The 143,423-nt window shown below is 41.1% G+C and overlaps 6 protein-coding genes across 10 annotated transcripts in view; 1 reads left to right on the top strand and 5 right to left on the bottom strand.

Moving 5' to 3' along the window:
* Window positions 1–17,426, top strand: part of gtf3c1 (general transcription factor IIIC subunit 1) — a 32,876-nt gene extending 15,450 nt beyond the window's left edge. The window contains exons 20-37 of the mRNA XM_079864258.1: window positions 2,068–2,167; window positions 2,254–2,389; window positions 2,483–2,570; window positions 3,686–3,838; window positions 3,921–4,066; window positions 7,322–7,464; window positions 7,578–7,659; window positions 8,157–8,269; window positions 8,725–8,781; window positions 9,071–9,164; window positions 9,244–9,416; window positions 11,229–11,537; window positions 11,946–12,184; window positions 13,944–14,224; window positions 14,300–15,032; window positions 15,112–15,145; window positions 15,234–15,423; window positions 17,096–17,426. Coding sequence (XP_079720384.1) covers window positions 2,068–2,167; window positions 2,254–2,389; window positions 2,483–2,570; window positions 3,686–3,838; window positions 3,921–4,066; window positions 7,322–7,464; window positions 7,578–7,659; window positions 8,157–8,269; window positions 8,725–8,781; window positions 9,071–9,164; window positions 9,244–9,416; window positions 11,229–11,537; window positions 11,946–12,184; window positions 13,944–14,224; window positions 14,300–15,032; window positions 15,112–15,145; window positions 15,234–15,423; window positions 17,096–17,326 — 3,302 coding nt within the window. The 3' untranslated portion in view covers window positions 17,327–17,426. The remainder of the gene's footprint in view (window positions 1–2,067; window positions 2,168–2,253; window positions 2,390–2,482; window positions 2,571–3,685; window positions 3,839–3,920; window positions 4,067–7,321; window positions 7,465–7,577; window positions 7,660–8,156; window positions 8,270–8,724; window positions 8,782–9,070; window positions 9,165–9,243; window positions 9,417–11,228; window positions 11,538–11,945; window positions 12,185–13,943; window positions 14,225–14,299; window positions 15,033–15,111; window positions 15,146–15,233; window positions 15,424–17,095) is intronic.
* A 4,918-nt stretch (window positions 17,427–22,344) lies between these two features.
* LOC307154390 (cytochrome P450 3A30-like) lies at window positions 22,345–32,917 on the bottom strand. Of its 2 annotated transcripts, XM_079864304.1 has the most exons (14): window positions 32,737–32,892; window positions 32,525–32,620; window positions 31,346–31,439; window positions 31,142–31,194; window positions 30,757–30,856; window positions 26,844–26,957; window positions 26,478–26,566; window positions 26,097–26,245; window positions 25,598–25,728; window positions 25,445–25,526; window positions 25,201–25,361; window positions 24,899–25,125; window positions 22,917–23,079; window positions 22,345–22,833 (listed from the first exon to the last, which is right to left on the bottom strand). In XM_079864304.1, exons 2-14 carry the CDS (start codon window positions 32,593–32,595, stop codon window positions 22,726–22,728), a joined length of 1,542 nt encoding a protein of 513 aa, XP_079720430.1. In that variant the 5' UTR covers window positions 32,596–32,620; window positions 32,737–32,892; the 3' UTR covers window positions 22,345–22,725. The 2 variants fall into 2 exon arrangements, with proteins under 2 accessions (XP_079720430.1, XP_079720429.1); XM_079864303.1 differs by having other exon boundaries at window positions 32,525–32,917.
* A 6,802-nt stretch (window positions 32,918–39,719) lies between these two features.
* Window positions 39,720–81,620, bottom strand: LOC307154392 (cytochrome P450 3A30-like). Of its 2 annotated transcripts, none has more exons than XM_079864308.1 (13): window positions 81,511–81,611; window positions 80,589–80,682; window positions 80,281–80,333; window positions 79,898–79,997; window positions 71,399–71,512; window positions 71,037–71,125; window positions 41,864–42,012; window positions 41,346–41,476; window positions 41,193–41,274; window positions 40,949–41,109; window positions 40,642–40,868; window positions 39,943–40,105; window positions 39,720–39,859 (listed from the first exon to the last, which is right to left on the bottom strand). In XM_079864308.1, the coding sequence occupies exons 1-13, from the start codon at window positions 81,579–81,581 to the stop codon at window positions 39,755–39,757; spliced, it is 1,539 nt and encodes a 512-aa protein (XP_079720434.1). In that variant the 5' UTR covers window positions 81,582–81,611; the 3' UTR covers window positions 39,720–39,754. The 2 variants fall into 2 exon arrangements, with proteins under 2 accessions (XP_079720434.1, XP_079720433.1); XM_079864307.1 differs by lacking the exons at window positions 39,720–39,859; window positions 39,943–40,105; window positions 40,642–40,868; ... (2 more) ...; window positions 41,346–41,476; window positions 41,864–42,012 and adding exons at window positions 49,386–49,819; window positions 49,903–50,065; window positions 68,597–68,823; ... (2 more) ...; window positions 70,141–70,271; window positions 70,663–70,811 and having other exon boundaries at window positions 81,511–81,620.
* A 2,913-nt stretch (window positions 81,621–84,533) lies between these two features.
* Window positions 84,534–107,824, bottom strand: LOC307154406 (cytochrome P450 3A30-like). Its single transcript, XM_079864324.1, has 13 exons — window positions 107,611–107,824; window positions 106,795–106,888; window positions 106,508–106,560; window positions 106,112–106,211; window positions 103,280–103,393; window positions 102,270–102,358; window positions 99,060–99,208; window positions 98,534–98,664; window positions 98,381–98,462; window positions 98,137–98,297; window positions 97,830–98,056; window positions 85,037–85,199; window positions 84,534–84,953 (listed from the first exon to the last, which is right to left on the bottom strand). Exons 1-13 carry the CDS (start codon window positions 107,679–107,681, stop codon window positions 84,849–84,851), a joined length of 1,539 nt encoding a protein of 512 aa, XP_079720450.1. The 5' UTR covers window positions 107,682–107,824; the 3' UTR covers window positions 84,534–84,848.
* A 4,302-nt stretch (window positions 107,825–112,126) lies between these two features.
* On the bottom strand, window positions 112,127–130,715 carry LOC307154393 (cytochrome P450 3A30-like). 2 transcript variants are annotated; one of them, XM_079864310.1, is made up of 14 exons: window positions 130,697–130,715; window positions 130,485–130,580; window positions 128,278–128,371; window positions 128,049–128,101; window positions 126,604–126,703; window positions 122,308–122,421; window positions 121,937–122,025; window positions 117,245–117,393; window positions 116,914–117,044; window positions 115,204–115,285; window positions 114,960–115,120; window positions 114,658–114,884; window positions 113,649–113,811; window positions 112,127–113,565 (listed from the first exon to the last, which is right to left on the bottom strand). In XM_079864310.1, exons 2-14 carry the CDS (start codon window positions 130,553–130,555, stop codon window positions 113,464–113,466), a joined length of 1,536 nt encoding a protein of 511 aa, XP_079720436.1. In that variant the 5' UTR covers window positions 130,556–130,580; window positions 130,697–130,715; the 3' UTR covers window positions 112,127–113,463. The 2 variants fall into 2 exon arrangements, with proteins under 2 accessions (XP_079720436.1, XP_079720435.1); XM_079864309.1 differs by lacking the exon at window positions 130,697–130,715 and having other exon boundaries at window positions 130,485–130,664.
* A 1,537-nt stretch (window positions 130,716–132,252) lies between these two features.
* LOC307154391 (cytochrome P450 3A30-like) lies at window positions 132,253–142,671 on the bottom strand. 2 transcript variants are annotated; one of them, XM_079864306.1, is made up of 14 exons: window positions 142,535–142,671; window positions 142,260–142,355; window positions 139,897–139,990; window positions 139,594–139,646; window positions 139,218–139,317; window positions 136,399–136,512; window positions 136,026–136,114; window positions 135,663–135,811; window positions 135,344–135,474; window positions 135,191–135,272; window positions 134,947–135,107; window positions 134,645–134,871; window positions 132,807–132,969; window positions 132,253–132,723 (listed from the first exon to the last, which is right to left on the bottom strand). In XM_079864306.1, the coding sequence occupies exons 2-14, from the start codon at window positions 142,328–142,330 to the stop codon at window positions 132,619–132,621; spliced, it is 1,539 nt and encodes a 512-aa protein (XP_079720432.1). In that variant the 5' UTR covers window positions 142,331–142,355; window positions 142,535–142,671; the 3' UTR covers window positions 132,253–132,618. The 2 variants fall into 2 exon arrangements, with proteins under 2 accessions (XP_079720432.1, XP_079720431.1); XM_079864305.1 differs by lacking the exon at window positions 142,535–142,671 and having other exon boundaries at window positions 142,260–142,392.
* Between the last annotated feature and the right edge of the window lie 752 nt (window positions 142,672–143,423).

Below are 143,423 nucleotides of genomic sequence, written 5' to 3'. Positions count from 1 at the left end.
ACTGCGCCAAACCATCAACCTAAATAAAACACTACCGCAACTCAACCACAACATTACCGCAACATTATTGCGCCAAACCATCAACCTAAATACAACACTACCGCAACATTACTGCACCAAACCATCAACCTAAATACAACACTACCACAACATTACCGCAACATTACTGCACCAAACCATCAACCTAAATACAACACTACCACAACATTACCGCAACATTACTGCACCAAACCATCAACCTAAATACAACACTACCACATTACCACAACATTACTGCACCAAACCATCAACCTAAATACAACACCACCACAACATTACCGCAACATTACTGCACCAAACCATCAACCTAAATACAACACTACCACAACATTACCGCAACATTACTGCACCAAACCATCAACCTAAATACAACACTACCACATTACCACAACATTACTGCACCAAACCATCAACCTAAATACAACACTACCACAACATTACCACAACATTACTGCACCAAACCATCAACATAAATACAACACTACCACAACATTACCGCAACATTACTGCACCAAACCATCAACCTAAATACAACACTACCACAACATTACCGCAACATTACTGTGCCAAACCATCAACCTAAATACAACACGACCACAACATTACCGCAACATTACTGCACCAAACCATCAACCTAAATACAACACTACCACAACATTACCACAACATTACTGCACCAAACCATCAACCTAAATACAACACTACCACAACATTACCGCAACATTACTGCACCAAACCCTCAACCTAAATACAACTCAACCACAACATTACCACAAAATTACCGCAACTTTATTGCGCCAAACCATCAACCAAAATACAACACTACCACAACATTACTGCACCAAACCATCAACCTAAATACAACACTACCACAACATTACCACAACATTACTGCACCAAACCCTCAACCTAAATACAACACTACCACAACATTACCGCAACATTACTGCACCAAACCATCATCCTAAATACAACACTACCACAACATTACCGCAACATTACTGTGTCAAACCATCAACCGAAATACAACACGACCACAACATTACCGCAACATTACTGCACCAAACCCTCAACCTAAATACAACTCAACCACATTACCACAACATTACCGCAACTTTATTGCGCCAAACCATCAACCTAAATACAACACTACCACACTACCACAACATTACCGCAACATTACTGCACCAAACCATCAGCCTAAATACAACACTACCACAACATTACCGCAACATTATTGCGCCAAACCATCAACCTAAATACAACACTACCACACTACCACAACATTACTGCAACATTACTGCACCAAACCATCAACCTAAATACAACACTACCACAACCCTACCACAACATTACCGTAACATTACTGGCCAAACCATCAACCTAAAAACAACACTACCACAACATTCCCGCAACATTACTGCACCAAACCCTCAACCTAAATACAACACTACCACAACATTACCGCAACATTACTGCGCCAAACCATCAACCTGAATACAACTCAACCACAACATTACCGCAACATTACTGCGCCAAACCATCAACCTAAATACAACACTACCACAACATTACCGCAACATTACTGCACCAAACCCTCAACCTAAATACAACACTACCACAACACAACCACAACATTACCGCAACATTACTGCGCCAAACCATCAACCTAAATACAACTCAACCACAACATTACCGCAACATTACTGCGCCAAACCATCAACCTAAATACAACACTACCACAACATTACCGCAACATTACCGCACCAAACCCTCAACCTAAATACACTACCACAACATTACCGCAACATTACTGCGACAAACCATCAACCTAAATACAACATTACCGCAACATTACCACAACATTACTGCACCAAACCATCAACCTACAAACAACACAACCGCAACATTACTGTGTCAAACCCTCAACCTAAAAACAACACAACTGCAACATTACCGCAACATTACTGCATCAAACCCTCAGCCTGAATAGAAAAACCGTACTGTAACCACAAATGTGTGTTTCAGGTGTAATCCGGCCACGTCCTGGAGACAGTAACACTGAGGGGGCGGAGTCTGATGTCACTGTGACAATGGAGAACAACACCAGGCTGCTGTACACGCTACAGTGAGTCAGCCGTTCTGATTGGCTCAGGCTGGATAGTCTGTCACCTGATCGGCTGATGTCATGTTCGTTGTGTTTCCTTTTGATAGGGGCAGTTGTGATGTGGTGGATGATGGCGTTACCCCAGGCGACAGTCAGGGTGCTGGCGGACTGGACTCATGCTTTTTCAGCCACCTGAAACGCAACTGGACGTGGACCAGTCACCTGATCAACCAAAACAGACAGGTATACACACATACACACATACACACACACACACACACATGTGTGATGTCAGCACTGTTGCGCTGTGTGTTAATGTGTTTGTGATGTTGTCAGAGCACTGAAGAGTCAGGAACGCATCATACCGTCAGACTGAGGAACCTGCTGTCCAAACACCCTCTGCCCAAACCGGCTACGCTCACCGGTAACACACACACTCTCACACACACACACACACACACATTCAGAACTGTTGCCGTGCTGTAAATAGGGGCTTTTGCACTGGAGGAACCTCTTCATAGTTCCTAGAACTATTGGTAGAAGTTCCCGGTTCTTGGCGTGTTCGCATAGCAGGAACGATTTTAGTTCTAGGAAGGAGGAACTAATTTCGCTCCTGCTTCAGAGTCAGTCTAAACCAGCACTATAGGAACTATCCGTATCCGTGATAATGCGAGCAGTGTGAGCTCAGTCGTTCTCAGCGCCGTCAGAATAAAAGTCACAGCAACAAGCGTGTCTTATGTCACTTCAGAGTTCCTACTGGCGGTGCGAGTGCAACCAGGAAAACGATCCTATGGGAACTACTAGTTCTTGTGAAACCACCCTGGTGGCGAGTTCCTATAACAGAGTTCCTAGAACTATCCGGTGTGAAAGACCCTATTGGTCAATCAAAGCATTAAGACGCCTAAGCTGTGCTGTGTTTGAAATCGCCCCCTATACCCTCATTCACTATTTTCTACATTAGTCTACTAATTTAGTCCACTGAAGGAGTGAATGAAAACGAGTGAGTGAATTCGGACACTGAGTGCGCCGGAAGCCCTGCAGCTTTTCCATAGTTCGTACTGCTTAATAATCATTTAAAATGAAGCAAACTGGCAGCTCCAGTAGTAATGAAGAGATTAATCTTGAACTCTGTCATAGAAACTAGCATAAATAAACCGTAATTAAACAATCTAATAATCAATTAAAAAGGAATTTATACCTGTATGTTAATGCTGTAGCCACTTTGGACCAGCGGTTTGGAAAATGGATGTATGATTCAGCGCCATCTTCTGGTCAGACGCGGAAATTCATTCAGCGCGCGACTCTCACAGTGCATTATGGGTATTCTCTAGCCATTGAGCATACATCAGAGAGCATACACACTCGTTATTGCGGTGTATTGTGGGATTGAATGAGTGCACTCAGGAATGTCCACTACGGTTTCGGACACCACTACAAATGGCTGTCCCCTCAAAAAGTGGCCTATTTAAGGGTATAGGGGGCGATTTCAGATGCAGCCCTGGTGTTATATCCGATTATGAGTCTCTGTGTGGTGTTCAGGGGCGAAGGTGGTGCCCCCTGCTGTCCTGGAGGAGGAGGTGCGTCTGAGCTCGCAGCCGGCCAGCAGAAACCAGGAGGTGTGTGGAGGACGAAACCTCAAACGCAAGAGACCCAAGACGGACAGCAGCAAACCGGCACGCAAGAAGAAGAAAGGTACTGGCGCTGACAGAACGTTGATGTATTAAACGGTGGTGATGTCATGTAGCTCATCAGGAAGTGTGTGTGTGTGTGTCAGTGCGAGCGAGCAGGCAGAGTCAGGCCCAGGACGAGACGGACCAGCGTGCTCTTCTACAGATGACCAGGCAGAGAGTGGCGTGGACACACATGGAGGACAGTCTGCTGATGCTGTGCCGTGTCGCCAGCCACTTCCTCAACCGCAAGGTACCCGCGCACTCACACACACACACTAGTGTTCGTTAACACGAAAACTATGATGGAAAATGTTTGTTGATTACCTGTTTTCTGAATGACAACATCATTAAACACTAACTATCTCAGCATGAAAGTGGAAACGCAACTGGCCCTGGCACACACTTGCAATCCCTCTTTTGGCCCGACAGTGGAAACCCAGGGCATGATGATAACAGTGATGGGAAAAACATGTTTCTGAATGACAGATCTAGTGATGACATGTAGATGGAGAAGAGAAGCGGTCCCAGCACTGAGCCCTGAGGCACTCCAGTAGCTAGATGATAACAGTGATGGGACAAGCCATGTTTCTGAATGACAGACACTAGTGATGACATGTAGATGGAGAAGAGAAGTGGTCCCAGCACTGAGCCCTGAGGCACTCCAGTAGCTAGATGATAACAGTGATGGGATAAACCATGTTTCTGAATGACAGACACTAGTGATGACATGTAGATGGAGAAGAGAAGTGGTCCCAGCACTGAGCCCTGAGGCACTCCAGTAGCTAGATGATAACAGTGATGGGATAAACCATGTTTCTGAATGACAGATCTAGTGATGACATGTAGATGGAGAAGAGAAGTGGTCCCAGCACTGAGCTCTGAGGCACTCCAGTAGCGAGATGATAGCAGTGATGGGAAAAACCATGTTTCTGAATGACAGACACTAGTGATGACATGTAGATGGAGAAGAGAAGCGGTCCCAGCACTGAGCCCTGAGGCACTCCAGTAGCTGGATGATAACAGTGATGGGATAAACCATGTTTCTGAATGACAGATCCTAGTGATGACATGTAGATGGAGAAGAGAAGTGGTCCCAGCACTGAGCCCTGAGGCACTCCAGTAGCTAGATGATAACAGTGATGGGGTAAACCATGTTTCTGAATGACAGATCCCAGTGATGACATGTAGATGGAGAAGAGAAGCGGTCTCAGCACTGAGCCCTGAGGCACTCCAGTAGCTAGATGATAACAGTGATGGGATAAACCATGTTTCTGAATGACAGATCTAGTGATGTCATGTAGATGGAGAAGAGAAGCGGTCCCAGCACTGAGCCCTGAGGCACTCCAGTAGCTAGATGATAACAGTGATGGGATAAACCATGTTTCTGAATGACAGATCTAGTGATGACATGTAGATGGAGAAGAGAAGCGGTCCCAGCACTGAGCCCTGAGGCACTCCAGAAGCTAGATGATAACAGTGATGGGAAAAACCATGTTTCTGAATGACAGACACTAGTGATGACATGTAGATGGAGAAGAGAAGTGGTCCCAGCACTGAGCCCTGAGGCACTCCAGTAGCTAGATGATAACAGTGATGGGATAAACCATGTTTCTGAATGACAGATCTAGTGATGACATGTAGATGGAGAAGAGAAGTGGTCCCAGCACTGAGCCCTGAGGCACTCCAGTAGCTAGATGATAACAGTGATGGGATAAACCATGTTTCTGAATGACAGACACTAGTGATGACATGTAGATGGAGAAGAGAAGTGGTCCCAGCACTGAGCCCTGAGGCACTCCAGTAGCTAGATGATAACAGTGATGGGATAAACCATGTTTCTGAATGACAGACACTAGTGATGACATGTAGATGGAGAAGAGAAGTGGTCCCAGCACTGAGCCCTGAGGCACTCCAGTAGCTAGATGATAACAGTGATGGGATAAACCATGTTTCTGAATGACAGATCTAGTGATGACATGTAGATGGAGAAGAGAAGTGGTCCCAGCACTGAGCTCTGAGGCACTCCAGTAGCGAGATGATAGCAGTGATGGGAAAAACCATGTTTCTGAATGACAGACACTAGTGATGACATGTAGATGGAGAAGAGAAGCGGTCCCAGCACTGAGCCCTGAGGCACTCCAGTAGCTAGATGATAACAGTGATGGGATAAACCATGTTTCTGAATGACAGACACTAGTGATGACATGTAGATGGAGAAGAGAAGTGGTCCCAGCACTGAGCCCTGAGGCACTCCAGTAGCTAGATGATAACAGTGATGGGATAAACCATGTTTCTGAATGACAGATCTAGTGATGACATGTAGATGGAGAAGAGAAGTGGTCCCAGCACTGAGCTCTGAGGCACTCCAGTAGCGAGATGATAGCAGTGATGGGAAAAACCATGTTTCTGAATGACAGACACTAGTGATGACATGTAGATGGAGAAGAGAAGTGGTCCCAGCACTGAGCCCTGAGGCACTCCAGTAGCGAGATGATAACAGTGATGGGATAAACCATGTTTCTGAATGACAGACACTAGTGATGACATGTAGATGGAGAAGAGAAGCGGTCCCAGCACTGAGCTCTGAGGCACTCCAGTAGCTAGATGATAACAGTGATGGGATAAACCATGTTTCTGAATGACAGATCCTAGTGATGTCATGTAGATGGAGAAGAGAAGCGGTCCCAGCACTGAGCCCTGAGGCACTCCAGTAGCTAGATGATAACAGTGATGGGGTAAACCATGTTTCTGAATGACAGATCTAGTGATGACATGTAGATGGAGAAGAGAAGCGGTCCCAGCACTGAGCCCTGAGGCACTCCAGTAGCGAGATGATAGCAGTGATGGGAAAAACCATGTTTCTGAATGACAGACACTAGTGATGACATGTAGATGGAGAAGAGAAGCGGTCCCAGCACTGAGCCCTGAGGCACTCCAGTAGCTAGATGATAACAGTGATGGGATAAACCATGTTTCTGAATGACAGATCCTAGTGATGACATGTAGATGGAGAAGAGAAGCGGTCCCAGCACTGAGCCCTGAGGCACTCCAGTAGCTAGATGATAACAGTGATGGGAAAAACCATGTTTCTGAATGACAGACACTAGTGATGACATGTAGATGGAGAAGAGAAGCGGTCCCAGCACTGAGCCCTGAGGCACTCCAGTAGCTAGATGATAACAGTGATGAGATAAACCATGTTTCTGAATGACAGATCTAGTGATGTCATGTAGATGGAGAAGAGAAGCGGTCCCAGCACTGAGCCCTGAGGCACTCCAGTAGCTAGATGATAACAGTGATGGGATAAACCATGTTTCTGAATGACAGATCTAGTGATGTCATGTAGATGGAGAAGAGAAGCGGTCCCAGCACTGAGCCCTGAGGCACTCCAGCAGCTAGATGATAAAACCATATTCCTGATCAAATTAACACACACACACAAGCAGCGTTAATAAATTAGAAGCTCATGGGTCTATATATATGGTGTGTGTGTGTGTGTGTGTAGCTGAAGAGGCCGTTCGTGCCCTGGACAGTGGTTCGTGACGTGCTGCATGCTGAGTTTGAGTTATCGCTGGATAAAACATCTCTGTCTGTCAGCCGACGCTCACGCTACATCATGAAGAACCCACAGACCTGCCTGAACTACAGGTGTGTGTACTAATACACTCTCTCACACACTCACACTGCTCTTTATAATGACTGCAGACTGACACACACACAGTCTGATGAAACTAAGTGTAAATCTGATGGATGTTTTGTAGGATTTGTCTGGCTGAGATGTATCAGGATAAAGAGCTGATGGCCAAATTCCTGAACCGAACTGACGACTACAACGATGTGAAGGTGAGACTCGATTCTTCAGTGATTCTCAATCCATTCTGCGTTTACTTTTTTACTATTTTTAATGCCTTTTTCTTCTTGCTGCCAAACGAAACCTTTCAGCGAGTATTTAAATGTCCATAAAAACTGATACTTGTAAAAAGTGTTTTACCCGTATTAATCTGAATTAATTTTTAGATTTTTTGAAAAAAAGGGTCTCAGAAATCTTCAGTTTCTACACTGTAAAACTGCAATGGTGCTCAGAAAAATAATCTTGTTTTCCCTTTGAATAAAGAGTGTTTTTCTGACTCCTTTGACAGATATTTGTTTTTGTTTTAAGCACAAACTCAGTTCATTTTGACACATTTGTCAGAAAACCTTTAATATCTTTAATATCAGTAATTTCGTTTCTCCAGTAAAAAAATATTTACCTTAGAATTGGATTGTGACTCCATGAATCGGATCTTATCGTGCGTGCGTGTGTACGTGCGTGTGTGCGTGTGTGTGTGTGTGTGTTACAGGTGTGTGCTGAGGAGTATAAGGAGTTTGTACGCTCTCTGAGGTCAAAGTTCAGCTCCAGCTACGGCTCCAGTGATGTCATCATACCAGACACGCGAGATGAACTCTTTCACAAGTACACACACACCCATGTTCTTTTAGTATTACAGTTTTTATTCATATTCTAAATTAGCTTTTATTTTTATATTTTGAGTTTTAATTTTAATTGAGTAATTTTGTTAGTGCTTTTATCATTTTAAGGCTCTTTAATGTATGCTTCTATATAGCTTTATTTTTGTTTTTAGCTTTAGTAGTTTTATTACATAAATCAGTTAGTTGCAATACAACATTTCTAATTTTCATCATGTTTTTTTAAATAATTTTTAAAAATATATTTTATTTCCTTTTTTTATGGTTTTTTATTTATTTATTTCAATTACTTTATTTTTATAGTTTTAGTTAATAATAAGAACACTGAATCGTATTCTCTGCAGATGAGTCTTTCAGTCTTATGTGTGTGTGTGTGTGTGTGTGTGTGTGTGTGTGTGTGTGTGTGTGTGTGTGTGTGTGTGTGTGTGTGTGTTTCCTCAGGTTTAAGGTGTACACAATTGACGAATCACTTGAGCGCACTATAGACATCTTGAAGAGGTGTGTGTGTAATAACGTCACACTATTCATTTTAATAAACAAACTGACACAATTTTATGTGTTTAAATCCTGTTTTTAATTAAGTTTTGCTTATCTTTGCATAAGCATCTTTGAGCTCTGGAAGACACCTTTCATTAAACACTATTCTTATTACCATTATTAACATTAATAAAAATGCAAAGTAATGCAAGAAAGTTCCAGGAGAGTGAAAACACATCAGTTTCTGTTTAAACATTGTTTGATGTTTTGAACTGTTTGGATGTTGGACTGTAATGACTGTGTGTTTCAGGAAGGAGGACATTGATGTTCTGGTGCTGTTTAATTTAATTCAGAGCACGCTAGTTCTCACCAACGCTCAGATGAAGAACTACAGACCCTTCCAGGTACACACACACACACACAGGTGTTTATACTGTGTTCATGTATGAGTGACGTGTCAGTGATCGTGTGTGTGTGTTCTAGACGTTCTGTCTGTACACGCGCTACAGCGAAGAGGTTTTGTCCCAGGCCTTCCAGACGTGTCGTAACCGGGCGCTAGTGAACCGGCGGCGGCCCATCACCAAAGCCCATCTGAAGAAGTGCCACTCGCTGCCCTTCCTGCCCATGTCCTACCAGCTGTCCCAGCACTACTACAGGTCACACACACACACACACACACACACACACACACACACACCTGCCCATGTCCTACCAGCTGTCCCAGCACTACTACAGGTCACACACACACACACACACACACACACACACACACACACACCTGCCCATGTCCTACCAGCTGTCCCAGCACTACTACAGGTCACACACACACACACACACACACACACACACCTGCCCATGTCCTACCAGCTGTCTCAGCACTACTACAGGTCACACACACACACACACACACACACACACACCTGCCCATGTCCTACCAGCTGTCCCAGCACTACTACAGGTCACACACACACACACACACACACACACACCTGCCCATGTCCTACCAGCTGTCTCAGCACTACTACAGGTCACACACACACACACACACACACACACACACACACACACACACACACACACACACACACACACACACACACACACACACACCTGCCCATGTCCTACCAGCTGTCTCAGCACTACTACAGGTCACACACACACACACACACACACACACACACACACACACCTGCCCATGTCCTACCAGCTGTCTCAGCACTACTACAGGTCACACACACACACACACACACACACACACACCTGCCCATGTCCTACCAGCTGTCTCAGCACTACTACAGGTCACACACACACACACACACACACACACACACACACACACACACACACACACCTGCCCATGTCCTACCAGCTGTCCCAACACTTCTACAGGTCTCACACACACCTGCCCATGTCCTACCAGCTGTCTCAGCACTACTACAGGTCACACACACACACACACACACACACACACACACACACCTGCGCATGTCCTACCAGCTGTCCCAGCACTACTACAGGTCACACACACACACACACACACACAAACCTGCCCATGTCCTACCAGCTGTCTCAGCACTACTACAGGTCACACACACACACACACACACACACACACACACACACACACACACACACACACACACACACACACACACACACACACACCTGCCCATGTCCTACCAGCTGTCCCAACACTTCTACAGGTCTCACACACACCTGCCCATGTCCTACCAGCTGTCTCAGCACTACTACAGGTCACACACACACACACACACACACACACACACACACACACCTGCGCATGTCCTACCAGCTGTCCCAGCACTACTACAGGTCACACACACACACACACACACACACACACACCTGCCCATGTCCTACCAGCTGTCTCAGCACTACTACAGGTCACACACACACACACACACACACACACACACACACACACACACACACACACACACACACACACACACACACACACACACACACCTGCCCATGTCCTACCAGCTGTCCCAACACTTCTACAGGTCTCACACACACCTGCCCATGTCCTACCAGCTGTCTCAGCACTACTACAGGTCACACACACACACACACACACACACACACACACACCTGCGCATGTCCTACCAGCTGTCCCAGCACTACTACAGGTCACACACACACACACACACACAAACCTGCCCATGTCCTACCAGCTGTCCCAGCACTACTACAGGTCACACACACACACACACACACAAACCTGCCCATGTCCTACCAGCTGTCCCAGCACTACTACAGGTCTGACAAGTGTGTTCAAGTGCGACAAAAGTCATGGTGTCTTGGACCCCTCCGATGAACACTCAATTTAAAATAAATAAATGCATGTCTGGGTCAGAATGCCCCGAGGGAAGGGCGAGGGCTGTTACTGTGCTCGTGTTCCACACACTGGTGCTGTCCAGTTACGGTCGGTCCGTGTGCTGCAGGTTCTTCACGTGGCGTTTCCCGAGCCTCACCTTTGACGAGGCGTTCGATCTGATGACGGGTTTATACGAGGGCGACCGCAGTGACAGACCCAACAGCTTCCACTTCCAGAAGGACCCCGAGGGCCCGGGAGCCGAGGAGCACGAGGCCCACACGCAGGGCATGCTGCAGTTCCCCATGGACGCTCCAGGGGGCGCCAGCGCCTGCTGCCTGACCCTCATGACCCTGGGCCTGCTGAGCCTGGACCTCAGCATCCCGCAGCAGATCGTGGTGGTGGACAGCTCGCTGGTGGACAACGAGGTGGTCAAGAGGTGGTCAGATACACTCACAGATACACACTCTAATGACTCGTTCACACCAGCACACCATGACTGTAACCATAACTGTAACCTTAACTATATTAGTGTTCACACCAGCTGACCAATAGTGTTTTATCATCTGTATAACTTATTAAACTGTTTACAAGTTTCATCATCTGGATGCAGGAAGCATGATGGATTCTGATTGGCTGTCAATGTTTTTATCGTTCATCAGCTGGAAAACATCACTCTGAAAGCGATTCCAACGATATCGCTAATCTGTGGTTATTGTTATAGTTGCGTCGTAGACTCTACTATTCTCTTAGAGTTAGAGCGATCATTAAAACTTTAGTGATAGTTATATAGTGAACGGGCCTCAACACTCTCACAGCTGACTCTGTGTGTGTGTGTGTGTTTCAGCCTCACTAAAGCGCTGGAGGAGGAAGAGGAGGAGGACGAGAGGAAGAGGAGGCCGGAGGTCAAGCCCACACAGGCGTCTCACACCAACTACCTGCTGATGAGGGGGTATTACGCGCCCGGGATCCTGCGCTCGCAGAACACACACAACTCCAACAGCACCGACAACATCATGGTCAACGCCTGCACCGTCCACCTGCAGCTGAGGCGCACACCCCAACACACACTCTTCACTGCAGAGGGTGCGCTCACACACACACACACACACACACACACACACACACACCACACACACACACACACTCTCTTCACTGTAGACGGTTTTACATATGCTAGAAACTTTGCTTTCAAAAATGTTAGACCGTATTCTAGCTTAACACGTGCAGAGGTTTTTTGTCCCATAATTAGAATCTTTATTTTTTTTTAGAAGTAAGTAGTAGGAAATTACTAGTCATCCAAATGTTTATATCAGCTGTGCATTCCCTTAATTTCTTGAATAGGCAAGTTTCATTGGAGCGCGAAGAGATATCATCATGAGTATCTTCAGCATAACAGTGAAAACTAATGCCATGCTTCCTAATGATATCTCCCAAGGGTAGCATGAACAGTGTGTGTGTGTGTGTGTGTGTATAGCATGTACAGAGTGTGTGTGTGTGTGTGTGTGTGTGTGTGTGTGTGTGTGTGTGTGTGTGTGGGTGGGTGAGGGTAGCATGTACAGAGTGAACAGCAGCGGTCCTAGTACTGAGCCTTGTGGTACGCCATACTGAACTTGTGATCGATGAGACATCTCTTCATTTACTGCTACAAACTGATAACGGTCAGATAAGTATGATTTAAACCATGCTAGTGCAATTCCACTAATGCCAACATAATGTTCTAATCTATTTAAAAGAATGTTGTGGTCAATAATATCAAATGCAGCACTAAGATCGAGTAACACTAATAGATAAGAGCAAGAACGCCATCATAAGATAAGAGCAAATCATGTGTGACTCTAACGAGAGCAGTCTCGGTACTATGGTACGGTCTAAATCCGGACTGGAAATCCTCCAGATATCATTTCTTTCTAGAAAGGAACACAGTTGTGAGGATACTGCCTTTTCTAGTATCTTTGACAGAAAAGGTAGATTCGAGATCGGCCTATAATTGACTAATTCTGTAGGATCAAGTTGCGTTTTTTTAACAAGCGGTTTAATCATAGCCAGCTTAAAGTTTTCAGTACATATCCTAGAGACAAAGACGAATTAATGATATTAAGAAGAGGATCTATGACCTCTGGAAGCATCTCTTTCAGTAGCTTAGTCGGTATAGGGTCTAACATACATGTTGTAGATTTAGATAATTTAACGAGTTTAGTAAATTCTTCCTCTCCTATAGCAACGAATGAATCGAGTTTTTCCTCAGGGAGACTACAATGCACTGCCTGATGCGATACTGTAGTAGACGGTTGCATAGTTATCTGATGTTATCAATTTTGCAAGTAAAGAAGTTCATAAAGTCATTACTGCTGTGCTGCTTGGAAACTTCAGAAATGTATTACTTGTTAGTTTAGCCACTGTATCAAATCAATACCTAGGTTTGTGTTTGTTTTCTTCTAAGAGCAAAGAAAAATAAGCAGATCTAGCAGCTTTTAAGGTCCTTCTGTATGCAATAATGCTTTCTTTCCAAGAAATGCGAAAATCCCCTAGTTTTTTTTTCTGCTCGTTGGACTATTTTCTTTAATCTTCTTTAAGCGCAACGGAGCAACTGTGTCTAAAGTGCTGGAAAAGAGAGAGTCAGTAGTTTCTGTTGGTCTGATCTGATAGGTCTCACATATTTGTAACATGGAGTCGGCTTTGCAACCTTGGCTAAATGGAGTATACACAAGACTAGATAATGATCTGAGATCACACACCCCAACACACTCTTCACAGCAGACGGTTCACACACTCACTCACACACATACATTATCCATTATTCAAACATTATCGTTCCTCATTCTTCACTCTGTGTCTCCTGTAGCTGACGGTGTCTCAGCTCTCTCTCCGTCCACTCCTCCACCTGTCCCGCTGTGGTTCACGCGCGTGTATCGCTCGGCAGCCGTCGATCCGCACACCTTCCTGGACCGGTGTGTGAGCGCGTCGGGATACGGAGCGCAGGACGTGCAGGCGGTGACAGAGGTCAGAGACGCCGTGGGGGAGGAGGCGGAGTTTGGCATTGACAGACAGGACCTCCTTGAGCGCTTCATACACCTGGAGCGACCCGAGAATGGGCGGAGCCGAACTCTCCAGCAGTACATACAGGTGAGAGAGAGACAAATAATGTGTGAGAGTTCACTACATTCACTGCAGGTTCACTTGAGTTGAGTGTGTGTGTAGGATCTGGTGGATGGAGAGCAGCTGGTGGAGGTGGGCGCTCTCTCTCAGAGGCTGGTGTGTGCAGAGGCTTCGTCTCATTGGCTGTTGAAGAGCGTGTGTGATGGTGTGCAGATGCAGCAGCCGTTCCTGAAGAGAGGCCCCGCCCATGACTCCGCCCACGCCACACCCCCACCTACCAAGAGACGGGCCAAGGAATCTGATTTCCAGGAAACCGTTGCCATGGAAGGAGCCTCCACAAGCACAGCTGTCAATCAGCCTGTTGTCATGGATCCTGTGTCTACAAGCACAGCTGTCAATCAGCCTGTTGCCATGGATCCTGTCTCCACGAGCACAGCTGTCAATCAGCCTGTTGCCATGGATCCTGTCTCCACGAGCACAGCTGTCAATCAGCCTGTTGCCATGGATCCTGTCTCCACGAGCACAGCTGTCAATCAGCCTGTTGCCATGGATCCTGTCTCCACGAGCACAGCTGTCAATCAGCCTGTTGCCATGGATCCTGTCTCCACAAGCACAGCTGTCAATCAGCCTGTTGCCATGGATCCTGTCTCCACGAGCACAGCTGTCAATCAGACGGTCGCCATGGATCCTGTCTCCACGGATACACCACCAAATCAGTCTGTTACTATGGAGACTGATGCTGAGCAGACGGATGCTGTGGAGGAGGCGAATGTTCGTATGACAGATGTCAAAGGGGTGGGGCTTAGTAAAGACTCCGCCCCCTCTCAGATCAGAGGTGTGTGTTTGGACTCTTCAGAGTTTTGATGTGTTGTCATGTGTTTGAGTGTTGATCAGTGTGTTGACTGTGGTTCCAGATGGTGCTGAAGGAGCTGCTGATCCGGATGAGCAGTGAGTGAATCACGTGACTCTCTGATGTAGTTTAGTGCAGTCATGAGTGTAACTGCAGTAATGCCTGTTGCTTCCCTCTGTCCGTCAGCTGGGAGTCGGTGCGGTTCGTCAGCCGGCCGTGGCGTGTGGTGGACGGCTCGCTGAACCGGCCGGTGTGTAAAGGCATGCTGGAGTCGCTGCTGCTGCACGTGATGTCGAGCCCGGCGCTGCGCGAGTCTGTGCTGCTGCAGCACTACAGTCAGGTGTTGCAGCCCGTGGTGATCCTGGACCTGCTGCAGGTGAAGCCCGCACAAACCACACAGCATGAGGATGACAAACGAGGCATGCACCGGAATTTCGGCTGCTGAAAATTATCCGCCGAAAATGGCGTTTTCGTTTTTTTGTCTGAAAGAGAAAAAAGACAGAAAATGATGCCTTACAATAGGACTACTTTATTTTGATAATCGGTCAAAAAACAAATCTGTTCAATCTGATTGTGCTGCGTAGAATGGAATGAAGAATAATATATTGATATTCAAATATTGATATTTAATATTTTAATATAGGCCTATTTTCCATCCAATTTTTGTGTTACTTGAAATAATAGTGAGGTTATTTTAATTTTATTGGCTTGATTTATTTATTTTTAATTCAGATTCATTAAATTGTTGAATTTAATTAAAAAGTTTAATAATTATACAATTATACAAATAAATAAGAGATAGATAAAATAAGAGATTAATAAAAAGAAATCTTGGTTTTCGGCCAAGTGTATCCAGACGTTTCGGTTTCGGCCCAGAATTTTCATTCCGGTGCATTCCTACCAGTGATGCGCGGGTTGACCCGAAATGAGCGGGTGCCTGCGGTTACCCGCGGTTACGAGTCATCCAAAAATATTTGTAATGATATTCGGGTCACGGTCGGTCGGGTCGTTTGAAATAAAGATGCCAATTAAACCTTTGTAATTTATATAGTACTAGACACAGTTTTCTATGAAATACATAGGCCTACACTTTATTGGAAGATGACGCACAAGCTCAGTCTGCAGGAGAAGAAGGCGGCAAGAGAAAAGGTGAAGACCTGGGAGTGGAAGCTCCCCCCCCCCCGCACCCCTAGTTCCTACGTCTATGGCCCAATGACACTACGATGAGCATTTACTACTTGTGAAAACTCCCGAAAATGCGGGTCGGGTACAATATTTTCTTCTTCTTTTTTTGCGGTCCGAGTTGCGGGCGGGTTAGTTGAAAACGTCGGTCGGGTGCGGGTTGTTTATACATTGACCCGCGCATCACTGATTCCTACTATAAACCCTTTACCTATTGTGGCGTTCCAGGTAAAAAATTATTTCAATCGCTTATAAATCTCTCATTATGCTAAATTATTAACAAATATTGGATTCAATCTTTTTGTCAACTTGTTTTGTTGTTTACCTCAGTTTTTAAATGAAAAAAGTACACTTACACTGAAACACTGAGGAGCTTGAGTTCAGATCAATAAGCCCTCCGATCATTCAGTGACAAAAAGAAACACAAACCTGCGCTAACTCAAAGAAAACAAGTTGATAAATAGATTTAATCCAATATTTGTTGATAATATTGCATAACACGATATTTATAATAATTTCTTCATAGGCTGGTCATTTTTGACCCGAAACACCACAAGTGTAACGAGGTGGAGGGAAAAAAACAAAAAAGTACCAATATTTTTCCAAAACATGAGTTGTTATGCGCATAAAGCACATGAAGTTTTAGTCTAAATGCGATAACATTAACTAGAATTTTTGGGAAAAGAAAATCCCTTCTGGGTGAAGATGACTGGAACCTTCAAACTTTACAGGCACAAACATTGTTACGGTTGGTGAGTTTGATTCATTTCTGTGAGTCGTGAACTGTGAACTGGTTCGGTGATTCACTTGCACCCGTTTTGAACAGTATTGTGTTGATTCTGATAGGCGTGTGTTCGTGTTGTCAGGTGCTGATTGATCTCGGCTGCGTGAGGAAGCGCTTCACCGTCCAGCCGCCCAAACCGTCGCTCTTCTCTAAGCCCGGGGTGCCGCAGGTCAAAGGTCAGGCCGAGGTCAGCCTGAGGGATGCTGGGACGGCGTTCTACGAGCCCACGGTGGACTGTATACTGAGGCTGGCGCGAGTCTTTCCTCACGAGCTCAACTGGAACAAATGGGTTCAGCTGTGTCTCCGCGCCTGAGTGTACAGACGGACAGTCAGTGTTTCTGTTTGCTTGTTACTTGTGTTTTAATATGACCTGCTTCTGTTGCACAAAATAAAGAGCTTTTTCCATCACATGGCTTTTCTTTGTCAACTTTTTTTGTCCTGTGCCATAAAATGGCAGTGAATCATCTGAATCCATCCAATCATAGTTATGATTTTTAAGTCATAATTTTCACTTATGATAAAAAGTCGAACTCGACATGCCAAGTTATATCAAGTCATAATAATGAGGAAAAGGTCAAAATTGACATACTAAATAATAAGATTAAAAGTCATGACTTATGTCAAATATTTTTGTTATGATTTCTACTTTTTATGTCATAATGTTGACTTATTTCATAATAAAACAGTCCTCTGGTTTCACAGACCAAGCCTAAGCTAGTCCTGTTTGAACTGTTTTAAGCAAGCTGTTTCAGCTGAAAGCAGATCTTAAAATATGTCAGTGCCTTTGTTTTGTCTCAAGATGAACACCAGGGGCCCGTTCTTCGTACGTTGCTTATTACATCCGAGATCAAATGACACATCCAAGATGATATCATCGTGCAAATCATGATCTGGCTAACTCGGTTCTTCGAACACACTTGCCGGATATGATTAGTATAGCTGGATTGAGTTATCTGAGATAATTGCGCGTTCATGCTAAGTTTAAAAGGGGATATGTATCGATAGTAGAAACATTGATCAGCAACGCTGCTATTGGCTGTTCAGCGTGGCCAAAGAGCGTGCTCAGTTTTTCTCCTCAGCAGAGCAAGAACTAATAGTCGAAGTTTATTCGGAATTTTAATGTTTAATCAAAACGTCAGGGAACACCTCAAAGTCTGCAAAAGCCAGGAGAGAGGGCTGGCAAAAAGTAGCAGACAATTTAAATCCGTTAGAAGTGGCCATGTTAGATGTTTTTATCACTTATTAGCCTATATTTTTGTATTTTAATAATTGTATAATTACATTAAATTTGTTCATTGTAGTGTCAGTCACCATACTAGAACATGGGAACAAAAGTGAAGTACAAAAATATTCTACATAATGGTAATGTTTAGTTATAATATAGCCTCTTTTATAAAAGGCACTGTTAAATAAACGGTTGTCTGTTTATAAAAGCAACCAAGAAAAAGGCTGAGAAAAAAAGAAAAGATCTTAGTCTTACACTGTAAAATAATTTTTGCTGCATTAAATTAAGGCTGTATAGTAATTTCAACTGTTAAATCTTGAGTAATGATGAATTGCTTTGACTTGTTAAAGTGAAAACTGATAAACTTATGTTAATGTAAAAATATTTTGCCATGAGTTATTGATCACATTTTTCCCCAGTGTAGTTCATTGTAATGACATTGTGTTTTCCTCTTTTGTGCACTTTTACATAATACACCAACACTTGTATCTGTTCCCAAGAAAGTGGAGCTGAAATATGTGCAGTAAGTGGACATTTTCTAACTTTCCAAAGGAAAGAAAGTATAAGACTTTGTAATGTCCATTTGTTTCCATTGCACTGGACAGTGAATAAACCCTCTCAGATAACTGTCATATGGAGGAACTAGCCTACCTGCAAGTGCATAAATTACTTTACTTAATGTATACTTCTATGCTTTATGGCTGCAATATAAGTTGCAGGATTCCACATCTACAGAAAGGCCTACAGAAGAGTCTGCACAGACAGAGGAGACATAGGCCTACAGGTGGGCAGTGGATAGACAACTTCTCCTTTTTATTTGTTGCATGAGGCATGTGTCTAATATCTCTTGTTGCAGGCACTTGACCACTGGCTTTTCTTTACAAAGAACAATTGAAATAATACTCAAGGAACTAAGCATATTTGTCTTTTATTAAACATTTAATGAAAAGTGTTTTTTTGTGGCAATGTTGTGTAATATGGCACATGCAACAATGTCACAGGCCCTGTCAGGTGTGCAACCCTCAGACTTTTCAGACACTGACATCTTCCCTTTAGTTAGCCAAAGTTCATTTCATTGTGTGCCCTTGTCCTGGCTAGAGCTGCATTGTAACTGGTTTGGGTCAGGGAATGGGGTCATAAAACACCTGTCTGCAGGCAGGAACATGTCATAATCACCTATGAAAAAATGCAGTTCTGTTAGGATCAATAAGTGTATGTAATACAGTGAGCTTGATATTTAATTGTGGAACTTTTCTTACACTTTCAAATAATGTGCAGGAATGTGAATCTCTGAAAATTCTTAAGTCATGCACAGATCCTGGCCTTTTTGCTTTCACATTTGTGATATGGAAGATTTTAGTCAACTGCCTTTTTTTTATTTGATATAATATTACTAATCTGGAATATTAAGAATCACAATAATAACTGGGCTGCACATTTACATTGTGAATCCCCTTTCTGTTCACATAATCTCCTTCATTGAGGCCTTGATGGGAGACTATGGTAGCCTATAGTCTATGGTACAAATCACGTTAGTGAAGCCTGAGTGACGTATCTGTAATCGGCATGGTCATGATTGTATGATCTTCATAAAAAATTATGATAGCCTAAAAAAAAACTAAAAAAACACTGCTTTACAACATTGGGTCTTAAGTGGCTTGGAAATGCCACAAAAAAACTAAAAAAACTAAAACTGTCTTTTAAACATAAAAGCGACAAAAAACAACAATCTCACGAATCACGAGAAAAAATCTATATCTCAGAAAGTGCACTATCGCGCTGTGCTGGACTTCCCGTATCAGCTCCGCTTATGAAGCCGGGATCTAATCCTGTTTACATGAAATAAGCCTGCTCCCGAGCAGGTTTAAGTTTGCGCACATGTTGCTATGACAGCAAGTCCAGGATGAGCGTCGAAGAACCAAACAATCCAAGATCATGCCAAATCGCCAACAATCAAATCCAGCTAAGTGAGTTAGCGACGTACGAAGAACGGACCCCAGTAATGTTTTTTTCTAAAACACATTTATAAAAGATACCCAAATATCCTAATTGAGGCTGTGAAGCCGTTGTCATAATTTTGACTTTGTGATAATGATTTACAAAAGCATTTTTTTTCTTATGTGGCAGAAATGGGTTTCCAAGATAAGATAAGATAATACTTTATTGTCTGTCACATAAGGGTTACAGAAAAGTTTCTTTGACAAGGCTTCAGTCACAAAGAGACATTCACACAGACATATAAAATTCACACAGACATAAAAAAATAACTGACTGGTGTTCATTTTGTGCTGTTCAGTATGGCTATTGCAGAGGGGATGAAGGATTTCTTGTAGATGTTTTTGTGGGCCAGTGGTGCCTTGAAACGCCTGCCTGATGGTAGTAACTGGAAGGAGTGATGGAGGGGGTGAGAGGGGTCCTCTGCGATCAGGTTGGCTTTCCTGATCACTGAGCGGCTGTACAGTTCAGATAGGGAGGGATGGGGGGAGCCAGTTATTTTGGCAGCGTGATTCACAATACATGAGAGTCTTGTTTTGTGTTTGATGGTGAGTTGGTTGTACCAGGAAGAGATATTGAAAGTGAGAACTGATTCAATAAGGGAGTTTTCTGAGCAGGTGGAGACGTTGTTGTGCTTTTTTGTATATTGTATCTGTGTGTTGTGAGAAGGACAGCTGTTGGAAGGTTGGAGGTGGGAGCTGGGGGTTGGTGGGGCCCAGGTGGGTGTTGTACTGCCCCCATTGAAACAGGTGAAGACGTTCAATTTCTCTGCAAGAGTTGGTTCTGGGCAGGCAACCCCTGCAGGCTTGAGTGTTCTACCCATCATGATGTTTAAGCCTTGCCATGCTTCCCTCGCATTCCCAGAAGTTAACTTCTGCTCCACCTTGTTCTTATAATCAGTCTTAGCCAGCTTGGCCTTCCTCCTAAGCTCCTTCTCCAGTTCCCTCACCCTGAGTTTATCTCCTTCCAGAAAGGCCTTCTTCTTCTGACCTGGCACATTTTCATATCCTTGTTAACCTTGTATTTTTTATTATTTGGAAAGATGCTTATTTGTTGATCTCATATGACCATAAAGATATAAAAGTGTCACAAAATCATCCCAAATGACTCCTCCTAAGGACATGTGTTAGAATTCTGAGAGATCTAATTTATTATTTAGCGAAAATCCTGACTTTGGTCTATTGTGCACCACTGTGTGAAACGCAGCAGTACGAAACTGCACCAGATTCATAAAATCAAGATTAATCAAAACAGTATGGAAGCTGTGCAGTGTCGCGTTTTTGATTACCTTTGATTTCTTAACACTTTATGTGCTTTAAATAACGACTGAAAACTTTTCACCAAACACATTAACAATAAGTGCTTTTGAAGAAAGGGATTGAATATACCTGAGCTTTATCATTTGTTTATCTGTTTTTTATTTGTTAAACATCAATTAAATTTTTACTATTAAAAAAGGGTTCGAGAGTTTTGTGTAGGCTATTTCCGAATTCGGGGACCAGACACAGTCTCTATATGATGATATCGAGGTGAAAGAGGCTCTATGTGTGTCAGAAATCAGGATGGGATTCAGTTGCAGGCTCAAAAAGAAACAAACAGGGAAACAAAAAACGGCACTGGAACCTCAAAAACGGGACTGAATAAAACACGATAGAAGGACAAAGCTGGCAGGGTCGAAGCGTAGCGAGAAGCGAACACAACGATCTGGCACAAGACAGACGACAAAAGGAGAATAAATAGGGAGAGGAACAAAGAAGGTAATGAATAACAGGTATGGGACTGATCAGAGATAATGGTAATTAATAACACGTGGGGAAAGAGAATTGGCGAACCAGAGGGTGGGGAAACAGATCAAAACAAGGACAGCGGAGCACACGGCGAACTGTCAAAATAAAGCCATGTGCTCTGAGACAAATCACACAGACAACGGACCTGCTAGTTGGCCGTCGGGTGTTGAGAATCGGCTTGGTGTGTCAGGGCAAATTTGGACCCAGAGTTGCCCAACGTGAGCCGACATTGCAGTCTGCTTTCGTCGCCACTAGTTCGTCGGCGTCGGCTTGGTGTGTTCCAGGCTTTAGTTTACAAGCCCAATAATACAATTGAAACTTTGAGAGAGCCAAAAAATCATCTAAAGTGTTTTTAATAGACATGACATGCACACATCAGATACATTTCTGCAGACTTTATTTCTTTGATAAACTTTATAATTTCCATATAATTTCATAACAGGTTGATCTAATTTATTGCGTTTTCTCAAACATCAAAGTAAAACCCTTAAACACGAGTCTCAGGGAATAACAGAATTCGTCTGACATTCACTACTGAAGTAAAGTTGCTAAACCTCTCAGTCCGAGTCCAAAAGGCCCTGAGAACCTCAGAGTCGAATCCTCCTCTTCACTGAAGACTAGAGACTACGCCTATTCTTTTATTTTAAAAGACCCATCAAACCTTCTCCTCGGACTGAAAGAGAAGTGTGCAGCGGACGAGCCGTGTTACGATTTGTTGTTTTTACAAATGTCTGAAGCTGTCCGAGGCTCGAGTTTGAGCTTGATGGGGTCTTTGGGAGCCAGAAAACCGCTTAAGCCGAGCTCCAGAGGAACCTGTGAAGAGCAAGAGAAGGTCAGTGTGAGCGAACGAATGAACAAACATCCTCCTGTTACCAGACACCAATCCGTCTGCTCACCTGTGTCTCCGCACACACTGAGACGTCGAACCTCTGCAGGATCTCCACGATCGCCAGCTTCATGGTCACCTGAGCAAATCGCATCCCGATGCAGTTCCTGGGACCGAGGCCGAAGGGCATGTACATGTAGGGGTCAATGGTCTCCTTGTTTCCTTTAGTGAACCTGTTAATAAGGCAGGAAAGAGTCACGTTGGGTTGAAGTATTTATACAGACAATTACTCTAAAGAACCACCCTTGTGTTCCTAGTGCAACAGTGCCGCTTACTTTTTCAGTGGCCTTGGTTCCGGAAGTATTTTTTCCATTGGGATTTTACAGATATTTTCTAGAGATTTATCATGAACCAAGCCAACCAGCTATCAGAGAATGTTCTCAGATGTTCTCTCAAAGTTATGAAGAAACGTTCTTCCAGTAACATTAATGGAATATTTTCTGGTCTTTAATAACGCTCTCAAAATGTTAGTACTAAGCATTATTTATACATTGTTCATGAAGCAGTTTTCCTGAAATATTTTAGTTGGCTGTTTGTCTAACGTATTTTAAATGTAACTACTTCAAGAACTTTTAAAAGTTAGAAAACTGGACGTTAAAAGAGTTCTCTAAGTGCAGTTTTATTGTTTTGATTCCCTGATTGGTTGGATTCTCTTCTCTTTGGCTCTCAACGAAGGCGGTCGCATTTTCTTCCCCTCCTATCCCTTATCTCCCCTGCTTGCTGCTCTCGTCTCGTCTACTATCTTGTATGTACTTTGAGAGACTCTCTCCGCACTGCTCTCCAAAGTAAGAAATTATGGATTTGATCAACTGGAACCACTATATGGATAACATCATGGAGAAGCTCACAGCTTTGCAAAGGAAAATGGATCGTTTCGGAGACCAAGATGGACCAGGAGCTGTGTAAATTGGAATGCGGCTACTCGTCCCAAGACCAAACAACCCCAATCTTATCTGCTTTCGGCCCCCCTCAACCAGCACTGGCCTTGGCCAAGGCCACTGCTGCAACAACAACTCCTCCAGAAGAGCACTGCAGCGAGACGCTCTTGCGTTCCTTCCCCCACTCCCCACTGACACCTGCTGATTGTTGACTCTGTCTGGGACCTGATCAAGGTTGACTCCATGGCAACTGCTGTGTATCGCTATGACATCCTGCGGACTGAGGCACCTAGATTAGGATGCCAGGCGTAGCGACTCTCGAGGCCTACACATACACGAACTCTTACACATATACAGATATGCAATCACCCCCCCCCCCTCCCCCCATCCCTCGCCTTCGACGCTTTGTACCACCAGTCTGACAGGCGGGTCTGTGACCAGCGCTGAGAATGGCTGCAGGAACCGGATGGCTGCTTGCCTGTGCTGGGTTACCTCCACCCCCCTCTCCCCTCCCCTGTTGCAAGTCTTGTGTGTTCATGTTGTGTACTGATAATGTGCAAATGTTGCTGAGGTGTTTTTTACTGTTCCCAAACTGTACTCCTTACAGGAGCATAGTCTGGGGGTTGCCTTTTTTTCTCCTCACCTCTCCTCATGTTATGCTGTATTTTTTTTCCTCAATCCTCTGTCTTCCTGTTCTGTCTACCCCCTTGTCATATTGTATGTATGTTTGTATGGACAGGTTGATGGCTAATTTCACTGGTACTTGTGACTATGTGACAATAAAGGCTACTACTGGTGGAGATTTATTTGGGTTTTATGGGTAATGTAGTTTCTCACCAGGATTCTCTTAAACAATTGATAAACAATTCTTTGAAAAAGTCATTTAAAATAATGTGGAATGATGGCAAAAAAGCAGAGACCATTGATGAACAACCTTGTAGTAAGGTACGGTAAGTAAGGTCTGTCTTTAATATTTTATAAGTTATCATTAAAAATCAATTCCCCTATTTGAAAAATGACTGGGATTTTCAATTCCAGACCCGACTGTTGCTCTCTATTGTAGCTGGTGGAGCTTGACTGCTTGATGAGTGAAACAGGAGAAACCTGTCCTGACCTCTCTGGTTTAAAGCTCTCGGGGTCGTTCCAGTAATCCGGGTCTCTGTGGAGGGCGAAGGTCGGGATCATGACGACCATATCTTTAGGGATGATGACGCCGTTGATTTCCACCGTTTTCTTGCAGACCCGTTCGAGTCGAGCTGCGACAGGGAACAGCCGGAGGGACTCGTTCAGCGCGGCGTCCAGATAGTCCATGTTCATGACGGCTTCGTAGTCCACCGGGGCCTTCAACACACAATCAATGGTTAAAGTCTTAAACTCATCACGCCAATCCCAACGAGTGTTTCAATGGAGTACTACCTTATTTGGGAAGGTCTCGTCGATCTCCTCCTGCAGTTTCTTCATGGCCTCTGGGTTGGTTGCGAGATTGTAGAAGAAGAACGACAGAGTGCTGCTGCTGGTCTCGTAACCGGCGAAGATGAAGATCATGGCCTGCGATAAGATCTCGTGGTCGCTCAGACCTGCACAGGACACGGTTTTAGGTATGTGTCTTCACATATGGAAGAAAGATCTTTCTCATGGTTAACCATCTGAGATGCTTCACCTTTCTCTGTGTGTTCCTCGCCAGGCTGAGTTTTCCCTGCCGTCTGAGAATCGACCATCAGCTGCAGGAAGTCAACTCTCTTCTGCAGGAATTCAGAAGAGTGGATTAAAACATCATGACTTTATAGTTCTTCAGAATAAGTGTTTGTTGTACCTTCTTGTGGTCGTTGGCCACTCTTTCAGACTTGATCTTCTGTAAGGCAGCGTAGAAGAAATCGGTCACAGATGTTGGGAAAAATGCTAAATCCATTTTTCCCAGGACGGGGATGACGAAAGGAAACAAAGCTACAGAAGAAATTGTAAAATCTCTTAACAGGGAACATTCTCAGGACTTTGGCTAATGTTCTGGCAAGATTTTCTCAAAGTTATGAACAAATGTTCTTCCATAAACAATCATGAAATGTTCGTTCAAAGTTTTCTGGTCTTTAATAATGTTCTCAAACGTTAGCACAAAAACATTATTTATACATCATTCATGGAGTGTTTTTTCCTGTAACATTTTTTAAATGTTACTACTTGTTTCAGAACATTCAAAAGTTACATTCCCATAATGTTTGCAAAATGAGAAAATGGAATGTTCCTTTAACATTTTCATAACCAAGAAAAGAGCTTTTGAAGCGTGCTTATCTGACAGGCCTAGTTGAGTTATTTACCACAAATCAGGAACAGAGGGTTCAGGAAGTCAAACTTCAGCATTTTCTTTATGTTGGTCACAAATGGATCTTTAGGGTTGTTGAGGGAGTCGATGTCCACGCTGAACGCTGTGCTGGTCACCACATCCATACTGTACGCGCCGAAGAACCTGAACACATGCAGTCAAGAGAAAGCCATTATTATTCTCATCTGATAAACATAAAGCCTATATACTGTACCCAATATGTAGTGAATGTTTCCTCTGTTCGGGAGGTTATTAAAGGTGATTGGTGAGGAAATTGAACACCTTTGCTCTGTTAATTATAGTGATATTATTGCGGCCCTGTTCTTATCTCTTCAGATAACTAAAAGTGTTTGTGATATTATGCAATATGTCTCACTCTTTAATATCCACATTTTCTCCTCGTGTTGCTGATTTCCCCAGATTCTGAACTAGAATTTGAGAGTGTGTCTTCATGATGCCAAACATCTAGAGTGAGAAGCAGAAGTACATCATCATCATAACATCTTCATCACACACAGGTAATGTTTGATATTTATTTATTATCAAACACACACACATCCTCCTCAGCATGAATGATTCTGTAGTTCAGTTCAAATGAGACATTTATCTCAAACTGAATTCTTGTTTGTTTTTATTGTAGCACAATAGTACTGCCTTCACGTAACGCTTCAGATAAGCGATGTAATAAATACTTCTGTAAAACTTGTTTGCGTGAGAATGATCCAGATAAAGACTCACGGACCTCCTTTAACCTCCCGCTGGTGAAAGAGGGCGAGAGGACGCTGCGTATTCTCCTCCAGTCGTCATCTTCAACGATGGACACGGCGTCGTACAGCGGCCCGTTCAGACGGAAGTTCTGCCAGATCAGAGGACAAATGTGGACGCAGTGAAGATAAAATGACAACACAAGCACAATCTCTGGCCTGAAAAAATTCAAATGATTGGACCTTTATATTTTACCATTAGATAAAAGTTGGAAGTAAAAATGATATTTCTATGAATCTGCTTTCTCTCACAAATCTTTTGCATTCCCTGATAAACTTTGCATTCAATCACAAATATTTTGCGTTCCCAAAGAAACTTTGAGTTCCCTCACAAATCTTTTTCTTTCCCAAGAGAAACTTTGCGTTCTTTTGCAAATCGTTTGCGTTCCCAAAGAAACTTTGAGTTCCCTCACAAATCTTTTGCGTTCCCAAGAGAAACTTTGCGTTCTTTTGCAAATTGTTTGCGTTCCCAAGAGAAACTTTGCGTTCTTTTGCAAATCGTTTGCGTTCCCAAGAAAAACTTTGCGTTCTTTTGCAAATCGTTTGCGTTCCCAAAGAAACTTTACGTTCCCTCACAAATCTTTTGTGTTCCCAAGAGAAACTTTGCGTTCTCTCCCAAATCGTTTGCGTTCCCAAGAGAAACTTTGAGTTCCCTCACAAATCTTTTGCGTTCCCAAGAGAAACTTTGCGTTCTTTTGCAAATTGTTTGCGTTCCCAAAGAAACTTTGAGTTCCCTCACAAATCTTTTGCGTTCCCAAGAGAAACTTTGCGTTCTTTTGCAAATTGTTTGCGTTCCCAAGAGAAACTTTGCGTTCTTTTGCAAATCGTTTGCGTTCCCAAGAGAAACTTTGCGTTCTTTTGCAAATCGTTTGCGTTCCCAAAGAAACTTTACGTTCCCTCACAAATCTTTTGTGTTCCCAAGAGAAACTTTGCGTTCTCTCCCAAATCGTTTGCGTTCCCAAGAGAAACTTTGAGTTCCCTCACAAATCTTTTGTGTTCCCAAGAGAAACTTTGCGTTCTTTTGCAAATCGTTTGCGTTCCCAAGAGAAAATTTGCGTTCTTTTGCAAATCGTTTGCGTTCCCAAAGAAACTTTACGTTCCCTCACAAATCGTTTGCGTTCCCAAGAGAAACTTTGAGTTCTTTTGCAAATTGTTTGCGTTCCCAAGAGAAACTTTGCGTTCTTTTGCAAATCGTTTGCGTTCCCAAGAGAAACTTTGCGTTCTTTTGCAAATCGTTTGCGTTCCCAAAGAAACTTTACGTTCCCTCACAAATCTTTTGTGTTCCCAAGAGAAACTTTGCGTTCTCTCCCAAATCGTTTGCGTTCCCAAGAGAAACTTTGAGTTCCCTCACAAATCTTTTGTGTTCCCTGAGAAACTTTGCGTTCTTTTGCAAATCGTTTGCGTTCCCAAAGAAACTTTACGTTCCCTCACAAATCGTTTGCGTTCCCAAGAGAAACTTTGAGTTCCCTCACAAATCTTTTGCGTTCCCAAGAGAAACTTTGCGTTCTTTTGCAAATCTTTTGCGTTCCCAAGAGAAACTTTGCGTTCTTTTGCAAATCGTTTGCGTTCCCAAAGAAACTTTGAGTTCCCTCACAAATCTTTTGCGTTCCCAAGAGAAACTTTGAGTTCCCTCACAAATCTTTTGTGTTCCCAAGAGAAACTTTGCGTTCTTTTGCAAATCTTTTGCGTTCCCAAGAGAAACTTTGCGTTCTTTTGCAAATCGTTTGCGTTCCCAAAGAAACTTTGAGTTCCCTCACAAATCTTTTGCGTTCCCAAGAGAAACTTTGCGTTCTTTTGCAAATTGTTTGCGTTCCCAAGAGAAACTTTGCGTTCTTTTGCAAATCGTTTGCGTTCCCAAGAGAAACTTTGCGTTCTTTTGCAAATCGTTTGCGTTCCCAAAGAAACTTTACGTTCCCTCACAAATCTTTTGTGTTCCCAAGAGAAACTTTGCGTTCTCTCCCAAATCGTTTGCGTTCCCAAGAGAAACTTTGAGTTCCCTCACAAATCTTTTGCGTTCCCAAGAGAAACTTTGCGTTCTTTTGCAAATCGTTTGCGTTCCCAAGAGAAACTTTGCGTTCTTTTGCAAATCGTTTGCGTTCCCAAAGAAACTTTACGTTCCCTCACAAATCTTTTGTGTTCCCAAGAGAAACTTTGCGTTCTCTCCCAAATCGTTTGCGTTCCCAAGAGAAACTTTGAGTTCCCTCACAAATCTTTTGTGTTCCCAAGAGAAACTTTGCGTTCTTTTGCAAATCATTTGCGTTCCCAAGAGAAACTTTGCGTTCTTTTGCAAATCGTTTGCGTTCCCAAAGAAACTTTACGTTCCCTCACAAATCGTTTGCGTTCCCAAAGAAACTTTGAGTTCCCTCACAAATCTTTTGCGTTCCCAAGAGAAACTTTGCGTTCTTTTGCAAATTGTTTGCGTTCCCAAGAGAAACTTTGCGTTCTTTTGCAAATCGTTTGCGTTCCCAAGAGAAACTTTGCGTTCTTTTGCAAATCGTTTGCGTTCCCAAAGAAACTTTACGTTCCCTCACAAATCTTTTGTGTTCCCTGAGAAACTTTGCGTTCTTTTGCAAATCGTTTGCGTTCCCAAAGAAACTTTACGTTCCCTCACAAATCTTTTGTGTTCCCAAGAGAAACTTTGCGTTCTTTTGCAAATTGTTTGCGTTCCCAAGAGAAACTTTGCGTTCTTTTGCAAATCGTTTGCGTTCCCAAGAGAAACTTTGCGTTCTTTTGCAAATCGTTTGCGTTCCCAAAGAAACTTTACGTTCCCTCACAAATCGTTTGCGTTCCCAAGAGAAACTTTGAGTTCCCTCACAAATCTTTTGCGTTCCCAAGAGAAACTTTGCGTTCTTTTGCAAATCGTTTGCGTTCCCAAAGAAACTTTGAGTTCCCTCACAAATCTTTTGCGTTCCCAAGAGAAACTTTGCGTTCTTTTGCAAATTGTTTGCGTTCCCAAGAGAAACTTTGCGTTCTTTTGCAAATCGTTTGCGTTCCCAAGAGAAACTTTGCGTTCTTTTGCAAATCGTTTGCGTTCCCAAAGAAACTTTACGTTCCCTCACAAATCTTTTGTGTTCCCAAGAGAAACTTTGCTTCCTCTCCCAAATCGTTTGCGTTCCCAAGAGAAACTTTGCGTTCTTTTGCAAATTGTTTGCGTTCCCAAGAGAAACTTTGCGTTCTTTTGCAAATCGTTTGCGTTCCCAAGAGAAACTTTGCGTTCTTTTGCAAATCGTTTGCGTTCCCAAAGAAACTTTACGTTCCCTCACAAATCGTTTGCGTTCCCAAGAGAAACTTTGAGTTCCCTCACAAATCTTTTGCGTTCCCAAGAGAAACTTTGCGTTCTTTTGCAAATCGTTTGCGTTCCCAAAGAAACTTTGAGTTCCCTCACAAATCTTTTGCGTTCCCAAGAGAAACTTTGCGTTCTTTTGCAAATTGTTTGCGTTCCCAAGAGAAACTTTGCGTTCTTTTGCAAATCGTTTGCGTTCCCAAGAGAAACTTTGCGTTCTTTTGCAAATCGTTTGCGTTCCCAAAGAAACTTTACGTTCCCTCACAAATCTTTTGTGTTCCCAAGAGAAACTTTGCGTCCTCTCCCAAATCGTTTGCATTCCCAAGAGAAACTTTGAGTTCCCTCACAAATCTTTTGTGTTCCCTGAGAAACTTTGCGTTCTTTTGCAAATCTTTTGTGTTACCCAGACAAACTTTGTGTTTGCTCACAAATCTTTCTGTCAGCCATCATGATTGACGATGGTATCGTCTATCGGGGTCCAACCCTACATTGAAATATAATTTTTCCTCCCATCTCTCTTTTTTATCATCATCGTGTCCTACAAGGGTTCTGTAGTATTAGAACACTATTACATTTCAGAATGATGATAATGATGATGGTGATTTTACCCTTCTGTTGGTGAAGAGAGAGTAACATTCTTTAATCAGGATGGTTTTGATGATGGATTGATCCATGATGCACAGAACGGGTTGCCTTGCATCGTAGATACTGTGAGAAACACAAACAATTCAGAAAGAAACATTACATTCAGAAGAATCATTCAGTTCATTATAACTGTACGATTGATTCACTGTCATTATCATGGTCTCATAATGACCGTCTTCCTCGGCTCTTCATTACAGATCTTACTGATCTCATAATGTTGAACGTTCAAACATGTTTGTCATTTCATCTTAAACTGAGTCATTTCTGTTTCAGATGTTCTGAAATGATTCTTTCAGATGATTCATTGAGATTGATCAGTGAAGTGTCAACGGTTATTCTCTCACTCACCCCCAGACTCGTCCATACTTCTTGAAACACTCAAGATCAAAATTATGAAACCCCTGAAAGCACAGCGACAGACGAGTTCACGTTCAGACACGTTCAGGAGAGTCATAAGATAAACACACTGTTTGACACAGACAGGTTCACGTTAGATTCGCATGGATCATTAACGAACCTCAGATGGACCGACTTGCTTTATAATAAACTCACCTCTCTATATCTCAGCATCGTTCCGAAGAACGGAATGGGTTTGGGACCCAGTATTCCCAACTTCTTGAACTGACTGTGAGGCCAGTATCCATATCTGGAAGTGACATCAAAACCATTTAAATCACAATCCCAGCTGACAAAAATATGTTCTGAGAACGTTTTGCTAATGTTCTTATTACGTTTAAAAAATCCTTTTTTTCCCCTTTTTTTCTTGGATATGTGAACATTAAAGGTTGTATCAGTGATTTCAGGCCCAAAATTTTTTTTTAGCGCATTCATCTAATCTTTCCTAACGATCCGCTAGCTGCCCGCCCCATAAGCATGCCGTCAAAAAAACGCGTCTCTGTAGGCACAACACTGTCGGTGATTGGTTGAAATACTATTTGTTTTGGTTTTGAGTGGTTGGTGACACCAGTTGTTTTTGTGTGCAGATCTCAGAGCCTAGGCTGCCTACAGAGAAGCGTTTTTTTGACGGCATGCTTATGGGGCGGGCAGCTAGCGGATCGTTAGGAAAGATTAGATGAATGTGATCTTTTTTTTGGGGCCTGAAATCACTGATACCACCTTTAAGGGAACATTTAATTTTATCCTTCCACAAAGTGTTACTTTTGAATGTTCTCTGAACGTTCTGAAACAAGTAGTTATATTTAAAAAAAAAGACGTTAGATGAATGTCCTAAAGAAAAAGAAAAAAAAATCATAAATTATGTAAATTATGTTTTTGTGCTAACGATTTGAAAACACATTTTGAGAACATAAATAGTTTGAGTCCAGATAACTTTGATTAATGATACTAGAAGAACGTTTGTTCATAACTTTGAGAGAACCTTGACAGAACGTTCGCTGTTAGCTGTGATTTTAGACCGATCTTATGACACATACAGCATTAGATTTTGAAATGGTTAAAGTCATGTCACCTTTAATTATACAGTGCTTTTTACAATACAGAGTGTTTCAAATCAGCTTTACAGTGATAACAGGAAAATAATGCAACAAACTGTTTAACTGTTAGAATATCAGCTGATACAGTGACTGTAATAATCAGCCCTGCATCTCTACATGAGTCAAATGACTTACTTGTTTTTAGTAAGATTCTATGAGTCTAAATGACTCATTTTTATTGAGATTTTAGAACTAAAGATTTAAATATTTTAGACAAGTAGAGTCATGAATCACTCACATAACCAGAAGCGCCACAAACAGCATGAGCAGAGCCCATGTTTCAGCTGAGAAGAACAGACCGTAGCTCATGGTTGCTGATCCCGAGACGCTCAGACTAGAAACACACGGTGAGGAGCAGGAGCTTTATTCTGATCTCGGATTACACATTAACCAACGCAGAACACACAAACAGGAAGAACCTCTGCACACACTGACAAACACACGGCTCACCTCTGACCAGACTATTCATCAAACTAATGCAATAATCACATGTTCTGCTCCAGTTACACACCCTTGTGTTTGTTTTCTGTTTCTCCTATTGTTATGTCTCTTTGCCTCAGATATCACAGGCTCTGTTTGTTGAACGCTTCAGAGATGAAGTCATGAATCCCAGAGGAAAGAGAAATCACATGATCTCCTTAAATAATGGTTTGCTTTGGGCAGCACTGAGATCGAATAGAGAGCAAATGCCTCTCAGATGTGTCTCGTCTGTAGTCTTACTGTATTGACTATTTCTCTTTAGTTTCAGATAGCCAAATGAAACTAAAGCAAAAAGAGCACAATCTGATCAGTAGTATTTTCTATATTCACAGAGCTGAAGTTGAGTATCTGATTATTCTTCTGTTTGGTTCTAGATCATGATAACAAGTCTGTTTATGTCAGTGTGAATCTCCAGACGAGGACGTACTGCTTATTTCATCTCTTTCAGTGTTTGAAGTGGCACCGGCACTTATTTTAAGTTGTAGCGTTTAAACCTCATATGAAAATGGTGGCAGGCTTCGGCTCCTCCTCGTCTTTTAGTCAGCATTATTCAGCATATTCTTCACGGCGCAGCGCCAGAGGGAAAAGGTGTGTCACAGTTTGTCATAAATGCCGTTTACATAATGCGATGCAGGAGCGATACGAGAGTTTCCCATCCAGAGTAAAGTATTCGCTGCGTTCACCCATCATCACACTATTGATTTCCTCCAGCGAAAACATAACGTGAAGACACTTCAGAAAATGTTATTTTCATTTGAAAATTAAATGTTCATATTAAAACATATTATACTACAGGGCCGTTGAATGCTTGAATCTGATTGGTTGACGAACGTTCTAAGGTGTGCATTATTTTCAGGGAAACGCACGGCTAAAGTAGTTCCAGGCAGGTCTCGACCGCATTACAGTTCCATATCACTTCGCGTAGTTAACGGTAATAACGGAAAATAGGATACAATTCATAACAAGAAAAAGCATTTAGCCCCATGCGCTATCTGGAATTTTCAATGTCTAGCTTCACAATCAATGGAAACATGCAGTTTAATTTTAATAAATAAAGTATATTCCTATATAATCAATAGAAAATTAAACTGAATATAGGCTAAATAAATGGATAGTCCTGCTGCACGGATTTTTATTGCAGATGATATAACAAATAAATAATTATTGATAGGCCTACTTGTTAAAGGGCTTTGTGTTTCATTTATTTGGCTATAGTCTACTGTCATCTGTCAATAATAGAAACAAAAGAATGAAAGAATTAATTAAAACGAATTGAATTAATAAATAAATAATAATATTGACGCACATGCTTTTCTGTCTCATTATTGCAACATCTCTCTCTAATAACTGCATAAAGCCGGGGACACACTTTAAGGCCGGTTATGAATGTAATTTGATACTTGACTGATCATGCCCAAACGCGTGTTCAGTGCGTTCAGTCTGTGTTCAGAGTCGGTGTTTATAATCTGCTGCAGTCGATGAAAACAGTCAGAGAATGTGTCATCTAGTCGTGTGTCCCCAGCATTAGTCTGCTATCAGTGGCTCAAACCTCCGTCACTCTAAAGTGATGTTTTGGAATTAGCAACGGAGGCATGGGATTAGATGCGTAAGAAATTAGCCCTACATACAAGAGCGTTTTAATGACAAAAACTTTACAAACGTCTTGAAATACATAATCTGAACAATGTTTCGAGGTGTGGTAACTGTAGTAGCGGAATAATTGACTTCAGGCCGTTGAATTATTAGAAAAATAATGCACACCCGAGGTGTAACTCCGCTTCGCGTCGTGACCGCATTACCACCTCGGGTGTGCATTATTTTTCTAATAATTTAACGGCCTGTCGTCAATTATTCCTTACTTATATGTCATTAGATGTCATTATATTAACATCATGCACAGAGATTATTAAAAACACAATCACACTTTAAAAATTATTTGTTGGTTTAACTTAAAGCTACACTGTGTGATATTTTCCCCCATCTAGCGGTGAAATTGTATATGACTACCCAGTGAATATTAGTTTCTGTTCCTTTCAATTTCGAGGGCGTTTTAACTCCTACGGTGGCCGTATTATTCCAAGATTAACATGGCTTCCAGTTCGACTTCGTCCAATTGCGCCTTTAAAACTATCACCTGTGATCCGTCACAGCACAGATTTATGTTACAAGGTAAACAATACTTTTTCACCATTGACGTGAGGAAAAGTAACGCAAGTTATACTAGAGGTCGTTCTGGCGTTATGCACAACCATGCTATGGTTAGACAAGCAACTATAAAACTTTGAATTTACACAAATAGGCTGAATTACCTGCCGAGAAGAAAGCAGGAGCCTCGGCGTCTGTTTTAAAATCTTTGCTCCTCATGAGCTCTTTCCATCTAATATCATTAGTTAATGATTAATTAAAGCAGACAACTGGAAGTTGAAGTACATTGCTTTGACCAACTGTGGTAATTAACGCATTCATTTACACTTTTAGTTAATAAAATAAGTTATTACGGAATTAATAACTTTTTTAAGGAAATTTATTAAGGAAATACATTATGACACATTTAATTAGTAACAATTCATATATTACTTAATCTATTAATCATTTCGAATCTTTACTAGTTGCTGATGCAGTAATCATTAATTAATGGTTTAGTTCTTCATGAGTCATACATTAACACATGATTATCTGTGCATTAATTAAACATGAATTAATGCAGATTAGTGCACCCGTATTGTAAAGTGTTACCTCTATTCCATAGTGCTTATTCTTTAGGTACTAGTGCCTTTTTAAAAGATACTAGTAGTTATTCTTTAGATACTAGTTGTTATTGTTTTAGATACTGGTACTCATTCTTTGGATACCAGTACCTATTAAATAGACACTAGTACTTATTAATTATCTACTAGTATTATTCATAGATACTAGTACCTATTTATTATATACTAGTATTTATTCCAAATGTTACTAGTAAGATTTTATATTTTACTAGGAAGATTTTTAATTGAACTCTACAGTGGTCGTTCTGACTAGTCATAACATAAGACGAATACAAAATCAGTTGTGACTAGTAAGATGATAAATATTACTAGTAACAATTAAAAAAAGATACTAGTGTGTCTAATAAATAAGTACTAGTACCTAACAAATAACTACTAGTATCTATAAAATAGGTACTAGTATCGAATGTAAAGTAATTGTATACAATAAATTACAAAAAAGTACTAGCATCTAATTAATACTTAGGCTATTAGTAATATTTAAAAATATACTAGTCATTTGGAATAATTAATAGTAATAAATTATTAGTTGATATCAAAACAGAATAGCTACTAGTATCTATTTATTTGCAGATATCTTCAACCTCGTAAGGAACTAGTAAGAAAATATTAAGAGATATCTTTCAAACAGATCATTACATAAACATAAGTATACTCTCAACCATCCAATCAGAGTTCATAATGCAGGCTAAATTAAGGTTATAGAAGATTGATTTTTCGTAATAAACTGGCTATGTTGGTTTATCTACACTGTTAACCCTTGCTGTAAAAAAAGGCCAAATTCTGACAATATCATACCATTTTCCATTAAAACAGTAATATACCGTAGAAAACAAAAATAGCCTACAGGAATATACTGTGAATTAACAGTGCTCAAAATCGACACTCAGAGGCTGTTTTCACAATCACACCCTATACCCTCATTCACTATTCCCTACATTAGTTCACTAATATAGTCCCCTTGAATGTAAAGAAGTGAGTGAATTGAGACACTGATGAACACCTGATAAGCAGAATCACTGAAGGACAGAGAAACAAGAACAGAAAAAAGAGAAACACAAGAACTACAACTGACTTCCAGCAACACTGAGTGTGAAACCAGTTTACGATTATTTCTTTCATACATGTACAAAAGTTCTTGTTGAGAATTAACAGAGATTTAGTTAATAATAAAGTTTGTTGTCACCATGATGGAGATCAGTATTCGCTTTAGTTGGTCTCTTGTCCCTTGACTTCTTACCATTTATTTCTCTCTGACTGCTATAACAGTGAGTTTATAAAACACATTTGTTATGGCAAGAAAGAGCCAAGAGGAAGATGATCAGGTGTTTTTGGATTTTGTGATGATATCACAATCATCCTGGACATGTCTGATTCTCTTATCTTTCCTGTATTTATTCATATTTAGCATATATCTGTAAATCTACAACATAAAATCAATATTTATGTAATAAGGTCTTCTGAAGAATATCGTAATCATATAGTCCATTAAAACAGTTTTTAACTCCTGCTTGACTCAGACACACACCGACATCAACAATCAGCACATGAATCTCAACAATGGTGACAATCAAAAGTTTCATGTCGCAATGCATGCTGGGTTCCAGGATAATATAAAACTCCCAGTATGCACTGCTGCATGAATAAAAAAAATATATACAGTGAGGAAAATAAGTATTTGAACACCCTGCTATTTTGCAAGTTCTCCCACTTAGAAATCATGGAGGGGTCTGAAATTGTCATCGTAGGTGCAAGTCCACTGTGAGAGACAAAATCTAAAAAAAAAAATCCAGAAATCACAATGTATGATTTTTTTAACTATTTATTTGTATGATACAGCTGCAAATAAGTATTTGAACACCTGAGAAAATCAATGTTAATATTTGGTACAGTAGCCTTTGTTTACAATTACAGAGGTCAAACGTTTCCTGTAGTTTTTCACCAGGTTTGCACACACTTGCAGGAGGGATTTTGGCCCACTCCTCCACACAGACAAAAAAGTCACACCCACAAAATGTATTTTACAGTAATAAACTGTAAGTTATAAAACAGGTATATGTGTTGCCAGTAGTTTACTGTAAAATCTTGTTTTTTGGGTCACTGTTGTGCTGAAGAGTAGAGCCTGTGCTTCAGTCCAGGAGAAGATCTACAAACATTGATGATATGCTGCATGTTTTTTTTTTTTTTAACAGACGGTGACTGTGTAGTTGCTGGTCCAGTGGAAATCTCTTTATTTACAAAAGTAGTTTTAGTGCATTTTACAGTAACATACTGTAGATTACAGTAAAGAACTGCACAATTAAGAGTAAATTACTGGCAACAGTGTTGCCAGTATTTTACTGTAAAAAAAAAACCTGGTAAGGTCTTACAGTGTAGCTAATTGGTTAGCATGAACGCAAGGAAATATGTATGTTTAATATGACATTTATTGTTTTGAATGTACAGTAGGCTATAATAAAGACTAAACTGCCAATAATAAAATCCAAACAACAGTTAAGTAGATCCAAAAAAAAACTGGTTCATACCCACCAGCCAAACAACCACAATACCCAGAGATTGGAACTTTTGGAGAGCATTCATAATTCCTTTCAATCAAAAAATTTGGAATATTAATCGTCTGAGAATGAGAGTCATGTCAAAATAACAGTATATGCACTATATTACATATTCTTTTTTTTCTTTTTTTTACTCTAATTCCATTAAAAAGGTAGGCCATTTTGAATAAGTGTTTTAATTTTCATTGCTTTTATTTTGTGATTATTTTATTCCTTTCTATGTAAAGCACTTTGAATTGCCATAGTGTTTCCTGTGTCATTTCTTTGATATGTTGTTGGTTCATTAATATTCAACATATTATTTGCATACTGATTATTTAAATAGTACTATTATCTATTAAAGCTCCAATATGTAAAAAAATTTCACCACAAGAGGGCGCAGTTTCCAACAATAACAAAGGCGAAGCTTGATGACGCTATGAAGGAGGTGACGATGGGAGATGTCGTTTTTAATGCGTTTTCACCATCTAGCGATGTATCTAAATGGAATTAATGAATCATGATCACGGATGAGGTAATTTATTCGTTTTTGTATTACCTGTATGTCTGATCGTATTTTTTATGTCATCATAATTAATGAACTGCAAGGAACGTGAAATGTTATGCTATATTATCCCGTTACAACTTACAGCTATTTGTCATTAATTCATATCTATTAAAATCATCTTTACTGTAACTATTACGTTACTTGTACAATAAATTTTTTTTTGATTTGCTTACCTGCGTATCAATACACTCGCTAGAGCAGAGTCTCTGTCAAGTCCAAGATTGTCGCGCAGCTCTCTCCATCTCGAAAACGCCTGGCCGATATTTATCCGGGTTTTATTCCTCCGTTTGTCACACAGTCTGCGTGTATCCGAATATGGACGCTTTCGTTTTGTTGGCACTTCAATACTCGCCAAAGAGTAATCGTGATCCATAACAGCTATAACCATACAGTCTATGGCTATAACGCTATAACCACCACTTCCGCATTTGACCATGTGATATTCCGGTGTGGTGGAATATCACATGGTCCACACCGGGAAAAAAAGGATAGTGCGGACATTGCGTCACTGAGAGGCGACATTTCTTTTCTGGGACGGACAGTTATTTAAAATCGGAATTTCTCTTAAATAAAAAATCTTTGGAGACTTTTGAGATATTGTAAGTACACAACTGGAGGAAATATATCACACTGTGCAAGTTATTTTCGGAAATTTTATTACAAAATTGTTACATATTGGAGCTTTAAGGTAAGGATATCTTCGATCTTAAATGTTACTAGTAACTAAAAAATAAGCACTAGATCTATTTTTTTCTAAACAAGTTAGGTATAATTAAATACTAATCACTATTGGAATAAGTACTAGTATCTAATAAATAAGAACTAGTATCTAATGAATAAGTACTAGTATCTTTAAAAAGGTACTAGTACCTAAAGAATAAGCACCAGTATCTAACGAATAGGCACTAATACCTAAAAAAATAAGCACTAGAAGCTAATGAATAAGTACTAGTACCTAATGGAATAGATACTAGTATCTAAAAAAATAAGTACTAGTAGCATGAAAATAGATACTAGTAGGTTTTAAGGATTAAATATTAAAACGGCTTGCCATAAAAAGACCCATCAAACCTTCTCCTCGGACTGAAAGAGAAGTGTGCAGTGGACGAGCCGCGTTACTATTTGTTGTTGTTACAAATGTCTGAATCTGTCCGAGGCTTGAGTTTGAGCTTGATGGGGTCTTTGGGAATCAGTAGACCGTTGAAGCCGAGCTCCAGAGGAACCTGTGAAGAGCAAGAGAAGGTCAGTGTGAGCAAACGAATGAACGAATGTCCTCCTGTTACCAGACCCCAATCCGTCTGCTCACCTGTGTCTCTGCACACACAGAGACGTCAAACCTCTGCAGGATCTCCACGATCGCCAGCTTCATGGTCACCTGAGCAAATCGCATCCCGATGCAGTTCCTGGGACCGAGGCCGAAGGGCATGTACATGTAGGGGTCAATGGTCTCCTTGTTTCCTTTAGTGAACCTGTTAATAAGGCAGGAAAGAGACATGTTGGGTTGAAGTATTTATACAGACAATTACTCTAAAGAACCAATCTTTGGTTCCTAGTGCAACAGGTAAAAAGTAACATTCACATAATGTTTAAAGAATGTAACGTTCGCATAACCAATAAGAAAAATTTGGTTTTAATTTTTTTTTAAACTGGACGTTAAAAAGGTCTAAGTGCAATTTGATTGTTTTGATTCCCTGATTGGTGGAGATTTATTTGGGTTTTATGGGTAATGTAGTTTCTCACCAGGATTCCTGCTAATAAACAGTCCTTTGAAAAAGTAATTTAAAATAATGTGTAATGATGGCTTCATCAAAAGCAGAGACCATAGATGAACAACCTTGTAGCTTACAGTAAGGTCTGTCGTTAAGTTTTTACAAGTTATCATTAAAAATCAATTCCCCTATGGAGAAAATGAATGGGATTTTCAATTCCAGACCCGACTGTTGCGCTCTATTGCGGCTGGTGGAGCTTGACTGTATGATGAGAAACAGGAGAAACCCGTCCTGACCTCTCTGGTTTGAAGCTCTCGGGGTCGCTCCAGTAATCCGGGTCTCTGTGGAGGGCGAAGGTCGGGATCATGATGACCATATCTTTAGGGATAATGACGCCGTTGATTTCCACCCTTTTCTTGCAGACCCGTTCGAGTCGAGCTACGACAGGGAACAGCCGGAGGGACTCGTTCAGCGCGGCGTCCAGATAGTCCATGTTCATGACGGCTTCGTAGTCCACCGGGGCGGGGCCTTCAACACACAATCAATGGTTAAAGTCTCAAACTCATCACGCCAATCCCAACTAGTGTTTTAATGGAGTACTACCTTATTTGGGAAGGTCTCGTCGATCTCCTCCTGCAGTTTCTTCATGGCCTCTGGGTTGGTTGCGAGATTGTAGAAGAAGAACGACAGAGTGCTGCTGCTGGTCTCGTAACCGCCGAAGATGAAGATCATGGCCTGCGATAAGATCTCGTGGTCGCTCAGACCTGCACAGGACACAGTTTAAGGTATGTGTCTTCACTTATGGAAGAAAAATCTTTCTCATGGTTAACCATCTGAGATGCTTCACCTTTCTCTGTGTGTTCCTCGCCATGCTGAGTTTTCCCTGCCGTCTGAGAATCGACCATCAGCTGCAGGAAGTCAACTCTCTTCTGCAGGAATTCAGAAGAGGGGTTTAAAACATCATGACTTTACAGTTCTTCAGAATAAGTGTTTGTTGTACCTTCTTTTGGTCATTGGATGCTCTTTCAGACTTGATATTCTGTAAGGCAGCGTAGAAGAAATCGGTCACAGATGTTTGGAAAAATGAAAAATTCATTTTTTCTAGGACGGGAATGATGAAAGGAAACAAAGCTACAGAAGAAATAGTAAAATCTCTTAACAGGGAACAATCTCAGGACTTTGGCTAATGTTCTGGCAAGATTTTCTCAAAGTTATGAACAAATGTTCTTCCATAAAGATTCATGGAATGTTCATTCAAAGTTTTCTGGTCTTTAATAATGTTCTCAAAACGTTTGCACAAAAACATTATTTATGCATCTGATGTTTTTTACTGAAACATTTTTGTTGGACGTTCGTCTATCGTTTTTTAAAATGTTACTACTTGTTTCAGAACATTCAAAAGTTACATTCCCATAATGTTTGCAAAATGAGAAAATGGAATGTTCCTTTAACATTTGCATAACCAAGAAAAGAGCTTTTGAAGTGTGCTTATCTGACAGGCCTAGTTGAGTTCTTTACCACTGATTAGGAACAGAGGGTTCAGGAAGTCAAACTTCAGCATTTTCTTTATGTTGGTCACAAATGGATCTTTGGGGTTGTTGAGGGAGTCGATGTCCACGCTGAACGCTGTGCTGGTCACCACATCCATACTGTACGCGCCGAAGAACCTGAACACATGCAGTCAAGAGAAAGCCATTATTATTATCTGATAAACATACAGCCTATATATGTAGTGAATGTTTCCTCGGTTCGGGAGGTTGTTAAAGGTGATTGGTGAGGTGTAATGTCTAGTTTTGGTTTTTGGTACATGTTTCATGTCACAGTCATATTTCTTGTCTTGTCACGTGATTCCGTTGCCCTTATGTGTTCATGCCATGTGCCTCCTAAAACCAGCTGTTCCGGCCTTCAGAGACTGCATGACGTTCGAAACTTCAAACACCATCAATTACATGGTATTGTCGATTCGATACAAGCATCGGTACAGTGTGTGATACGATAGTGCTTTGAAAACTGCGTCGGAGCTCCGGTATCAACCATCCCATCACTAGTTTCATTTCATGCCAAGTCAAGTCTTTGTTCTGGATTATCAATAAACTGCTCATGGGTTCTGCAAACTTGCCTCCAGTGGACTGATGTTACAGAATACAAGACCAGTCATGAACCCAGCAGATTGTTTGCTTCACCTCCGACAAGGGGATCAATGAATAGATGATTATGTGGATGAATTCTGTGGACTTTGTGACAAGGTTGAATTTAATGATATTGCCTTAAAATACATTTTTCGTCATGGATTAATTGAACCCATTCGTTCTGCCTGGGGGGAAAATTCACTTTTCCCTAGCACAATATATGGACTACATCCTTCTGTTGATCGTCTCTTCATTTACTTTGGGTTTTGTGGATGAGGAGCTCTGCAATCCCACAGTACCCTCCAAGCCAGAGACTCTTCACGTCATGCCTGCCAAGCCAGAGACTCTTCACGTTATGCCTGCCAAGCCAGAGACTCTTCATGTCATGCCTTCCATGCCTGAGACTCTTCACGTCATGCCTGCCAAGCCCAGAGACTCTTCATGTCATGCCTGCCAAGCCAGAGACTCTTCACGTCATGCCTGCCAAGCCCAGAGACTCTTCATGTCATGCCTGCCAAGCCAGAGACTCTTCACGTCATGCCTGCCAAGCCAGAGACTCTTCACGTCATGCCTGCCAAGCCTGAGTCTCTTCACGTCATGCCTGCCAAGCCAGAGACTCTTCAGGTCATGCCTGCCAAGCCTGAGTCTCTTCACGTCATGCCTGCCAAGCCAAGCCAGAGACTCTTCACATCATGCCTGCCAAGCCAAAGTCTCTTCATGTCATGCCTGCCAAGCCAGAGACTCTTCACGTCATGCCTGCCATTTCAGAGACTCTTCACGTCATGCCTGCCAAGCCTGAGTCTCTTCACGTCATGCCTGCCAAGCCAGAGACTCTTCAGGTCATGCCTGCCAAGCCTGAGTCTCTTCACGTCACGTCATGCCTGCCAAGCCAAGCCAGAGACTCTTCACGTCATGCCTGCCAAGCCCAGAGACTCTTCACATCATGCCTGCCAAGCCAGAGACTCTTCATGTCATGCCTGCCAAGCCCAGAGACTCTTCACGTCATGCCTGCCAAGCCAGAGACTCTTCATGTCATGCCTGCCAAGCCAGAGACTCTTCACGTAATGCCTGTCAAGCCTGAACTTGTTCATGTCATGACCACCATGCCTGAGCCCCCGGCCAAGGCTGCCGCCACGCCTGAGCCTCCACCCGCTATACACTCACCTAAAGGATTATTAGGAACACCTGTTCAATTTCTCATTAATGCAATTATCTAATCAACCAATCACATGGCAGTTGCTTCAATGCATTTAGGGGTGTGGTCCTGGTCAAGACAATCTCCTGAACTCCAAACTGAATGTCAGAATGGGACAGAAAGGTGATTTAAGCAATTTTGAGCGTGGCATGGTTGTTGGTGCCAGGCGGGCCGGTCTAGGTATTTCACAATCTGCTCAGTTACTGGGATTTTCACACACAACCATTTATAGGGTGTACAAAGAATGGTGTGAAAAGGGAAAAACATCCAGTATGCGGCAGTCCTGTGGGCAAAAATGCCTTGTTGATGCTAGAGATCAGAGGAGAATGGGCCGACTGATTCAAGCTGATAGAAGAGCAACTTTGACTGAAATAACCACTCGTTACAACCGAGGTATGCAGCAAAGCATTTGTGAAGCCACAACACGCACAACCTTGAGGCGGATGGGCTACAACAGCAGAAGACCCCACCGGGTACCACTCATCTCCACTACAAATAGGAAAAAGAGGCTACAATTTGCACGAGCTCACCAAAATTGGACAGTTGAAGACTGGAAAAATGTTGCCTGGTCTGATGAGTCTCGATTTCTGTTGAGACATTCAGATGGTAGAGTCAGAATTTGGCGTAAACAGAATGAGAACATGGATCCATCATGCCTTGTTACCACTGTGCAGGCTGGTGGTGGTGGTGTAATGGTGTGGGGGATGTTTTCTTGACACACTTTAGGCCCCTTAGTGCCAATTGGGCATCGTTTAAATGCCACGGCCAACCTGAGCATTGTTTCTGACCATGTCCATCCCTTTATGACCACCATGTACCCATCCTCTGATGGCTACTTCCAGCAGGATAATGCACCATGTCACAAAGCTTGAATCATTTCAAATTGGTTTCTTGAACATGACAATGAGTTCACTGTACTAAAATGGCCCCCACAGTCACCAGATCTCAACCCAATAGAGCATCTTTGGGATCTGGTGGAATGGGAGCTTCGTGCCCTGGATGTGCATCCCACAAATCTCCATCAACTGCAAGATGCTATCCTATCAATATGGGCCAACATTTCTAAAGAATGCTTTCAGCACCTTGTTGAATCAATGCCACGTAGAATTAAGGCAGTTCTGAAGGTGAAAGGGGGTCAAACACAGTATTAGTATGGTGTTCCTAATAATCCTTTAGGTGAGTGTATGTCCCTTGTTAAGGGCACGGAGGCCGCGCCTCTCTGGTACCATCTCCTTGGCAACTGCTTGCACTTCCATGGCTTCCTGAACTGCCCCCTCTTAGCCTGCCAGCATCGCCCATGCTTCACGGTCCAAGGCCTGTCCCCCATTACAGGCCTGGCCCGCCATCCCTCCCCAAGACTCTCTTATGTCTAGTTTGGTTTTATGTTGGGCGTCGGGAGACGCCCATAGAGGGGGGGATCTGTAATTATCTATTAGCTCCGTTCTTATTTCTTAAGATATCGAGAAGCATTTGTGATATTATGCAATATGTCTCACTCTTTAATATCCACGTTTTCTCCTTGTGTTGCTGATTTCCCCAGATTCTCAACTAGAATTTTAGAGTGTGTCTTCATGATGCCAAACATCTAGAGTGAGAAGCAGAAGTACATCATCATCATAACATCTTCATCACACACAGGTAATGTTTGATATTTATTATGAAAAGAATCAAACACACACACACATCCTCCTCAGCATGAATGATGCTGTAGTTCAGTTCAAATTAGTCATTCATCTCAAACTGAATTCTTGTTTGTTTGTATTGTAGTACAATAGTACTGCCTTCAAGTAACGCTTCAGATAAGCGATGTACTGTATTGTTCCAAATATAAGACTGTAAATGCTGGTAAAATGTACCAACAATCACATTTAAAAAGAAACCCTTTATGGCATACCATAAAAATTACTTGAAGTTCTCATTTATTAGATTTCACTATGACTGTTTTATTACCTTTTTATGTACAGTGACAGATGCTGTCAAAAAACAGGTGTTTGATCCGCATTACCTATCTGATCCAGGGGTTATTATTTATTTATTTTCCTTAGGTTGATCAATAGCGCATTAAAAGACAGCAGTTTCTCCCTGAAGTCGGAGGGCTCATTTCTTTTTTCGGCTATGTACTGACACACTTGCCTGTCAGTTTCTTCGAAGTGTCCGCTTTTAGGACCGCGGTAAGCTTTTCTTTTTGGCCTCGCCATCTTCTAACATTACACTCTGACACACCTTATTTCTTGACTGCTTAATGAGAGAGTTGTTTGATGACCAGTCCAGCATTTATCAGTCTCGTTTTACATGTATTTGGCGATCCCTATTGTTGCGGCTTTATTATTGACATGTAAAAGTTTAGACTCCGAATATAAGATGACCCCATTTTTTTTAGATGTATTTCCAAGAAAAAAAAACAGTCTTATATTCGGTACAATACGGTAATATCTACTGCTGTAACACTTGTTAGCATGAAAATGATCCAGATAAAGACTCACGGACCTCCTTTACCCTCCCGCTGGTGAAAGAAGGTGAGAGGACGCTGCGGATTCTCCTCCAGTCGTCGTCTTCAACGATGGACACGCCGTCGTACAGCTGCCCATTCAGACGGAAGTTCTGCCAGATCAGAGGACAAATGTGGATAAAATGACAACACAAGCACAATCTCTAAGACATATTGTTCCACTGGCCTGAAAACATTCAAATGTTTTCATATTTTTTAACTGAAGTCTTTAGCAAAACTTTTCTATTCCCAGAGAAACTTTGCATTCTCTAACATTTTTTTGCGTTCTCAGAGAAACTTTGCCTTCACTCACAAATCTTTTTTCACGAGTTCACACTTGCATGTAATTAGATAGGGTAAAGGTATTTGGCATGCTGTCCGGGGGGAGGGCTCCGAGCTCTGATATTTGGCCCAAACACCGAGCACTCCCACCGTTGTGGTAGAAGTTGTTAGAACTAGCAGTGAGGAGATGGGGTGGTGGAGGGATGCTGATAAACTGTCAACAAACAGAGGTAAGTCTGCTGTATATACCTCTTATGTCGTTAATTGAGTTGATTAGCTGAATGCGCTCCTCTTGTGTTGATTAGGTTAATTATCTGAACGTGCTTTATTTGTTAATAAAACATCATGCATTCCCAGAGAAACTTTGCATTCGCTTGCAAATCTTTTGCGTTCCCAGAGAAACTTTGTGTTCCCTCACAAATCCTTTGTGTTCCCAGAGAAACTTTGCATTCTTTCAAAAATATTTTGCGTTCCCAAATAAACTGTTCTTTCACAAATCTTTAGCATTCCCTGAGAAACTATGCAATCTCTCACAAATCTTTTGCATTTCCAGAGTAACTTTGTATTCTCTCTTAAATCTTCTGTGTTCCCAAAAAACTTAGCATTTTCTCTTAAATCTTTTGCGTTCCAAGAGAAACTTTGCGTTCTCTCACAAATCTTCTACGTTGCTGGGGAAACTTTGCGTTCTCTCACAAATCGTTTGTGTTCCCAAAGAAACTTTGCATTCTCTCACAAATCTTTTGCATTCTCAAAAAAACATTTGAGTTCTCTCACAAATCTTTTGCATTCTCTCACAAATCTTTTACTTTCCCAGAGAAACTTTGCGTTCTCCCGCAAATCTTTTGCGTTCCCTGAGAAACTTTGCATTCTCTCACAAATCTTTTGCATTCCCTGAGAAACTTTGCATTCTCTCACAAATCTTTTGCATTCCCTGAGAAACTTTGCATTCTTCCACAAATCTTTTGCATTCCCTGTGAAACTGTGTTCTCTCACAAATCTTCTGCGTTCCCAGAGAAACTATGCGTTTTCTCACAAATCTTTTGCGTTCCCAGAGTAGCTTTGCCTTCACTCGCAAATCTTTTTTCACGAGTTCACACTTGCATGTAATTAGATAGGGTAAAGGTATTTGGCATGCTGTCCGGGGGGAGGGCTCCGAGCTCGGATATTTGGCCCAAACCCAGAGCACTCCCCCCGTTGTGGTAGGAGTTGTTAGAACTAGAAGTGAGGAGATGGGGTGGTGGAGGGATGCTGATAAACTGTCAACAAACAGAGGTAAGTCTGCTGTATATACCTCTTATGTCGTTAATTGAGTTGATTAACTGAATGCGCTCCTCTTGTGTTGATTAGGTTAATTATCTGAACATGCTCCTCCCGAACTTTGTTAATAAAACATCATGAATTCCCAGAGAAACTTTGCATTCGCTTGCAAATCTTTTGCGTTCCCAGAGAAACTTTGCATCCCTCACAAATCTTCTGCGTTCCCAGAGAAACTTTGCTTCTTCAACAAAATTTTTGCATTCCAAAGAAACGTTGCGTTCTCTCACAAATCTTTTGCGTTCCCAGAGTAACTTTGCATTCTCTCACAAATCTTTTGCGTTCCCAGAGAAACTATGCGTTCTCTCACAAATCTTTTGTGTTCACAGAGTAACTTTGTGTTCTCTCACAATTCTTTTGCGTTCTCAGGGAAACTATGCATTCTCTCACAAATCTTTTGCCTTCCCAGAGTAGCTTTGCGTTCTCTCACAAATCTTCTGCGTTCCCGGGGAAACTTTGCTTCTCCAACTAAATTTTTCATTCCAAAGAAACATTGCATTCTCTCACAAATCTTTTGCGTTCCCAGATAAACTTTTTGCGTTTGCTCATTAAATATTTTGCGCTCCCTGAGATAGTTTGCATTCTCTCACAAATCTTTTGCGTTCACAGAGAAACTATGCATTCTCTCAAAAATCTTTTGCCTTCCCAGAGTAGCTTTGCGTTCTCTCACAAATCTTCTGCGTTCCCGGGGAAACTTTGCTTCTCCAACTAAATTTTTCATTCCAAAGAAACGTTGCATTCTCTCACAAATCTTTTGCGTTCCCAGATAAACTTTTTGCGTTTGCTCATTAAATATTTATAAATATTTTCACAAGCACAGCTGTCAATCAGACCGGCGCCATGGATCCTGTCTCCACGAGCACAGATGTCAATCAGACCGTCGCCATGGATCATGCCTCCACAAGCACAGCTGTCAATCAGACCGTCGCCATGGATCCTGTCTCCACAAGCACAGCTGTCAATCAGACCGTCGCCATGGATCCTGTCTCCACGAGCACAGCTGTCAATCAGACCGTCGCCATGGATCCTGTCTCCTCAAGCACAGATGTCAATCAGACCGTCGCCATGGATCCTGTCTCCACGAGCACAGCTGTCAATCAGACCGTCGCCATGGATCCTGTCTCCACGAGCACAGATGTCAATCAGACCGTCGCCATGGATCATGCCTCCACAAGCACAGCTGTCAATCAGACTGTTGCCATGGAGACTGATGCTGAGGAGATGGATGCTGTGGAGGAAGCGGTGGTTCGTAAAGTTGACGGGAACTCAGAACAGCGTATATCAGATGACAAAGGGGTGGGGCTTAATAAAGACTCCACCTCCTCTCAGATCAAAGGTGTGTGTTTGCTGCTGTTGCTACAGTCAGGTGCTGCAGCCCGTCGTGATCCTGGTCTCCTAGTCCAGCTGCAGTTGAAGCGCCATCCATCCAACATCAGCATGTGTTACAGCACAAATCAGACAACATGAGGAGGAGTGTTTTAACCCTTGTGTTGTGCAGAAAACCCTTTACAGGCACAAACATTGTTACAGTTGGTGAGTTTGATGTTGTGAGTGAGTTTCTGTGAGTCTTTTCAAACTCTGTTTAAAGTGAATTGGTTCAGTGATTGTTTTTAATAGACACGACACACACATCAGATACATTTCTGCAGACTTTATTTCTTTGATAAACTTTTTCATTTCCATATAATTTCTTAACAGGTTAATCTCATTTCTGGCGTTTTCTCAATCATCAAAGTAAAACCCTTAAACACGAGTCTCAGGGAACAACAGAATTCGTCTGACATTCACTACTGAAGTAAAGTTACTAAACCTCTCAGTCCGAGTCCAAAAGGCCCTGAGAACCTCAGAGTCGAATCCTCCTCTTCACTGAAGACTAGAGACTGCGTCTATTCTTTTATTTTAAAAGACCCATCAAACCTTCTCCTCGGACTGAAAGAGTGTGCAGCGGACGAGCTATGTTACTATTTGTTGTTGTTACAAACGTCTGAATCTGTCCGAGGCTTGAGTTTGAGCTTGATGGGGTCTTTGGGAATCAGTAGACCGCTTAGGCCGAGCTCCAGAGGAACCTATGAAGAGCAAGAGAAGGTCAGTGTGAGTGAACGAATGAACTAACGTCCTCCTGTTACCAGACCCCAATCCGTCTGCTCACCTGTGTCTCTGCACACACTGAGACGTCGAACCTCTGGAGGATCTCCACGATCGCCAGCTTCATGGTCACCTGAGCAAATCGCATCCCGATGCAGTTCCTGGGACCGAGGCCGAAGGGCATGTACATGTAGGGGTCAATGGTCTCCTTGTTTCCTTTAGTGAACCTATTAATAAGGCAGGAAAGAGACATGTTGGGTTGAAGTATTTATACAGACAATTACTCTTGTAGGATTGAAAATAATCCAAGATATTTTAAACTAACAAAGACATTTGCTTTACTGTTTTCCACCTCCATTTTCTACCACAAGGACCATTTGGAAACCTCAAGTGATAGTAATTTTTTGGAAACCCCTTTAAAGAAAAAAGCTGAAATTAATTACTGTTAGAGCATAAAGCACAAGGAGCATTAGTTTGTGTTCATTTTTTTAAATATTGATCAAATGGATGCACCTTCCAAATATTTCTTTAGTCATGAGAAGAAAAATGGGCAAAAACGTTTAATCCATGCTCTACGTTCTGAGGATGGTACTTTGTTAACTAATCCCAGGCAGATGCGTGAGCACTGTAAAACCTAACACTCAAAATCATTCATTGGTTTGAGTAGGACAAACTTAAATTCAACTAATTAGTTCAGTCCAATTAACTTGTTTGAGTATTTAGCACTTTCTTTTTCTTTCAAGTTCACAGAACTGATATATTTTAAGTAAACTGAACTGTTTCATTGTTTTGAGTTTTATAAAATTATTTATTTTAATTTAGACAAACTTAAAGCTACACTGTGTAACTTTTTTAGTTGATTCTTAGCAAAAAACACTTAGTTCTTTCAAAAATATATGTGCTCATTAATGTATATTTACTTCTTTCAAGTAATAAAGTATTCTCTTAAGTTTATAATCTGCCATTGAAAGTACATACGGGTGAGGGGTTCGAATGCCGGTCGCCATGTTGCCCCTCCATCTTGAAACTACATTAGCCAAAGAGGGACATGCCTGTAAATTCAAGCTTCGCCTTTTGCGTTTTTCATTCAGTGACACCGTGACGAATGCGAGGGGGAGATTACTCGCGAGCTCGCGAGTGCCGGCAGATTTGATAGTGTGGTGTGTGTGTGTGTGTGTGTGTGCGCGCGTACTCACATTTGAAAGAGAGAATTAAAACGTCAACGCGACAGACAAATCAGCAAGACCATAGTCAATATTGGAGTAACTTTTCTCAGATGGAAAGAGCTCATGAGGAGAAAAGATTTTAAAACGGACGCCGAGGTTGCCTGCTTTCTTCTCGACAGGTAATTCAGCCTGTTGTAATTCATTTGTGTAACGTTAAATTCGAAGTTTTAGTTGCTTGTCTAACCATAGCATGGTTGTGCATAACGCCAGAACGACCTCTAGTATAACTTCATCCTCGCGTCAATGGTGAAAAAGTTGTGTTTACCTTGTAACATAAATCTGTGCTGCGACGGATCACAGGTAATGAATAGTTTTAAAGGCGCAATTTTTTAAGCTATATAAAAAAAGGACACTGTAAATTTTAGTTATTTTTAATTGCTTTTACTTTGTACACATTGTAACGTTAGCCTAATCTGATTATGCTGGGATAGCCGATTCCAAGGGTGATGTTTACCTCCTGACATCTGTCCTGTAGTTTTATTCATTTTAGACGTATTGTTTATTATTGTCATGGATGAAGTCGATAACTGGAAGTAATCTTGGAATAATACGGCCACCGTAGGAGTTAAAACGCGCTCGGAATTGAGAGGAACAGAAAGTTATATTCACTGGGTAGTCATATACAATTTCACCGCTAGATGGGGGTAAAAATCACACAGTGTAGCTTTAAGTTTAACTGAAACAGCTGGGATGTCTATTTCCCAGCATGCTTTGCCGATGGCACTCGAAAGGGAGAGTAAATGCTAAAATTAAGTGTAATATAATGTTTTTTTTGTGTGTGTGTGTGTGTGTGTGTAAGATTAATGTTAAATGTGAGATTTAGTAGTGATTAATGTTTTGTTATGCTAATTTAGAAGAATGTCTGTTAATGTTGGCTTTACACTGTAAAAAATAAAAAAAGGGTCTTAAAAAAAGGGTCAATGACTGTCAGCTACGGCTGCCAAACAAAAAACGTAAAATTAATGTAAAATATCCTAATTTAAATAAGTGCAAAATACTTTTACAGAAATCTTCATTAATCTTTTTTAACAGAAACACAGTTATTTCACATTTATTTTCTGATTTTTTTTTTACTGAAAAACATGCAGTTAACTACACGCATGATTTGCTGTGACTATACGTCACTGCATCCGCAACTACACAGTTACTGTCACATTTAAAGCAACATGCAGCATGTCATCAGTGTTTCTTTGCTCATCCTGGACTGAAGCTCAGGCTCTACTCTTCAACACAACGGTGACACACGAAACACACCATACAGAAACACTTTAAACCCCAACAGAACATTAAACACTACCAGATCTCTCAGGATCTCAGCATCTTCACTTATTACAATCCATACTTTATTTCTTTCATACTAACATTCTTATTGAGAATTAACAGAGGTTTAGAAGTTGAAGTTTTATTGAAAAGAAAAAAGTTTGATGTCACCATGATGGAGATCAGTGTTTGTTTTAGTTGGGCTCTTGACCTTTTAGTGTTTAACTTAAGTTTTTCTCTGGCTGCTTTAACTGTGTGTCTCTGACGCATATTAGTTATGGTAGGAATCTAAGAGAAACTCAGATCAGATGATGTTGGTCACTTATTAGTGATAATAGTCATCATGTAGTGTCCTGCTTTATTGATACCATCTGAAGTGTAATATCTGATTAAGGCGATAAATATTAGTTGTTAATTTTGCATGATAAAACTGCTATAGACGATCCTGCAGTGCTGTGATACTCAGATTTTATGAAGTCATTATACAGAAAATGTTTTGACAGGATCATATAGACTCACTCAGACATCAAGAATCAGCGTATGCATCGCAACAATGGTGACAATGAAAAAAAAATCTGATCAACTCTGAACTACAATAAAGTCACAAAAAGGCTTTGTTAGAAGTTTGTACAAAGGCAATGTCACCATTGTTGAGATTCATATGTTGATTCTTGATGTCTCTATAGTACAAAAAAAATTAACCAGCTCAAAACTTTTTCTGTATAATATATATTTATTCAAATTTCAGATCGTTATAATACTGATGCCACAATATTTCAAAGGTCATGTGAAAAGTTATGGCACTATAGACTTTGTATAAAGCTTAGCCATCTACATATTACACACTCTAACTTGACTGACAAATCAGTGAACCAGATCACCATAGGATGATTATAACATCACCATTAACTGATCAAGAACATCTGACATTTTCTCTTGCATTTATTGCTATAACAAATGTGTATCAAATACACAGTTAAAGCAGCCAGAGAAAACTAAAGTTGAATCTCAAGGGTCATGAGCCCAACTAAAGCAGACACTGATCTCAATCATGGTGACATCAAATTTATTTGAAAGTTTTTTACACTTTATTTAAATTTGCATATTTTACTTTAATTTTATGGTTTTTGTTTGGCAGCTGCCAGTCATTTGACCCTTTTTTAACGATTTTTTTACAATGAAGGTATATGATCGTGATAATTCAGGAAATACCTGTAAAAGAACAGTGTTTTTCAGTTTATTTAAATTAGAATATTTTACTTAAATTTTATGGTTTTTGTTTGGCAGCCGCAGCTGCCAGTCATTTGACTTTTTTTTACAGCGTAGGATAATTACCATCATGGTGACAAGTGGTGCATGCAGCTTGATTTGAGAGCAAATAATCCCTATATATTGTTGCGCTCAACTGCTTCTGTATAACATACTATTGCTAATATGTTAGCAAATTAGTATGTTAGCAGAGTAGCTTTTAAAAGTTAAGTTTATACTAATAAAAGTGTTCTCATTGAGATTAAATGAATGTTATAAATTAATTGTATGAATTAATGTACTTTGAGTTTAAGAACTTAAAAAAATTTGAGGCAAGTGATTGTTCTGCCAACTTATTCAGGTTTACAGTGTACTTCATAGATTTGAGTTATATTAATTGAATGGACTTAGTACTATTAACTTTATTTACCCAAGTTATTTTAACAATAAGTTATTGAGTTACTTGGACACAAATCAAATATTTTTTTATGCTTAAATTGTTTGAGTTAATAAACTTAATTGAATTAAGGCAATCGGTTTCCTCAAATGAAATGAATTAGCTTAACTTGTTGGGTTTTACAGTGAGGTAACAAGGAGGTTTTATCAGTCCCTGTACAAAAGTGAACTTGAACCGGAAAAGGGGGAAAAATCTCCTTTCTTAAAGGATCTACCCAAGATCGTTGGGGCAGAGCTGACTGCTACCAACCACGTCCATCGGTGGCGGATAATGGACAACCCTTCAGATATGAAGGTAAGCTACGAAATAAGCTGGGGGCTCCATTTGGTGGTCCCCAGACGAATAAGTAGTCGTGGACCAACAGCGGAGGTCTATCAGGTATGGAGGGACTAGTTGAGTGGCATCACTAGATCCGCTGCAAAAACTCCATTTATGCCAATGATACTCCTCGACATGGCGAGTACAGTCCGCCATCAACTAAGACTGCTGCCTCCACTGCTCTGTGGGTAGTCTTCCGTGAGCATCTCGTCTCCTCAAGACAAGGCCGCGTTGGGGACACGCGATAGGCAGGCTCAACAGACAGAGACCTGGCAGCCCCCTGCAACTCCACCATCCATCTGGTTGTCTAGAGTTCATCTCCTGCCACTGGATATTGGATTCTGGAGTGAAGCTGTGGAGATAGGGTCTTCGCACCCCTCTCTTCACATTAATCCACTCTCTGCGTATGCTATCACTTCACCGTACAAGCCCTTCGGCGACAGGGTAAATGTGACGGAGGCAGGTCTTGGATCGGACTGGCAGCCTCTAGCCTGAGCCCTGCACGGAGGCGGCACAAGCGTGATGGTCGTTGTGTGGATGGGTTGGAACAGCGTCCACCTTCGGCAGCTTCTTGTGTGACTGAGCAGCCCTCTTCAGGGTCCGCACTGCTCACCCCCAGTCGGGGGGAGGGTCTAGAAAAGGTGACCCAAACATTGCCTGTTCCCCACACTCCTGGGCGGCCCACCGCTGTCGTCAAGGCATCCCATTACGCGGTCGAAAATATAAATCGAAACTATTAATTTTGGCTACATGGAACGTACGCACACTTCTTGATGTGCAGATTGGAACTGACCGACCCCGCAGGCACACTGCCCTGGTTGCGAGCGAGCTTAACAAATACAACATCGACATTGCAGCTTTGAGTGAGACCCGGCTCGCAGGAGAGGACTCGCTAATAGAAGTTGGGCAAGGATACACCTTCTTTTGGAGGGGCCTTCCAGAAGATACCCGCCGTCTACATGGAGTAGGTTTTGCCATTAAAAGCAGACTGCTACAGAACATCCCAGAGTCTCCTGTGGGAATCAGTGAGCGGCTGATGACTTGGCGCATTCCCCTTGCGAAGGGTCGCTATGCAACCTTGATAAGCGCTTATGCACCAACTCTGGATGCTGAAGAAAGCATCAAAGACGCCTTTTACGAGTCTCTTGACAGAGCTCTCCACAAAGTTCCTCACACTGATAAACTTGTGCTTTTGGGAGACTTCAGTGCCAGAGTAGGCACCAGCAACATGCTCTGGCCTGGGGTAATCGGGAAACATGGATTAGGCAACATGAACAGGAACGGCCTGCGACTCCTCTCCCTTTGCTCTGAGCACAAACTGGTCATAACCAACACAACTTTCCAAATGAAAAATAAATACAAAGCATCATGGATGCACCCCAGATCAAAACACTGGCACCTACTGGACTACATTATAACCCGGCAACAAGATCTACATGAAATCTCCATCACCCGAGCAATGCGTGGGGCGGAGTGCTGGACAGATCATCGGCTGATCAGATCCAAGATACACCTAAAGATCCGACCTCAACATACCAGGCACCAACCCTCAAGACGGCTCAACTCTCGAGCCCTAAAATCCCCAGACATCACTGCATCGTACCGTCGCTGCTTGGCTAATAACCTTTCCTCCGCTCTCACTCAACCCCTACACAATACAGCTGAAAGCGCATGGGCTAACCTTAGCTCAGCTATACAACAAGCCGCTTCCGACACAATTGGTTTCACCTCCAAACGTCACCAGGACTGGTTTGACGACAGCTCCCCCGAAATACTCAACCTTCTGGAGGAGAAGCGTAAAGCCCTCTCTGCCCACCTCTTCAATCCACAATCTCCCTCTTTACGCTCACACTGGAGTAATATCCGTGCTGAGGTTCAACGACGGCTTCGCATAATGGAGAATGACTGGTGGCTTAGGAAAGCCCATGAAATCCAAGGTTATGCGGACACCAACAACTCTCAAGCTTTTTACGATGCAATAAAATCACTATATGGACCCCAAAAACGCAGAATCACCCCTATCAGATCTACAGATGGAACAATTCTGCACAAGGACAAACAAGAAATTCTTGAGCGTTGGGCTGAACATTTCAACACCCTTCTTAACCAAAACAATCCGACTGACCCCACTGTCCTGCAGCGCCTTCCAGAGCTCCCACCAGTGCATGAGCTTGATGACCCTCCCAGGTTCTCAGAAGTCCTGGCAGCAATACGAAGCCTCAAGGACAATAAGTCTGCTGGTCCTGATGGAATATCTGCAGAGGCTCTAAAGAAAGGCGGGTATCTGCTCACCAAAAATCTCCACCAACTTATCCAGATAATATGGGCACAAAAAACTGTTCCACAAGGCTGGAAAGACTCACACATTGTTACCATCCACAAGAAAAAGGGTGATAAGTCCATCTGTGGAAACAGTCGTGGCATATCCCTGCTCTCTGTGGCAGGGAAAGTATTAACAAAGGTCATGCTGTTTCGTCTTACCAAGCACATCACAGAGAGAATCCTTCCTGAGTCACAGTGCGGCTTTAGGAAGGATCGGTCCACCTCCGACATGATCTTTGTACTACGCCAATTGCAGGAGAAGGCTAGAGAACAGAACAAAGACCTGTTCATTGCCTTCATCGACCTGGCAAAGGCTTTTGACACCATTGATCGCCAAGTCCTTTGGGTCATTCTGGAGAAGTTTGGGGTGCCACCAAGGTTTCTGGAAATCCTACAACAGTTTCATGAAGGCATGCAGGCTCGTGTGATTGTGGGTACATCGCAATCCCCCTCCTTTCCTGTGCAGGTAGGAGTGAAACAGGGGTGTGTACTGGCTCCAGTGATCTTCAATCTCTTCCTGGCAGCAGTCACCCTCCTCTCCCGCAATTCCCTCAGCCCCGACGATGGTGTTTGCCTACAGTTTCGTCTGGACGGGAACCTCTTTAACCTTCGCCGCCTGCAAGCCATCACCAAGACCACCACCACCACAATTCATGAACTGCAATACGCTGATGACTGTGCCCTCCTAGCCCACAGTCCTACCGCAATGCAACACACACTGGATGTTGTATGCGCAGTCTACCAAGCTTGTGGCCTACAAGTCAACATCAAAAAGACTGAGATCATTGCACAGACCAAGGCCCCCACCCCTACACCTCCTGAATTCTACATCCATGGTACACCAGTAAAGGTTGTTCAGCACTTCTGTTACCTTGGAAGCATCCTAACACCCACCTGCCTCATAGACAACGAGATCCAGGCACGCATAAACCTCGCCTCCTCTGCCTTTGGTAGACTTCGATCTCGAGTATTTGTTAATAAAGATCTCCGTACCTTCACCAAAGCGGCCGTTTACCAGGCAGTCTGCGTTTCCACCCTGCTGTTCAGTGCAGAAGCTTGGACTCCCTACCGCAGGCATATTCGGTGTCTCGAGGGCTTTCACATCAGATGCCTCCAGCGCATACTAGGTGTCACATGGAAAGACAAAATCCCCCATGCGGACATCCTACAGCGCACCAACTCCAGCAGCATGGAGGCAACCCTTGCTAGGCGGCAACTACGATGGGTTGGACACGTTATCCGCATGCCCTCCCACCGCCTACCCCGGCAGGTCCTCTATGGGCAGATATACGCAGCCAACAGGAGACCTGGGGGTCAGAAGCGTCGCTACAAGGACCACCTCAAGTCGACCCTGAAAAGCTGCAGCATCAACCCTGGAGTCCTGGAAGCAACAGCTGCCGACCGCCAGGCTTGGAGCTAGGCATGTGGTCTGGGGGCCCAACTGATCGAATCACAGCGCGCCCAACACAGAATTGTGCTACGTCAGCGCAGACACCAATGCGTCCAGCCACAACTACACCCATCCTCAGATTCAACACTCACATGCCCCGACTGTGGCAGGACATGTGGCTCCCGGATTGGGCTTTACAGCCACCTTCAATGGCACCGCAGACAGCAGCGGCTGCCTCAACACTCCAACAAAGCATCCCAGAAGTGACGTCATCTTCGAAATCGATGGACTGCATAAGAAAAGAAAGAAAAACCCAAGATCTCTGAAGAGTCCAAAGAAGAACTGGAATGTGGCCTAACTCTGGGAGAGCTCTATAAAGCACTCCAAGATATGGAGTCTGGGAAAGCTCCAAGTGTGGATGGGCTTCCAGTGGATTTTCTGAAAGCTTTTTGGTCAGAGATGGGAGTTGTCCTGCTGGAGGTGTTCAATGACAGCCTGCTGAAGGGTGGGCTGCCGTTGAGCTGCCGAAGGGCAGTGGTTACTCTTCTTCCGAAAAAAGGAGATCTCACTGAGATTAAGAACTGGAGGTCAGTATAACTTCTGTGCAGTGATTATAAATTCCTTTCTATAACTTTAGCTAATAGATTGACTAAAGTAATAGGACAGGTGATCCATCTAGATCAATCTTATTGCGTACCAAACAGGGGTGCGTTTCCCGAAAGCATCGTTGGCCAACTATGGTCGCAAGTTCATCGCAATGTCCATTGAACTCTATTGGTAACGACGGAACTTGCGACCATAGTTGGCCAACGATGCTTTCGGGAAACGCACCCCAGGTCAATTTTTGACAATATTTCTTTAATTCGAGATATTATACAGGTTTCCAAATTATTTAATATCAATTGTGGTTTGCTGTCTTTAGACCAAGAGAAGGCTTTCGATCGGGTTGAGCATGCTCATTTATGGGACGTTTTAGAGGCTTTTGGTTTTAATGAAAAGTTTTCAAACATGATTAAAATTCTTTATAGTGACATTGAGAGTGTTATTAAGTTTAATGGTGGCTTATGTGCTCCATTCGAGGTCAGTAGAGGTATTAGACAAGGTTGGTCATTATCAGGAATGTTATATTCTCTTGTTATTAAACCATTTCTACAAACAATCAGGAAGAATTTAGATGGTTTTAGGGTACCACTTTGTGATGCTAAGTTTTGCATATCAGCTTATGCAGACGACCTTATAATAATGATTAATAAACAAAGTGACATACATGTTTTATCTAGATTGATAGAGGACTTTGGAAAATGGTCTTCAGCAAAAGTAAATTGGACAAAAAGTGAGGTGTTTTTATTAGGGGATTGGAATGAAGGGAAACCAATTCTTCCTGAAGGTCTGTGTTGGAATAGGTGGGGTTTGAAATATCTTGGAGTTTTTTTAGGAGATGATAATGTATTACAAAAAAATTGGGATGGTTTATAACAAAAAGTGAAAGGTCGTTTAGACAAATGGAAGTGAATTCTACCCAACCTGTCTTATAGGGGAAGAACACTTATTGTAAATAATTTGGTCGCTTCACTCTTATGGCACAGACTGGTTTGTATTGATCCTCCAGTGAAATTAATGGCCGAGATTCAAGCGGTCTTTGTTGAATTTTTTTTGGGACAAGCTTCATTGGGTTCCTCAGAGTATTTTATTTTTGCCCAAAGAAGAAGGGGGCCAAGGATTGGTTCATCTCCAGTGCAGGATTGCAGCTTTCCGGCTGCATTTTTTACAAAGACTTCTTGATGGACCTATGAATGTCAGTTGGAGGGCGATCAGTTGTGTTTTACTAAGGACTGTTGGAAACCTTGGTATAGATAAATCTCTTTTTTAATGGACCCTAAGTGCTTGGATCTTTAGAACTTGTCGAGTTTGTTTCATATTCAAAGGACTGAAAATTTTCTTTCCATTTTTTGGTTGCTGAATGAACCCTTGATTTTTAATGCAAGACTGGATCTTTCTGCATTAAATTATTATTATTTTTTACCAGGATTCACTAAGACATTACAAAACTCAGGAATTTTTGTTTTAAAACAATTACTGGGCTTAACTGGACCTCATTTTAAAAATGTAGAAGCTGCTACTGTAAAATTGGGCTTCAGATCTGTTCGTTCAGTGACTCGTTTTGTGACTTAGTTAAAAGAAGTTTTTACGGATGAAGAAACAATGATGTTAGAGGACTTCTGTTTAGGGACTAATGTCCCTGACATTGAAGATCATTTTCCATGTTTGTTGATTCAACCAAATGTTGAAGAGTATTCAGGGTGTTTCTTTCAACAAAATAAGTTTTTGTCTGTTGATTTTTTTTCATGTGTGGGGAAAGAGTTGTATAAAATGTGTGTGCTCAACAAAAAGACACTTGATAAGAAAGTCGATACCCCTTGGCATTCTGTTTTAAAAGTAGGTGATGAGGTAAGACCCGAATGGAGAGTTTTGTACAAGCCACCATTATCAAAAAGAACAGGGGAGAATGCAGTGGAGAATCCTTCATGGGGCTATTGCGGTGAATTCTTTTGTTTCAATTTTGGATTCTAAGAATAACTCAGGTTGTCCGTTTTGTTCTCAAAAAGAGACTGTGTTTCATGCTTTTATGCAATGCCTCAGACTTAACACTTTGTTTGTAATGGTGAAAGAATTGTGTAATAAGTTTAATGAGTGTTTTGTCCTGTATCTTTTATTTTTGGCTTTAAATATGTACAAAAAAAGCGTGTTATGTTTCAATTGTTGAATTTTATTCTTGGGCAGGCAAAAATGGTGATCTACATGAGTAGAAAGAGCAAAATAGAACAAAAAAGCAATGTTGATGTTATTGTTGTTTTTAAGTCTCTACTTAGAGCAAGAATTTTGATTGATTTTAGATTTTATAAAGATATGTGTGATCTTGCTACGTTTGAATTGAAATGGTGTAGTCGTGATGTTTTTAGGAATTATTTTTTTGTTTTTTACTCCATTTTGTAAGTAAAAAAGAAAAGAAAAAAAAAAGAATTGATGTGATTTTGTAAAAAATAGATTTTCTTCAAAATAAAAATCTCTCTCTTTCTCTCTCTCTAAAGAACCAACCTTGGGTTCCTAGCAGGGCTGGACTGGGACAAAAATTCGGCCCTGGCATTTTGGCCCAGACTGGCCCACTACATATGATCATAGACACCACCCATCTTTGCACGCCCTTGAATATGTTTTTGTTCAACTCCTATTCCTTAAAACGTACTTAATGTAACCTCGGTTCTCTCTAGAAGAGGGAACGAGTATTGCGTAAGGTATAGCTTACGCATCGGGAAAGTCTTCTTTCTTCGAGATCTGAAGCCAAAAAATTATCCTTAATTTTGTATACATTGTCAACGCAGTGCAGCAGCCGACAGACCTAGGCAGGCTGTATAAGCGTGCTCATTGGCTACTCGGCGGCAACTGCTTAAGCCTATCGGTGAGCGCTCTGAACGCGGCAACCAATGAGGGCGCTTCGCGCCCTCCACACCCTTCTAACCGTCAGAATGGGTGTGGCCAGCGTGTATATATTCAGCGCTCGTAGGCTAAAATTCTGGTTTTCGCAGTCTGAAGCGCAAAAGCTCGTGGCGCGACACGGCAGGTTACGCAATACTCGTTCCCTCTTCTAGAGAGAACCGAGGTTACATTAGTAACCGAGTACGTTCTCTTACGAGAGGTCTCTCGTATTGCGTAAGGTATAGCTTACGCATCGGGAACCCTTTGTCAACGCCGTGTGCGCCGAGCATCCAGCTCATGAATCCCAGGGAAACCGGGGAAAACACTCTGCTGGGAAATGTGGCCGGTCGGGGAGACGGGCCAGCGCAGTACAGACACTTCATGCAGCATATGAAATAGAGCGGCGCGGCCGGTCTATAAACATATAACAGTACAAACAGTAGGGCCGGCAGAGCGAGCCCATACAGTACATAAGCACTCATACGGGTAGGAGAAAAACGACATAGTCGGTCTCACATGAAGGGAAAAAATTCCCGCGCGACAGAGAATAGTACGGGCGGCCAGCAGCGCGGGCCAGCACCGACAACAGCGCGTAACGGGAAATAGGAAACAGAGTGGTTCAACCGGTCTGAGTAAAACACTTCACCCTGAGTATAGTACCAGAATAGCGTCAGCATATGAACGTAGTCTGCACACAAGAAATGGGCAGAGCATACACATCACTTATACTGACAGTATTTTTGCCTGTAGGGCAGGAACTTCCAGGTTATAAAACCTCACGAATGTTGACGGGGAGGCCCAGCCCGCCGCCATACAAATATCGTGAATAGAAATTCCGCTGGACCAGGCCCACGACGAGGCCATGCCTCTCGTGGAGTGGGCTCTGATGCCCAGAGGGCACTGCAGGTGTTTGGAGGCATAAGCTGCTGCTATCGCGTCCACTATCCACCTGGACAAGCTCTGCTTCGAGGCGGCGAGACCCTTGGTGCGCCCGCCGAAGGAAACAAAGAGCTGCTCTGAACGCCTGAAAGCGGCGGAGCGCGTGATGTAAACTCTCAGCGCCCGGACAGGGCATAGGAGGTTATCACTGTCCCCACTATCGGATGCTGGCAGAGCCGAGAGGGGAATAATTTGTGCCCTAAACGGGGTTCCAATTGCTTTGGGGATGTAACTGTGTCTCGGTCTGAGAATGACTTTCGAGTCATTCGGCCCGAACTCAAGACATGCAGGGCTAACGGATAGCGCGTGCAAATCACCCACTCGTTTGACTGAAGACAGAGCGATCAGAAAAACGGTTTTAAGCGACAGATATTTTAGTTCCGCGGATTCAAGCGGTTCAAAGGGAAAAGCCTTTAGGGCCGCTAGGACCAAGGACAGATCCCACGAGGGAACCGAGGGGGGCCGCGGGGGATTCATCCGTCTAGCTCCTCTGAGGAAGCGGATAATGAGCTCATTCCTTCCCATTGCCCGGCCGCGCGTTCTCTGGGTCGCCGTGAAAACGGCGGTTGTGTGCAGGCGAGAGGGTGAGTTCACCGGCTCGTTGGCTGCGAAATGAGTGTCTGCAGTAACCGTGGCAACGGGGACTGACAGAGCGTGAAGCGAGGACCAAGGACAGGACCAAGGCGCACACGGCGTTGACAAAGGGTTCCCGATGCGTAAGCTATACCTTACGCAATACGAGAGACCTCTCGTAAGAGAACGTACTCGGTTACTAATGTAACCTCGGTTCTCTCTAGAAGAGGGAACGAGTATTGCGTAACCTGCCGTGTCGCGCCACGAGCTTTTGCGCTTCAGACTGCGAAAACCAGAATTTTAGCCTACGAGCGCTGAATATATACACGCTGGCCACACCTGAAGCGGCGGCGGCGCTGGCAAGGGCCGGCGGCTGCGCGGCCGAGAGGGGGGGCGGGGAAGGCGAGGGAGAAGCTCGAGGGAAAGGCTCCGGCGAGCTTCTGTGCGCCTCGGTGGTCTCCGGTGGTCGCTGTGAGCGGCGCTTCTTCTTGCGCGGCCCAGCAGGGACGGGCGGGGAGACATGCTGGTTGAACACTTCAAGCCGAGCCCGCAGGGTCGACATTGAAAGTTCCTCGCACTCGGGGCAGCCGCCCGTGGAGAGTGCGGTGGCGGCGTGATCGCGGCCCAGGCAGAGAGCGCAGATGAGATGGCGGTCTCCGTCGCTGAGCGGGGCGTGGCACGAGCCGCATGAAAAACGGGGCATTTTGAGAAAAACGCCCCGTGCTCTTTTAGAAGGAGAGGGTGTGTTGCAGTAGGCGAACACACAGCAGTAAAAAGGATATGACGCCGGATAGCGTAGCAGGCACGGAAGGCTGAAGGCAGCGAAGGCGGCCGGCTTCTTCAGGCGCTGTCCTAGGCTTGCTGGTCGCTGGTTTCAACGGCGGCGGCTTCTCCAGATCCAGCGATGCGAAGTGCTTCGCTGAAGACAAGAAAATCTGAATTTTAGCCTACGAGCGCTGAATATATACACGCTGGCCACACCCATTCTGACGGTTAGAAGGGTGTGGAGGGCGCGAAGCGCCCTCATTGGTTGCCGCGTTCAGAGCGCTCACCGATAGGCTTAAGCAGTTGCCGCCGAGCAGCCAATGAGCACGCTTATACAGCCTGCCTAGGTCTGTCGGCTGCTGCACTGCGTTGACAATGTATACAAAATTAAGGATAATTTTTTGGCTTCAGATCTCGAAGAAAGAAGACTTTCCCGATGCGTAAGCTATACCTTACGCAATACGAGAGACCTCTCGTAAGAGAACCACTAATGCCATGTAATGAGTGAGTAGGAATGAGTGAGAGTTAAAATTGTAATTTATTAACACAATTGAACTATTCTCCACAGTGATCAATCCCAAAAAAAGCTATAAGCTGCATTGACATAGCAATACCAGTGTTTCTCACAGGATTTTTGGTAAAGCTGTGGTGAGTGTGCCTCTAGGGGGGTTTGGGGGCATGCTCCCCCATAAGAAAATTTTGTGCATTTTAATGTTAAATTCATCAATCTGGTGCACTTTGAGAGTTCAAAATTAAAAGCTTCAACCCATATTCAGTGTGCAAATTAAGCAAAGAAAAATTCAAACCTCTTTTAGTTACAGTTTCTGTCTAGATTACACTACTACATAATAATAGTTATAATATTAGTCCAATGATATAATAGCCATATATTGTAAAACAAATGCACTGAAAAATAAAGGAAGCTTTCATGATTAGTTTTTGTACTAATTTCTATAGTTGGAAGAGATAAGCACATGATGTTTTATTTTGACGGAAACTGCACAGTTATTTTGGCGGAAAACATGATTTACAAACGAGTCTCATTAAATTTCTACTAAATTGCAGTAGCCTATTGGTAATCGTCAACTATGCAGATGTGGAAATAATGCGTAACTGGGTAATGGGTGACTACACTCATGACATATCCAAGTGTTTTGAAAGTAGTTCTGCTTACCGCAGGCTCTACACTTTCTCTCTCTCTCCTGATCCTCCTCACTATCATCATCAGCCACTGGAGCTGATTAAGGTCCTGTTGCTGCAGAAAACATATTTTGACTAGGGGTGTAACGGTTCACAAAATTCACGGTTCGATACGATACAATACGATACACTTTTGTCACGGTTCGGTTCGATACGATACACTTGTGTCACGGTTCGGTTCGATGCAATACACGTGTCACAGTTCGGTTCGGTACGTTTTTGATACAGCAAAAAGATGTAATTTTTTTTATTCTTTTATTTTTTTATTAAAACTAACATCATAAAGTACAATTTTTTTTTTTTACTTTGAGCAATTCTGGAGCTATAATTGACTCTTCTTAGGAGCATATAAAACAAAACAGCTCCTTGGAAAAAATGAAATGTAATATTGTAGTTGTCACATTCACTGTCTGTCATCGTCCTGTCTGCACTACAGTTCCCAGAATCCTCCTTGTTTCCACACCTGAACTCACTCCCTTCATTACCCGCCTGTTCGTCATCATCATCATCTGCATCACCTGTCTTGTGTTCATCTGTCTGTGTATTTAAGTTCCTTCTGTTCACTCATCACTTGTCGGTCAATGTTGAATGTTAGGTTTTCATTGTTCTGAGCACACGCTCCCTTTTGTTTGTATTTGTTTAATATCGAGAATTAAAACCTTGGAATTCATAATCTTCGTGTTCGTCTCCTACTTCATCCACCCAGAAGCCTGACAGATTGACCGACCATAAAAAAGGAAAAGATGGAGATATGGAGGCAGGCCTTTGTGGGAACCCGCCAAGCTGTGTTCCGGGGTACCCGTGGAGGTCACAGGGGAGGATATGGGCGATATATCTGCACAATCAAACCTATCTCCAGGGATGACTTCTCTGATCTCCCTCCTCTCATCAGTCCAGCTGAGCCTGCACTTCATGCCAGTCCAGCCGAACCTGCACTTCACGCCAGTCCAGCCAAGCCTGCACTTCACGCCAGATCTGCCGAAGCCAAGGCAGTATGCGTCATGCCCGCCGCCCCTGAGACTGTGAGCGTTATGCCCGCTGCACCTGTGACTGACAGCGTCGTGCCCGTCAAGCCAGAGACTTTCCGCCCAGTATCTCCTGTTCCTGTCCTCAGCCAGAGTCCGGACGAGAAGGACTTAATTGACCTTTTTTCAGAGCTTCCTTCGCCGCTGGTCCTGCCCAGCTCAGAGCCCTCTTCGCCGCTGGTCCTGCCCAGCTCAGAGCCCTCTTCGCCACTGGTTCCGCCCAGCTCAAAGCCCTCTTCGCCGCTGGTCCTGCCCAGCTCAGAGCCCTCTTCGCCGCTGGTCCTGCCCAGCTCAGAGCCCTCTTCGCCGCTGGTCCTGCCCAGCTCAGAGCCCTCTTCGCCGCTGGTCCTGCCCAGCTCAGAGCCCTCTTCGCCGCTGGTCCTGCCCAGCTCAGAGCCCTCTTCGCCGCTGGATCTGCCCAGCTCAAAGCCCTCTTCGCCGCTGGTCCTGCCCAGCTCAAAGCCCTCTTCGCCGCTGGTCCTGCCCAGCTCAAAGCTGAAGGGTCTTCTCCGCCATGGCCACCTGAAGGGTCTTCACCGCCGTGGCCACCTGAAGGGTCTTCTCCGCCATGGCCACCCGAAGGGTCTTCTCCGCCATGGCCACCCGAAGGGTCCGCACCGCCTTGGCCACCCGAAGGGTCCGGACCGCCATGGCCACCCGAAGGGTCCTCACTGCCGTGGTCGCCTGAGGGGACATCACCGCCCTGGCCACCCGAAGGGTCCTCTCCGCCCTGGCCACCCGAAGGGTCCTCTCCGCCGTGGCCGCCCGAGGGGTCCTCACCGCCGTGGCCGCCCGAGGGGTCCTCACCGCCGTGGCCGCCCGAGGGGTCGTCTCCGTCCTGGCCACGCCCACAGCCTGCTCCACCGTGACCACACCCACAGTCTGCTCCGCCCTGGAGGCTTCCTGCCTTGTCTCCCTTGCCTTGTCTTCCCCGTCAGCCTCCAGGGCGCCCACCCTCCCACCCCTTTGGTCTTTCTACGGCGCGAGGACGCGCCTACCGGGAGGGGGGAGTAATGTCACATTCACTGTCTGTCATCGTCCTGTCTGCACTACAGTTCCCAGAATCCTCCTTGTTTCCACACCTGAACTCACTCCCTTCATTACCCGCCTGTTCGTCATCATCATCATCTGCATCACCTGTCTTGTGTTCATCTGTCTGTGTATTTAAGTTCCTTCTGTTCACTCATCACTTGTCGGTCAATGTTGAATGTTAGGTTTTCATTGTTCTGAGCACACGCTCCCTTTTGTTTGTATTTGTTTAATATCGAGAATTAAAACCTTGGAATTCATAATCTTCGTGTTCGTCTCCTACTTCATCCACCCAGAAGCCTGACAGTAGTAGTTATAAATAAAGGTTTATTTTAGTTCAGATTAACATTTGAGGGCAGCAATTGTATTCATAATGTCAAAATAAAACCGACGCAATGTTACTTGAGGCATTATAGCCACTATTCCTGCCAAACTTCCATGCATGGTTGCAGTGAGTGTTACTACAGTAAATTCATGGTGAATGTTGCTGATCTGTGGACAACACTGGATAGTTCATTCATGGCACAATGTTTCTTCCTGGTTTCCACGTCAGCGCTGTTTGTTCCATTAATAACGGAGAAATGTGAATGTTTCTCACTAGATCTCGCAGCGATGTTATTACTTCTGTGGCGAATTCAAATGCTATCTTTACTGGATCTCTTATTAGCGCTGTGTAGTAACAGTGTCGCATGATCACGATCGGCTCGCGCTGCATTGGTCCAAACTGATTAACGGTCCTTCAACCACACAATAACGAGCAGTTTCGTTCCGCTTGCATTACGTTTGCCATTTGATGTTGGGCAATGTTGTGGTCGCGCCGGCGTCTCTTACATTATGAGCGCGCTTGCCACGCGCAACGCGCCTACATTTGAAATAAAATTTTGGTCGGCAGGAAAAATGGTCCAACGTTCGTTCGGTTTGAAAATGCGTACCGAACACCGAACCGAAAGCCTCGTACCGAACGGTTCAATACGAATACGTGTATCGTTACTCCCCTAATTTTGACACATTTTACAGCGTTCTGTATCTATTTTTTACGCAATTTCTCTGCACATTCCTTGCGTTTTTTCTCCATCTCTCAGACTATTTTGACAGATACACACTGACACAGACCCAAAGGAGGTGGTTAAAGATGTGATTGGCCCAGCTCAGTGTCAATCAAGAAAAGAACCAATGGGCCTACGTGTTCCATGGGCCGGTGTGTCCGAAAAAAAAACTAACGCTGCCTTTTTTTGACCAATGCATTACACAGGCACTAACCCAGCGCCGCCAATTAAGCAAAACAAAACAAAACGAATGGGCCGCCGATGTACTAGTTTTATGGGCCATTAAGTAGCCTAAACAAACAAACATTTTTTATATAGCCTACATATGAGATGCATCGGCCCAAAAAGCACGTCGGCCCACCGGGAATCTCCCGGTAGTCCCGATGGCCAGTACATGCCTGGTTCCTAGTGCAACAGTGCCGCTTACTTTTTCAGTGGAGTTCTCTAAGTGCAGTTTGATTTTTTTCAAGAGAAACCTGTCCTGACCTCTCTGGTTTGAAGCTCTCGGGGTTGCTCCAGTAATCCGGGTCTCTGTGGAGGGCGAAGGTCGGGATCATGACGACCATATCTTTAGGGATGATGACACCGTTGATTTCCACCGTTTTCTTGCAGACCCGTTCGAGTCGAGCTCCGACAGGGAACAGCCGGAGGGACTCGTTCAGCGCGGCGTCCAGATAGTCCATGTTCATGACGGCTTCGTAGTCCACCGGGGCCTTCAACACACAATCAATGGTTAAAGTTTCAAACTCACTACGCCGATCCCAACTAGTGTTTTAATGGAGTACTACCTTATTTGGGAAGGTCTCGTCGATCTCCTCCTGCAGTTTCTTCATGGCCTCTGGGTTGGTTGCGAGATTGTAGAATAAGAACGACAGAGTGCTGCTGCTGGTCTCGTAACCGGCGAAGATGAAGATCATGGCCTGCGATAAGATCTCGTGGTCGCTCAGACCTGCACAGGACACAGTTTAACGTATGTGTCTTCACATATGGAAGAAAGATCTTTCTCATGGTTAACCATCTGAGATGCTTCACCTTTCTCTGTGTGTTCCTCGCCATGCTGAGTTTTCCCTGCCGTCTGAGAATCGACCATCAGCTGCAGGAAGTCAACTCTCTTCTGCAGGAATTCAGAAGAGTGGTTTAAAACATCATGGGCCCTATCTTGCACCCAGCGTAATTGACTTTGTACACCGACGCATGTATAATTCCTATTTTGCACCCGCGCACAGTGGACTTTTCCCTCCACAGACGCACGTCGGTAAATTAGGGAATGAACTTGCGCTCCCGGGGGCGGTTCAGCGAAAAGAGGAGGCGTGTTCCGGCGCAAACGTTCCCTCGTGCTATTTTACAGGTTTAGAAAACAATTCCGTCACTGACCAGGAAAAACCTAGTCTAAAGTCAGTGGCGCGTTGCTCAGATGCTATTTTAAGGGCGCATGGTTGGCCTTAATGTAGCGTGTGCACAACGTGCATAAACTTTGCTTCTCTCATCTACACAGAAGCAGCAGTTTTCATTTTTGCAAATCATACATTATTACAAGGAAAAATATTAACACAGAAGGGAAATCATTATTGTGTCCATGAAGATGTGAAAAAATAGGCATAAATCTAGCTTACACAGTTACCCAAATTATTATTATAAGCCTGTTTAACCGAAGCTAATTTGGGTGTGTTTCTCCATCCCCAATGTCACTTCTCTGTGTTTTACGGCCCTGATGAGAACGTCGGTCTCCTCGGCTGTGAACCGCTCCTGGTGTGCGTCTGGCAAATCCGCCGTTATAAGCAATCTGCCATGGAACAAGCGTGCCTGCTCTTAAAGGGAATCTAAGATGTGATTGGTTTATTTCACGTTACGCCCAACCCATTTTAGTTTTGCGTCGGGTGCAAGAGTAATTTATCCCGCCGGTATAATAGCAACAGCACCCGAGATCCACCCACAAAATTACTTGCGTTTCGCATTTGATACTTGTGTTTCAGATCGTTAAAATAGGGCCCCATGACTGTATAGTTGTTCATGTTGAGTATTTGTTTTACCTTCTTGTGGTCGTTGGCCACTCTTTCAGACTTGATCTTCTGTAAGGCAGCGTAGAAGAAATCGGTCACAGATATTGGGAAAAATGCTAAATCCATTTTTTCCAGGATGGGGATGACGAAAGGAAACATAGCTACAGAAGAAATTGTAAAATCTCTTAACAGGGAACATTCTCAGGACTTTGGCTAATGTTCTGGCAAGATTCTCTCAAAGTTATGAACAAATGTTCTTCCATTAACATTCATGGAATGTTCGTTCAAAGTTTTCTAGTCTTTAATAATGTTCTCAAACGTTTGCACATAAACATTATTTATATATCATTCATGGAGTGTTTTTTCCTGAACCATTTTTGTTGGACGTTTGTCTAACGTTTTTTAAATGTTACTACTTGTTTCAGAACATTCAAAAGTTACATTCCCATAATGTTTGTAAAATGAGAAAATGGAATGTTCCTTTAACATTTGCATAACCAAGAAAAGAGCTTTTGAAGTGTGTTATCTGACAGGCCTAGTTGAGTTCTTTACCACTGATTAGCAACATAGGGTTTAGGACGTCAAACTTCAGCATTTTCTTTATGTTGGTCACAAATGGATCTGTGGGGTTGTTGAGGGAGTCGATGTCCACGCTGAACGCTGTGCTGGTCACCACATCCATACTGTACGCGCCGAAGAACCTGAACACATGCAGTCAAGAGAAAGACATTATTATTCTCATCTGATAAACATAAAGCCTATATACCCAATATGTAGTGAATGTTTCCTCTGTTCGGGAGGTTATTAAAGGTGATTGGTGAGAAAATTGAAAACCTTTGCTCTGTTAATTATAGTGATATTATTGCGGCTCTGTTCTTATCTCTTCAGATAACTAAGTGTTTGTGATATTATGCAATATGTCTCACTCTTTAATATCCACGTTTTCTCCTCGTGTTGCTGATTTCCCCAGATTCTGAACTAGAATTTGAGAGTGTGTCTTCATGATGCCAAACATCTAGAGTGAGAAGCAGAAGTACATCATCTTCATCACACACAGGTAATGTTTGATATTTATTATGAAGAGAATCAAACACACACACACATCCTCCTCAGCATGAATGATTCTGTAGTTCAGTTCAAATTAGACATTCATCTCAAACTGAATTCTTGTTTGTTTTTATTGTAGCGCAATAGTACTGCCTTCACATAACGCTTCAGATAAGCGATGTAATAAATACTGCTGTAAAACTTGTTTGCGTGAGAATGATCCAGATAAAACCTCACGGACCTCCTTTAACCTCCCGCTGGTGAAAGAAGGCGAGAGGACGCTGCGTATTCTCCTCCAGTCGTTGTCTTCAGCGATGGACACAGCGTCGTACAGCGGCCCGTTCAGTCGGAAGTTCTGCCAGATCATAGGACAAATGTGGACACAGTGAAGGTTTAAAACATAAAAGGTTTACGCTGAGGTTGCGAGCGTTGCTGCAGGAAGCACTCATCCAGCTTGCTTTTTTTTTCGCTTCCTGCTTATCAAGTGGCCAGTTGATGTTGAGTCTGGCTACTGCACGCGTCACAACCTCTACGAGCTCCTCATAAGCAGGAACGTGAACCGGCGAGTCTAGTTCACGTTCATCCGCCTCGATGCAGAGTTCATCCACTTAGAAGCAGACAACTCAAGCATCGGACCCTCGTCACGGGCAGAAGAAGCCGCAGCACGGGCTTCTGCACCATGAACTGGGGCTTCAGAACCTTTAGACGAAGAATGAGAAGGTGCCGCAGCAGTCTCATTCTCGTCTGCAAGGTTCTTTTGTGAACCACACGATCTGCATCACCACGCCGCCTCAACGGACGCGGGACCCGAACCGCGGGGAACGTGAACCTGGCCATCCTCGTCAAAGACAGCCAAGCGGGAGCGCAGCACTTTGATAGAAAGTGACTCACAATGACCACAAGCAGCCCCCTCGAGAGCTGCCCAGGCGTGCTGCACTCCCAAACAGTCCACACATAACTGATGTGTGTCCCCACCTGTAATATATCTAGGGCAGGGGTGCACACATTTTTTGAACTGCTCACTCGCCATATTTTGCTCAGATACTTGACAAACAACACCAAATATAACAGACAGAACAGAGAGCCCTTGCTGAAGAGCGAAAGCTAACGCGTGTGTGTGCCGGCGTCATTTTATACTTCCGGGTATGCCGTCACATATTACGTCATGACGCAACACCAATCAGGATTGGAATAGTTTCATTCATACTTTAGAGGCGCGCGCTTCAGGGAGCGTCCCCAAAGAGTCATTTTTACGACGCAGTGCGAGTTCCCTCGAAAGGGAACTTTGCGTTCTCTCACAAATATTTTGCGTTCCCAAAGAAACTTTGCGTTCTGTCAAAAATCTTTTGTGTTCCCAGATTGCATTCTCCACAGTAAATATGTTTTTTTTAAACCGTTTGATTTGGGGAAGCGGTTGGGACGGGACGGGAAGTTTGGGTTTGCCCAACTTTCGTCATTATTACTGGGCAGCGAACTGCAGAACAAGTAGAAGTAAGAAGTTCAAGTAGACACCCCCTCCTGTTCTAGCGATAGAACAAAATACCATCCACTCATCTCTTTCTGCTCTGCTTTTTTCAGCACCTTTGCCTATCAAAGATGTTCCCAAAAATAATGTAATCCTTAACAATCCATCAAAATATGGTACCAGATCAGAAAGGTAATTAATACCAAGTACTTCGCTGTTTACTCCTATCTGTTATAATCATGCGTTCAAACCCTCACTTACAGATAAAGTTTTTTAGGGAATGGCAAGGTAAAGGAATTCTCAGTATGAAAGATTTGTATATTAATAATGCATTTCCCTCCTTTTCTCAACTCAGCGAGAGAGTTGACCTTCCCTATTTTCACTTCTTCAGATATCTTCAAGTTAGGAACTATGTTTGTATAAATATTACACACTTTGAAATTGTGCCTTTAGAATGTAAAATATTTGATTTATTTTCTAACTCTCCTAATGCCAAGGGCCGAACATCCCTATTTGTAAATTCTTTTAAAGATAATACATTACATAAATCATTTCATTTGAAAAATGCTTGGGAAGAAGATTTAAGGATTCAGGTTTCTGAGACTGTTTGGGACAAATGCCTTTTATCTGTTTATTCTTGTTCTATAAATTCAAGACACCAACTTATTCAGTACAAGGTATTACATAGACTTCACTATTCTAAAATAAAGCTTAGCAAATTCTATTCTTCTGTCTCCCCTATATGTGATAAGTGTAAAGCTGCCAAAGGTACCTTAGCACATCTTTTTTGGTTATGCGCATATATTCAGAGTTTTTGGCTAGAAATTTTCCAGTTTTTGCCAAAGTCTATAACTGTGTTCCTGACCCAGTGATAGCAATTCTTGGTTGGTCAGACTCATTGGAGTCTCTCAGTCCAAAGGTACGGTTACCTGTTCAATATGGTATGATTGTAGCTAAGAAAGTTATCTTGCTTTTGTGGAAGAAAAACACTAGACCCCTCTTTTCTGACTGGCTAACTGGACTCACTTCTACGTTACATCTGGAAAGAATTAGATACTCCATTTCCAGGAATTCTGCAAAATTCAACAAGATGTGGAAACCAGTTTTTACTTTTTTGTCGAACCAGAAAGACTAATTATCTATTTATTTATTTTTTTCAGATCTGTAAAAATTACTTTCTGTAATTATTGTGATTACACTTTGCAGCAGAGGTTGGCTTTGTATATCGCCATCCTTTTTTTGTATTATCATCCTTTCACCATTTCAATCCATTTAAATTCTAGACCTAATCATTCGACAACTACTGCTCTTTTAAAACCTACTAATGATGTGTTTTCAGCATCTGATACTGGTCTTACAGCGGCTGATCTTACAGCGGCTATTTTTATTGATCTCAAAAAAGCTTTTGATTTGGTGGATCACTATCTACTTTTAGATAAGCTGTATGCAAATGGTTTATCTCAAAATGCATTATTATAGTTCGTATCTACATAATAGAAAACAATGTGTTGTTCTTAAAGGGAGTAGATCTGATTTATTTGTTCAACAAAGAGGTGTACCCCAAGGTTCGACGCTGGGTCCACTTCTTTTCTCTATTTTTATTAATGATCTGCCTTTAATCTGTTCTAATTCCTCTGTTCAACTATATGCAGATGATACTGTCATTTATACGTCTAAACCACATTTATTGCAAATTCAAACTGCTCTTCAATTGGATTTTAATACCTTACAGAAATGGCAGTTATCTAATAAATTACTGGTCAATAAAACTAAATCTTACACTATGGTCTTTGGAACAAGACAAACTCTTAAAACAAAATCTAATTATTACTAATTATAATTTTTATAATTATACAAAATCTAATTATAACGTGCAATGACAGTACTTCTCTGCATGAGGTTGATAAAGTTAAATACTTGGGTTTATGGCTTGATTATGAAATTACATTCAAACCTCACATTGACCACCTTCTTGACAAAATTAATTTTGCAACCTGTGTTTTATTTCGATCCAGAAACTGTTTTACACTTAGTGTCCGAAAAAAACTTGCCACACAACTGATATTGCTACTTTTTGACTATGCCGATGTTGTTTATCAAAATGCATCTAAAACTAGCCTTCTACCCCTTAATACAGCATACAATAATCTCTGTAGATTTTCTCTTGGATGTTCCTATAATACTCATCACTGTGTAATGTATAATTCACTTAAATGGCCCTCACTCAATATAAGAAGACCCATACATTGGCTGAAACTCATATTTAAATGTGTACATTTTAGCTATCCTCAATATCTACAACAGCTTCTGGTGCCGTATTCTTCAATTCATAACCTTAGGCATTCTACACAATATTTTTTTTGTTCACTCCTATAGTCAAAAAAGCAATAGGAAAGAGAGCATTTATATTTAAGGCTCCTTCAGACTGGAATAACTTACCTTCAAACATACAATCTTTAATATATTTAATATATTTAAATTAAACTTATCATTTTACATATTTAAAAATAGTTTGTCTTCTTATTTTGAGCTAAATTGTTCTTGTTTCAGATGATGATATACCTGTATATAATTTACAAGTCACTATATTTTTTATCTATGTTATGTTTTTGTTGGCAAGTATTTGTTCACAGCCACTGTGTGGCTATCAAGTGGTTGTATTCACCTAAATACTTCTCTTTTTGATGTTTTTTTGTTTTATTTTTTGTTGTTTTTGTTGTAGTGTGTTGATTGTGGTATTGTTTATGTCTTATTATTCTATTGTAATGTGTTTGATTTGTCCCTTGTTCTGTATTGTATTGTAAATTAGGACACCCACAAAAATGAAGGGGTGAAGGGGTTTATCCTATTCAATAAACTTATATATACATTATTTTTGTTTCATTTGACATATTGCACAGATTTTTGTTATATGAAGGGTCTCTTTGTCTGTTATTGTCTGTTTTTGATGTTTGAAAACCATAATAAAAATAATATACATACAAACTTACATACAAATACATACATACAATACATACAAATCTTTTGCGTTCCCAAAGAAACCTTGCGTTCTTTCACAAATCTTTTGTGTTCCCAGAAAAACTTTGCGTTCTCAATACAAACCTTTTGCGTTCCCTGAGAAAATTTGCATTCTCACACAAATCTTTTGCATTCCCAGAGAAACATTTGCGTTCCCAAAGAAACTTTGCATTCTAAATACAAATCTTTTGCGTTCCCTGAGAAACTTTGCGTTCTCTCACAAATCTTTGGCGTTCCCAAAGAAACTTTGCGTTCTAAATACAAATCTTTTGCATTCCCAGAGAAACTTTGCGTTCTCTTGCAAATCTTTTGCGTTCCCAAAGAAACCTTGCGTTCTCTCACAAATCTTTTGTGTTCCCAGAAAAACTTTGCGTTCTCAATACAAATCTTTTGCATTCCCAGAGAAACTTTGCATTCTCCTGCAAATCTTTTGCGTTCCCAAAGAAACCTTGCGTTCTCTCACAAATCTTTTGCGCTCCCAAGAGAAACTTTGCGTTCCCTCACAAATCTTTTGCGTTCCCAGAGAAACTTTGCGTTCTAAATACAAATCTTTTGCATTCCCAGAGAAACTTTGCGTTCTCTTGCAAATCTTTTGCGTTCCCAAAGAAAGCTTGTGTTCTCTCACAAATCTTTTGCGTTCCCAAGAGAAACTTTGCGTTCCCTCACAAATCTTTGCGTTCCCTCACAAATCTTTTGCGTTCCTAGAGAAACTTTGCGTTCTAAATACAAATCTTTTGCATTTCAAGAGAAACTTTGCGTTCTCTTGCAAATCTTTTGCGTTCCCAAAGAAATCTTGTGTTCTTTCACAAATCTTTTGTGTTCCCAGAAAAACTTTGCATTCTCAATACAAACCTTTTGCGTTCCCTGAGAAAATTTGCGTTCTCTCACAAATCTTTTGCGTTCCCAGAGAAACTTTTGCGTTCCCTCACAAATCTTTTGCGTTCCCAGAGAAAGTTGCATTCTCTTGCAAATCTTTTGCATTCCCAAGAGAAACTTTGCGTTCTCTCAAAAATTGTATGTGTTTTCTGAAAGAAACTTTGCGTTCTCTCAAAAATATTTTGCGTTCCAAGATGAACTTTGCATTCCCTCACAAATCTTTTGTGTTCCTAGATAAACTTTTGCGTTCTCTCACAAATCTTTTGTTCTCAGAAAAACTTTGCGTTCTCAATACAAATCTTTTGCGTTCCCAGAGAAACTTTTGCGTTCCCTCACAAATATTTTGCGTTCCCAGAGAAAGTTGCATTCTTTTGCAAATCTTTTGCGTTCCCAGATAAAGTTGCTTTCTCTTGCAAATCTTTTGTGTTCCCAGATAAAGTTGTGTTCTCTTGCAAATCTTTTGCGTTCCCAAGAGAAACTTTGCATTCTCGCAAAAATCTTGTGTTCCGAAAGAAACTTTGCGTTCCCTCACAAATCTTTTGTTTTCCCAGATTAACTTTGCGTTCTCTCAAAAATATTTTGTGTTACCAGAGAAACTTTGCATTCCTTCACAAATCTTTTGCTTTCCTAGATAAACTTTGCGTTCCCTCACTAATCTTTTGCGTTCCCAGGGAAAGTTGCGTTCTCTTGCAAATCTTTTTTGTTCCCAGAGAAAGTTGTGTTCTCTTGCAAATCTTTTGCGTTCCCAAGAGAAACTTTGCGTTCTCTCAAAAATATTATGTGTTCCGAAAGAAACTTTACGTTCTCTCAAAAATATCTTGTGTTCCCAGAGAAACTTTGCGTTTCTCCAAAGTCAAAGAGGAACTAGACCGGATGGAGAAGATTGGGGTCATAGACCGTGTTGAAGAACCGACTGAATGGTATGCGGGTATGGTCCCTATAGTGAAAACGTCAGGGAAAATTCGCATTTGCATGGACTTAACCCATCTGAACGAGAGCGTCATCAGAGAGAGACACACCTTACCAGCAGTGGATGAGACACTGGCCAAGCTGGAAGAAGCCAGAGTCTTCACAAAGCTCGACATCAGGCTTCTGGCAGGTACCACTCCACAAAGACTCAATGCTGTTGACCACGTTCATCACACCAGAGGGCCGCTACTACTTCAAAAGGTTCCCGAACACTTCCAAAAGAGGATTTCTCAGCTGATTGATGGCGTTGACGGAGTCCTATGTCATGCTGATGATGTCCTGGTTATAGGAAGAGACCGGGCAGAGCATGACGACAGGCTGCACAGGGTGCTACAGAAATTCAGAGAGGCTGGGCTCACTCTGAATGAGAAATGCCAGTTTGCCCTGACAGAGATCCGTTTCCTGGGTCATGTCATAAATTCTCAGGGCATCAGAGCAGACCCAGGTAAAATAAAGGCAATCCTGGAGATGCCAGAGACAAAGGATGTGGCGGATGTTTGCCGTTTCATGGGCATAATGAACTTTGTAGGCAAATTTTCACCATGCCTGCCAGATCTGACAAAGCCCATTCGTGACCTGTTGAAGACAGAGAACAGCTGGACATGGGGAGCACCCCAACAGAAAGCGTTCCTGGAGACAAAAAAAGAATTGGGATCAGAGACTGTCTTAGCCCAGTACAGCCCAAATCACGAAAACTATGGTATCGGCGGGTGCATCTTCATATGGACTTGGAGGTGTCCTGACACAAAAACAGAGAGACGGAGAGTGGAGACCTGTCGTCTTCATTTCTAGAAGTCTGAACAAAGCCGAATCAAGATATGCCCAGATAGAAAAGGAGGCTTTGGCTGTGACTTGGGCATGTGAGCGCTTGGCGAGGATACTTGAGTGGACTGGACTTTACCATGAGAACTGATCACAAGCCACTCATAACACTCCTGAAGTCCAGAGCGCCGAGGATTATCAAATTCAGACTCAGGCTGCTCAGATTCAACTTCGACATCATCCATGTCCCAGGTAAAAATCTGATAACAGCTGACGCCCTGTCCAGAGCGCCTCTTGCACTAGGAACATCAAGGTATCAACAAATGCCTAGCAAGGGCCAGAGAATCAGTCTGGTGGCCAGGCGTCACGTCTGCTGTAAAGCAAATGGTCGAGAGATGTGAGATTTGCGCACGCGAAGCTCAAACACCAATCAAGCTTCTGCTCACAACAGAACTCCCAAGCAGACCATGGCAGAGGGTTGCAGCTGATCTCTTCCAGTGGCAGAATGGGAACTATTTAGTCATGATAGACTACTTATCTCGCTATATATTGAAGTTTGCTCCCTACCTGGCAGCACATCAGCAAAACAGACTATTGCAAGACTTAAAGCTGTGTTTGCCAGATATGGATGCCCAGAAGTGCTTGTCACGGACAATGGTCCGCAATTCTCCTGTCATGAATTCGCTCGGTTTGCACGGGATTATACCTTTGCCCATGTGACAAGCAGCCCCCGTTACCCCTGCAGCAATGGGGAGGCTGAACGGGCCGTCAGAACTGTGAAGTCCCTTTTAGTGAAAGAGGGAGATTTCCACAAAGCTCTGCTGGCCTACAGGGCCACTCCATTGGTGCACGGCAGCTCCCCAGCACAACTACTGATGGGGAGGAGAATCAGAACACCGGTCCCCGTGTCACCGGAGTAGTTACAACCACAGTGGCCCGATCTTGAGAGGTTAAGAGAAAAAGACACGGTGTTGAAACTGCAACAGCAACAAACGTTCAACCGGAGACACCGTACTCAAACCTTACCACCTCTCCAGCCTGGACAGCACGTGTGGATCAAACTCACATGCACAAGAGGGACTGTTGTTAGTCCAGCACCTACACCATGCTCATACGAGGTAGAGACCCTGGAGGAAGGACGTCTGCGACGCAACCATTCACACCTCAGGGAAGTTCCAGTGCCTCCAACATCAGGTGACATGACAATGACTAGGTCAGGGAGACTGTCTAAGGCTCTTGAGAAACTGGACATTTGAACATGAAACACACACATACACATCACAGAGGATAAGAAAAAAAATGGTCATAATTTTCTGTTTGAAAAGTGAAATGTTTATTAGAAAAGCCAAGTTCTGATTTATTTAATCTTGCAGTTACTTCAAGATAAAGTCTACAAAAGGGCTACCGTGAAGTAAAATGTCTTCTGTTAATTGCTCTGTTTACACTTTTAAGTTTGAAAAGAATTTGAAGAAATTCGTAAAGTTATAAATTAAGTGAGTGAAATAACTAAGTAGCCAGACTGTTGAATGTATTTCATTATTTTAAGGAGGAACAATACAATAGAGGAACAATACAATCATCACCGTGTCCTTCAAGGGTTCTGTAGTATTTCAAAACTATTTCATTTCAGAATGATGATGGTGATTTTACCCTTCTGTTGGTGAAGAGAGAGTAACATTCTTTAATCAAGATGGTTTTGATGATGGATTGATCCATGATGCACAGAACGGGCTGCCTCGCATCGTAGATACTGTGAGAAACAAACAATTCAGAAAGAAACACTACATTCAGAAGAATCATTCAGTTCACTAAAATTGTACGATTGATTCACTGTCATTATCATGGTCTCATAATGACCGTCTTCCTCGGCTCTTCATTACAGATCTTACTGATCTCATAATGTTGAACGTTCAAACATGTTTGTCATTTCATCTTAAACTGAGTCATTTCTGTTTCAGATGTTCTGAAATGATTCTTTCAGATGATTCATTGAGATTGATCAGTGAAGTGTCATCCGTTAGTCTCATACTCACCCCCAGACTCGTCCATACTTCTTGAAACACTCAAGATCGAAATTATAAAACCCCTGAAAGCACAGCGACAGACGAGTTCACATTCAGACACGTTCAGAAGAGTCATAAGATAAACACTGAGAGAAGACTTTAGTATCATCTGTGTGATTGATTTGACACAGACAGGTTCACATTAGATTCGCATGGATCATTAAAGAACCTGCGATGGACTGACGGAGAACCAGTAGATCATCGAGATCCAGATGTGACCAAAGGTCAGTTAAACACAATATCAGACTCATGCTGTATTTGCTTTATAATAAACTCACCTCTCTATATCTCAGCATCGTTCCGAAGAACGGAATGGGTTTGGGACCCGGTATTCCCAACTTCTTGAACTGACTGTGAGGCCAGTATCCATATCTGGAAGTGACATCAAAACCATTTAAGTCACAATCCCAGCTAAAAAAAAAAATTTTGATAATGTTTTGCTAATGTTCTTATTACATTATGAAAATGTTGTTTCTGAATGTTCTCACATTTTTTTTTCTTGTTTATATGAACCTTAAGGAAACATTTCATTTTATCATTTGTCAAACATTGTGGAAACTTTTAAAGTTTCTCTGTTCTTTTAAAGAAACTATAGCGGCAACCTATAGCCGCTGAGAGGCTAAGCAGCAGGAAAAATCTGTGACGCGTCACGCGTTTTCTTGCATTTACATTCCAATAACGTTTTATCTGAACGTTCTAAAACTGGTTTAAATGTAAAAGATTAGTTTAAAATATGAACGTCCAAATGCAAAAAATGCTCCATGAATGATGTATAAATAATATTTTTGTGCTAAAGTTTTGAGAACATTATTAAAGACCAGATCATTTTGATCTAAAATTCTATTAATGTTACTGGAAGAACGTTTGTTCATAACTTTGAGAGGATGTTTCCCATTAGCTGTGATTTTAGACAGATATTACGACACATACAGCATTAGATTTTTGAATTGTTTAAAGTCAAGTCACCTTTATTTATACAGCGCTTTTTACAATACAGAGTGTTTCAAATCAGCTTTACAGTGATAACAGGAAAATAATGCAACAAACTATTTAACTGTTAGAATATCAGCTGATACAGTGACTGTAATAATCAGCCCTGCATCTCTACATGAGTCAAATGAGTTACTAATTGACTCCTTTTTATTAAGATTCTAGAACTAGAACTAATTATTCAGTTTAGTAGAGTCATGAATCACTCACATAACCAGAAGTGCCACAAACAGCATGAGCAGAGCCCATGTTTCAGCTGAGAAGAACAGACCGTAGCTCATGGTTCCTGATCCCGAGACGCTCAGACTAGAAACACACAGCGAGGAGCAGGAGATTTATTCTGATCTCGGATTACACATTAACCCTCTGGGGTCGGCAGTCACGCCGGCGTGATCTGCTCGCTTTTTTTCTTATCAGTGCAAAAGAGACTCAAAATACTCTGTCGATTTTGATCTTACATACAAGTGTTAAACATCATTTGATCCTGTTAAGTGTGTATTTCTTTTGTATATACTCACAATAAAAACAAAGTGTTGTGCTTTTTGCCAAATAAAGAAAAGTAAACATGATGCGAGTTCTGCTTTCTCTCTGTCAGTGAAGTCCATTCTGAAACGCGACCGAAAATGAACTGTAACTCAGCGAATACTCAGTCAAACAGGCATAAAGACACACAGGCATGAAGCTTGAATTATCTTCTTTTAAATTAAGTAAATTTTATAAAAAACAAATATTCTCAGTTTATGTAATCTGTATGAAAAGAGAGAGATGTCAGTCGTTCTCAGCTCATTAAGTTTAAATGTGACCACGCCCACGGAGAGCGCACGCTATTCAAACGCAAATGATCTGAGGCAATCCATGCAAACGTGTCAACGCCCACATCAGCTGGATAACACACATCAAATTTAGTCAGACTCGTGCACTTTATGTCGTCTTGCTTCGCTGTGAGGAATAATCCTTGGGAATAATTTCAACACGATCTCATGAATGTGCGTATCTATAGCACGAATGATATTTCTCGTATCATTTATACGCCAAAAAGAGTTTTTTGCGTTCAAATGATACGCACTTTAAACCCCTTGGGTAGGATTAGGGGTGAGGAGTGCGTGCGTATTACACGGCATAAAGTGCGTTTCATATGCACGCGAAAACTGCGTATCATATGTACGCAAAAACTCTTTTTGGCGTATAAATGATACGAGAAATGAAGCTAGCGCAAGTTCTGCCAGGAAGACTCAATCGTTCGCGTCATTAATTACCTCCTCATCTATCCAATCATATAATTTACTGTAGCTTAAAAGGGCAATGCTTACACACGTCTGAGTTCGCAGATGCTGTCGCTCCAGTACCTCCATCCTCCCCGCCTCCACCAAGATGGGATATTTCCTCCAACTCCTCTACTCAACCAAGCTGGGTCCTCCTCTATCAACCTCAACAACATCAGTCAGGCTATCCCTTCCATCCTGAAGACTTCAGATGTCTTTTCCTCCATCCACCCCACCACCACCAGATGGCCCCTTTCCTTACTCCGCCGGGGGGTGAGCGGCGCCCCCGCCTTCGTCTTCAGGCGGGACTCGCAGATTCAGTACCCTCTGAATGCGAGTTACGAACGGGGCCTACGCCAAAGAACCTGATTGCTTGCTGAGCTCCTAAATAAATGTTATTGTTACAGTATTAATTCTCCCGAGTCTTTCTGGTAGAAATATAATTTGTATAGATACGCACTTTCATGAGATCAGGCTCATAATTTAGTTTCACATTGAGGAGCAACGGATCCAGTTATTCAGAGGACTGTAGTAAGTTTTTTATTCTTAAGTGCTTTGTTCTAATCGCGATATGCAATAGTGTCGGTAAATGCAAAAAGACTGTTTGTACAGTATGAGATTTAATTAATTCATTTCGTAAACTAGATTAACTGTGTAGTTACTAGAAATGTTTACCTTGGATATTATGCAATTTGCATGCATACAAAATCAGTCCTCACATTCTTTACTTGTGGTACTCTCAGTGATACACCTGAATGAAAGGCTCATTATGAAGCTCATTATGCGGGTCACTGTCGTCTCAGGAGTGAATCAGAGCATTATTCATGATCATTCACGCCCCCACGCATATTGCCTTTGCAAACAAAATGTGTCTTACAAAGTTTAAATCAATGTATTGTTTTATGTGAATGATTAGGCAGGATGATTTTCAGATCATTTTGAAGCAAAAACTCTAGGCAACAACATCCATTATTCAGAAGTCCTGTGGACACATATTTAGTATGTGTTTTGTGGCCTTATTTCAGAAACTTTCATTTTTATTTTTTTCAATAACCATGCATAAACATTATTCTCTCAAAAATACAAACATGTATATACATGTTGCTCACATATTATGGTAGCCATGTTTGTGCTAAATAGAGTGTAATTACACCTTTGCCATTAATACGTTTATAAACAACTGAAAAAAGCACAAATGTCAGGGCATGTCAAAACATCTCAAGGACCCCAAAAACACCTCAGACCCCAGAGGGTTAACCAATGCAGAACACGCAAACACGAAGAACCTCTGCACACACTGACAAACACACGGCTCACCTCTGACCAAACTATTCATCAAACTACTGCAATAATCACATGTTTGTTTTCTATTTCTCTTATTCTTTTGTGTCTCTTTGCCTAGTATTTGTACTACTGCAGAAGTTTGGTGCCATTCTGGGTATTAGTAGGGTAATTTACGAGATACATCATAGGATCCATTAGCACCTGCACTAAGCCATCCGGCTGATATCTCTAAATAAGCTCTGACTTTAATAATGTTGGCTCAAGTTTGTGGTGCAAAGGACACTGAGTTGATTTTACTCCGAACCATCCCTTTAAAATTGAGCAATTTAAACTAACAATTTGAGTTGATACAATGAAAGAGATTAGTTTATTCAACAGAAACTCAAAATATTGAGTTTTCTGAACAACTTTTGTGAACCTAAGCTTATTTGGTAAAAGTTTGTGAAAAGTTGTGATATAATGAAAATATTTTTTTTACAGTGAAGTGACAGACAGCACTCAGTCAATGCACTGATTTAAACTGCTGATAAGAGTGAAATACAGAAACAGAGAAACCTCATGTAGTTTTTCGTTCTACAAAATAATGACCCAGCAGCTGATTGTGACATTTATACTGTCTTTTTAAACTCTGTTTAAAGTGAACTGGTTCAGTGACACGACACACACAAGTCAGATACATTTCTGCAGACTTTATTTCTTTGATAAACTTTATCATTTCCATGTAATTTCTTAACAGATTAATCTAATTTCTGGCGTTTTCTCAATCATCAAAGTAAAACCCTTAAACACGAGTCTCAGGCAACAACAGAATTCGTCTGACATTCACTACTGAAGTAAAGTTACTAAATCTCTCAGTCCGAGTCTGAAAGGCCCTGAGAACCTCAGAGTCGAATCCTCCTCTTCACTGAAGACTAGAGACTACGTCTATTTTTTTATTTTAAAAGACCCATCAAACCTTCTCCTCGGACTGAAAGAGAAGTGTGCAGCGGACGCGCTGCATTACTATTTGTTGTTGTTACAAATGTCTGAAGCTGTCCGAGGCTTGAGTTTGAGCTTGATGGGGTCTTTGGGAGCCAGTAGACCGTTTAGGCCGAGCTCCAGAGGAACCTGTGAAGAGCAAGAGAAGGTCAGTGTGAGCGAACGAATGAACGAACGTCCTCCTGTTATCAGAGACCAACCCGGCTGCTCACCTGTGTCTCCGCACACACTGAGACATCAAACCTCTGCAGGATCTCCACGATCGCCAGCTTCATGGTCACCTGAGCAAATCGCATCCCGATGCAGTTCCTGGGACCGAGGCCGAAGGGCATGTACATGTAGGGGTCAATGGTCTCCTTGTTTCCTTTAGTGAACCTGTTAATAAGGCAGGAAAGAGTCACGTTGGGTTGAAGTATTTATACAGACAATTACTCTAAAGAACCAACCTTGGGTTCCTAGTGCAACAGTGCCGCTTACTTTTTCAGCAGCCTTGGTTCCGGAAGTATTTTTTCCATTGGGATTTTACAGATATTTTCTATAGAGTTATAATCCATGAACCAAGCCAACCAGCTATCAGAGAATGTTCTCAGATGTTCTCTCAAAGTTATGAAGAAACGTTCTTCCAGTAACATTAATGGATCGTTTGTTCAAAGTTATCTGGTCTTTAATAATGTTCTCAAACGTTAGCACAAAAACATTATTTATACATCATTCATGAAGCAGTCTGGCTGAAACATTTTAGTTGGAAGTTCATCTATAGTTTTTTTAAATGTTACTACTCGTTTGAGAACATTCAAAAGTAACCCAGATAGCAATTACATTTGGGCCACATGTGGGTATTATCTGGCACATATGGCCTAGATGTGGCATGGCTGAACAGATGTGGGCCAAATCGTAGCCATATTTGTTTTGCCATAACTTTAAAATCTGCGGGAAATGCTCTCTTGGTTCACAACTGATTTTGAGGTATATGGCCCAGATAACAACAAACACATGAGGACCATATGTGGTTGAGCTATGGCACACAGTGAGAAACGCCGACTTGTGGTAAACATTTGGCTTATACGTGGAAAAACACAGGAATCCTGAGATCAAGTGCGGCAAACATCCGCCGTTCCGCACCTCAGGTTGCTCTGCAATCTTCCCTCCTATTGGTGGAGTGAGACTACGGCGCGAGTTTGACTGCGACGCTGGCCAGCTGACGCCATTTACTCTGCTCTCCTCACGATTCACGACTGTGTACATTCAGGTAAGTGATGTTTTGGCATTTTAAAGTCCTATAAATGAAATATGCAGCATTATGTGTCAATATGGCATGTTATTATGCGTTTAGTAGTTCCATCGAGGAAGGGGTTGAACTAGCTAATATTTTCCTCAGTTTACTGCTATAACTTACAATAAAGTTTAATGTAACTTAACCGTTAACTTAGGCTATAGCAGTTCGCTGGTTTGCCGTTTTAAATTAAGATGTTTTTGTTTATAAATCAACAGCTCACTTTCGTACACTATAAAATAGTATAGTTTGTCATGTGTAGTAGCCTATTTGTGAATTAAGGCGACGCGGTCCAATGTCGGTGTTACTGTTTGTCAGAAAACCTAAATCCTAATTTGTGTTCACAATCATTCAACTAATCATAATAATATAAAAATGCCAAGAATAAACACATTAATTCGTGTGCATTATTGTATGTATCTTTATTTAACTCTGAAATGATCAACCAAGACTTTTTCTCATGACCTTTCCCTCTTTAAAATTAAAGTTGTAATGTTAACGTTAGGCTATTAGTGTCAAGTCGAAATACCAAAATTATGACTTTCGATACAATACCTGAACATTAACATGAACTAATAATGAACTGCACTTCTACTGCATATATTAATATGTGTTAATGTTAATTTCAACATTTACTAACACATTCAATATAAAAATTTTTTACTTGTTAACTTTAGTATGCACTGTGAACTAACATGAACAAACAATGAATTGCTGTATTTCTGTTAACTATCAATTAATTGAGCAGCCATTCACTGCCATTATAAAGCTTGGAAGAGGCAGGACATTTTTATAATTACTCTAATTTCTCACGATATAGTTTATATACCATGCTATGGTATACTGTCATACCACCCAGCCCTAATGTGTGGTATGGGTGGGGCAATGACAATAATTTCCATATTAAAAACCTAGAAAATATGGTTTCAGATGGAGTAAATAATAGTTTATAGTTCATTTTTGAATATAAAAGCACTTTCATTTTAGGGTGGTCTAGTTAAATGCATATTTCAACCACTTACACAATGTTTTTTTTTCCTATCAGATTACCTATCTGGGTCTGGTTGGTGGCTTTGACCTGAATAACACCGTGTGGAGAGTGCTGAAAGGCACTTTTACAACTGCTGTGGCACGTTATGAATTGGAGAGAAGTCAATGGGAAGATTGGTGTCCAACGCCTGGTCGTAAAGGAAGTTGTCATTGGTGAGACCTTTTTTAGAAGTCACTTTTATTTATATTGCACTTTGCACAATTCACAACTTTTCAAAACCGCTTTACAGAACATTGTATTTTTATTTCTGTTATCTCAGTATCGAACCAAACAACTTTTTTTGTCATTACCTGATCACATCCGTGGCTCACTTAAGTGACTGCATTTTTTATTTAGAAGTTTTATGTTTTGTTTTTAAAGAAAGTTATTTTTTATATATTGCGAATCATATTGTTTCAATCATACATTTTAAAGGTTAGTTTACCCAAAAATGAAAATTCTGTCAGTAATTACTCACCCATGTTGTTCCAACCCCCGTAAGACCTTCGTTCATCTTCCGAACACAAATTAAGATATTTATGATGAAATCTGAGAGCTGTCTCACTCCTCCATAGGCTTCTCTGTTATTGAAACTTGCCAGCCCAGAAAGTTAGTAAAGACATTGTTAAAATAGTCCAAGAATACAGTGGCTGAACCTTAAGTTTATCAAGTGTCGAAAATACTTTTTGTGCGCAAAACAAGCTAAAATAAAGACTTTATTCAATGTAGTGTAACAGCACAGTGCTTCTGTGTTGTACGTCAGAACGTAGGCTCACGACTGGCCAGCATCCCACACATGACCAGCGTCGGCCAATAGTGAGTCTACGCTCTGACGTACAACCCAGAAGTTGGAAAAACTTGAGGGTAATTACAGATAGAATTTTCATTTTTGGGCGAACTAACCCTTTATGTTCCTCCTTGCATTCAGTAATTGGCCCATTATTGTTTGTGTGTTTCTGCTTCCAAATTGTCTCGCATCATTGCAGATTATCTTGAGTTTATTTTGTGTTAGTAAAAACACTTATTTTTGTAGACTCTGTCTTTGGACTAAAACATGACATTAATGCTATCTGTGTTGGTGTGTTTTTACATTAGAGTGTGCATGTCTTTTTTTAAAAAAAGAAGCAGAATACATGCAGTGCTGTAAATTTTAACCGGTTGTTGGTGCAAAAGTATTCTAAAAATCGAAATAATTTGTCATAAGGAATTACGGTATAATTCTGGCCCACATATTGAAAAATACAATTTGCAATTCCTTTTGAAAATTTACTGGAAAAAAACTTTCATACACTGGTAATTCAGAGGTGTTTAATTTGTTAATAATTGCAATTAAAATATTAAAGGATATTTACATTAAGCTTCCAGGTTGTAAGCTCTAGCTTCCAGGTTGTATTGCTGCTAACATTATTTAAATTCTTCTTTATTGCAGGTGAAGTCAGGCAGAATCCCCTTACTGGAAAAGATCAACACATTGCCGACCCTCATTTGAGACTTCTCTGCACATCAACACACTTCTCAACTCTTTACCTTTCAAGTTTACATTTACATTTACATTTATTCATTTAGCTGACGCTTTTATCCAAAGCGACTTACAATTGCTATACATGTCAGAGGTCGCACGCCTCTGGAGCAACTAGGGGTTAAGTGTCTTGCTCAGGGACACATTGGTGTCTCACAGTGGATTCGAACCCGGGTCTCTCACACCAAAGGCTTGTGTCTTATCCACTGCGCCATCACCACCCCAAGTTTGCTTTAACTTTCTCAATTTCTCTTTAAAGTTCTCTTTACCAACTGTGATTTATTTGCATTACTCTCATTGGACTAATTAAACATAACATTAATACACGCTTTGATCGAGTGTTTTGAACTTTGGTGTAAAAAATTAGCTTTGAATGCTATTTATATTATTAATTTGTATTCTTATATGTTTTCAACTGAATTCTACTTAAAATAAGTACAACTGAGTAGCTGTAATTATGTTTTCTTAAATGTTTTCAACTGAATACTACTGTAATTATTAAATTCAACTCTGTTGCTGTAATTATATTTATTTTGATAAATGTTTTCAACTGAATACTACTGTTATTATTCAACTATTTCTGTAATTATTTTATTTTTTTTATGAAATGTTTTCAACTGAATACTGCTGTAATTAAGTACAACACTTTAGCTGTAATTATTTAAATGCTTGTCAAAATAAATAGTTTTGAGTACATTTGTTGTTGAGTGTTTAATTTACCTGTGAGTTAAGACTTTAAATACTGTCAGCTGCATGTGGGCCACATAAGGGCCGTTAGATTTTAACAGAACTCAACCATATTAAAGTTGCATACCAGGCCCACATATGGGCCACATGAATTTGTAGTATTTGGCTCATGCTTGGTGGAGTTATGGCAGTCCTTTGGTTCAGTTCTGGCAAAGGAGATGTGGGCCATATCTGGGCCGGCAAACACAAACTAATCTGGGCCACAGCTCAGCTGTTTATCTGGCCCACATCTGTGCCAAAGGTAATTTGCTGACTGGGTTGGGTGTGCATTATTTTTCTAATAATTCAACGGCCTGTCGTCAATTATTCCTTACTTATATGTCATTAGATGTCATTATATTAACATCATGCACAGAGATTATTAAAAACACAATCACACTTTAAAAATTATTTGTTGGTTTAACTTAAAGCTACACTGTGTGATATTTTCCCCCATCTAGCGGTGAAATTGTATATGACTACCCAGTGAATATTAGTTTCTGTTCCTTTCAATTCCGAGGGCGTTTTAACTCCTACGGTGGCCATATTATTCCAAGATTAACATGGCTTCCAGTTCGACTTCGTCCAATTGCGCCTTTAAAACTATCACCTGTGATCCGTCACAGCACAGATTTATGTTACAAGGTAAACAATACTTTTTCACCATTGACGTGAGGAAAAGTAACGCTAAAGTTATACTAGAGGTCGTTCTGGCGTTATGCACAACCATGCTATGGTTAGACAAGCAACTATAAAACTTTGAATTTACACAAATAGGCTGAATTACCTGCCGAGAAGAAAGCAGGAGCCTCGGCGTCTGTTTTAAAATCTTTGCTCCTCATGAGCTCTTTCCATCTAATATCATTAGTTAATGATTAATTAAAGCAGACAACTGGAAGTTGAAGTACATTGCTTTGACCAACTGTGGTAATTAACGCATTCATTTACACTTTTAGTTAATAAAATAAGTTATTACGGAATTAATAACTTTTTTAAGGAAATTTATTAAGGAAATACATTATGACACATTTAATTAGTAACAATTCATATATAACTTAATCTATTAATCATTTAGAATCTTTACTAGTTGCTGTAATCATTAATTAATGGTTTAGTTCTTCATGAGTCATACATTAACACATGATTATCTGTGCATTAATTAAGCATGAATTAATGCAGATTAGTGCACCCGTATTGTAAAGTGTTACCTCTATTCCATTAAGTACTAGTGCTTATTCTTTAGGTACTAGTGCCTTTTTAAAAGATACTAGTAGTTATTCTTTAGATACTAGTTGTTATTGTTTTAGATACTGGTACTCATTCTTTGGATACCAGTACCTATTAAATAGACACTAGTACTTATTAATTAGCTACTAGTATTATTCATAGATACTAGTACCTATTTATTATATACTAGTATTTATTCCAAATGTTACTAGTAAGATTTTATATTTTACTAGGAAGATTTTTAATTGAACTCTACAGTGGTCGTTCTGACTAGTCATAACATAAGACGAATACAAAATCAGTTGTGACTAGTAAGATGATAAATATTACTAGTAACAATTAAAAAAAGATACTAGTGTGTCTAATAAATAAGTACTAGTACCTAACAAATAACTACTAGTATCTATTAAATAGGTACTAGTATCGAATGAAAAGTAATTGTATACAATAAATTACAAAAAAGTACTAGCATCTAATTAATACTTAGGCTATTAATAATATTAAAAAATATACTAGTCATTTGGAATAATTAATAGTAATAAATTATTAGTTGATATCAAAACAGAATAGCTACTAGTATCTATTTATTTGCAGATATCTTCAACCTCGTAAGGAACTAGTAAGAAAATATTAAGAGATATCTTTCAAACAGATCATTACATAAACATAAGTATACTCTCAACCATCCAATCAGAGTTCATAATGCAGGCTAAATTAAGGTTATAGAAGATTGATTTTTCGTAATAAACTGGCTATGTTGGTTTATCTACACTGTTAACCCTTGCTGTAAAAAAAGGCCAAATTCTGACAATATCATACCATTTTCCATTAAAACAGTAATATACCGTAGAAAACAAAAATAGCCTACAGGAATATACTGTGAATTAACAGTGCTCAAAATCGACACTCAGAGGCTGTTTTCACAATCACACCCTATACCCTCATTCACTATTCCCTACATTAGTTCACTAATATAGTCCCCTTGACAGAGTGAATGACAAGAAGTGAGTGAATTGAGACACTGATGAACACCTGATAAGCAGAATCACTGAAGGACAGAGAAACAAGAACAGAAAAAAGAGAAACACAAGAACTACAACTGACTTCCAGCAACACTGAGTGTGAAACCAGTTTACGATTATTTCTTTCATACATGTACAAAAGTTCTTGTTGAGAATTAACAGAGATTTAGTTTATAATAAAGTTTGTTGTCACCATGATGGAGATCAGTATTCGCTTTAGTTGGTCTCTTGTCCCTTGACTTCTTACCATTTATTTCTCTCTGACTGCTATAACAGTGAGTTTATAAAACACATTTGTTATGGCAAGAAAGAGCCAAGAGGAAGATGATCAGGTGTTTTTGGATTTTGTGATGATATCACAATCATCCTGGACATGTCTGATTCTCTTATCTTTCCTGTATTTATTCATATTTAGCATATATCTGTAAATCTACAACATAAAATCAATATTTATGTAATAAGGTCTTCTGAAGAATATCGTAATCATATAGTCCATTAAAACAGTTTTTAACTCCTGCTTGACTCAGACACACACCGACATCAACAATCAGCACATGAATCTCAACAATGGTGACAATCAAAAGTTTCATGTCGCAATGCATGCTGGGTTCCAGGATAATATAAAACTCCCAGTATGCACTGCTGCATGAATAAAAAATATATATACAGTGAGGAAAATAAGTATTTGAACACCCTGCTATTTTGCAAGTTCTCCCACTTAGAAATCATGGAGGGGTCTGAAATTGTCATCGTAGGTGCATGTCCACTGTGAGAGACATAATCTAAAAAAAAAAATCCAGAAATCACAATGTATGATTTTTTTAACTATTTATTTGTATGATACAGCTGCAAATAAGTATTTGAACACCTGAGAAAATCAATGTTAATATTTGGTACAGTAGCCTTTGTTTACAATTACAGAGGTCAAACGTTTCCTGTAGTTTTTCACCAGGTTTGCACACACTGCAGGAGGGATTTTGGCCCACTCCTCCACACAGACAAAAAAGTCACACCCACAAAATGTATTTTACAGTAATAAACTGTAAGTTATAAAACAGGTATATGTGTTGCCAGTAGTTTACTGTAAAATCTTGTTTTTTGGGTCACTGTTGTGCTGAAGAGTAGAGCCTGTGCTTCAGTCCAGGAGAAGATCTACAAACATTGATGATATGCTGCATGTTTTTTTTTTTAACAGACGGTGACTGTGTAGTTGCTGGTCCAGTGGAAATCTCTTTATTTACAAAAGTAGTTTTAGTGCATTTTACAGTAACATACTGTAGATTACAGTAAAGAACTGCACAATTAAGAGTAAATTACTGGCAACAGTGTTGCCAGTATTTTACTGTAAAAAAAAACCTGGTAAGGTCTTACAGTGTAGCTAATTGGTTAGCATGAACGCAAGGAAATATGTATGTTTAATATGACATTTATTGTTTTGAATGTACAGTAGGCTATAATAAAGACTAAACTGCCAATAATAAAATCCAAACAACAGTTAAGTAGATCCAAAAAAAACTGGTTCATACCCACCAGCCAAACAACCACAATACCCAGAGATTGGAACTTTTGGAGAGCATTCATAATTCCTTTCAATCAAAAAATTTGGAATATTAATCGTCTGAGAATGAGAGTCATGTCAAAATAACAGTATATGCACTATATTACATATTCTTTTTTTTCTTTTTTTTACTCTAATTCCATTAAAAATGGAGGCCTGCAGGCAGGCTGAAAGGAGATGGAAAAAGGATAAACTGCATGTGTCTCTAGACATTTTGCGGGCCTGTCTCGTTGATTATCAGAGGGCCCTACGGGAGGCAAAATCTCAGTACCTCTCTGATATAATTTCTAGCAGCAGTCACTGTCCCAGGGTTCTGTTCACTACAATTAATTCTTTTGTAAATCCACCTACTTCTGCTCTGGCTAATTTCTCAACTATCACCTGTGAAAGTTTTCTCCACTTTTTTGTTGACAAGGTTGACTCTGTTAGACAGGGTACAAGGAATGGTTCTAATAGGGATTTTTCTGTTGCCCCAGCTCATTTTGGTGTGTTTGAGGAGTTTGAGTTAGTTTCTTTCTCTTCCCTTGACGATATAGTTAAATCTTTAAAGCCTACAAACTGTCCATTGGATATTGTACCCGCTAGAGTGCTGAAATTGGTTTTTAACGCTGTAGGGCCTGGGCTTGTGGTTTTTATTAATAGCTGTCTTAGTCTAGGAACCTTCCCAGCTGCCTTTAAACATGCTGTGGTTAGGCCCCTTCTTAAAAAGCCTAACCTTGACTCCTCAGTGCTATCTAATTTTAGACCAGTCTCCCATCTTCCATTTCTTTCCAAAGTTTTAGAAAAAGTTGTTTTTTTACAGTTACAGCCCTTTCTGGAAAACAACTCTGTCCTGGAAAAATTTCAATCCGGGTTTAGGCCTCGTCACAGCACTGAGTCTGCATTATTAAAGGTACACAATGATATTGCGTCCTCTGTTGACACCAAGTGTCCTGTTGCCTTAGTGCTGCTGGATCTCACAGCAGCCTTTGACACGGTAGACCATACAATCCTCCTGTCACGCCTGAAGCACTATGTTGGCATTCATGGCACTGTACTTGAGTGGTTTATGTCATATTTATCCGATAGAATTTTTTCTGTAATGATTGGTGATTTGTCTTCTTCATGTACTTCTCTCTCCTGTGGAGTCCCGCAAGGCTCTATTCTTGGCCCTATTTTGTTTTCATTATACATGCTACCACTAGGGTCAATTATAGCCAGGCACAACCTATCTTTTCATTTTTATGCAGATGATCTGCAAATTTATCTGCCTCTGAAGCCTGGTGATGTACAAGGTACTTTATTTGACTGCATTGCGGATATTAAGCAGTGGTTTGCCCAAAATTTTATGCACTTAAATGAGGACAAAACTGAATATATTGTGTTTGGAGAATCTGCGTCAAATGGACTTGATGCCTGGCCTTTAACGGCCAGGCAGACAGTGAAGAACTTAGGAGTGATTTTTGATAGTTCTTTTAAATTCAACAAACAGATTGACAACGTTGTCAAGTTGAGCTTTTTTCAACTGCGCCTTTTAGCAAAGGTAAAATCCTTTTTAAACCGGCATGACCTTGAGAAGGCTATTCACGCTCTAATAAGCTCTAGACTGGACTACTGCAATGCACTGTATACTGGTGTCTCCCAGTCCTCTGTTGGCCGTCTTCAACTTGTCCAAAATGCAGCTGCCCGTTTGTTAACGAGCACTAAAAAACGAGAGCACATAACTCCGATTCTTTATTCCCTCCATTGGCTCCCGGTACATTTTAGAATTCACTATAAAATTGTATTGTTTGTTTTTAAAGCTCTTAACGGCCTCGCCCCATCTTACATATCAGACATGCTGACCATTCGGAATTGCGGAAGGACTTTGAGGTCGTCCAATCAACTCATGTTGGAAGTGCCCAGGTCAAAACTTAAACACTGGGGAGACCGTGCTTTTTCAGTTTCTGGACCTAAGCTCTGGAATAAGCTCCCCAGTGAGATGCGTATCGTTACTGACCTGGGCCTTTTTAAATCAAGACTTAAAACGTATCTTTTCAAAATGGCTTTTAGTACCCAGTAGTGTGGTGGCACTTTTATATTTTATATTTATCTTTATTCTATTTTTTCTTTACTTTTTATTTCTTCATTTATTACTGTACTGGTTCTTCGGTGTGTTGTTTTAAATTGTTGTTTAATCTGTTGTAAAGCACCTTGGTTCACCTATCGGCTGATGTAAGGTGCTATATAAATAAAGTACATTTACATTTACATTTACATTTAAAAAGGTAGGCCATTTTGAATAAGTGTTTTAATTTTCATTGCTTTTATTTTGTGATTATTTTATTCCTTTCTATGTAAAGCACTTTGAATTGTCATAGTGTTTCCTGTGTCATTTCTTTGATATGTTGTTGGTTCATTAATATTCAACATATTATTTGCATACTGATTATTTAAATAGTACTATTATCTATTAAAGCTCCAATATGTAAAAAAAATTCACCACAAGAGGGCGCAGTTTCCAACAATAACAAAGGCGAAGCTTGATGACGCTATGAAGGAGGTGACGATGGGAGATGTCGTTTTTAATGCGTTTTCACCATCTAGCGATGTATCTAAATGGAATTAATGAATCATGATCACGGATGAGGTAATTTATTCGTTTTTGTATTACCTGTATGTCTGATCGTATTTTTTTATGTCATCATAATTAATGAACTGCAAGGAACGTGAAATGTTATGCTATATTATCCCGTTACAACTTACAGCTATTTGTCATTAATTCATATCTATTAAAATCATCTTTACTGTAACTATTACGTTACTTGTACAATAAATTTTTTTTTGATTTGCTTACCTGCGTATCAATACACTCGCTAGAGCAGAGTCTCTGTCAAGTCCAAGATTGTCGCGCAGCTCTCTCCATCTCGAAAACGCCTGGCCGATATTTATCCGGGTTTTATTCCTCCGTTTGTCACACAGTCTGCGTGTATCCGAATATGGACGCTTTCGTTTTGTTGGCACTTCAATACTCGCCAAAGAGTAATCGTGATCCATAACAGCTATAACCATACAGTCTATGGCTATAACGCTATAACCACCACTTCCGCATTTGACCATGTGATATTCCGGTGTGGTGGAATATCACATGGTCCACACCGGGAAAAAAAGGATAGTGCGGACATTGCGTCACTGAGAGGCGACATTTCTTTTCTGGGACGGACAGTTATTTAAAATCGGAATTTCTCTTAAATAAAAAATCTTTGGAGACTTTTGAGATATTGTAAGTACACAACTGGAGGAAATATATCACACTGTGCAAGTTATTTTCGGAAATTTTATTACAAAATTGTTACATATTGGAGCTTTAAGGTAAGGATATCTTCGATCTTAAATGTTACTAGTAACTAAAAAATAAGCACTAGATCTATTTTTTTCTAAACAAGTTAGGTATAATTAAATACTAATCACTATTGGAATAAGTACTAGTATCTAATAAATAAGAACTAGTATCTAATGAATAAGTACTAGTATCTTTAAAAAGGTACTAGTACCTAAAGAATAAGCACCAGTATCTAACGAATAGGCACTAATACCTAAAAAAATAAGCACTAGAAGCTAATGAATAAGTACTAGTACCTAATGGAATAGATACTAGTATCTAAAAAATAAGTACTAGTAGCATGAAAATAGATACTAGTAGGTTTTAAGGATTAAATATTAAAACGGCTTGCCATAAAAAGACCCATCAAACCTTCTCCTCGGACTGAAAGAGAAGTGTGCAGTGGACGAGCTGCGTTACTATTTGTTGTTGTTACAAATGTCTGAATCTGTCCGAGGCTTGAGTTTGAGCTTGATGGGGTCTTTGGGAATCAGTAGACCGTTGAAGCCGAGCTCCAGAGGAACCTGTGAAGAGCAAGAGAAGGTCAGTGTGAGCGAACGAATGAACGAATGTCCTCCTGTTACCAGACCCCAATCCGTCTGCTCACCTGTGTCTCTGCACACACAGAGACGTCAAACCTCTGCAGGATCTCCACGATCGCCAGCTTCATGGTCACCTGAGCAAATCGCATCCCGATGCAGTTCCTGGGACCGAGGCCGAAGGGCATGTACATGTAGGGGTCAATGGTCTCCTTGTTTCCTTTAGTGAACCTGTTAATAAGGCAGGAAAGAGACATGTTGGGTTGAAGTATTTATACAGACAATTACTCTAAAGAACCAATCTTTGGTTCCTAGTGCAACAGGTAAAAAGTAACATTCACATAATGTTTAAAGAATGTAACGTTCGCATAACCAATAAGAAAAATTTGGTTTTAATTTTTTTTTTTTAACTGGACGTTAAAAAGGTCTAAGTGCAATTTGATTGTTTTGATTCCCTGATTGGTGGAGATTTATTTGGGTTTTATGGGTAATGTAGTTTCTCACCAGGATTCCTGCTAATAAACAGTCCTTTGAAAAAGTAATTTAAAATAATGTGTAATGATGGCTTCATCAAAAGCAGAGACCATAGATGAACAACCTTGTAGCTTACAGTAAGGTCTGTCGTTAAGTTTTTACAAGTTATCATTAAAAATCAATTCCCCTATGGAGAAAATGAATGGGATTTTCAATTCCAGACCCGACTGTTGTGCTCTCTATTGCGGCTGGTGGAGCTTGACTGTATGATGAGAAACAGGAGAAACCCGTCCTGACCTCTCTGGTTTGAAGCTCTCGGGGTCGCTCCAGTAATCCGGGTCTCTGTGGAGGGCGAAGGTCGGGATCATGACGACCATATCTTTAGGGATAATGACGCCGTTGATTTCCACCCTTTTCTTGCAGACCCGTTCGAGTCGAGCTACGACAGGGAACAGCCGGAGGGACTCGTTCAGCGCGGCGTCCAGATAATCCATGTTCATGACGGCTTCGTAGTCCACCGGGGCGGGGCCTTCAACACACAATCAATGGTTAAAGTCTCAAACTCATCACGCCAATCCCAACTAGTGTTTTAATGGAGTACTACCTTATTTGGGAAGGTCTCGTCGATCTCCTCCTGCAGTTTCTTCATGGCCTCTGGGTTGGTTGCGAGATTGTAGAATAAGAACGACAGAGTGCTGCTGCTGGTCTCGTAACCGGCGAAGATGAAGATCATGGCCTGCGATAAGATCTCGTGGTCGCTCAGACCTGCACAGGACACGGTTTAAGGTATGTGTCTTCACTTATGGAAGAAAGATCTTTCTCATGGTTAACCATCTGAGATGCTTCACCTTTCTCTGTGTGTTCCTCGCCATGCTGAGTTTTCCCTGCCGTCTGAGAATCGACCATCAGCTGCAGGAAGTCAACTCTCTTCTGCAGGAATTCAGAAGAGTGGTTTAAAACATCATAACTTTACAGTTCTTCAGAATAAGTGTTTGTTGTACCTTCTTTTGGTCATTGGATGCTCTTTCAGACTTGATATTCTGTAAGGCAGCGTAGAAGAAATCGGTCACAGATGTTTGGAAAAATGAAAAATTCATTTTTTCTAGGACGGGAATGATGAAAGGAAACAAAGCTACAGAAGAAATAGTAAAATCTCTTAACAGGGAACATTCTCAGGACTTTGGCTAATGTTCTGGCAAGATTTTCTCAAAGTTATGAACAAATGTTCTTCCATAAAGATTCATGGAATGTTCATTCAAAGTTTTCTGGTCTTTAATAATGTTCTCAAAACGTTTGCACAAAAACATTATTTATGCATCGTTCATGGAGTGTTTTTTTACTGAAACATTTTTGTTGGACGTTCGTCTATCGTTTTTTAAAATGTTACTACTTGTTTCAGAACATTCAAAAGTTACATTCCCATAATGTTTGCAAAATGAGAAAATGGAATGTTCCTTTAACATTTGCATAACCAAGAAAAGAGCTTTTGAAGTGTGCTTATCTGACAGGCCTAGTTGAGTTCTTTACCGCTGATTAGGAACAGAGGGTTCAGGAAGTCAAACTTCAGCATTTTCTTTATGTTGGTCACAAATGGATCTTTGGGGTTGTTGAGGGAGTCGATGTCCATGCTGAACGCTGTGCTGGTCACCACATCCATACTGTATGCGCCGAAAAACCTGAACACATTCAGTCAAGAGAAAGCCATTATTATTATCTGATAAACATACAGCCTATATATGTAGTGAATGTTTCCTCGGTTCGGGAGGTTGTTAAAGGTGATTGGTGAGGTGTAATGTCTAGTTTTGGTTTTTGGTACATGTTTCATGTCACAGTCATATTTCTTGTCTTGTCACGTGATTCCGTTGCCCTTATGTGTTCATGCCATGTGCCTCCTAAAACCAGCTGTTCCGGCCTTCAGAGACTGCATGACGTTCGAAACTTCAAACACCATCAATTACATGGTATTGTCGATTCGATACAAGCATCGGTACAGTGTGTGATACGATAGTGCTTTGAAAACTGCGTCGGAGCTCCGGTATCAACCATCCCATCACTAGTTTCATTTCATGCCAAGTCAAGTCTTTGTTCTGGATTATCAATAAACTGCTCATGGGTTCTGTAAACTTGCCTCCAGTGGACTGATGTTACAGAATACAAGACCAATCATGAACCCAGCAGATTGTTTGCTTCACCTCCGACAAGGGGATCAATGAATAGATGATTATGTGGATGAATTCTGTGGACTTTGTGACAAGGTTGAATTTAATGATATTGCCTTAAAATACATTTTTCGTCATGGATTAATTGAACCCATTCGTTCTGCCTGGGGGGAAAATTCACTTTTCCCTAGCACAATATATGGACTACATCCTTCTGTTGATCGTCTCTTCATTTACTTTGGGTTTTGTGGATGAGGAGCTCTGCAATCCCACAGTACCCTCCAAGCCAGAGACTCTTCACGTCATGCCTGCCAAGCCAGAGACTCTTCATGTCATGCCTTCCATGCCTGAGACTCTTCACGTCATGCCTGCCAAGCCCAGAGACTCTTCATGTCATGCCTGCCAAGCCAGAGACTCTTCACGTCATGCCTGCCAAGCCAGAGACTCTTCACATCATGCCTGCCATGCCAGAGACTCTTCACGTCATGCCTTCCAAGCCAGAGACTCTTCACGTCATGCCTGCCAAGCCTGAGTCTCTTCACGTCATGCCTGCCAAGCCAAGCCAGAGACTCTTCACGTCATGCCTGCCAAGCCAAAGTCTCTTCATGTCATGCCTGCCAAGCCAGAGACTCTTCACGTCATGCCTGCCATGCCAGAGACTCTTCACGTCATGCCTGCCAAGCCAGAGACTCTTCAGGTCATGCCTGCCAAGCCTGAGTCTCTTCACGTCACGTCATGCCTGCCAAGCCAAGCCAGAGACTCTTCACATCATGCCTGCCAAGCCAGAGACTCTTCATGTCATGCCTGCCAAGCCCAGAGACTCTTCACATCATGCCTGCCAAGCCAGAGACTCTTCATGTCATGCCTGCCAAGCCCAGAGACTCTTCACGTCATGCCTGCCAAGCCAGAGACTCTTCATGTCATGCCTGCCAAGCCAGAGACTCTTCACGTCAAGCCTGTCAAGCCTGAACTTGTTCATGTCATGACCACCACGCCTGAGCCCCCGGCCAAGGCTGCCGCCACGCCTGAGCCTCCACCCGCTATACACTCACCTAAAGGATTATTAGGAACACCTGTTCAATTTCTCATTAATGCAATTATCTAATCAACCAATCACATGGCAGTTGCTTCAATGCATTTAGGGGTGTGGTCCTGGTCAAGACAATCTCCTGAACTCCAAACTGAATGTCAGAATGGGACAGAAAGGTGATTTAAGCAATTTTGAGCGTGGCATGGTTGTTGGTGCCAGACGGGCCGGTCTGAGTATTTCACAATCTGCTCAGTTACTGGGATTTTCACACACAACCATTTCTAGGGTTTACAAAGAATGGTGTGAAAAGGGAAAAACATCCAGTATGCGGCAGTCCTGTGGGCGAAAATGCCTTGTTGATGCTAGAGGTCAGAGGAGAATGGGCCGACTGATTCAAGCTGATAGAAGAGCAACTTTGACTGAAATAACCACTCGTTACAACCGAGGTATGCAGCAAAGCATTTGTGAAGCCACAACACGCACAACCTTGAGGCGGATGGGCTACAACAGCAGAAGACCCCACCGGGTACCACTCATCTCCACTACAAATAGGAAAAAGAGGCTACAATTTGCACGAGCTCACCAAAATTGGACAGTTGAAGACTGGAAAAATGTTGCCTGGTCTGATGAGTCTGATTTCTGTTGAGACATTCAGATGGTAGAGTCAGAATTTGGCGTAAACAGAATGAGAACATGGATCCATCATGCCTTGTTACCACTGTGCAGGCTGGTGGTGGTGGTGTAATGGTGTGGGGGATGTTTTCTTGACACACTTTAGGCCCCTTAGTGCCAATTGGGCATCGTTTAAATGCCACGGCCAACCTGAGCATTGTTTCTGACCATGTCCATCCCTTTATGACCACCATGTACCCATCCTCTGATGGCTACTTCCAGCAGGATAATGCACCATGTCACAAAGCTTGAATCATTTCAAATTGGTTTCTTGAACATGACAATGAGTTCACTGTACTAAAATGGCCCCCACAGTCACCAGATCTCAACCCAATAGAGCATCTTTGGGATCTGGTGGAATGGGAGCTTCGTGCCCTGGATGTGCATCCCACAAATCTCCATCAACTGCAAGATGCTATCCTATCAATATGGGCCAACATTTCTAAAGAATGCTTTCAGCACCTTGTTGAATCAATGCCACGTAGAATTAAGGCAGTTCTGAAGGTGAAAGGGGGTCAAACACAGTATTAGTATGGTGTTCCTAATAATCCTTTAGGTGAGTGTAGGTCCCTTGTTAAGGCCACGGAGGCCGCGGCTCTCTGGTACCATCTCCTTGGCAACTGCTTGCACTTCCATGGCTTCCTGAACTGCCCCCTCTTAGCCTGCCAGCATCGCCCATGCTTCACGGTCCAAGGCCTGTCCCCCATTACAGGCCTGGCCCGCCATCCCTCCCCAAGACTCTCTTATGTCTAGTTTGGTTTTATGTTGGGCGTCGGGAGACGCCCATAGAGGGGGGGATCTGTAATTATCTATTAGCTCCGTTCTTATTTCTTAAGATATCGAGAAGCATTTGTGATATTATGCAATATGTCTCACTCTTTAATATCCACGTTTTCTCCTTGTGTTGCTGATTTCCCCAGATTCTCAACTAGAATTTTAGAGTGTGTCTTCATGATGCCAAACATCTAGAGTGAGAAGCAGAAGTACATCATCATCATAACATCTTCATCACACACAGGTAATGTTTGATATTTATTATGAAAAGAATCAAACACACACACACATCCTCCTCAGCATGAATGATGCTGTAGTTCAGTTCAAATTAGTCATTCATCTCAAACTGAATTCTTGTTTGTTTGTATTGTAGTACAATAGTACTGCCTTCAAGTAACGCTTCAGATAAGCGATGTACTGTATTGTTCCAAATATAAGACTGTAAATGCTGGTAAAATGTACCAACAATCACATTTAAAAAGAAACCCTTTATGGCATACCATAAAAATTACTTGAAGTTCTCATTTATTAGATTTCACTATGACTGTTTTCTTACCTTTTTTATGTACAGTGACAGATGCTGGCATGTCAAAAAACAGGTGTTTGATCCGCATTACCTATCTGATCCAGGGGTTATTATTTATTTATTTTCCTTAGGTTGATCAATAGCGCATTAAAAGACAGCAGTTTCTCCCTGAAGTCGGAGGGCTCATTTCTTTTTTCGGCTATGTACTGACACACTTGCCTGTCAGTTTCTTCGAAGTGTCCGCTTTTAGGACCGCGGTAAGCTTTTCTTTTTGGCCTCGCCATCTTCTAACATTACACTCTGACACATCTTATTTCTTGACTGCTTAATGAGAGAGTTGTACGATGACCAGTCCAGCATTTATCAGTCCTGGGGGAAACACTCGTTTTACATGTATTTGGCGATCCCTATTGTTGCGGCTTTATTATTGACATGTAAAAGTTTAGACTCCGAATATAAGATGACCCCATTTTTTTTAGATGTATTTCCAAGAAAAAAAAACAGTCTTATATTCGGTACAATATGGTAATATCTACTGCTGTAACACTTGTTAGCATGAAAATGATCCAGATAAAGTCTCACGGACCTCCTTTACCCTCCCGCTGGTGAAAGAAGGCGAGAGGACGCTGCGGATTCTCCTCCAGTCGTCGTCTTCAACGATGGACACGCCGTCGTACAGCTGCCCATTCAGACGGAAGTTCTGCCAGATCAGAGGACAAATGTGGATAAAATGACAACACAAGCACAATCTCTAAGACATATTGTTCCACTGGCCTGAAAACATTAAAATGTTTTCATATTTTTTAACTGAAGTCTTTAGCAAAACTTTTCTATTCCCAGAGAAACTTTGCATTCTCTAACATTTCTTTGCCTTCACTCACAAATCTTTTTTCATGAGTTCACACTTGCATGTAATTAGATAGGGTAAAGGTATTTGGCATGCTGTCCGGGGGGAGGGCTTCGAGCTCGAATATTTGGCCCAAACACAGAGCACTCCCCCCGTTGTGGTAGAAGTTGTTAGAACTAGAAGTGAGGAGATGGGGTGGTGGAGGGATGCTGATAAACTGTCAACAAACAGAGGTAAGTCTGCTGTATATACCTCTTATGTCGTTAATTGAGTTGATTAACTGAATGCACTCCTCTCGTGTTGATTAGGTTAATTATCTGAACGTGCTCCTCCCGAACTTTGTTAATAAAACATCATGCATTCCCAGAGAAACTTTGCATTTGCTTGCAAATCTTTTGCGTTCCCAGAGAAACTTTGCATTCTTTCAAAAACATTTTGCGTTCCCAAAGAAACTGTTCTTTCACAAATCTTTAGCATTCTCTCACAAATATTTCGTGTTCCCAAAAAAATGTTGCATTCTCTCTTAAATCTTCTGCATTCCCAAAAAACCTTTGCATTTTCTCTTAATTCTCTTGCGTTCCCAGAGAAACTTTGCGTTCTCTCACAAATATTTTGAGTTCCCAGAGAAGCTTTGCATTCTCTCTTAAATCTTCTGCTTTCCCAAAAAAACTTTGCAGAGAAACTTTTTGCGTTTGCTCGCTAAATATTTTGCATTCCTTGAGAAACTTTGTGTTCTTTCACAAATCTTTTGCATTCTCTCACAAATCTTTTGTTCCCAAAGAAACTTTGCGTTCTTTCATGAATCTTTTGCATTCTCTGAGAAACTTTGCGTTCTCTCACAAATCTTCTGTGTTCCCAGGGAAACTTTGCGTTCTCTCACAAATTTTTTGCGTTCTCTCATAAATATTTTGTGTTCCTAGAGTAACTTTGTATCCTTTCACAAATCTTTTGCATTCCCTGAGAAACTTTGCGCTCTCTCACAAATCTTCTGCGTTCTCAGAGTAACTTTGCATTCTCTAACAAATCTTTTGCGCTCCCAGAGAAACTTTGCGTTCTCTCACAAATCTTTTGCGTTCTCAGAGTAACTTTGCATTCTCTAACAAATCTTTTGCGTTCCCAGAGAAACTTTGCGTTCTCCCGCAAATCTTTTGCATTCCCTGAGAAACTTTGCGTTCTCTCACAAATCTTTTGCATTTCCAGAGTAACTTTGTATTCTCTCTTAAATCTTCTGTGTTCCCAAAAAACTTCGCATTTTCTCTTAAATTGTTTGCGTTCCAAGAGAAACTTTGCGTTCTCTCAGAAATCTTCTACGTTGCCGGGGAAACTTTGCGTTCTCTCACAAATCTTCTATGTTGCCGGGGAAACTTTGCATTCTCTCACAAATCTTTTGCATTCCCAAAAAACCTTTGCGTTCTCTCACAAATCTTTTGCGTTCCCAGAGAAACTTTGCGTTCTTCCGCAAATCTTTTGCATTCCCTGAGAAACTATGCATTCTCTCACAAATCTTTTGCGTTCCCAGAGTAACTTTTCGTTCTCTCACAAATCTTTTGCGTTCACAGAGAAACTTTGCGTTCTCTCACAAATCTTTTGCGTTCCCAGAGAACCTTTGCGTTCTCTCACAAATCTTTTGCGTTCCCAGAGAACCTTTGCGTTCTCTCACAAATCTTTTGCGCTCTCAGAGAAATTTTGCATTCTCTCACAAATCGTCTGCGTTCCCAGAGTAGCTTTGCGTTCTCTCACAAATCTTCTGTGTTCCCAGGGAAACTTTGCGTTCTCTCACAAATTTTTTGCGTTCTCTCATAAATATTTTGTGTTCCTAGAGTAACTTTGTATCCTTTCACAAATCTTTTGCATTCCCTGAGAAACTTTGCGCTCTCTCACAAATCTTCTGTGTTCTCAGAGTAACTTTGCATTCTCTAACAAATCTTTTGCGCTCCCAGAGAAACTTTGCGTTCTCTCACAAATCTTTTGCGTTCTCAGAGTAACTTTGCATTCTCTAACAAATCTTTTGCGTTCCCTGAGAAACTTTGCGTTCTCCCGCAAATCTTTTGCATTCCCTGAGAAACTTTGCGTTCTCTCACAAATCTTTTGCATTTCCAGAGTAACTTTGTATTCTCTCTTAAATCTTCTGTGTTCCCAAAAAACTTCGCATTTTCTCTTAAATCGTTTGCGTTCTAAGAGAAACTTTGCGTTCTCTCAGAAATCTTCTACGTTGCCGGGGAAACTTTGCGTTCTCTCACAAATCTTCTACGTTGCCGGGAAACTTTGCATTCTCTCACAAATCTTTTGCATTCTCTCACAAATCTTTTGCGTTCCCAGAGAAACTTTGCGTTCTTCCGCAAATCTTTTGCATTCCCTGAGAAACTATGCATTCTCTCACAAATCTTTTGCCTTCCCAGAGTAGCTTTGCGTTCTCTCACAAATCGTCTGCGTTCCCGGGGAAACTTTGCTTCTCCAAATAAATTTTTCATTCCAAAGAAACATTGCATTCTTTCACAAACCTTTTGTATTCCCAGAGAAACCATGCGTTCTCTCGCAAAACTTGAATGATTACGATGATGGTGATTTTACCCTTCTGTTGGTGAAGAGAGAGTAACATTCTTTAATCAAGATGGTTTTGATGATGGATTGATCCATGATGCACAGAACGGGTTGCCTTGCATCGTAGATACTATGAGAAACTCAAACAATTCAGAAAAACACTACATTCAGAAGAATCATTCAGTTCATTATAACTGTACGATTGATTCACTGTCATTATCATGGTCTCATAATGACCGTCTTCCTCGGCTCTTCATTACAGATCTTACTGATCTCATGATGTTGAACGTTCAAACATGTTTGTCATTTCATCTTAAACTGATGCACACAGTGGAGTTATTTCTGTTTCAGATGTTCTGAAATGATTCTTTCAGATGATTCATTGAGATTGATCAGTGAAGTGTCACCCGTTAGTCTCATACTCACCCCCAGACTCGTCCATACTTCTTGAAACACCCGAGATCGAATTTATGAATCCCCTGAAAGCAGTCAAAGCACAGCGACAGACGAGTTCACATTCAGACACGTTCAGAAGAGTCATAAGATAAACACACTGTTTGACACAGACAGGTTCACGTTATATTCACATGGATCATTAAAGAACCTGCGATGGACTGACGGAGAACCAGTAGATCATCGAGATCCAGATGTGACCAAAGGTCAGTTAAACACAATATCAGACTCATGCTGTATTTACTTTATAATAAACTCACCTCTCTATATCTCAGCATTGTTCCTAAGAACGGAATGGGTTTGGGACCCGGTATTCCCAACTTCTTGAACTGACTGTGAGGCCAGTATCCATATCTGGAAGTGACATCAAAACCATTTAAATCACAATCCCAGCTGACAAAAATATGTTCTGAGAACGTTTTGCTAATGTTATTAAGTTCAAAACATTAAGGTTTTTTTCTTGGTTATGCGAACATTAAGGGAAGATTCCATTTTATCATTCCACAAACATTATGGGAATATTACTTTTGAATGTTCTGAAACAAGTAGTTACATTAAAAAAAACGTTTGATGAATGTCCAAAATATTTTTTTTTGTCCATGAACGATGTAATTAATCTTTTTGTAACGTTCATTTTGTGAACATTATTAAAGTCCAAATAACTTTGATCTAACGTTCTATGATTGTTACTGGAAGAACGTTTGTTCATAACTTTGAGAGAACCTTGACAGAACGTTCGCTGTTAGCTGGGATTTTAGACAGATATTACGACACATACAGCATTAGATTTTTGAAATGGTTAAAGTCAAGTCACCTTTATTTATACAGCGCTTTTTACAATACAGAGTGTTTCAAATCAGCTTTACAGTGATAACAGTAAAATAATGCAACAAACTGTTTAACTGTTAGAATATCAGCTGATACAGTGACTGTAATAATAGCCCTGCATCTCTACATGAGTCAAATGACTTACTTGTTTTTAGTAAGATTCTATGAGTCTAAATGACTAATTTTTATTGAGATTTTATAACTAAAGATTTAAAGATTTTAGACAAGAAGAGTCATGAATCACTCACATAACCAGAAGCGCCACAAACAGCATGAGCAGAGCCCATGTTTCAGCGGAGAAGAACAGACCGAAGCTCATGGTTCCTGATCCCGAGACGCTCAGACTAGAAACACATGGCGAGGAGCAGGAGCTTTATTCTGATCTCGGATTACACATTAACCAATGCAGAACACACAAACAGGAAGAACCTCTGCACACACTGACAAACACACGGCTCACCTCTGACCAGACTATTCATCAAACTACTGCAATAATCACGTTTGTTTTCTATTTCTCTTACTGTTTTGAGTCTCTTTGCCTCTGATATCACAGGCTTTGTTTGTTGTTTTCGCTTCTGAATGCTTCTCAGAGCTGAAGTCATAAATCCCAGAGGAAAGAAAAATCACATGATCTCCTTGAATAATGGTTTGCTCTGGGCGGCACTGTGGAGAGCATCATTCTTCAAACATCATTCTTCAAACATCATTCTTCAAACATCATGGAAACGTTACTTTTGAATGTTCTCTGAACATTCAGAAAAAAAGATGTTACAGGAATGTCCAACTTTAATGTTTCAGAAAAAACAATCCATGAAAGATGTACAAATGTTTTTGTGCTAACGTTTTGAGAACATTATCAAAGACCAGATAACTTTGAATAAACGTTCAATTTATGTAACTGGAAGAACGTTTGAACCTTGCCCCCCACTCAATCAGACCGTCGCCATGGATGCTGTCTCCACAAGCACAGCTGTCAATCAGACTGTCGCCATGGATCCTGTCTCCACGAGCACAGATGTCAATCAGACTGTCGCCATGGATCCTGTCTCAACAAGCACAGCTGTCAATCAGACCGTCGCCATGGATCCTGTCTCCACTAGCACAGATGTCAATCAGACTGTCGCCATGAATCATGCCTCCACAAGCACAGCTGTCAATCAGACCGTCGCCATGGATCCTGTCTCCACGAGCACAGCTGTCAATCAGACCGTCGCCATGGATCCTGTCTCCACAAGCACAGCTGTCAATCAGACTGTTGCCATGGATCCTGTCTCCACAAGCACAGCTGTCAATCAGACTGTTGCCATGGAGACTGATGCTGTTTCTACAGTCAAGTGCTGCAGCCCGTCGTGATCCTGGTCTCCTAGTCCAGCTGCATTTGAAGCGCCATCCGTCCAACATCAGCATGTGTTACAGCACAAATCAGACAACATGAGGAGGAGTGTTTTAACCCTTGTGCTGTGCAGAAAACCCTTTACCTACTGTGGCGTTCCAGGTCAAAAATAACCCGTCTTTTTCAATCGCTTATAAATCTCTCATTATGCTAAATTATTAACATATATTGGATTAAATCTTTTTGTCAACTTGATTTGTTTCAATTAGCACAGGCTTTGTATTTCTTTGATTGATCGTAGGTCTCATTGATCTGAACTGATGCAACTCAGTTTTTAAATGAAAAAAGTACAGTTAAACCTCAAAAACACTGAGGAGCAAGAGTTCAGATCAATGCCCTACGATCATTCAGTGACAAAAAGAAACACAAACCTGTGCTAACTCAAAGAAAACAAGTTGATAAATATATGTAATCTAATATTTGGTGATAATATTGCACATACAAGTTTTAGTCCAAATGTGATATCATTAACAAACATTTTTGGGGAAAAGAGAATCCCCTCCGGGTCAAGATGACCGGAACACAACATTCAAACTTTACAGGCACAAACTCAGAGTCTTTTCAAACTCTGTTTAAAGTGAATTGGTTCAGTGATTGTTTTTAATAGACACAACACACACATCAGATACATTTCTGAAGACTTTATTTCTTTGATAAACTCTCATTTCCATATAATTATGTTCGCCGCTAGCATAGCTAGCGAAAGCGGTCATATAGGAATTGTCAAAGTTTTTTTTTTTTTTTTTCCCGTCATCTACTGAATTTTTCGACAACGATACCAGGGACACCGAAACACCGGGGAACATGAAATTTGGTGGGCATGTAGCCCCACTAGACTTTTACGGAGAAATTTTGTTTGGTCCCCGGGGGCCACTCCCCCCCCCCCCGCGCTGGGCCCCCCCAAACCCAAAAAATGCAGTTTTTCCGAAATAACTACCTGAACCGTGGCACCGAGGATGAAGACATTTTTATGGTATGTTGGTCTTAAGGGCCCACATCAACCTAGCCCATAATCACTCATTTGTGATTTGCGCCCCTTCCCATAAAAAATGAAAATGCAATATTATTCTGCTTTAATCGCCCCTATCTTCAGTGGAGATGTTCAGAACTGCACCATATTTCATGTGTATGATTAACTTGACATCCTCTGGGGGTATGCTAAGTTTCATAGAATTTCATCCATGGGGGGGTATAAAATAAATTCATTTATGTGCACATTTAGTGACTGTACACTCATCGGCCTGTAGATGGTGGTGTTGAGCGAAGGGTTGCTGGTTTAGGATGATACTGTCACACACACACATGCAGGAATACAAACAAACGCAAGCATGCACACACACTGACATCCACACGCACAGACACACACCCATACACACACATACAAATCCACATGCACAGACACACACACACAAACACACACGCGTTCTTAAAATTCAATCAACACTGTGAATTATTAAACAAACTGCCGATGTAGCATGAAAAAGACTTGCTTGAACACAATAAGTGTGTTTTTGAAACTCATTTTTGTAATACATTATGTAGGGAAAACCACTGTTATGGATGTGACGTTTTCACATTATGGATGTTAAGTGTCTAAACTAATGACTTTTGATATAAAACTTAAATAGTAATGGCAAATAATTACAAAACTCTAAATTATCCATGATCCACAGGAATACTCCAGACAGTCTTTTAAAATATACAACTTATATACATAAACACGCAATACAGCCAAATTGCTCCACGTCATTTATTTTTGTGGAAAGCCAGTGCAGCAGTGCTTAATTTGTAAAGTGGGAGGTCCCGGAGCGCAGAGGGGGGGTGGATCCGGCGACTCAAAACCGGGGTTGGAGGTAACGGAACAAAAAAAATAAATAATAATAATAATAATTACACTGCCTAAGTAGATACTCTGCAGGGACAGCGCCAGAGAATTTTTAACGCATGTTCTGAGTGGGTTCTAGATCATTGACGGGGGGAGCTGCGCAAAACTTGGCCACTAAATATTTAATATTCAGTTATGTTAATGATCACAATTAAAGTTTTAATTTTATTAAATTGAACAAGCGCAACATTCAGCATTCAATCAAATAGGCCTATTCTAAAAGATGTAGGCTATTATTAATCATAATGTTATTTCAACACAATCTCGTTATTTCGAAATAATATGTGTGCGTGCATCTGTAAATCCGGTGACGCGTGTATTGATTTTTATTAATAAACAAGTGTTTTCTCTAAAAGTGTCGACTCGGCTGCAAAGATGAAGTTGACGATCGCCATCTCCGTGTGAACGCGCTTATAGAGAGAAATGCACATAAATAAGCCTAATGGATTACATAATCAGAGAGTAGCCTTTATCTTTTTTCGTTTTGAATTATTTCGTTTAAAGACATTTCAAGCTTTGTGTATTTGATGTAATTGTCATGTCTGTGTGAGGCATACACTGAGTTTCGTTAAGTTAGGATGTGCTCTAGTTCACGTGCAATGCAAGTGAGCGCGCTGGCGCCTCCGTTATATTTGTTTCGTAGGCCTATTCATTAAATACAGGCATTTGGTTGATGAAAAATTGATTAGAATTAAGATACAATTTATACAAAACGAAATTCACTTTAAAGAAAGGCTTTCTACAAAACAACTTGATGAAGTGGTCAAAATCATGTCTGACCCGCTCCATGTCTCATATTGCGCATCCTATCTTACTCGGTCGTGCTGTTCACTTTTCATAAATCAACATAAATGGAAAAAAAACAACAACATTATAATATTTTAACAAATATGAAACTAAATGCGCTTTTTTAATGGCTACAACAGTAAAGTAGGCCTATACATAGCGTCTCTATTTGTACAAATTTCTGCACATTAATTTAATTCTGAATTTTGCACACACAAGTTGAAAGGCATTTGTTCAAATCAAGTTCACGGATAATTGTGCGTGCATTTATTAATCATTATGATACTAAAATCCTAACAAATAGGCTATGTACAAAAAAATCAGATGAGCCCATAATATGAACGCATTTACACGTTAAGCGTTTTCCTCCCATAGAAAACCATTATAAGAACGCTTAATGTGGCTTAATGCAGATTAGAATGTCCCCTTATTATGTCGAAATAACGAGATATTATGTCGACACTAGGCTACTGTGTCCACCGTGGTCTCCTTTTTGATCAGCAGAAACGATTTTTGCTTGTTTGGGATCTGGTCAGCGTATTTGAAAAAGTTTAAGCAAAATTTCCTGTCTTTTTGACATTTTCCCCTGAGTGAAACGATCGAGGCTAACAGCAATCTCAACTCGTACAACAAGCGCGCAAGTCATGTGTCACAAACATTGAAAACTACACAAACAGTAATTTTATTTTTTTTCATTTAGGCAATTAATTTTATGAGGTGCCGGATCCAATGTCGGAGGTGACGGAACATGTTCCGGCGTGTTCCGGCTCAAATTAAGCCCTGCAGTGCAGGCCTGAGCGGCGGTCATATTTTGTACCGCCATGCGGTACATCTAGTTTCTTAACAGGTTAATTTCATTTCTGGCGTTTTCTCAATCATCAAAGTAAAACCTTTAAAGGGCACCTATTATGCCCCTTTTTACAAAATGTAATATTGGTCTTGGGTGTCCCCAGAATGTATTTGTTAAGTTTTAGCACAAAATACCCCACAGTTAATTTATTATAACCATTTGAAAATGTCATTTTTGGGGCCTGTTTTAAAAAGAGCTGTTTTGGTGTATACCACCTTAAATGTAAATGAGCTGCATATCCCCACCCTGCTGGACCCAGATAATGAAGAGAGAGACTCCGGCAGAAGAAACGCGAAATGAGAATGGACCAAGACGTCTCGGAATGGTTATTTGTTACATTTATGTACTTACAAAGTTTTAATCGCGTCCCCTTTGCAATTATGGATGTGCAACACACACACACACACAAATTGTGATAACGTTCGCGCAATTTTTTGAAACTACATACACACAAATACTGTGATAACGTTTGCTAAGTTCAAACTAATTTTTTTTTTTTTTTTTTAAGCACAAACGAAATTATATCTATGTGGTGCTGTTGCGTCATGTTGACATTACTTGTCGTACAGGTGCTTATGTGGCAAATGTGAGGAGATGGCTACAGAACCAGAAAACATATGCTGCAGGGAGATAGACGTTTATATACTGTCTATGGAGATAGAGCAGGTATTAATTTATTTACATTTGTAATTGCTGCAAAAAATAATACGTGACATAAAACTGTCTGACGTTGTTTGTTGAGACATCCTATGACGAAGGATTATCGCAATTCTACGTCACAGTGAGAGCAATCTTAGAACAGCTCGTTCGGAGATAGTGCTTATGATATATTGAGATTGTAAAAAAACCACTGGGTGGATTTTTATCATTCTAGGGTGGTTTTGCTCACACACTGCCAACACACATTTATGTTCAAACACCATGTAAAAGTGAATTTTGCATAATAGGTGCCCTTTAAACACGAGTCTCAGGGAACAACAGGATCGGTCTGACATTCACTACTGAAGTAAAGTTGCTAAACCTCTCAGTCCGAGTCCGAAAGGCACTGAGAACCTCAGAGTCGAATCCTCCTCTTCACTGAAGACTAGAGACTATAGACTTGAGATAAAATATTCTTTTATTTTAAAAGACCCATCAAACCTTCTCCTCGGACTGAAAGAGAAGTGTGCAGCGGACGAGCTGCGTTACTATTTGTTGTTACAAACGTCTGAAGCTGTCCGAGGCTCGAGTTTGAGCTTGATGGGGTCTTTGGGAGCCAGTAGACCATATAGGCCGAGCTCCAGAGGAACCTGTGAAGAGCAAGAGAAGGTCAGTGTGAGCGAACGAATGAACGAACGTCCTCCTGTTACCAGAGACCAACCCGTCTGCTCACCTGTGTCTCCGCACACACAGAGACGTCAAACCTCTGCAGGATCTCCACGATCGCCAGCTTCATGGCCACCTGAGCAAATCGCATCCCGATGCAGTTCCTGGGACCGAGTCCGAAGGGCATGTACATGTAGGGGTCAATCGTCTCCTTGTTTCCTTTAGTGAACCTGTTAATAAGGCAGGAAAAAGACACGTTGGGTTGAAGTATTTATACAGACAATTACTCTAAAGAACCAACCTTGGGTTCCTAGTGCAACAGTGCCGCTTACTTTTTCAACAGCCTTGGTTCCGGAAGTATTTTTTCCATTGGGATTTTACAGATATTTTCTAGAGAGTTATAATCCATGAACCAAGCCAACCAGCTATCAGAGAATGTTCTCTCAAAGTTATGAACAAATGTTCTTCCAGTAACATTAATGGAACGTTCGTTCAAAGTTATCTGGTCTTTAATAATGTTCTCAAAACGTTAGCACAAAAACATTATTTATACATCATTCATGAAGCAGTTTGGCTGAAACATTTTAGTTGGACGTTCATCTAAAGTTTTTTTAAATGTTACTACTCGTTTGAGAACATTCAAAAGTAACGTTCCCATAATGTTTGAAGAATGGAACGTTCGCATAACCAATAAAAAAAACTGGACATTTAAAGAGTTCTCTAAGTGCAGTTTCATTGTTTTGATTCCCTGATACGTAGAGATTTATTTGGGTTTTATGGGTAATGCAGTTTCTCACCAGGATTCCTGCTGATAAACACAATTCTTTGAAAAAATAAGTTTAAATAATGTGGCATGACAGCATAATCAAAAGCAGATACCATAGATGAGCAACCTTGTAGCTCACAATAAGGTCTGTCTTTAAAGTTTTATAAGTTATCGTTAAAAATGAATTGTGGATTTGAATGGGATTTTCCACGTCCAGGACAGACTGTTGGGCTTTATTGTATTTGCTAAAGCTTGACTGTAGCTTCACCGGACTCGTATAATGAGTGAAACAGGAGAAACCCGTCCTGACCTCTCTGGTTTGAAGCTCTCGGGGTCACTCCAGTAATCCGGGTCTCTGTGAAGAGCGAAGGTCGGGATCATGACGACCATATCTTTAGGGATGATGACGCCGTTGATTTCCACCGTTTTCTTGCAGACCCGTTCAAGTCGAGCTACGACAGGGAACAGCCGGAGGGACTCGTTCAGCGCGGCGTCCAGATAGTCCATGTTCATGACGGCTTCGTAGTCCACCGGGGCCTTCAACACACAATCAATGGTTAAAGTCTCAAACTCATCACGCCGATCCAAACTAGTGTTTCAATAGAGTACTACCTTATTTGGGAAGGTCTCGTCGATCTCCTCCTGCAGTTTCTTCATGGCCTCTGGGTTGGTTGCGAGATTGTAGAAGAAGAACGACAGAGTGCTGCTGCTGGTCTCGTAACCGCCGAAGATGAAGATCATGGCCTGCGATAAGATCTCGTGGTCGCTCAGACCTGCACAGGACACGGTTTAAGGTATGTGTCTTCACATATGGAAGAAAGATCTTTCTCATGGTTAACCATCTGAGATGCTTCACCTTTCTCTGTGTGTTCCTCGCCATGCTGAGTTTTCCCTGCCGTCTGAGAATCGACCATCAGCTGCAGGAAGTCAACTCTCTTCTGCAGGAATTCAGAAGAGTGGTTTAAAACATCATGACTATATAGTTGTTGTAGCAAATTAGCTCAAAATAAATATTAAAAATCAATCATAACTTGTAATAATTATATATGAATATTTGGATCAATTAATATAATTAATTTATTGTAGTAAAATTAACATTACAATCAATCAACCTGTTTGTCCCATGAACAATTATTTATTAATTCTAAGAAATGTTCATTTCCGGGGGAGGAAAATGTCTTTCTTACTGTATAGTACTACTAAGAGCCTGTAGTCACAGTCTAAATCGTAAAATAAACTTTGTTGCAAGCAGAGAATCAGAACCAAATACGTATTGTGCACAAGTTTTATTAACTAAAATCACAAACATAACTAAACTAAACGCACAACATACAATCACACAAACTAGGGTAAAATGGGAAGTGACAAAATGAAACCGGAAGCAGGAAATGGAACTATGGAAAAGATCCATTTAACTATGAAAAGAACCATCAGCTTATTATTTTCAGAGCACCTCATTAAATGTATACTTGCATGGCCTTTGCAGTGAAAGCATTTCGTGAAGTTTCTGAAAAAGGATTTTGATGGTCCCCTTAGTCTCAATCGATTTCTTCTGCCTTGAATGAAGAAATGGTGATTCATTTGCATGGTTTGTTTGACTCTGTTCTGGTTGAAAGTTCTCTCTCTCTCCATGAGCACATGGCACCCTGGGCTGGAGAGGCCATGCAGAGCAACCAGGAGAAGGGAGGAAGTCGGAAGAGTTGATGGTTGGAGTTGCATGGTTGGAGAATGAATCAATTGTGCCAAACTCCTGATGTTGTCCTTGTTCTGTTCCTTGTTCTCCTGAATGAGCTCGTGGCTAGTTGTGAGTCAAGGCCTGCTAGCTTGGGGCCTGGGGCCTGGTGCAGCCCTGCAGGACAGCAACCTGAATGTACAAGAGAAGGCCAAGAGAGGGAAGGGCTTGTGTAGAGGCCATTTAAAGCCTGAGAACGGTCCCTCCTCTCAGGGTTGGGGGAAATAAGAATAATAAGAAAGTAGAAAGGGGGAAATTCCAAGCGGGAAATTCCTCTGTTGGGAGGATTTGTGACTATGTTTCAAGTGTGGGCCTTGCCATTTGTCTCCATTTATACTCAGATAGATATCACAAACACACACACTGCATTCTATGAGAAGGTGATGTGAGTCATTAAATGAGGATTAATTAGACAGGAGACACGATATAGGTGGGGTTACATTAACTAGAAGTTCTCTCATAAAGCATGCATAAAATAAATAGAAATGCAAGAGACAGTATACGAGACATAAAATTATCACACACAATGTCCTGGGATGCATGTTCATTTATAGATCAGTTTGTCTATAATTTAATGCAGGAAAGTCTGTTTTAAGGGCTGTAGGTCTTTCCTATGGCCTCTGTCTTATCACATGACCACATTTTTCAGAACAATAAAACCATCTTATCTGATGGTCCCCCTGCTGACTGAGGCCTTTTCTGCTCTCTTGCCTCTTTTGGGGAGATATTTCATTCCTAAAAGTGGGCTTTAAAGCTTATTTGTTAAATGTAACAAATGGTTATGTGTCTGATTGTCTCAGTCGTTACATTGTTCATGTTAAGCGTTTGTTGTACCTTCTTGTGGTCGTTGGCCACTCTTTCAGACTTGATCTTCTGTAAGGCAGCGTAGAAGAAATCAGTCACAGATGACGGGAAAAAGCTGAAATCCATTTTTTCCAGGACGGGTGTGATGAAAGGAAACAGAGCTACAGAAGAAATTAGAAAAGGTCTTAACAGGGAATGTTCTGGCAAAGTTCTCTCAAAGTTATGAACAAACCTTCTTCCAGTAACATTAATAGAATGTTCGTTCAAAGTTATCTGTAGTTCTGTAAATACTTTGTTCACAGAGTTTCCTACATTAGCTTTTGAAGAGTGCTTATCTGACAGGCCTAGTTGAGTTATTTACCGCTGGCCAGGAACACAGGGTTTAGTAAGTCAAACTCCAGCATTTTCTTTATGTTGGTCACAAATGGATCTTTGGGGTTGTTGAGGGAGTCGATGTCCACGCTGAACGCTGTGCTGGTCACCACATCCATACTGTATGCGCCAAAGAACCTGAACACATGCAGTCAAGAGAAAGCCATTATTATTCTCATCTGACAAATATACAGCCTATATACTCTACTCTATATGTAGTGAATGTTTCCACTGTCCGGGAGGTTATTAAAGGTGATTGGTGAGGAAATTGAACACCTATGATAATTATCGTGATATTATCACTATAATACTGTCTGCCTGCTGCTGCTTGAGTTGGTTTGCGTCTGAAAGCTGTGTATATCTTTCTGTCTTGAATTATTATTTACTATCATTCCCTGTTGTTTATACTGCTAAATATAACTTACTCAACATCAAATATTAACCTAACATCGCTAGCTTCAATCTAAATCGTTGCAACACGCTATTAATTCGCTAGCCTGTTAGCGTGCCATCCGTGCACTCTTTATTTATTTCTTTATTTCGCTTGTGCCTTTTCCAAATCCATCAAACAACTGTGGTGAGTATCAGTCAGTCAACAAACACGGTGAGTTATGTCATTTTCTCCTCTTATTGTCCCTTGCACTTCATTCAACATGTTTAGCATATCCTTCACTGTCAGCACCGGATTTACATGTGATAAATGCAGGGAGATAGTCAGGCTGGCGGAGAAGATTTCAGAACTAGAGACATGCATCCAAACATTAATTGAGGTTAATTGTAAGAGTGCAAAGGCTTTAGATACTGATTTGGATGTGACTAGCTTAGTGAACTCTGTACAATGTTCGGTTCCAGCTGTAGAGCCCGTGCAGCAGGGCAACTGGGTGACGGTGAGGCGCTGTAGTCGCGGGACAAAACAACGCTCTTCCGTTCCGATTACAATAACAAATATCCTGAAGAATCCAAGTATCCTGTTGATTGTGCCCTAGTTATTGGCGATTCTATTGCACGGAACGTGAAAATAGAGACACCAGCCACCATAGTCACATGTTTGCCGGGAGCCAGAGCGCCTGACATCAAAGCAAATTTAAAAGTGCTGGCTAATGCTAATCCTAAATTCTCTAAGATTATTATTCACGTCGGCACTAATGATGTTCGACTCCGCCAGTCGGAGATCACCAAAATTAACATTAAAGAGGTGTGTGAACTCGCAAGTACGATGTCAGGCACTGCAATTTGCTCTGGCTCCCTTCCTGTTTGCAGGAGTGATGAGATACTTAGTAGATTGTCCTCACTAAATGGCTGGTTGTCTAAGTGGTGTCCGCAAAATAATATAGAATTCATAGACAATTGGAAAAGTTTTTGGGGCAAACCTGACCTGTTGAAAAGAGATGGTATTCATCCCTCCTGGGATGGTGCTGCTCTTCTCTCTAGTAATATGGCTCATAGTCTTAGAGCTCAAACATGACAATCTGGGGTTCAGGTCAGGAAGCAGACAGACTGGCTAAACCAACCGTCTGCTGGCTGTCTCACGTCACCAAGGTCAGATAAATCCCATCACATAGAGCCTCTTTCACCTAGATATCATAACATTGAGACTCTTTCACCTAGATATCATCATATAGAGACTGTGTCTGTTCCCTGAATTAGGAAATACAAAAAACTTCCAAACCCATCTAAGGGTAAAAGTTTTATTGATGTTCAACAAATAAAAAACAGATATAATACAGATGAGCAAATGATAAAGCTCGGGTTGCTGAATATTCGATCCCTTACTTCAAAAGCTCTTATTGTTAATGATATGAGTACAGACTATAATCTAGATGTGCTGTGTTTGACAAAAACCTGGCTAAAACTAGACAATTATATTACTTTAAATGAGTCAAACCCCGCAAGATTACTGTTATAAACATGAACCTCGTCTGAAAGGCAAAGGGGGAGGTGTTGCTGTAATTTATAGTAATATCTTCAGAAGTCTTGTTTTAAATCTAATTCTTTTGAAGTGTTGTTGCTAAATGTAACAATATATAGTGTAAATGATAAATCACGTTTAACATTTGTGCTGGCTACTGTATACAGGCCACCAGGGCACCATACAGACTTTATCAAAGAATTTGCTGACTTTCTATCAGAGTTAGTATTGGCTGCAGATAAAGTATTAATTGTTGGTGATTTTAATATACACATAGATAATGAAAAAGATGCATTGGTATTGGCATTTAAAGACATTCTGAACTCTATTGGAGTTAGACAACACGTGTCAGGACCTACTCATTGTCATATTCTGCAGCAGAGCGTTGACATCTCAGATCATTATCTAGTCTCGTGTAAATTACATTTAGCCAAGGCTGCAAAGCTGACTCCGTGTTACAAATATGTTAGACCTATCACTTCTGCCACTAAAGATTGCTTTATTAATAATCTTCCTGATCAGTTTCATCATCTCAGCATCCCAGATAACTTTGAAGAACTAGATATTGCGACAGAAACTTTTAACTCTCTCTTTTCCAGCACTTTAGACACAGTTGCTCTGTTACAGTTGCGCTTAAAGAAGATTAAAGAAAATAGTCCAATGCCGTGGTACAACAAGCGCACTCCGGCTCTTAAGAGAGCAGCCAGAAAAATGGAGCGTTGCTGGAAGAAAACAAAACTAGAGGTATTTCGCATTTCATGGAAAGAGAGCTCGATTGCATACAGAGAGGCCTTAAAAGCTGCTAGATCTGCTTATTTTTCAACCCTATTAGAAGAAAATAAACAAAACCCTAGATATTTATTTGAAACAGTGGCTAAACTAACGAAAAATAAATCTTCAACCCCAGATGTTTCCAAGCAGCACAGCAGTAATGACTTTAAGAACTTCTTCACTAACAAGATTGATAATATCAGGGAGAAAATTGTCAAATGCAGAACAATTAGTCCATGCGTTCATGACCTCAAGGCTAGATTATTGTAATGCTCTACTGGGTAGTTGCCCTGCACGCTTAATAAACAAACTACAGTTGGTCCAAAACGCAGCAGCTCGAGTTCTTACCAGAACCAGGAAGTATGACCATATTAGCCCGGTTCTGTCAACACTGCATTGGCTCCCTATTAAACATTGTATACATTTTAAAATATTGCTGATTACTTACAAAGCACTGAATGGTTTAGCTCCGCAGTACTCAAGCGAGCTCTTAACGCATTATAGTTCTTCACGTCTATTGCGATCTCAAAATTCCGGCCAGTTGATAATACCTAGAATATCTAAATCGACTGCTGGCGGTAGATCCTTCTCCTATTTAGCACCAAAACTCTGGAACAGCCTTCCTACCATTGTCCGGGAAGCAGACACACTCTGTCAGTTCAAAGCCAGATTAAAGACACATCTCTTTGACCTAGCGTTCACATAATACATTATAGACTTCTATAATTCAATGTTAGGCTCAATAGATTAGATCAGCCGGAACCGGGAACACTTTCCATAAATCCTGATGTACTCGTTACATCATAAGAAGAATGGCGTCTATGCTAATATTAGTCTCTCTGTTTATCCCGAGGTTTACCACAGTCCGCCGGATCCAGGCCGTATCCAGATCTGATGAAGGACCTGCTCCTGGGCGCGACGACAACGTAGTCCTGAAGTGTCAACTAGTCTCTCCCCTGTGAAGGCCTCCCTCCCTTCCCTTTACCTCAGTACAGATAAAACGTTCTTGGGATAATTCTGGTTCGCGTGGCTATGCAGACGCGGCAAATTTCTGTATTATACATTTTTAAGGCCAGACAAGTAGTTTGTTGAGGGTTGATTTGTGAAGGACTACATGTCTGCGCACATATATATTCAAACGCGCATACCTATGGACTGAACATGTGATGCGCATGTGCCGGCTGTCTGTGCTTTCGGGTTTGCTTTTTTGATGTTTGCGCAGAGATAACGGATAATCGTTTGCACCTTCGAACCTATTTCAGGGAGTGCATTCTCGAGACACCAGACACTGTTTTGTGCGGATGAGCGGCCGGAGCGCGTTAAGAGTTTTTCTGTTAGAACGGTGTCATGTAAGCGGCCACTAAGTTAATAACTAATGATCTTCGCACCGGAAGTGAATAAATCAAAACTAAATTTAGCTGGATAATAACTTTATCCTAATGCTGTTGTACAGCCTAAAGAATCTGTTACGCTAATTTCTATTATAACTGTAAAACTGCTTTGAAACAATCCATACTTTTAAAAGCGCTTTATAAATGAAGGTGACTTGACTTGACTTGACTTGACTATTGCGGCTCCGTTCTTATCTCTTCAGATATCGAGAAGCGTTTGTGATTGTGGCAAGGGGGGCGTGGAGAGAGGGGGGAGAGAGAAAGGAGACGAGTGGTGCGTAAGTAGGTCAAGTGCAAATGACGAACACCTGTGTCTTGTTGCAGTAATTGGCATGGAGAGACCGGATATAAGCCGCTGTGGAGTGAGAGACGAGAGAGAAGGACTGAGGACTCGTACACCGCCAACCAGTGGAAAGTCTGATCAAGAAAGTGGAAAGAGTCAGAGCTGATATAGCGGAAAGATTGCTTAGTGTTGCAGTGTGCGCGCCTTTTGTTTTGATTGTTTTCCTTTTTTTTGTCAATAAACATTTGAGTCCCAGTCACGCCGACGCTGTCGTCTTCCTTCCAAACCCTGAGCCTCATCACAGTGATATTATGCAATATGTCTCACTCTTTAATATCCACATTTTCTCCTCGAGTTGCTGATTTCCCCAGATTCTGAACTAGAATTTGAGAGTGTGTCTTCATGATGCCAAACATCTAGAGTGAGAAACAGAAGTACATCATCATCATAACATCTTCATCACACACAGGTAATGTTTGATATTTATTAGGAAGAGAATCAAACACACACACATCCTCCTCAGCATGAATGATGCTGTAGTTCAGTTCAAATTAGTCATTCATCTCAAACTGAATTCTTGTTTTTTTTTATTGTAGCGCAATAGTACTGCCTTCAGGTAATGCTTCAGATAAGCGATGTAATAAATACTGCTGTAAAACTTGTTTGCGTGAGAATGATCCAGATAAAGACTCACGGACCTCCTTTAACCTCCCGCTGGTGAAAGAGGGCGAGAGGACGCTGCGTATTCTCCTCCAGTCGTTGTCTTCAGCGATGGACACGGCGTCGTACAGCTGCCCGTTCAGACGGAAGTTCTGCCAGATCAGAGGACAAATGTGTATACAGTGAAGATAAAATGACAACACAAGCACAATCTCTGGCCTGAAAAAATTCCAATGATTAATAAAAATAATTCATATTTATCACCTGAAGTACCTTTATATTTTACAGTGATAAAAGATAAAAACTATATTTCAATCAATCTGTATTCTCTCGTAAACTTTTGCATCCCCAGAGAAACTTTACGTTCTCTCACAACATGATCCTGCATGGGTTGGCTGACCATATTCAGAAGGAGATCTTTACGCTGGAACTGACTTATCGATCTGGCATTACGAGTGGACGCACAGTTACAGTGACTGGAGAGGCGAACTCTCCAGGCGATGGTTTCCGAGAACCCGGAGTATTTCAGAGCCAGCGGTAAGAATACGTTCAGCCAAGCTTTAGATCATGAACCCATGCAGGTAGGCTTGGGAATCGGTTCCAGGTTCCGGTTTGGAACCGGTTCCAAACGTTCCGATCCATCGGAATTGTACACGTCCACACGTTAACGATTCCACTAACGATTCCGAACGTTCCGTTCTGTCCATTCCCGCGTCACGGCACGACGTCACAGTATGGGACTGGATTTTTAAATGATCCCCAAAAGCGGCATTCTACCATTCTACACATTTTGTATATATGTGTGATATTTTTTCCCCCAGGATGGTAGGAGAAGGTACCGCCTTTTTCACCTCTGATTGGCTAGAAGGGCTCTCCTCCGATTGTTTATTTGATTTGGCCGTGAAACGTCATCTCTGATGAGAGAGAGAGAGAGAGAGAGAGAGAGAGAGAGAGAGAGAGAGAGAGAGAGATGGTAGTGGTCGGCTCGCGCGCTAGTCTGTTTTGATCTTCTTTACCGCCAACAGAAGTAAACAAAGTCAATCCAACAGTGTGATAAGTGCGTGCCGTCAGATTTATATTCCAAGTTCACATTTTCATAGCCTGTTTAGATCGAATCCATGAACCGCATTATTACACCGTTTTCTAAGGCTACGCGATCTATTTAAAACAATTTACAATCATAAAATAGCAGAGTGCTATCATGAAATCGTAAAGGCTGTGATATGCGCAAAAAATATATGCGGAGAAGCATGACGCTTTAATTATTTATATGCTGCAGATTGTTAAAAGTTCCTCAGCTCCGTTCATAGTAAACTCTGCTCCACACATACTCAGTCTCCTCATGTGCTGTTTGTTTAGGTTTCCGATAATGTACGTTTGGGAATGCAAAACCTCGGACGCATATTTCATATAACTGTCATCATTTATATGCGTGTCAGCATCTCAGGGGGGAGCATAACAAATATGCTCAAACATTTAAATAATATCCATGGCATTAAATACCAGGAGTGCACTATATTGCAGACAGCCTGCGCTCCACAAACAATGGTAGGTTGGCTTATAAATTATATCAAAACATTAATGCTAGATGTAAGTAACCAATGATCAGCCTGGAGAGATCAAGGATCCTCCCAGAAAAAGCAGACATGCTTGTTTTTCTGCACAAGAACTGCTAGAAATGTTTAAATGTTAAATGATTCATTGATGAAGTTTTTGTGAAAACAATAAAAGTTAAAGTTATGATGTAAACCATGATGCGTTGTTTACTCTTTTATAGTTTAGCACACACGACTAAGTGTGATTACAATACAAAGCTTTGTTTTAGAAATGTTTACTTTTTTTAGAAATGTCAAAGCATTCAACTTCTGTATTGATATTGCACACTTGGTTTTCATTCTCTAAAACCACTTTAAATTAGACATTCAAAGCCAACAACTCTCAAAGCCACCCTGTAAGTGTGCAGCAAATGGTACAGGAATCGATATGGGAATCGATAAGGAATCGCATCGATAAGCAGACTCGACAATGGCATCGATATCGATAATTTCTTAACGATGCCCATCCCTACATGCAGGTGGGTAGAGCTCGGCTTTCCCGGGAGGAGAGAGAAGGATGAGGGCCCTCTGCATGTACTGCGGGGAGGTCGGGCCCTTTTTAAGAGACTGTCCAGTAAAAGATCAAGCCCGGCAGTGTCAGAATGAGAGTCGTATTTTCAAATGCAAGCAAACAGATGATAATACTCAAAACACCACGTATAGCAGGCGGGCGACCAGGATACAAATACACCGGAGAGGATGAGTGAAATGAATAATCCTGTGTGGATGCCAAACGGGAACTGGAATGAAGAGAACTCCAAACGATCTCCAGAAGTCTGGGAACACAGACGAGATCGAGGAAATAACCCGGAATTGGGTAAGAGAGCACAAACAAGAGTGACGAACCGACACCAGGCAATAATCACTCCTGCTAGATATAGGCAGCTAACAACAATATTAACTAGCTGCAGCTGCGGGCTGATTAAATGATCAGCTAATTACTAAGCAACAAACAAGCACTATCCCACACCCATAACAACCAACAGATTTACAAAATGAACACACGGATCGATGAACCGTGACAGGCAGTAGGGCTGAGGTTACTGTCGGGTGGACTCTCCGTGGAGAAATCCTCATCAACTCTCCTCCCGGTAAGACTGCAAGTTTCACCAATGCCAGGCCTTATTGGACTCGGGAGCTGAAGGTAATTTTTGGATAGAACTTTGGCACTTAACCTTCAGCTTCCTATCATTCGCCTAATTCACAAGATTTCCATCAGTACACTTAATGGACAGAAACTTCCAGACATCTCATCCACCACCGACATCATCACTCTCATCACGTCAGGGAACCACACGGAGAGGATAACCTTTATGATCACGGACTCTCCGCTGGTTCCCGTAGTCCCGTTGCCAAACAATTTTTTTGTGTTCCCCAAGAAACTTTGCATTCACTCACAAATCTTTTGCGTTCTCAGATAAATTTGCCTTCTCTCACAAATCTTTTGTGTTCTCAGAGAAACTTTGCGTTCCCTCACAAATCTTTTGTGTTCTCAGAGAAACTTTGCGTTCCCTCACAAATCTTTTGTGTTCTCAGAGAAACTTTGCGTTCCCTCACAAATCTTTTGCGTTCCCAGAGAAACTTTGCGTTCCCTCACAAATCTTTTGCGTTCCCAGAGAAACTTTGCGTTCCCTCACAAATCTTTTGCGTTCCCAGAGAAACTTTGCATTCCCTCACAAATCTTTTGCGTTCCCAGAGAAACTTTGCGTTCCCTCACAAATCTTTTGCGTTCCCAGAGAAACTTTGCGTTCCCTCACAAATCTTTTGCGTTCCCAGAGAAACTTTGCGTTCCCTCACAAATCTTTTGCGTTCCCAGAGAAACTTTGCGTTCCCTCACAAATTTTTAGCATTCCCTGACAAACTTTGCATTCCCTCACAAATCTTCCGTGTTACAAAAAGAAACTTTGCGTTCCCTCAAAAATCTTTTGCATTTCCAAGAGAAACTTTGTGTTCAAATATTTTGCGTTCCCTGACAAACTTTACATTCCCTCTGTTTTTTAAGGACTACAACAAACTGCTCATGGTAGTCCATGAGCTTCCTCCCGGGTTAGTGACATCACTAACCCTAACATTTACATAAACCCGACCCCTGGGAACGCGATTTATAGATTATCATGACAGAATATGCTAATAAATGACTAGAAGATAGTTATCTCCACATCAGCTGCATAACTTCATCAACTAACCGTTCAGAAATGTCCTGTTGCTTCTACATGTTGTAGCTAGACCCTCCCTCCACTTCATCAAGCACTAACCCCCCAAACCCCACCCCAAATCCTTCTTGTCAGTTATTGGCTGGAACAGTTTGTTATGTTTCGTGGTCCAGGCTGGGCCAGTTTGGGTTTTTTTGCCATTTGTGGAGCCTGGGCTGTCTGCAGAGACCACGTTTTTTTACAGTGTGTTCAGGGGACAGGCAGCTAGCGGATTGTGAGGAGATGTTTGCTGTATGTGACAAAAAAATGTTTTGGCCTAAAAAACGCATGACATCGCTTAGAGCACCTTTAACTTGATATAAAAAAATATCTGTGGGCTTTTTTGAGCTAAAACTTCACATACACACTCTAGGGACATCAAAGACTTTTTTTTACATCTTGTGAAAAGGGCATTATACCACCCCTTTAAGAATCAAATTACATTCATAATCAGCCTTACAGTCGTTAAGTTTGTCCCCGGCTTTAGGGCTCTGAGTCTGTAGTATTTCAAAACTATTACATTTCAGAATGATGAAGGTGATTTTACCCTTCTGTTGGTGAAGAGAGAGTAACATTCTTTAATCAGGATGGTTTTGATGATGGATTGATCCATGATGCACAGAACGGGCTGCCTCGCATCGTAGATACTGTGAGAAACACAAACAATTCAGAAAGAAACACTACATTCAGAAGAATCATTCAGTTCATTATAACTGTACGATTGATTATCATGGTCTCATAATGACTGTCTTCCTCGGCTCTTCATTACAGATCTTACTGATCTCATGATGTTGAACCTTCAAACATGTTTGTCATTTCATCTTAAACTGAGTAATTTCTGTTTCAGGTGTTCTGAAATGATTCTTTCAGATGATTCATTGAGATTGATCAGTGAAGTGTCATCTGCATGGGCGAGGCTAGCCCCTTTTTAAAGGAGCTCAGCACCCCTAAAACTTGGAGTAAGAAATGTTGTTATTCTAAAATTTTTGTTCGTCTTTGACAAGGTTAAATAATGTCCAAAACATACTCCGTAGTTTGTGGTTTAAAATGTATGTGTTAAGGATGAAAATGAAAACATCCCCGCTTAGCAAATGGTGTCATCCTCTTCTCTTCTTCTACTTCTCCTCCGTACCGGCACCGCTCAGCACGACCGTTTATATACTGTCTATGAGCACGACCGTCATCCAGCGCGAAACACACGCAGAGTGAGAACCATAGGCGTCACTAGGCCCTTTCTAAACTTCTGCCTAGACCCCCTAAACATTTGTGATTAAGTGTAGGCTACACAAATTTGTGTTCGCTTCAGTCTTGTTAAAATCAGATTCAGAGTGTTCTTCATCTTCAATCCGCAGCAGCGCCAAGCAGAGTGCACGTCAGAAACAGAGGACAGGGTGTGTGTGTGTGTGTGTGTGTGTGTGTGTGTGTTCATCTGAGCCTCATTGGTCTTTCACTGCTCGTCAATGTCAGAATATTTGAGATGACCAATCAAATCAAAGTAGGCAGGCTTTATGTTCACAGAAGCTGCTGAGCGCGAATTTGAGCAGAGCGACTGACGCTTCAGTTTTCGGTCAAGTGCGAGTTAAGATGATGTAAGTAGCTAAACTAAACATTTTATATTTGACAGTTTTTTAGGTCATAAATGTGAGGAGAGAAAAATAAACAGCTGCCCGCACATGGTTTTAAAGCTATTGTTATCCAATTTTTTTGGCCTTCAAAACATCTTAAAATGCACATATGTAGATCAGAGAAATCAAAATTTTCTCGCGGGAAGCATGCCCCCGAACACCCCTAACTACCTCTCATTTGGGACCTCAGTGATTATAAAACCCTGCCATATGCATGTTACTGGATGAATTAATGAAACTAGTTAATAATGAGCATTAGACCATAAACTAACTTTTTTTTTAAAAATCATACCCTCATTGGGGGCTGAGCCCCCCAAAAATGAAAATCCTAGAATCGCCCCTGGTCATCTGTTATTCTCATACTCACCCCCAGACTCGTCCATACTTCTTGAAACACTCGAGGTCGAATTTATGAAACCCCTGAAAGCACAGCGACAGACGAGTTCACATTCAGACACGTTCAGAAGAGTCATAAGATAAACACTGAGAGAAGACTATAGTATCATCCGTGTGATTGACACAGACAGGTTCATGTTAGATTCGCATGGATCATTAAAGAACCTGCGATGGACCGACTTGCTTTATAATAAACTCACCTCTCTATATCTCAGTATCGTTCCGAAGAACGGAATGGGTTTGGGACCCGGTATTCCCAACTTCTTGAACTGACTGTGAGGCCAGTATCCATATCTGGAAGTCACATCAAAATCATTTAAAGGAACACTCCACCGTATTTTCATATTAAACTGTTATTCCCTTAACTAAGACGAGTTAATACATACCTCTCTCGTCTCAGTGCGTGCACTCAATCGCTCTGGCACGCGGTAAAAAGGATAACTATAATGTATGGCGGAATAGCACTGGGAGCACTTCGACTCAGCGCAGTAAAAAGTCACGCCTGAAAAATCCTCTCCCGCCATACATTATAGTTATCCTTTTTACCCGCTTAGAAAAGCGCCATGTTTTATTTTGTGTCACCATACTTGGTCGTGTAACTACTCGTGTAACTGTATTTAAATAGGGAAAACGTGGAGGTGTTTGTTCGCTTCTAACTTCATCTCTGTTTGGTCCCTAATGAATGAACTGGGCTAAGCTAAGTGCTATCAAAGTGTCGCCGCACGCCAGAGCGATTGAGTGCAGGCACTGAGATGAGAGAGGTATGTATCAACTCGTCTTAGTTAAAGGCAGGGTAGGTAGGATTTTTCTGAAAAAAAAAACATTCCAAATTTGTTTAAACTGTCTTTATATGCCAATACATAATTAAAATGTAAGTACTCTGAAAAAGAGAGTATAAAAATCGAGTGACTGTAGACCTTTTAATCTGCAATAAACACAGCTCATTATTTCCATTCACTCCCACCACCTCCCTTCTGAGCTCCTTCCAAAGCCACGCCCCCAAAACACATGAAGGCGCGACGCCAAACGCTCAGGCTCAGCTGGAAGACGGCGCATTTATTTACCTGAGACGAGTGGAGAGGAAGGAGCGCAGTGCATGCAGTGACATCATGTCAGAATCACATGTAATAAAATACCATACTTTATCACTATGAATATAAACAAATAAGATGGCTTTTAGTACTCAGTATCAAGCTAGCATATCGATACTGGTAAAGTTTAAAATATATTTTGTTTGATTCGGTAACGAGCTATATTTATAAGGCAAAGCTAAAAACAGGTTGCATTGATACACGTTTTTCCATTACCATCAGTTAAACTGTGATGAAGGTGAATTTCGTGTAAGATTCATAACATATACGGTGTTTTGCATGTAAGAGTTTCCATGATGAAAGCATTGTTGACTCTGATGAGGACTACACTCCAGAGGCAAGTATCGCATCGTCGGTTCGAGGACAGGTCGTTGTACATTTTTTTTGCCTTGTTTGCCTTCGCTGACTGCATATGCAGGTGCTTTGAATTTTGAATGCTCTTTCTCTGCCATAATTTTACTCTTTGTAGGCTCCGCGCCTCTCTTGCACTCCTCAAATCAAACGGGTGCGCACATATGGGCAGATCTTGTAGCAACAGGGGTGGTAGCCATGGTTGCGAGAGTGAGTGACAGTCGCCCAAACCAATCAATTGTTTCGTCCCGGATGGAAATAATGAGCTGTGTTTATTGCAGATAAAAAAGTCTACAGTCACTCTCTTTTTATACTCTCTTTTTCAGAGCACTTACATTTTAATTATGTATTGGTATATAAAGACAGTTCAAACAAATTTGAAAAAAAGTTTTTTAGAAAAATCCTACCTACCCTACCTTTAAGGGAATAACATAGTTTAATATGAAAAAACGGTGGAGTGTTCCTTTAAATCAAAACAATCCCAGCTGACAAAAATATGTTCTGAGAACATTTTTTCTAATGTTCTTGTTATGTTATGAATTTTTTTTTTTCTGAATTGTGTCTGAACGTTCAAAACATTTTTTTCTTGGTTATATGAACCTTAAGGAAACATTCAATTTTTATCATTTGTCAGACATTATGACAAGTGTTTATTATTACATTAAAACATTACATTAAAATGTTACTTTTAAATGTTTGTTCATAACTTTGAGGGAACCTTGACAGAACGTTTCCTGTAAGCTGTGATTTTAGACAGATCTTATGACACATACAGCATTCGATTTTTGAAATGGAAAAACTGTTAGACCTTCAGACAGAAGAATATCACCTGATACAGGGACTGTAATCAGCCCTGCATCTCTACATATGAGTCAAATGAGGTACTTATTGGCTAATTTTTATTAAGATTCTAGAACTAGAATTAGAACTAATTATTCAGTTTAGTAGAGTCATGAATCACTCACATAACCAGAAGTGCCACAAACAGCATGAGCAGAGCCCATGTTTCAGCGGAGAAGAACAGACCGTAGCTCATGGTTCCTGATCCCGAGACGCTCAGACTAGAAACACACGGCGAGGAGCAGGAGCTTTATTCTGATCTCGGATTACACATTAACCAATGCAGAACACGTAAACACGAAGAACCTCTGCACACACTGACAAACACATAGCTCACCTCTGACCAGACTATTCATCAAACTACTGCAACAATCTATTTCTCTTACTGTTTGTGTCTCTTTCCATCGGATATCACAGGCTCTGTTTGTTGTTTTCGCTTCCAAACACTTCTCAGAGCTGAAGTCATAAATCCCAGAGGAAAGAAAAATCACATAATCTCCTTGAATAATGGTTTGCTCTGGGCGGCACTGAGATCGAATGGAGAGCATCATTCTTCAAACATCATGGAAACGTTACTTTTGAATGTTCTCTGAACGTTCAGAAAAAAGATGTTACAGGAATGTCCAACTTTAATGTTTCAGAAAAAACAATCCATGAAAGATGTACAAATGTTTTTGTGCTAACGTTTTGAGAACATTATCAAAGACCAGATTACTTTGAATAAACGTTAAATTTATGTTACTGGAAGAACGTTTGAACCTTGCCCCCCACTCAGTCAGATGGTCGCCATGGATCCTGTCTCCACGAGCACAACTGTCAATCAGACCGGCGCCATGGATCCTGTCTCCACGAGCACAGCTGTCAATCAGACCGTCGCCATGGATCCTGTCTCCACAAGCACAGATGTCAATCAGACCATTGCGATGGATCATGCCTCCACAAGCACAGCTGTCAATCAGACTGTTGCCATGGAGACTGATGCTGAGGAGATGGATGCTGTGGAGGAAGCGGTGGTTCATAAAGTTGACGGGAACTCAGAACAGCGTATATCAGATGACAAAGGGGTGTGGCTTAATAAAGACTCCACCTCCTCTCAGATCAAAGGTGTGTGTTTGCTGCTGTTGCTACAGTCAGGTGCTGCAGCCCGTCGTGATCCTGGTCTCCTAGTCCAGCTGCAGTTGAAGCGCCATCCATCCAACATCAGCATGTGTTACAGCACAAATCAGACAACATGAGGAGTGTTTTAACCCATGTGTTGTGCAGAAAACCCTTTACCTACTGTGGCGTTCCAGGTCAAAAATGACCCGACTTTTTCAATCGCTTATAAATCTCTCATTATGCTAAATTATTAACATATATTGGATTAAAACTTGATTTGTTTCAATTAGCACAGGCTTTGTATTTCTTTCTTTGATCGTAGGTCTCATTGATCTGTAATGATGCACCTCAGTTTTTAAATGAAAAAAGTACAGTTGAACCTCAAAAACACTGAGGAGCTTGAGTTCAGATCAATGCCCTACGATCATTCAGTGACAAAAAGAAACACAAAACCTGCGCTATCTCAAAGAAAACAAGTTGATAAAAATATGTAATCTAATATTTGGAGATAATATTGCATAACGAGATATTTATAATAATTTTCATAGATGGGTCATTTTTGACCCGAAATACCACAAGTGTAACAAGGTGGAAAAACCCCCTAGAAAAATTACTAATATTTTTCCAAAACAAAAGTTGTTATACCCTGTTTTGACACATGAAGTAAGTTTTAGTCCAAATGTGATATCATTAACAAAAAATTTGGGGAAAAGAGAATCCCCTCCGGGTCAAGATGACCGAAACACAACATTCAAACTTTACAGGCACAAACATTGTTACATTGTAAAGTGAATTGGTTCAGTGATTGTTTTTAATAGACACGACACACACATCAGATACATTTCTACAGACTTTATTTCTTTGATAAACTCATTTCCATTTAATTTCTTAACAGGTTAATCTCATTTCTGGCGTTTTCTCAATCATCAAAGTAAAACCCTTAAACACGAGTCTCAGGGAACAACAGAATTCGTCTGACATTCACTACTGAAGTAAAGTTACTAAACCTCTCAGTCCGAGTCCGAAAGGCCCTGAGAACCTCAGAGTCGAATCCTCCTCTTCACTGAAAACTAGAGACTGCGTCTATTCTTTTATTTTAAAAGACCCATCAAACCTTCTCCTCGGACTGAAAGAGAAGTGTGCAGCGGACGAGCTGCGTTACTATTTGTTGATGTTACAAACGTCTGAAGCTGTCCGAGGCTCGAGTTTGAGCTTGATGGGGTCTTTGGGAGCCAGTAGACCGTTTAGGCCGAGCTCCAGAGGAACCTGTGAAGAGCAAGAGAAGGTCAGTGTGAGCGAACGAATGAACGAACGTCCTCCTGTTATCAGAGACCAACCCGTCTGCTCACCTGTGTCTCCGCACATACTGAGACGTCGAACCTCTGCAGGATCTCCACGATCGCCAGCTTCATGGTCACCTGAGCAAATCGCATCCCGATGCAGTTCCTGGGACCGAGGCCGAAGGGCATGTACATGTAGGGGTCAATGGTCTCCTTGTTTCCTTTAGTGAACCTGTTAATAAGGCAGGAAAGAGTCACGTTGGGTTGAAGTATTTATATAGACAATTACTCTAAAGAACCAATCTTGTGTTCCTAGTGCAACAGTGCCGCTTACTTTTTCAGCAGCCTTGGTTCCGGAAGTATTTTTTCCATAGTGATTTTACAGATATTTTCTAAAGAGAGTTATAATCCATGAACCAAGCCAACCAGCTATCAGAGAATGTTCTGAACAATGTTTATGAACAAATGTTCTTCCAGTAACATTAATGGAACGTTCGTTCAAAGTTATCTGGTCTTTAATAACGTTCTCAAAATGTTAGTACAAAAACATTTATACATCGTTCATGAAGCAGTTTGGCTGAAATATTTTAGTTGGATGTTCGTCTGACGTTTTTTTTAAAGGGGGGGTGAAATGCTATTTCATGCATACTGAGTTTTTTACACTGGTAAAGAGTTGGATTCCCATGCTAAACATGGACAAAGTTTCAAAAACTAAAGTTGTACGTTTGAAGGAGTATTTTTGTTCCAAAAATACTCCTTCCGGTTTGTCATAAGTTTCGGAAAGTTTTTTTCGAGTATGGCTCTGTCTTACGTAAGATAGGGCGGAATTTCCTTATATGGGTCCTAAGGGCACTTCTCCGGTAAGATCGCGGCCGCGCGCGCACTCGTAGACCAGAGCAAGAGAGTGAAAGCAGTTCGCCATCAAAGCGCCCTGCCCGGCTTTTGGGAAGTCAAGGTCACCAAAGAAGTGGGTTTTTGGTTGCCAGGGCAAGACAACCCTGCACAGATTCCCAAAGAACCCAGCGTTAAGGAACCCGTGGATGGAGTTTGTTTTCCTGAGCATAAACGGAGTTGTGTAAAGACTGTTGTTCCCTGCATTTCGACGATGATTGTTTTATAAACAAAGCCCAGATCTACGGATTTGCAGATCGTCTAATGCTTAAGGATCGAGCAGTCACAATGATAAAAATTTGCGGTCGTGCGTTGGAACCGGACGGTGAGTAAAACTGTTTGTTGAACAAATGTCTGTGTGTTGTCACTAGCTTGGCGCGTTAGCACAGCTAAGCTTCGCCCACACGGCCCGCCCCCAGCCGCTCGGTTTTTTCCGGAAAGACTCGGTACAGCCTATCTTTATGTTAAAAATTTAATAAAACAAAATACTTTTTGGAGATATGAAGGATGCAATATTACTCTATAGGTACTCAAGATTAACAGGAGATTGAGTGAAAATGAGCATTTCACCCCCCCTTTAAATGTTACTAAATTTTTAAGAACATTCAAAAGTAACGTTCCCATAATGTTTGAAGAATGGAACATTCGCATAACCAATAAAAGTTAACTCATTTTTTTTTAAAAACTGGACGTTAAAAGAATTCTCTAAGTGCAGTTTGATTGTTTCGATTCCCTGATTCATGGAGATTTATTTGGGTTTTATGGGTAATGTAGTTTCTCACCAGGATTAAAATAATGTGGAATGATGGCAAAAAAGCAGAGACCATTGATGAACAACCTTGTAGTAAGGTACGGTAAGTAAGGTCTGTCTTTAATGTTTTATAAGTTATCATTAAAAATCAATTCCCCTATTTGAAAAATGACTGGGATTTTCAATTCCAGACCCGACTGTTGCGCTCTATTGCGGCTGGTGGAGCTTGACTGCATGATGAGAAACAGGAGAAACCCGTCCTGACCTCTCTGGTTTGAAGCTCTCGGGGTCGCTCCAGTAATCCGGGTCTCTGTGGAGGGCGAAGGTTGGGATCATGACGACTGTATCTTTAGGGATGATGACGCCGTTGATTTCCACTGTTTTCTTGCAGACCCGTTCGAGTCGAGCTGCGACAGGGAACAGCCGGAGGGACTCATTCAGCGCGGCGTCCAGATAGTCCATGTTCATGACGGCTTCGTAGTCCACCGGGGCCTTCAACACACAATCAATGGTAAAAGTCTTAAACTCATCACGCCAATCCTAACTAGTGTTTTAATGGAGTACTACCTTATTTGGGAAGGTCTCGTCGATCTCCTCCTGCAGTTTCTTCATGGCCTCTGGGTTGGTTGCGAGATTGTAGAATAAGAACGACAGAGTGCTGCTGCTGGTCTCGTAACCGGCGAAGATGAAGATCATGGCCTGCGATAAGATCTCGTGGTCGCTCAGACCTGCACAGGACACGGTTTAAGGTATGTGTCTTCACATATGGAAGAAAGATCTTTCTTATGGTTAACCATCTGAGATGCTTCACCTTTCTCTGTGTGTTCCTCGCCAGGCTGAGTTTTCCCTGCCGTCTGAGAATCGACCATCAGCTGCAGGAAGTCAACTCTCTTCTGCAGGAATTCAGAAGAGTGGTTTAAAACATCATAACTTTATAATTCTCCATGTTGAGGATTTGTTGTACCTTCTTGTGGTCGTTGGCCACTCTTTCAGACTTGATCTTCTGTAAGGCAGCGTAGAAGAAATCAGTCACAGATGTTGGGAAAAATGCTAAATCCATTTTGTCCAGAAGGGTGGTGGTGAAAGGAAATAAAGCTACAGAAGAAATTGTAAAAGGTTTTAACAGTGAATGTTCTCAGAATGTTCTGGCAAGGTTCTCTCAAAGTAATGAACAAACGTTCTTCCAGTAAAATGAGAAAATGGAATGTTCCTTTAACATTTGCATAACTAAGAAAAGAGCTTTTGAAGCGTGCTTATCTGACAGGCCTAGTTGAGTTATTTACCGCTGATCAGGAACACAGGGTTCAGGAAGTCAAACTTCAGCATTTTCTTTATGTTGGTCACAAATGGATCTTTGGGGTTGTTGAGGGAGTCGATGTCCACGCTGAACGCTGTGCTGGTCACCACATCCATACTGTACGCACCGAAGAACCTGAACACATGCAGTCAAGAGAAAGCCATTATTATTCTCATCTGATAAACATAAAGCCTATATACTGTACCCAATATGTAGTGAATGTTTCCTCTGTTCGGGAGGTTATTAAAGGTGATTGGTGAGGAAATCGAACACCTTTGCTCTGTTGATATTATTGCGGTGAAATATTATTGATAATGAGAAGCATTTGTAATATAATGCAATGTCTCACTCTTTAATATCCACGTTTTCTCCTTGTGTTGCTGATTTCCCCAGATTCTGAACTAGAATTTGAGAGTGTGTCTTCATGATGCCAAACATCTAGAGTGAGAAGCAGAAGTACATCATCATCATAACATCTTCATCACACACAGGTAATGTTTGATATTTATTAGGAAGAGAATCAAACACACATACACATCCTCCTCAGCATGAATGATGCTGTAGTTCAGTTCAAATTATACATTTATCTCAAACTGGATTCTTGTTTGTTTTTATTGTAGCACAATAGTACTGCCTTTACGTAATTCTTCAGATAAGCGATGTAATAAATACGGCTGTAAAACTTGTTTGCGTGAGAATGATCCAGATAAAGACTCACGGACCTCCTTTAACCTCCCACTGGTGAAGGAGGGCGAGAGGACGCTGCGTATTCTCCTCCAGTCGTCGTCTTCAACGATGGACACGGCGTCGTACAGCTGCCCGTTCAGTCGGAAGTTCTGCCAGATCAGAGGACAAATGTGTATACAGTGAAGATAAAATCACAACACAAGCACAATCTCTGGCCTGAAAACATTCAAATGATTAATAAACAGAATTAATATTTGTTACCTGAAGTACCTTTATATTTTACAGAGATAAAAGATGGGAACGAAAAATTATATTTCAATGAATCTGCATTCTCTCATATATCTTTTGCGTTCTCAAGAGAAATTTTAAGTTCTCTCACAAGTCTTTTGAGTTTCCCGGGAAACTTTGTGTTCTTTCAGAAATCTTTTGCATTCCCAAAGAAACTTTGCGTTCTCTTGCAAATCCTTTGTGTTCCCAGATAAACTTTGCGTTTGTAACGAGGTTAGATGTTATGGGTAGAAGGAGGCGGGAACCGGCGAACATTTAAACAGATTTTAATACCAAAAATAAAACAAATACAAAACTAAAGTAAAATACAGCAGCCTCTCACAGACGACTGCTGTAACATAATAAAACATAAACAACATAAATTCAGGCCTGGGGCCTCATTTATAAAGCTTGCGTACGCACAAAACGGGGCTGAAAACATGCGTACGCCAGTTCCTGCGCAAAAGGTGGGATTTATAAAGAAAAACTTGACGGGAAAATTTGCGCACCTGCACGCAGACTCTGACCCATGCGTACGAACGTTTTGGAGATGGAGCACTTTGGCGACACCGATGGTGAGCTGGAGTTAAATGTATTTTTGGTCACTTTTATACAGAAAATCTAAAGAAAATTAAACATATACAGAAAGATTATACAAATACAATTTCAATCACCAAGCCTGTCACTTGAAGCAAATATCCATTCCTTCTTAAATGTCCGCGGCAGCGAGCCGTTTAGTGAAACTGACGCAAATAACAGTTTAAATAAATAAAATACTTCTGATATAAACATTTATATTAAATATGCCTTTCAAATTAATGGAGTTAAACACTTAAACATGAAATCATTACTGAAGTTACAACATTTTTTTAAATTCAATCATTAGAAATATTTGTTGTGGATGCGGTGTTTTTGAACACTTTTCCTGTGGCGTGCTTTAATGTTTTAACCACAGAGAGAATTGCTTATCATGATAATACCAGATTGTCTGTGTCACGATCCACACTCGGGAAGAAGGGAAAGATCCAAGGTGTGCAGTATGAAATGTTTAATAGGGAAATCCTTACTCACAAACAGTCCAGGCAGGGGTCAAAACCAAAGAAGCAGTCCAAAACATAAAACAAATACAAAACCGGCAACAAGGCAGAATACGGAAGTGGTGTGAAAAATAGACAAGGACTCCGTGACACATACTAAAACAGACAGGGTATATATACACAGGGAACACAAGCTAAACAAGATAACAAGGGGGCGTGGTAAACTGAAACACCTGTGAAGACTAATCAACATAACGGGGAACAACTGAACATGACAAGACACATGGCAGGATCACATGACAAGCAGGGAATAATATGACAGACACTAACAAGGAACAAGACACAAAACCCACACCGTGACAGTCTGAGAAAATAGTTTCGTGCAAATAATGCCCAAGGCCTATCTGTTTCCATTAAAAATATAAATCAATTAAAAATACAATTCGGCAAGTGGAAAAGATTGAGAAAAACTTTCTCTGAAATGTATTTTACACTATTTGATTTATGTAGGCTATTCGAAAACAAGGCAAGGATAGACAACTACTTGATTTGTATTAATGTAATGTTTCATGTACCGTTTATATCATTTGCATATGATTATTCATCCATGTGATAACGTTTAAGCTATCACGTGGATGAATAATCATATGCAAATGATATGTAGATGAGGATCTGCATAGTAAAACTAGGCGTTGTAAGCTCCATATATGGTTATTTCGGGTGGAGACGCATGTACGCACAATCTTCCTCTGACTGGGATTTATAAAGTGAATTCTGCGCAGGTTTTGGCGTACGAACGGTTTTATACGTCTGAATATTTTTTTGCGTACGCCATTTTTGGCTTTCGGGCGCACGTACACTTTTAGTAAGGTTCCTACGCACAGTTTAATAAATGAGGCCCCTGGCCTCTCTCGCTCTCCACTGTAATCGCTCCTCCTTTATGCTTCCACTCCCCCGTGAGAGATACGAGACCGGTGCGTCACGCAGGTGTTGCTCATCATTAATCAAGCCACAGGTCTCTCGCGGCTCTCTCACGGCCCTCGGCCTTGTCCTGCTCTCCACAGCGTTCTCTAACAAATCATTTGCGTTACCAAAGAAACTTTGCATTCCCTCACTCATCATTAATCACGCCAAGGGCCTCGCGCCACTCTCTCACGTCACGGCCCTCGGCCTTATCCTGCTCGCCACAGCGTTCTCTAACAAACCTTTTAAATTCCCAGAGAACCTTTTGCGTTCTCACATAAATCTTTTGCGTTCCCAGAGAAACTTTGCATTCCCTCACAAATCTTTGTTGTTCCCAGAGAAACTTTGGGTTCTTAAAACAAATCTTTTGTGTTCATAAATAAATTTTGCGTTCTCTCACAACATTTTTCTGTTCCCTGAGAAACTTTGTGTTTGCTCGCAAATCTTTTGCCTTTTTTCCATCTAAAAAAATTTTTTAAATATAATTGTTCCTCCCATGTCTCTTTTTTATCATCATCGTGTCCTTCAAGGGTTCTGTAGTATTACAACACTATTACATTTCAGAATGATGATGATGATGATTTTACCCTTCTGTTGGTGAAGAGAGAGTAACATTCTTTAATCAAGATGGTTTTGATGATGGATTGATCCATGATGCACAGAACGGGCTGCCTCGCATCGTAGATACTGTGAGAAACACAAACAATTCAGAAAGAAACACTACATTCAGAAGAATCATTCAGTTCTCTATAACTGTACGATTGATTCACTGTCATTATCATGGTCTCATTATGATCGTCTTCCTCGGCTCTTCATTACAGATCTCATGATGCTGAACCTTCAAACATGTTTGTCATTTCATCTTAAACTGAGTTATTTCTGTTTCAGATGTTCTGAAATGATTCTTTCAGATGATTCATTGAGATTGATCAGTGAAGTGTCACCCGTTAGTCTCATACTCACCCCCAGACTCGTCCATACTTCTTGAAACACTCAAGATCGAAATTATGAAACCCCTGAAAGCACAGCGACAGACGAGTTCACATTCAGACACGTTCAGAAGAGTCATAAGAAAAACACTGAGAGAAGACTATAGTATCATCCGTGTGTTTGACACAGACAGGATCACGTTAGATTCGCATGGATCATTAAAGAACCTGCGATGGACAGACGGAGAACCAGTAGATCATCGAGATCCAGATGTGACCAAAGGTCAGTTAAACACAATATCATACTCATGCTGTATTTGCTTTATAATAAACTCACCTCTCTATATCTCAGCATCGTTCCGAAGAACGGAATGGGTTTGGGACCCGGTATTCCCAACTTCTTGAACTGACTGTGAGGCCAGTATCCATATCTGGAAGTCACATCAAAACCATTTAAATCACAATCCCAGCTGACAAAAATATGTTCTGAGAATGTTTTGCCAATGTTCTTATTACGTTATGAAAATTTTGTTTCTGAATGTTCTCACTTTTTTTTTCTTGGTTATATGAACCTTAAGGAAACATTCCATTTTATAATTTGTCAAACATTATGGAAACTTTTAAAAGTTTCTCTGTTCTTTTAAAGAAACATTTAAAGAAATGCTCTCTGAACATCTCAGTGGGCATTTGATGTCAATTTAACATCAATATGACATCAAATTGATGTCAAAATTACGTCAAGAAATAGGTCAAAAATGAAAGTCAAATTGACGTCAAAGTGTTGATGTCAATTTGATGTCAAGATTTTGACCTCTGCTGATGTCATTTTAACAAACAAAAAGGCTAAATGCATGGCCGTACACTTATCACCAGCTTCACTTAAACTAACCAGATTTACTTTCTTTAATTTCCAGTTTAATGAAATCATATTTTGTATTTTAAAGTCACCATGATGGTGGTTAGCGTTTGCTTTAGTTGTGCTCTTGACCCTTTACTCTTTAACATAAAAATTTCTCTGGCTGCTATAATTGTGTGTTTATAAAGCACATTTGTTGTAGCTAAAAAAGCCATCAGAAACTGAGATCAGGATATGTTGGCTGTTTATTGATGAAATCATCATGTAACTGCCTGAATCCCTGATTATGTTCAGTGTCTAATGCTTTGATTATATAGGACTTGTGGTATAAAAGTGATTTTATTCATGATAAAAGTAATTTGATTCTACAGCATGTCTAGCAATGTTATCAAATAATATACTTGGTTTTTAATAACTATTTATTGCACAAAAACCTTTCATCTATGGCAGTACTGAGACACACACAGACATCAAGAAACAGCATATGAATCTCAACAATGGTGACAATCAAACAAAATATCCAGATAATCAGATCAACTCCAGCTGCATAATTTATTAAAGCCGCAATGCATGCTGGGAGATATGGGTGAGTTTTGATTGGTGGTACCCAGCATGCACTGCAGTATGAAGCATTTCACTGATTGTCACCATTGTTGAGAGTCATACACTGATTCTTGATAGCTAAGTAATAATGTTGAGCTTAATGCATTAAATGTTTTTAAAATCCTTTATTAATTAAAAAAAATTATTCTCATGCTGTAAAATTAAATGGCTTCTATTATAATACAATATTAAAATCACAAGTCCTATATAACCAAACATTAGACACTGAATAAGATCAGAGATTCAGGCAATTACATGATGACAATATCATCATCTTCAATAAACCGCCAACATCTCCTGATCTCATTTTTTCATGGCTTTTTTAGCTACAACAGTTGTGCTTTATAAACACACAATTACAGCAGCCAGAGAAATTTTATATTAAAGAGTCAAGGGTCATGAGCACAACTAAAGCAAACGCTAACCACCATCATGGTGTCATCAAAATATGTTTAATATATTTTAAACTATTTAAATATTATATTTATTTAAACCGGAAATTAAATAAAGTAAATCTGGTTAGTTTTAAGTGAAGCTGGTAATAAGTGTACAGTCATGCATTTCACCTTTTTGTTTGGCAAAATGACATCAGCAGAGGTCAAAATCTTGACATCAAATTGACATCAACACTTTGACGTCAATTTGATTTTCATTTTTGACCTATTACTTGACGTAATTTTGACATCAAGATGCCCGCTGGGATTCTGAAACTGGCTTAAATGCTTTAAAAGATTAGTTTAAAAGATGAACGTCCAAATGAATAAAATGCTCCATGAATGATGTATAAATAATATTTTTGTGCTAAAGTTTTGAGAACATTATTAAAGACCAGATCATTTTGATCTAACGTTCTATGAATGTTACTGGAAGAATGTTTGTTCATAACTTTGAGAGGATGTTCCCCGTTAGCTGGGATTTTAGACAGATATTACGACACATACAGCATTATATTTTTGAAATGGTTAAAGTCAAGTCACCTTTATTTATACAGCGCTTTTTACAATACAGAGTGTTTCAAATCAGCTTTACAGTGATAACAGGAAAATAATGCAACAAACTGTTTAACTGTTAGAATATCAGCTGATACAGTGACTGTAATAATCAGCCCTGCATCTCTACATATGAGTCAAATTACTTACTTGTTTTTAGTAAGATTCTATGAGTCTAAATGACATTTTTATTGAGATTTTATAACTAAAGATTTTAAATATTTTAGACAAGAAGAGTCATGAATCACTCACATAACCAGAAGCGCCACAAACAGCATGAGCAGAGCCCATGTTTCAGCTGAGAAGAACAGACCGAAGCTCATGGTTCCTGATCCCGAGACGCTCAGACTAGAAACACACGGCGAGGAGCAGGAGCTTTATTCTGATCTCGGATTACACATTAACCAATGCAGAACACACAAACAGGAAGAACCTCTGCACACACTGACAAACACACGGCTCACCTCTGACCAGACTATTCATCAAACTACTGCAATAATCACATGTTTGTTTTCTGTTTCTCTTACTGTTTTGTTTCTCTTTCCCTCGGATATCACAGGCTGTGTTTCAAGGCGAGTGTCTGATGATTTGGTTCTAGATCCAGATGTTCTAGAGTGTTATTTCCGTGTGAATGAGGACGTGCTGCTAGGGTGAAATGTTAATGTCATCTCTTTAACCTGAAGTTTGCCATGTGCATGCACCAGAATGTGGCGTATTCAGCGTCTTTTCAGCGTGCAACTCTTTAGCTCAAAGTTGTGTGTGTTTTTATTAATACTGGTGATCGCCTCTTATTTTATTGTTCGTCTTTCCTGTAAAATCATCATGTTTTCATCTTCCATCAGTCAGTCACTGAAGTTCACATGACATCATCAGGTTGTAATTACTGTGTAGGTGGAGTAGCTTGATTAGATCAGCATGTGTATGTCACGGTGTGACAAAAGAGGGCGGAACTAAAGTTCGCCGCAATTGTGTCCCCTCCGGTACAATAATAAGGAAACACTACCCCCCCGTGTAAGTGTATATCTGTTGCCCTGCCAACCGGGATGAGGAAATTGACACCAGGTGTGAGCAATTAATTTGGAGCCATGACAAAGCCATGTGGGCATTGAGAAGGATATAAAAAGCCAGTGAAGAGAGACTGTTGTGTGGTTCTCTCCCGTGAGAAGTCGTTCTATTTGAGTGTTGCAGAGAAGAATTGTGGTGTGCAAAGGGAAGTGCTGCTGGAGGGGACTCGAGGAGTGTGGAAGAGTTGTGAAAACACACCGTTTGCCTGGAAGGGAGAGAGATAAGTAATCGACCATCGTATCTCGTACCTGCATGTTTCAACACTGAATTTGAGGTGGATTGGAGTGCTTTGATTGTGCTATCTAAACGTCACTGAGTGAATTATACTGATTCATGTTCGATCTCTTACCC

This window comes from Squalius cephalus (assembly GCF_949319135.1).
Source record: "Squalius cephalus genome assembly, chromosome: 2".
Classification (NCBI taxonomy): domain Eukaryota; kingdom Metazoa; phylum Chordata; class Actinopteri; order Cypriniformes; family Leuciscidae; genus Squalius; species Squalius cephalus.
This window is presented reverse-complemented; position numbering and strand designations above follow the sequence as displayed.

What these genes read in the sequence shown, in the direction of transcription:
- LOC307154406 (XM_079864324.1), bottom strand. Translation starts at nt 107,681, where the DNA reads ATGAGCTTCGGTCTGTTCTTCTCCGCTGAAACATGGGCTCTGCTCATG. An exon ending in CTCTCTTCACCAACAGAAGG is followed by an intron (nt 103,394 to 106,111) that starts GTAAAATCACCA and finishes CTGATCTGGCAG; the next exon opens with AACTTCCGTCTGAATGGGCA. An exon ending in CATCCAATGACCAAAAGAAG is followed by an intron (nt 98,463 to 98,533) that starts GTACAACAAACA and finishes GAATTCCTGCAG; the next exon opens with AAGAGAGTTGACTTCCTGCA.
- LOC307154390 (XM_079864303.1), bottom strand. Translation starts at nt 32,595, where the DNA reads ATGAGCTACGGTCTGTTCTTCTCAGCTGAAACATGGGCTCTGCTCATG. An exon ending in CGATGCTGAGATATAGAGAG is followed by an intron (nt 31,195 to 31,345) that starts GTGAGTTTATTA and finishes CTGTGCTTTCAG; the next exon opens with GGGTTTCATAATTTTGATCT. An exon ending in CAGTGTGTGCGGAGACACAG is followed by an intron (nt 22,834 to 22,916) that starts GTGAGCAGACGG and finishes TGCTCTTCACAG; the next exon opens with GTTCCTCTGGAGCTCGGCTT.
- LOC307154393 (XM_079864310.1), bottom strand. Translation starts at nt 130,555, where the DNA reads ATGAGCTACGGTCTGTTCTTCTCCGCTGAAACATGGGCTCTGCTCATG. An exon ending in CGATACTGAGATATAGAGAG is followed by an intron (nt 128,102 to 128,277) that starts GTGAGTTTATTA and finishes CTGTGCTTTCAG; the next exon opens with GGGTTTCATAAATTCGACCT. An exon ending in AAGTATGGACGAGTCTGGGG is followed by an intron (nt 126,704 to 128,048) that starts GTGAGTATGAGA and finishes TGTTTCTCACAG; the next exon opens with TATCTACGATGCGAGGCAGC.
- LOC307154391 (XM_079864306.1), bottom strand. Translation starts at nt 142,330, where the DNA reads ATGAGCTTCGGTCTGTTCTTCTCAGCTGAAACATGGGCTCTGCTCATG. An exon ending in CCAGTGGGAGGTTAAAGGAG is followed by an intron (nt 136,115 to 136,398) that starts GTCCGTGAGTCT and finishes TTCTCACTCTAG; the next exon opens with ATGTTTGGCATCATGAAGAC. An exon ending in CCCTGTGTTCCTGATCAGCG is followed by an intron (nt 135,475 to 135,662) that starts GTAAATAACTCA and finishes TTTCTTCTGTAG; the next exon opens with CTTTATTTCCTTTCACCACC.
- LOC307154392 (XM_079864307.1), bottom strand. Translation starts at nt 81,581, where the DNA reads ATGAGCTACGGTCTGTTCTTCTCAGCTGAAACATGGGCTCTGCTCATG. An exon ending in CCAGCGGGAGGTTAAAGGAG is followed by an intron (nt 71,126 to 71,398) that starts GTCCGTGAGGTT and finishes TTCTCACTCTAG; the next exon opens with ATGTTTGGCATCATGAAGAC. An exon ending in CCCTATGTTGCTAATCAGTG is followed by an intron (nt 70,272 to 70,662) that starts GTAAAGAACTCA and finishes TTTCTTCTGTAG; the next exon opens with CTATGTTTCCTTTCGTCATC.